This window comes from Nuphar pumila, chromosome 16 (genome assembly GCF_984573655.1).
Source record: "Nuphar pumila chromosome 16, dmNupPumi1.hap1.1, whole genome shotgun sequence".
NCBI classification, from domain to species: Eukaryota; Viridiplantae; Streptophyta; class Magnoliopsida; order Nymphaeales; family Nymphaeaceae; genus Nuphar; species Nuphar pumila.
This window is the reverse complement of record NC_143264.1, coordinates 70,835,179-70,979,357: the sequence shown is the minus strand read 5'-3', so window position 1 is coordinate 70,979,357 and position 144,179 is coordinate 70,835,179. Positions and strand designations below refer to the sequence as shown.

Genomic DNA, 144,179 nt, shown 5'->3' with positions numbered 1-144,179 from the left:
TGTAAAAGGTGTCTTTGTAAACTCAATTAGGAATTGGATGAGGGATATTATTGCCTAGGGTAGCCAACATGTTCTTTCATGTTTCTTTTCTCTTCCTCTCTACTTTGCCTCTTTTTGTCCTTTACTTGAAAGGCTTAAAACGCTAGGTCTGACGCAAGCAGTCAAAAAAACTTTGCAAATGAAACGAGCACAACATCCTAATGAACAGGGAAGATGTACCAAAAAACACAAGGTTAAATTTCTATTTAAATTTTCATGCAATTTAGTGAAAAAATGTTGATGGTTTGGCACCGTATCAGATCAATGACGAGTACACTGAAAACACCAAAGGGCAAATTCTTGCCTAACTGCGCTAGGATTGCATTTGTAGATGAAATTAGAGATACCCAAAAAATTATTTTATCACATAAACAATGAATTGTTTTGTCAAGGGCTTTGTTAACTGTTCACTCAATAATGGTTGCATATATAAGGAGGTAAAGAGGACTAAATGTTAGAGAAGCTTCTTCACTCTGTTTAATGTTCTGTATGTCGATGAATTATTTTTATCTCCACTTTATTTGAGGCAGCCATAGGTGCATTCATGTGGGCTATTGCAAGTGCTGGTGCAGCGACTTCTTTTTTTATACTATTTTAATTTCCGTTGAAAGTGTAAAGTTGTTAATTATTTCAGGGTTTAGGCAGGATTTCCTAAGAGCACTGGAAGGAGTTGATAAGGATCCAGCTAGAGGCTTGTTCATAAACTCATGCTATGCTCATTGCCAGTCAGAGATGCAGGAGACGTGGTTGGGGTCCGACTCTCCAGTGCTTGACCAAACCGTAAGAACACCACTCAATTCTTTTTATTTTCCATATTGACAAAATAATGCAAAATCAATGATTTTATTTCCCTAGTATTGCAAGTGCTCTTGATTCCTTGTGTTTGTCATTCTTTCTGGAAACTGCAGCCGATCGCGAAAGCAGTGGCGGATTGGTTCTACGATCGTAGCCCATTCATGAAGATTGATTGCCCTTATCCTTGCGACTCGACTTGCCACAACTGAGTTTTCGAACCATCTCAAACTTCCTCAGCATAGCAGACTTACTCGGCCACTCTGGTCACATTCTTTTGCACGATCATCATGCTGAAATAAGTTGGAAGGGCAATAAGCATCATTATGATTATTAACGAACTATAAATAAGCAGTCACAGCAAAATGATCTGTGATGTGCCGCTATATTGTTCTTACAGCTACAATTTGAAACAATAAAAAGAGTAATTATGGTACTACGTGGTCATTCACACACACACACACAGCCCACTTTGTCTTGAGATACTTGAATGCAATGTTGATTAGATCTGCATTGTTGGTCTCGGTGATTAATGGTGCATAAGGAGCCACATCGAACGCATTTCTGGAGATGAGAGTTAAAATATTTACACCATTGCTCACCTAGAAACATTAGGCCATCATGTGGACAATTAGCTTTGCAATTAGAGATTTAGAGCGTTTAGCTTGGTATATTGTTTGCAAATGCTTGGACAACATTCCCTGTGGCCAGAAGGCTAGTACCTGCGGTTTTGCTGCCGAAAAGTGTGGTGGTCCCCGTTGGGTATCACCTCTAGTGGTCTAGCACCTTGACAGGTTTCCCCTCCATCAGAAGAACGTTTAGGAACAGAACTCATGGGTTAGTTCGTATTCTTCGTATTCCAGTAGTTTGCTTGCTTGTTTCAAACTCGGGTTATCTTGCTTTTATTCGGTATCAGTGAGTAGAATCTCACCACTCGTGCATTTTTCCAAATTGATCTGACTGTTTAGATGGATTGCACAAGTTTGGTAGTGGTTAAAACAATTTCTACAACTCTCTCTCTCTCGAGATGTGGTTAAATTTTAGCAAATGGCTACTTGGGAGCCAGAGATTTCAGCATTGTATCAAATTATGTCTTCCCCAGAGTCTCTATCTTATTCACACCTGCAGAGTTTGCAGGCCAGATCTATTAAGTTATCAACGCTTTTTAAGAACTGGAGTGTCAAAGCGGAAATTAGATGGAAGCAATGAGCAAGGGTGAAATAGCTTGCGGCCGGAGACGGTAATACTAAATTTTTTCACTCATATGCTTCTCATCGTCATAGGAGGAATGTTGTCCCATCAATCACCATTGGGAGTGTTTTGTACCTTAATCAACACGTTATTTCAGTTGTCACTCAGTATTTTAAATATTTATATTTTGTTTCACTTACTGCGAAGGGTGTCATTGGTCCTGTTTCTGTTGGTTCGATTCGGCAAGATCAAGCCAGAATTATGCAAATGAAGTTCTCTGAAAACGAGATTTTTAGGGCCATCAAAGGTTTGTCGGGGTGGAAAGCTCTAGGTTCTGATGGGTTTCATGTGGATTTCTTCAGAATTTTTTGGTCTTGTGTGAAGCCTGATGTTATTAACATGTTTGATGAGTTCTATCGCAACTCCAGATTGCCTATTCAAACCCACTTGGCAATTATTTCTTTAATTCCGAAAGATAATTCTACCACTGATATCTCTAAGTTTCGCCCGATTTCTGTTATGAGTGCCCTTTATCGGATGATTGCCAAGGTGTTGGCTAATAGGTTGAAGGTCGTGGCTCACCAAATTTTTTCGAACTCTCAGTTCGCCTTTATCCACAATAAGAAGATTCACCATTCATTCATCTTGACCTCTGAAGTCATTCATTCCTTACATTTTAGTGGTCAGCCATATTTTTCTCTTAAATTAGATTTTCATAAAGCCTTTGATTCTGTGCATTGGCCCTTCTTATTTCAAATGTTATCCAATTTCGGCATTGGTCGTCGTTTTTCTGGATGGGTGAGGGAATTTGTCTTTAATGCTCAGGCCATGATTAAGAACGGCACTAGAGGTGGTCAGATCAAGTTGGGGCGTGGATTAAGGCAAAGTTGCCCTCTCTCGCCTTTGTTGTTTAATACCATTGCTGAGGGTCTCGTGGTGTTGCTCAAATGTGCTACGGAGAAGCGCCTGATAGATCCTCTAGATGTTCCAGATTTTTTGGACCATATTCTTATTTATGTTGATGATATGATTATTTTTGGGCGAGCAAACGTGCAACAGATGCTTAGATTCAAGCTTATTCTCCAGTTATTTCTTACTCTTTCTGAGCTTTCCCTAAATGATAAAAAATGATGTCTTACTATGTTCAATGTTCAGTCTTCTATGCTTGCAGCAGGTGAACGGATTTTTAATTGTGCAATCTCTGAGTTGCCGATGACGTATTTGGGTCTGCCGTTATAAATGAAGTGCCTCTCTTCTGCTGCTTGGGCTCCAACTATTCAAAAAGTGAAAAACAAGCTTTTTCATGGCAGACGTCTTATCTCTCCATTGCTGGTCGTCTGACTTTAATCAGACATGTTCTTTCTTCTATCCCTGAATTCTTCATGTCAATGTTCGTGATGCATGTGGGTGTGGAGAAGCAGATTTGTCGTTTAATGACAGATTTTCTTTGGTATGGGTGTCAACTTAAGAGTAAGCGTCATTTGGTTGGTTGGCGAACGATGGTGTTACCTAGGCGTATGACTGGCTTAGGTGTTTTTGCTCCAAGACAGAGGAGTATCGCTCTTGTGTCCAAGCAATGTTGGATGGCCCATCAACCAGGTTTTTCATGTGCTCGTTTGCTTCATGCTAAATATGGTCCTCCTGATTTATCTCATTTTCGTCATGGAACCCAGAGGTTGGCGATCTCACACTTGCGAAGCATGTGGCTGAGATCCTTATCGTTCTTCAGAGGTCAAAATGGGGATGCAAAAAATTATGATCAGTAGTTGCAATGGGCGATTGCACCAAATGGTGCATTCCACACCCACAAAATGTATAGATTGTTGCTCCCCCAGGGGCATATTGGTTCCCTGAGTGTGCGTTATGGGGTAAGCGCCCTTCCCCAAGATCTTGGGTCTTGGCTTGGTTAATTTTGCATGATAGGGTTCAGGCTCATAGTTATTTAAAGAAGTTGGACTTTCAGTTTCCAAGTTGGTGTGTGCTGTGTCAAGCTGCTGAAGAAACTACTTTTCATTTATTCTGGCCCTCTCCAATCTTTGTGGCCCTATTTAATAGGACGTGGAGATCTCCGAACGTAATTGTCAAAGAGGAGTCTTTTGCGCTTGATCTGCTCCTGGGTCCTATTGAAATTAGACGATGCAAGTGGAAAACATGGTTGTTTACTACTTGGTGGTTTGTTTGGATGGCACACAATGATGCTACTTTCCGTCAAATTTCGGTCATCCTTAATAATCTTGTCCATAGAATCCTGGTTGATGTATATGTGATTCTACGTATGCATCTTAGAGACCTCTCCTTCCGTCTGAACAACGTTAACTCATCAATGGTTTCTTCTAATCCAGCGGATCTTGGTTGAGCTTGGCTTTGTTGTTTGTTGCTAGCTGTTTGTAGTTTCTTTTTCTTTAGCTTTTGTTTTTCTATATTTTTAGTTTTGTTTTCTATTTTGTTCGGTTCATGGGTTCAACATTTTGTTGATCTTCATTAGTGATAATGTTGATCTCTCTCTCTCTCTCTCTCTCTCTCTCTCTCTCTCTCTCTCTCTCTCTCTCTCTCTCTCCACATCAGCCTACCTCCATCACCACCTTTTTGCTACACCCGAGCCGAGGCCCAACTCCTCAATTACAGCACAACCTTTGTTGACTTCCCCCTTGCCCGTTGCTAAGAGAGAGAGAGAGAGAGAGAGAGAGAGAGAGAATTTCTTGTCTATTTGATATCTTGTGCTATCACAGTATAATCTTATAAATCACAATTGCAATTTGCATGCATGATAATACTTTGAGTGCAGCTGCAACTATGCATGAAAATGCAAAACACATTGTGCTTACAATGAACTCAAATTGAATCTTTTCAACCTGTTAACAGCATTAGCTCCAAAACTAAAACTGCTTCAATTTTGACTGCATTGCTTATGATTACATCTCAAAACTGATTTTTTTTTTTTTAAGAACACCAAATTTTCCTTTTATTTTATCTGGAGGGATTTCAAAGGCTTGTTGTCTCCTGTTATAAAATCAAACACGCTGATTATTTTCATGCATGCAATTTTAAAAATTTTAATGAAGGAAAAGAATGGAGCTGGGGAACAAGCTTTAAGACGAGCACCAAAAATTTATGAGATTGGAAAATCTATCATATATTCAGGATGAGCCTTCATTTCTAATCAGAAAAGAACAGGGCTCTAAATTCTAGTGGTTTGGAACAAAAAAAGTCCTCTAAACAAAGACCAATTAAAGATCTATATATCTCATTTATTTCTTGTGAACAAAGAATTATAAGGATGATATGAAAGAAAAAAAAGGACTAATTAATAACCAAAAGAAAAAGAATAGTTTGCCAATGTAGATGTAAAAAACTAATAAAATTCAGTTAGTGTGGTAAATGGCTACTGACAAAAATATGTAGTAGGGATCTTTAAAACAATAGCAACAACCTGATTGGCTTGGGAAGTCGGTGGACTCATTGGTAACAGTCACAAATATCGTTCTCGGCTATTAAATATCTGGAGAGATTTTGAAAATTCTTGTTTTTTCAGAAAAAAATTGAGAAAATATCTGTTTCTTAAAAATTATTATATATAATAATAATAATAATAATAAAGTTTATAATGAATACATGAATGATATGGGTGAACATAGTATTTTGATGCATAAAGATTAATATAAATAACTTGTAGTCAGTAATATGAGTGAATAAGGCGGCTTTAGCAAGATGAGCTTTTACAACCCTCAAAAGTTTAGTCTATACCTTCATGTGAAGGAGGCAAAGCGGCTCTTCTGCCTCTATTTAAGAATGAAAAATGACCTTCTAGTATGGGTAATTTGTTGCCATTTTCTAAATACAGTACAATTTTTTATATTCTTTTGATGTTCAAAATAGCAAATATCCAATATCAGTAGGATCTTTTTACCTTTCACAATTGTGAATTTAGGCATTTTTGCGATAAAATTATATTGCCCATCGAATATATTCAACACCCAGCAGGCTTTTTATACAAATTTAGACCTTACAAACTTGCATAAATTTATTTGCAAAATCTGGATGAAACTCAAACCACAAAAATCTCAAATATCATACTTTACATATAATAAATATTTAACATATATCTTGCTACTGCAATTTACATGCTTTACCATATATCTTGAAATAGCATTATATGGTTTCCTTTAAGTGGCACATAAATTTATGCTACTGCAATTTACAAAGAATTAAACCATCAAAGTAACAAAAACTGACTGACCAGCCTTTGAAGTTTGAACCATATTTGCTACTGCACTAAAACCTTATCCCCATCTACACGAAGCAGGTTATATGTTCTTCCCTCTGAAGACGCATTGTAGCAAACGTTCTGTGTTCGGAGGTTCGAATGAGCACTACGTATATAAGCACGTGGGCCTCGTATCCTTATGTGTGTCGGCATTAGTTAGCATCAGAGCCTGATGCGATTGCAAAGACTTAAATACCCTTTCTCGCCATGAAACAATGATTCTAGAAAAGGACAAAAATGTCTTTCATCCAAAAAATAGAGGATGATCTTAACTCTTTAAAGTCCAAACATTATGTTTTTGCCCTAAGCAGTAAACTCCTCTGCTGTAACAGAAGCTCCTTACAATATTTCGCCCTAAACATTCTGGATCACCCTTTGACAACGCACCATCTACTGTAACATGAGCTCCCTTTGATGATGCACTTTTTGTCATCGTTTGCTGTCACCGAAGCACCCTTTGTCGTCGTCTGCTATCATTGAAGTATTTTTTACCGTCGTCTATTACTATTGAAACACTCTTTGTCGTCATTTGCTCATAAGAAATAGTTGAACTATAAAAGAAATTGACATTCTGTCTATTGTTTATCATGATATCAGGATGCAAGCGTCGAACTGAGTAAACAGATGATAGTGATTTACAACAGAGATAATGGTGGCAGCGTCGAACTGAGTACACAGAGAACAGTGATTTACAACAAAAATTAGATAAGAAAGCAGCGATTTACAGTAGAAATCAGATCTGAAGGTAACGATTTAGAGTAGAAATCATATCAGAGAGTAGCGATTTACAATAAAAATCAGATCAGATAATAGTGATTTATAGTAAAGATTAGATCAGAGAGTAGCAATTTACAGTATAAATCAGATCAAAGAATAACGATTTATAGTATAAATCAGATCAGAGAGTAGCAATTTACAGCATAAATCAGATAAGAGAGTGTTGCGATAATAAAGTTGTACATGATATTTCAAATACAAAGTTTTGATGATGAGCAAGTGAATCAATTGCATTTCAGCTAAGGCAATGAAGAAATATGACAAGCATTGAAGAACTCGATGAAGAATCTTTGAAGACTTGTGTGCAAATGTAAAATTCATTAAAAGTCTTAGATTCTTGTAAGAGCCTTACTTAGAGTGCATATTTCAGTTGCATTTCACCTAAAAAGTCTTTAGAAAAACTTTTCTAAACGAACCCTTCATGAAAATCTTTTTAGAAAACTCTTTATTTAATTTTTCGTGTTTATTAGTCGACCAATAGACTCACCGGTCGACTAATCCTTTCGCTACAAATTTTCTAAACAAAATGTCATTTTTGTCAAATTAGTCGACCGAAGGTTTTATCAGTCGACCGGACAGAATGTCTGTTTTCTGGAAATTTAGCAGCAGTCGACCAATGATTTTATCAGTCGACCAGACAGAACATGTATTTTCAGAAAATTTTAGCAGCAGTCGACTGAAAGGTTTTTCAGTCTACTGATGATATTATCAGTCGACTAATTTTTTCTCTAGTCGACTATCAGATTTTCAAACGGCTCGATAAAGACATCAGTCGACCAACAATAACTGTCCGTCTACTAATAGCTAATTATCAGTCGACTAACTACTATTCCAGTTAACTAATTTTGTCGTTTTTCCTGAAACTTTTAAAAGGCGTGTCTTTTCATTTTTCAAACGTTTTGATCATTCAAAATGGACTGTTTTGACACACTTTCATACCCTCAACATATGGAATCTTTCAATTATAAATATGAGTGCATTCTACACTCAAAAACATCAAATCCAATCGAATTACATTGAATTATTCTTTGCTTTTCACTCCTATTCATTCAAGTATTTGTTTTCTCACTCACTTGATATTTTCACTTCAGTTTTTCACTCAAATTCCTTTGAGAGACAGTGAATTAGTGAGTTGAGTATTTCAACAACCTCAAAAGCCAATTGCATCTCATTTGCATTCATAAGAAGGGCTCGTAGGTTGTTTTGTAAGTTGTTACTTATTTATTTTTCTGTAAAAGGAAGGACTCCTTGGTTTAAAGGAGTTGTTTGCTTTCAGTAGGTGTGTTACTGAAAGTGGGACCGAATTTAGTCTGTATGATCTTGTAGTTACACAAGGTTGATAGTGGAAATCTCAAGCGGGTTTTGCTTGGGGACTGGATGTAGGTCGGGAAAGACCGAACCAGGATAAATTATTGTGTTCTTTGTGTGATTGCTTTGCGAATTTCAAAATCCGTCAAAATTCCGCAGACGATATTTAAAAGCACTATTCACCCCCCTCTAGTGCTTGTTGTCTCGATCCTACTGCACTTTCATTTGGTATCAAAGCAGGTTTGCTATTATTTTGATTTGACTATCATCTAGCATGGCAACTACATCATCTCAGCACAAAGAAGAATGCTCCTATGTTCGTCCTTCTCTCTTCAACGGAACAAACTATGGATACTAGAAAGTGAGAATGACAATATTCTTACAATCCATGGATCTCGAAATTTGGAGAGTTGTTTCAGAAAAGTACCAAATGCCATCAACTGATTTCAGCCAAAGGACCAATTCAAGAAGAAAAAGGCATTTCAAGCATGTTGGGATGATAGTGACTCCTCTTCCGATGAAGAATCAAATGAAGAAGTCGCCAACATGTGCTTTGTAGCATAAGAAGACTCGGTAAGTCAATTTGAGTATGATGATTTATTAGAAGCATTTAATGATTTATATGCTAAATTTAAAAGTCTTAGTTCTAAAAACAAAGAGTTAAAAACTGAAAATTCAACTCTTGACTTTCAAAACAAAGTGTTACTTCAAGAGATAGAAGATCTCAAGAAGGAAAACTCGTGCCAAGCATTTGAGATAAAAGAAATTGGAATTAGAACCAATCTCTTACAAAAAGAAATATCTAGTCTTAAAGAAAAATCAAATGATCTTCTTTCTATAGTGACCAAATTCACTAATGGTCAAGAGAATCTTGAAAGACTTCTTGGTTCTCAAAGATGCTCGATTAATAAAACCGGATTGGGATATAGCTTCTTTGATACTCAAAATATACCAAACTATGTGGTGAAGAATCAAAGACAATATTCTCAACCATTTGTTTAAAGAACTAAATTTTCTAGTTATAATAGAAATGCATCTAATCATGGAACTTATAATGCTTATAAGCCTAAACATGATTACTCTAGAAATGCTAAATCTTTTTATGGAAATAATATTTATTATCAAAGGAAACCAAAATCCAAATGGATATGGGTTCCTAAGATTAACTCTCATGGACCCAAAAATAGAAAGGGGCCAAATGCTTTGTCTTCTAATTTTGTTGTAGGTGCACAAAATAAGGAGCAAATGGATATTGGACAGCGGTTGTTCCAAACATATAACTAGAAGGCCGGAGTTATTTTTCACCCTCCAAAGTAAGGATAGAGGAACCGTCACCTTTGGTGACAATAACAAGGGAAATGTAATCGGTATCGGTAACATTGGTAATCCAAAATTTTCCTTTTTAGAAAATGTTCTTTTAATAGATGGTCTAATGCATAATTTATTATCCATTAGTCAATTATGTGATAAAGGTTTTCTTGTTTCTTTTGAACATGATTTATGCTTAATTTCTGATTTTCAATCTAAAAAGATCATTTTTAAAGGTAAAAGAAGGAACAATGTGTATGAACTTTATCTAGATGAGTTATCCACTTTTAATGAAAAATGTCTTATTGTTTCAAATGAAATTCAATGGTTATGGCACAAGAGACTTGGACATGTTAACTTTAAAATTATTTCCAAGTTATTCAAGGATGATCTTGTTAGAGGCCTACCTAGAATACCATAAGAAGGACCACTTATGTGATGCTTGACAAATGGGTAAACAAATCAAGAGTTCTTTTAAAGCAAAAGATATAGTTTCAATAAAACGTCCTCTTGAACTTTTACATTTAGATCTATTTGGACCATCTAGAATTCAAAGTTTGAACGGTAGCAAGTATGCTTTTGTTATAGTAGATGATTATTCTCGATTTACATGGGTGATTTTTCTAAAAAGCAAAAATGATGCTTTTTCTGAATTTTCCAAACTTTGTAGAAGAATTACAAATGAAAAATTTACATCTATTATTAAAATCCGTAGTGATCATGGTGGTGAATTTGAAAATGAATCTTTTCTAAAGTATTGTGATTTATATGGTATATCTCACAACTTTGCTTTTCTAGAGCGGCTCCACAAAATGGAGTTGTTGAAAAAAAGAATAGAACTTTGCAAGAATGTGCTAGAACCATGCTTCAAGATAAAAATTTACCAAAATACTTTTGGGCTGAAGCAATAAATACAGCATGTTATGTTTTAAACTGTGTCCTTATTCGACCAATTGTACATAAAACATGTTTTGAATTGTATTATAATCGTATACCAAAGATCTCATATTTCAAAATTTTTGATAGTAAATGTTTCTTGTTAAATACCAAAGATAATCTTGATAAGTTTGATTCAAAATTAGATGAATCAATATTTCTTGGTTATTCTTCTAGAAGTAAAGTTTATCGTGTTTTTAATAAAAGAACATCTTGTATTGAAGAATCTTTACATGTTGCATTTGATGAGAATTGTGAGCAGGTTATTCCTCTAAGCGAAGGAGAAGAAGTAATACTTCAAGAAGAACCTTTGATAGAGAGTACTTCTCAAGAAAATGTTCCTCTTCAACCGGTTTGAAAAGAAGTTCCCAATCATCCACATGAACAAGTTATTGGAGAAATAAAGAGTGGTGTACAAACTAGAAGGCAATTGCAACATATTGCAAATATTGCTTTCATATCTAAAATAGAACCAAAGAATATCAATGAGGCTTGTGATGATGAATTTTGGCTTTTGGCCATGTCTGAAGAACTTAACCAATTTACTAGGAATGATGTATGGGATCTAGTTGATAGACCAAATGATCATCCAGTAATTGGAACAAGATGGGTCTTCCGAAATAAGCTGGACGAAAATGGCGAAGTCATTCGAAACAAAGCAAAGCTAGTAGCACAAGGCTATAATCAAGAAGAAGGCATATACTTTGATGAAACCTTTGCACCAGTAGCTCGATTGGAGTCAATTCGAATGATGCTTGCTTTTGCTAGTTACATGAATTTTAAGTTATATCAAATTGATGTTAAGAGTGCATTCATAAATGGACACATCAATGAAGAAGTTTATGTAGAGCAACCTCCAGGCTTTGAAAATGAGAAATATCCAGAAAAAGTCTACAAATTAAAAAGAGCTTTGTATGGACTTAAACAAGCACCAAGAGCGTGGTATGAAAGACTACGAAATTTTCTAGAACAATCTGGTTTTTCCATTGGTCGAGTAGACTCCACTTTATTTATTAAAAATCTTAATTCAGATATTCTTATTGTGCAAATTTATGTTGATGACATAATATTTGGTTCTACTAATGATTCGCTTTGTAAAGAGTTTGCTAAAGCTATGCAGGAAGAGTTTGAAATGAGCTTGATGGGCGAATTAAACTACTTCCTTGGACTTTAAATAAAGCAAACTGAAGAAGGAATCTTCATCAATCAAGCTAAGTATACAAAAGAACTTCTCAAGAGATTTGGGATGGACTCATCAAAATCAAGAAGAAATCCTATGAGCACAACTACTTCTCTTGATAAAGATGAAAATAGTAAAAATGTAGATACTAAGCTCTACAAAGGTATGATTGGATCTTTATTATACTTAACTGCTAGTCGACCTGATATTATGTTTAGTGCTTGTATGTGTGCTAGATTTCAAGCTAATCCAAAGGAATCTCATTTAACTGCAGTAAAACAAATTTTTCGTTACTTGAAAGATACTTCAGATTTCGGTTTGTTTTACCCAAAATCATCTTCCTTTGATTTAGTTTCATATAGTGATGCAGATTTTGCAGGAAGTAAATCTGATTGCAAGAGTACTAGTGAAACTTGTCATTTCTTAGGAAATTCCTTAGTCTCTTGGTTTAGTAAAAAGCAAAATTCAGTGTCACTCTCAACAACTGAAGCAAAATATATAACGACTAGTTTAGCATGTTCACAAGTACTATGGATGAAACAGACCTTAAAAGATTTTGGTTTGAATTACTCCACAACAACTATTTATTGTGATAACACTAGTGCTATAAATCTTTTGAAAAATCTTGTTCAACACTCAAGAACTAAGCATATTGAAGTTAAACATCATTTCTTAAGAGATCATATGTTAAAAGGAGATATTTCGTTAAGTTTTATTTTCACTAATGAACAACATGCCGATATCTTCACTAAACCACTTAAAAATGAAGATTTTATGAGAATTAGAAGAGAACTAGGCATTTGCTCGTTTTTGGATTTATAAAATGTTGATTTTTGAACAAAATCTCAAAATCGCACCTTATTAGTCGACTGCTAAACTTCTAGTCGACTGATGATTTTAATTTTTTTTACTGAAAGAATCGCACCTTTTTAGTCGACTGATTTTTTTTTTAAATTGAAGGGACCCGATACCCCTTGGATTTTTTTTAACACTCGATTTTTTTAAAAAGGGCACCGTTTCACTTTTACGCCCATTCATTTTTCCCTCTTCTTAAACAAAACCCTCTCTCTCGCTCCACTCTCTCTTCCGAAAATCCCTTAGAGTGTCGTCTGAACCCCTTTTAGCTGAAATCCTTTGGCCGTGACCGGTGCATCTTCAGTCCTCGCCGGAATCCTCATGTGGCAGCCTCCTCACATTATCTGATTTTGTAGCAGACGAACTCCTCCTCAACGAAACCCTCATGTTGCAACTAAAGAGTTTCTACTGCAACGCCTAATGACATCCATGGCAGTGTTAAAAAGCCAAACGACATCTATTGTGTCTCAGCCTGCTCTTCTCTGAGACTCGTTGTTTTCTATAGCAGCCAACTCCTCTACAACGTCTTCCTTCCGCCGGACGTCATTTCTTAAAGCATTTGGAAGCCGACATCAACACCATCTTCAACTGTTCTTCTCAACGACTGTGTTGATCAATCACTCTCTACAACTGCAAATTTTTTAGGTGAATCTGTTTTGTTGCTTATCTACCATGCTTCATCAGAAGACTGCATCCGCATAAGGTTCTCCTCCACCTACACCACCAGCACGTCATGGATTTTCTCTCAGATTACTCTGAAGTCCTCTTTTATATGATACTTTTGGATTGATTTCTGCACTTCCTATTTTATGAGGCTGAAATGTCCTCTTTCACCTATTTTCTTGTTACAAAATCAAAGAGTTATTCTCAGGCATTTCCCACCTTTTTGACGTCAGTGCAGACCCCCTTCATTATCCTTTACTGATCCACTTGTTTTACACAAATTTACAAATTGATCATGAAACTAGATTTCTTTCCTCTCTTGTTCGCGATGTTGAAATTGAGTTTGATTCTAAACTGCTTGGACAAATCCTAGGTATTTCACCTTCAGACACTCTTTTCAATACTATTGAACTTAATGATGAAAGAATTTTTGAACAAATTCTTCATCCTGGTGCACCTTATTGTCCTCCTTTCAAAAATATCAATCTTCAAACTCGAGCACGCATTGCTGGATGAATTCTTGCCCATAATGTTCTACCTAAAACTGGATCTTTTGATTACTATTCAACAAATCTATCTACGGCTCTTTATGTCTTATTTGGAAATATTTTTGTAAATTGGGTCAACGTGTATTTTACTAATTTATGGAAACAAAAACCTTTTCTTCCATATGGATGTCTTCTTACTCGTATTTTCAGATATTTCAAAGTACCCTTAACCAATGAAAAATATATTGAGCAAAAGGAGTTCTTTGATCAAACTATTTTTAAACATATGAAAATCAAATATCTACCTCCTTTAAACTTTGATCAAACTAAACCATCTGACCTTTCACTCTCTGAACCCTCACCATCTTCTGTGACACCTTCATCTCAAGCAAAACGAAAGAAATTTTCTACTAGTCAAGACAATGATGAAATTTTGCAGCGACTAGAAGCTTTGGAGCTGCATCAACACACTTTTCGTGAAGATGTGACTCAACAACTTTCTTCAATTCAGAAAGATATTACTGAAATCAAGGAGTTGCTCAACTCCCTCTTCTGATCTTTGTTTACTGTCCTTACTAAACTTTGATACTGTATGGGTTGTAATATTTTGAACTTGAATTTACATTTTGCTTATGCTATGACTGCCCTTACTCTTTTTTATTATAAAAAGGGGGAGAAAAAGCCAGAAATTACATGAGAAATTGCATCACATGGAAATGAGAAATTAAAAATTAAGAGACAAAGACACATGCATGGAAATTTCAAGTGAAAGCATTAAAAATTGCATTCTTGAAAAAGTTTTAGAAATGCATGAAGTAATGATGAAAATGCAAAACAATCAATATATGATATACGTGCTTTAATTATACTAACTTCTTATGATTTGCAGCATATTGATAGGGGAGTAAAATCTCCATCTATGCATCTAAATGCCCCATCTTTGATTAGTTTGTCATCATCAAAAAGGGGGAGATTGTTACGACAATAAAGTTGTACATGATATTTCAAGTACAAAGTTTTGATGATGAGAAAGTGAATCAACTGCATTTCAGCTAAAGCAATGAAGAAATATGACAAGCATTGAAGAACTTGATGAAGAATCTTTGAAGACTTGTGTGCAAATGTAAAATTCATTAAAAGTCTTAAATTCTTGTAAGAGCCTTACTTAGAGTACATATTTCGGTTGCATTTCACCTAAAAATTCTTTAGAAAAACTTTTCTAAAAGAACCCTTCATGAAAATCTTTTTAGAAAACTCTTTATTTAATTTTTCGTGTTTATTAGTCGACCAATAGACTCACCAGTCGACTAATCCTTTCGCGCCAAATTTTCTAAACAAAATGTCATTTTTGTCAAATTAGTCGACCGGACAGAATGTCTGTTTTCTGGAAATTTAGCAGCAGTCGACCAATGATTTTATCAGTCGACCGGACAGAATATGTATTTTTAGAAAAATTTAGCAGCAGTCGACTGAAAGGTTTTTCAGTCTACTGATGATATTATCAGTCGACTAATTTTTTCTCTAGTCGACTAAGTTTCAAATCTTCAGATTTTCAAACAGCTCGATAAATACATCAGTCGACCGACCATAATTGTCAGTCTACTAATAGCTAATTATCAGTTGACTAACTACTGTTCCAGTCGACTAATTTTTCTGTTTTTCTTGAAACTTTTAAAAGCCGTGCCTTTTCATTTTTTAAACGTTTTGATTATTCAAAATGGACTGTTTTGACACCCTTTCATACCCTCAACGTATGAAATCTTTCAACTATAAATATGAGTGCATTCTACACTCAAAAACATCAAATCCAATCGAATTACATTGAATTATTCTTTGCTTTTCACTCTTATTCATTCAAGTATTTGTTTTCTCACTCACTTAATATTTTCACTTCAGTTTTTCACTCAAATTTCTTTGAGAGACAGTGAATTAGTGAGTTGAGTATTTCAACAACCTCAAAAGCCAATTGCATCTCATTTGCATTCATAAGAAGAGCTCGTAGGTTGTTTTGTAAGTTGTTACTTATTTATTTTTCTGTAAAAGGAAGGACTCCTTGGTTTAAAGGAGTTGTTTGCTTTCAGTAGGTGTGTTACTGAAAGTAGGACCAGATTTGGTCTGTATGATCTTGTAGTTACACAAGGTTGATAGTGGAAATCTCAAGCGGGTTTTGCTTGGGGACTGGATGTAGGTCGGGAAAGACCGAACCAGGATAAATTATTGTGTTCTTTGTGTGATTGCTTTACGAATTTCAAAATCCGTCAAAATTCCGCAGACGATATTAAAAGCACTATTCACCCCCCCCCCCTCTAGTGCTTGTTGCCTCGATCCTACTGCACTTTCAGAGAGTAGCGATTTACATCAGAGATCAGATCAGAGAGTAGTGATTTACAGAAGAAATTAGACCAGAGAGTAGCGATTTACATCAAAATCAGATCTAATTTCTATTGTAAATCGCTACTCTCTTATCTGATTTCTACTTAAATCGCTACTCTCTGATTTGATTTCTGTTGTAAATTGTTGCTCTCTGTCTACTCAATTTGAGGTTGACACCATTGTCTCTGTTGTAAATCATTATTCTTTGTCTACTCAGTTCGACATTTGCACCCTGATATTATGATAAACAATAGACAGAATATTGATTCCTTTGGTAGTTCAACTATTTCTCACAAGCGGATGACGATAAAGGGTGCTTCGACGATAAAGGGTACTCCGATGACAGCAAACGACGATGAAAAATGCTCTAACAATAACAAATGACGACAAAGGGTGCTCTAACGACAACATACGACGACAAAAGGTGTATCGTCAAAAGAAGCTCTTGTTACAGTAGATGGTGCATTGTCAAAGGGTGATCCGCTGGCAGCATATGAGTTTACTGCTTCGGGCAAAAACAAAATGTTTGAACTTTTTGAAGAGTTAAGATCATCCTTCATTTTCTGGATAGAAGACATTTTTGTCCTTTTCTCGAACCGTTGCTTCATAACGAGAATGGCAAAAAATGGTACTTAAGTATTTGCAACCGCACCGAACTCCAACACTAAGTGATGCCGACACACACGAAGATACGAGCCCCACGTGCTTATATATGTGGCACTCATTCAAACCCTTGAATAGCAAACCCTAAGTCTTCTTTGGGGGAGAACACCCAAGACCCTCCCCCATCTAAAGGTTATCCTAAGTCTACTGCAAAATCAAGAACAATGGATTAGCCTATAACAAGAAAAATAAGATTCCTAGCAGAATTAACAAAAGATTTGTATCGTCTTGGGATCCTAGTTCTTGCGATTGAACGAGAAGCTTGTATCTACTTGCTTCTCAAGCCGAAGTTCCTACCAAATTGCTCTTCGAACCGCATTTACTCGCCTGATACTCCTCCATTTCATTCACCCACAGATCGGCAAACTCACAATTCTTCCACGCCTCAAACCAAGGCATGCCAAGGGTATAATGTATCGCGTTGGGGAGCGTCTTAGGGTCGCCCTCAATGACCAGATTGTGCCCAACAAGGAAGTTCTAGACAAACGGAATCGAACTGATCTCACTGTCATCTAGCCACATAAATCGATGCAGAAATGCACCTGTGTGGGTATTCGCCACTTCGGGCGTCAGGATGCGATTTTTTGGGTGCCCACAATTGTACAACACCATCGACGACCAGTTCTTCCTCGGGTAGGTAGTCTTAACAGCTTCGTCCATCTTGGTGGTCTCTTTGGGAGTGTAATCGTGTTGAACGCACAAGACCGCGTACTTGTCCTCGATTAATTCCACCAATTCCTTGATGTTCGTCGTGTAGAAGAAATTGCATTCGACGAAGAGCACCCATCCGTCGAACCCCGAGAGGAAAAGAGTAAGGAACCTACTGAACGAGAACTCAGTGCTCTTCGTTGCCCCCCTCTCCCGCCAATACAGGTTCCTCTTCCGCAGATCGGACTGCACAATCAGGAAAATCTCTACCGGAATCGAAGAGTGCTTCAAGATGGAGTACCGGCATACCTCAAAAACCAGGTCCTCGCGGGGATCGTACCCTATGAAAATCTTGAACGTCTTAAACCCCAAACTCTTCGCCGCCGACGCGTCGGAATCCACTGGATCTTCGCCGTTCGCCATCGGAGAGTCCAATTTCGAGCTCTTGTGCAGCGATCTCTCTTCCTTTTAGCCCGGTCCGTCCAGCAGAGCGGCCAATCCCGGTCGACTGCCTTCCTCACTCGGAGTCTCCCCCATTTCTTACTGATCCCTCGAGTCCTCGTCTCTCTCAGAATTTGCAAGCGCCGGAAACGACGTCAGACCAAATCCGAGCCCCAGACCTACGATGGTAGGTACATTACTCAAACGAGATCTGGCGAATCTGGAACAGATAGAATCCGCAGATTTCTAGAAATGTCGAGACAAATGTCCAGATCTGTCAAAGTTGCTCGCGATTTGGCAATATCAGGATCCAAACCAAGAACTTGTAACGCATCGAGATGAGAGGAGGATTGACGAACGAAGCTTCTTGAGGAATTGGCGGAGCAAAAATCCCATGGTTTTCCCTCTTCTCTGGATCTCAGGAAAGCCAAGAAAGATGCGAAGAAACGAAAAGTTTATTTCCGGATCTTGCGCAACTTTTATAGATTTTGTTCGTCTTATTTTCAGGGAAGTGAATTCGTTTATTTATACGCGCGCGTGAGAATGATGGGGCTGCTGCTTTTAAAAGCTTTAGCGTATTTTAGGAAAAGTCCCAGACTTATCATCTAATTCATTGAAGCTTACAATGTTTAATTTATTACATTTAACTGCCTTTTTCATTTGAACGACCCATTTAGACTTTTTGGTCTTTTTCTTTTTTTTAAAGCAGAAATTCAGGTTCTGTCATCTCATAAGCATTTTTGTTTACAAGTCAACGATGAGGGCTTTGTAACCTTTGTTGGATAATGGTTGACATAGAGCATATGGCGTTAGATTGAAATATGAATTAATAAAATAGGCACCTTGCTGATATGGTAGGGGCTACTCGTAAATGTCACCAAGTTGATGGGACACAAGACCACATGGGTTTTACCAACAACTGGTCAACCCATGTGCATTAGGTGATGGTGAGCTTTTTCTCTTGGATTGTAAAAAAAAAAAAATAGTTATGCATAATTATTAAATTGTTAAGCTTTTTTAGTAATTAACTAATAGGTTAAGCGACTTTTGATAAATTATGCTAAAGTTTAAAACATGGCAGTTCTGAAACCAAGAGAAAGATCATGGGTCGATCCGTTAGGGCTTGTTTGATGGCTCATCTCAGATTGGACCGAACAAACGAACATAACTCATGTTTTGTCAACTGTATTAAGGCCAATGTTTGTTTCGATTGTACAAAAAGTTATGCTCTTTGTATCCAATATTTATTTTACACTGTGTGTACAGACAACATAAACATATACAAAATAATTAGTCAGATAACTTTATTTTGGATCGTACGACTCGATCCGCCCAATCATATCACATGGATTTTAGGCCTGGATATGAATTTCAGATTGCATCTAAAAACTAAAAAATATTTAAATTTTAAGTAATTTTTTTTAACAAACATATGCAGATCAAATCATTTTTTTGATATATAAATGATTTAATCAGTTTCATATTGCATCTAATTATGAAAGTTTTCAAATAAAACCCTAATCAAATTAACTATAAAAAGCCCTAAATTAAAAAATTTGATTTAAAGCCCTCAATAAAAACATCTAGTCAAATGAAAGAAAATCCTAATCAAATTAACTATAAAAAACTCTAATTTTAGAAATTTAATTCAAAGCCCTAATCAAAGAAAATAAAAAAACTAATCAAATTAACTATAAAAATTCTAATTTAAAAAATTTGATTCAAATCCCTAAGAAAAAAAGAAGAATGAAGAACAGAAAAAAAGAACAACAAAGAAGAAAGGGGAGTGAGAGAGAGAGAAAGAAATGATGAACGAAGAAGAGAGGAAAGAAGAAAAGGGAGAAGAACAAAGAAGTGGAAGAGGCATCGTTTAGGGCCGCACCACCGGCGTCGGTGACCCTGACACTGCTGGCCTTACCCCCTCATCGCTTGGCTACAAGAGAGAGAGAAAGAGAGAGAGAGAGATTTTGGGGACCCCTCCCCTAACTTTTTTTTTAAACGTTCCTCCACCCCTATTCTAACGGTAACAAGGGGTGAAACAAAAATTATTGAGTAAAAATCATACATACTTAGTTTGCTATATCGCCCCATTTCCAATGCACTTTTTGTCAAAAATCACGTAGGGACGGGGATCAAACAATCCCTTAAGGACCAACTAGCTGAAGCAGCCATTAAAAGTACAATTGGTTGACATATGCCTTGTTAAAGTCCATTGACATGAAAACCTAGGTCCTATGTACCCACTAGTAGTGATATAAACGGCTCAATTCATATTAGATGTGGCTAATACCATTTCCAATTAATTGGATGTTTGTCAAATTCACATATTTTTTGGATTCTATAGCAAAAAATCAAAATCGTATCCGCAATTTTGGCATACCAAATGCAACTAAACATAATCAAATCCTGTCAAATATCGGAAAATCTTATTCATTGACATCCCTACCCACTGCTGAATACACTCAATTTTGGCCTTACAATGAGAGGTGCATGCTGCGGTTCTGAACTTGTATTGTCCCTTTAAGTAGGTGATGTTATCGGTCACCCTCTAGGTAGATAAGAAGAGTGGCCTTTCTGTTACTGATGTAAGTCATTAAACAATACCATCGCAATGGTCTAAAAATATTATAAACCATAGTCAAATATGTTATTATTTGGCTCAAAATTATACCAATGTCTTTGGCAAAAAATCATCTTCTTTTCCTAGTTGTTCTAGAATGTTTTTGAGGAAAAAAACTCACTTTATAAAAAGTATTTAGTCTCATATTAAACATCTTTGAAAACCCTTTGAGTTTAAAATGTAAAGAGTTGGCTTAGACCGTAAGGCCCTCGTGGGGCTTGGATCTTGGGCTTGTAATTAAACTTTAAACTTTGGACATTGGATATCGATTTAGATTCAAACTCAAACTTGAATTCATATTCGGATTCGGCTTCAATCGATTTAGTCTTATCTTGGTCATGGTTTGACTTTGACTAAATTTTTTGTCACCTTTTTTTGGATAAATTTGTACCGTATAAAACCACTTAATAAGATTTATTTTTCTTAATTGTTTTGATGGTTGACCAAGATGGTCAAAGGTCATTTATAACCTTACTAGAGAGTGACACCTAGCCTTAACAGCTAGCCCCAACATGTCCACAAACATTGGGGCATTAGTGGGTTCTGGATGTTCATTGGTGGGTGACGATATTGGCCCATTGTGGGTGGTCGTTTGAGCCTTAATGGGTGCATGCAACCCGTTTGAACCTTAATGGGTGCATGTTACTTGTTTGGTCCACAATGGCCTTTTATAAACCCATACAAACTAGGTCTATATAAATCCCAGGTATCACAGGTCAAGCTAGTTGCCGATTTTCTGTTCTTGTGCTCTTTCTCTCTTTTTTTTTGCGAAGTTATTCAAGGAAAGCTCATGTTGTGGTGGCCTATCTACTCAGTGCAAGGAGTGATTGGCATTCTTAGTTGTATCCCAAAAACGTAGTTGATCACTATCTCATTGTATCTGGATTCAACCCAGGTGGGGCATGTGGTGCCCCAGAATTCCCGACTTTGAAAATCCTTTGGATTTTAGGATAAACTTTTTTTTTTGAAAACATTTGCGCAAGTGCGGAAGTACCAAAAAGGGAAACAAGCCGAAACTCTGGGCGGGTCACAGGAGTGAATCAACATCATTATGAAACAGCCTTTTTATTAAATACATTTTTTTACAAAATAGTACAAATCATTCCCTTTTTACACAATCTCTGTCAAGATCCTTGATGTTAGAGAAGAGTGGGTTCAGTCCTCTGTCACACATCGAACTCCATCGCATGCCTAGAAGAACACCTGTATCCCCATAAAACGGAGTCAGTACTCTTTTGAGCTGGTGAGACAACCCAATCACAATATACCAATGTGTGGAAAACGAAGCAGAGCTATTCAGGTAACACATAGCATTCTCATTCATTTGCAATAATTGAACAAGTGTAGTATGAGCATGTACAAGAAGGTGACAAATCCACACATGGAGCAAGAAATGATAATTACCGGCATAAGTCAATGCAATCAGGCAAGATATGAGAAAATGACAAAGACTATCCATTACATAATTTATAGCATTTGTAACAAGGTATGCATCACAGAACATAATCATCCATTGTAATAACACAAGAGAAAACATGTCATACAGAACAGATAATTTGCCTTGATTTGCACGTAGGTACAAGTGTGCATATATGTGCATCGTGCCTCAAACATGTGAACTAGCAAGGTAACGATGCAAATCATTGATCATTACGATGAGACAGTTAGAAACATTTTTTCATGGTAAGACATCTCTAGAAATGAATCACGAAACATGCAAAAGCATACAAAACTTGTATCTTTAACATAAGCGAGCTCATCTCGCAAGGCGGGGCCATCACCCACACCAAAACTCGCCAAGGAGTTCCAAAAACACATAAGTCTCAAAAGACAAAAACCCCTAACTGAGATCCCTTCGTACTTAGGGAAAATACATTTAATTATAACGAATATGATGACTGCATTGATTTAATGATATACGACATAGGTTTCGCAAAAACCTTATTTTTGTAAAAAGGCGTTCGATAGGGCATCAATTTCAAGTGCTTTGCGTTCTATGCAAAGTGAACACATGCATATGCATCCACATTACTCACATTGATGGGTTTATCATTTTATTACGCACTTTGCTATAATATCTTGCAACACCTAACTCGTGATGATTTGCTTAAATAAACACGTAATTTATGTCATGCCATGTATGACAAGCGAAGTGTCATCAACCTCTTAACTTCATAAAAACCTTATTTTACAAAAAGGCATTAAACAAGGTATCATTTGCGTTCTATGACAAGGCGGCCATACCCACAACGAGGGTGAAACTATACTACACAAATTGACGGTTTTTCCCAATTCTATGCGTATATGTAACTACATAAATTTATATTTGCTTCGGACGATTGTGTGGTTTTTGTCTACGTCATGATAAGTCAATGTTTATGAGATTGTCGGGTCATTTGGAACCCGTGTCGTAGGCACTCATGCAGCCCCTTAGGCTGCAGTCCGGAGCTTGCTAACCCATCTACAACATGCGGCAAAAATGGAGGGAAATCCAGCTGCGGGCTGGAGTTGACCAAAACATACGCACCAATCTTACCTGCCACTCGGTGCCATGGGGCACCACGCGCACACAGCAGACCCGTTGGGCAACGCTGCTGAACCAAAAAGGGTGTTGCAGAAACGTAAAAAGAGAGACAGGAGGCTATGTTGTCACCCCACTGCAAGAGTCAAACCGCCTGGACCGTGTAGGTCTGGTCCAGGGAAAAGACCATGGCAAGAGTCTCAGCAAGAGGTAGACAGCCCCAGGTCTGGTATGTTTAGTCCAGACCCACACTAGGCTAGCCCACACAGCAGAGAGGTTTGGACTGGACATCCAGACCGGGTGTGGCTCAGCCACCACAACTGCCCAGGTCTGGACCGACTAGTCCAGACCATATAGGGCGTACTCAGAGTGTGCACGGTCTGGACTGAGCATCCAGACCCCGAACTGGGCTCAGCCAGCATCAAGGGAGGGGTGCAGGGCCACTTGCCCGCACCCGGTTGCAGCCTAACTGCCACTCAAGGCTGCAGCAGGCCGAAATCAAACCAAAAAGCACAAAGGGCTTAACGCCCCTACCGGACTGGTTCGGCCATGGCCTTTGACGGGTCTGGACCAGATTCGGTCCAGACCATGTCAGGCCCACAGAAACCCCTAGCCGCCAGAAATGGCGCTGGCATGGGTTTACGAAAAAAAAGTTGCCGAAATGCACAAAAGAAGGGAAGGCCTTGGCTGACCTGCTAGTAGTCGACCTGGGACACGCATAGCTGGACTCGTCCAACTGACTGGACTGGTCCAACCGACTAGCAAGGGGACCAAGACGTCCCTGGCCGGACAGAACCAAAAAGGAAGAAGAGGGTGGTGGTGCTGGACCCATCTGGCTCGGCCTGCCTTCCTCAGTCCAGCAGCACCCGAACCCAAGAGGGTCGACCCAGCTGGGTATGGCTGCTGAGCATGGGGTTGGTCTGAGGCCTCCTTGCCGAAATGGAAAAAAAAAACCTTGGCAGCACGATTTCACTGCCATAACAGGGCAGAACCGTGGCAGCCATGAATCAAGCCAACAAAATAGTGTAAAGAAAAGCGACAAACACAAAGGGAGACAACACGAGCAAATATGGAATGATCTCATGCTCATACAACCTATAATGTTTGTCAAAAATAGATACATGAGGGTGTGCTTCAACGAAGCCCACGAAGCTGAAATAAAAACACGAAAGGGTAGCCCACGAAAAATGCAAGAACACAAATACATTTGCTCAACCGAAATCCATAACAAAGTAGGTGAAATGGAAACTCACTTTGAGGCTTTCAAACTAGTGGAGAGAATGCTACGGTTTGGAGCTGCAACTAAGTGGTGCTTAGCACCCCCACACACACACTAACACTCTCACGATTTTGGAGAAGAAGGGAAGGGGAGAGAGAGGGAGGAGAGAAGAGAGGAGAGAAGAGAGAAAATCGTCCAAGGGTCTTCTCTCTCTTGCTTTTGAAGGTTTAAATACTTAGGTCAAATAGAATGGATGGTGGAGATTAAAGGAGAGGAGATGGAGGGTTGGGGTGCTCCACGCCCCCCCATAGCCACCCACTCCTCCAATGCATGTTTTCCTTTCAAAATTTTCAGAAAAGTTTTAAAAAATGCCATTGTAGGGGTTTTAAAATGCCTTTATTGTTTGTAAAAATTACATGGGACGCCCAAGGCTAGCCGCCCAATGCAGCCACTCGTTTTATGTTATTTAAATTAATTTAAACTTATTACAAAAAGACCATGGGGCGCCAGCCCCATGCTCCCCTTTTTGGAATGCGCCCCTCATGATGGGCTCTAAGCCTCATCATGAGGTCTTGAGACAAAAGGATGGCCAATCATGGCCCTCTTTTCTCAACCCATGCATTCTTTTGCAAGAATGCCACCCAGCTGGTCAGCCCTTGACCAACTGGTCCACCAAGCTCAAAATCGTCCTCTTAGAGGGGCTCACAAATGGGTTGGGCCACCTCTAGTTGATCCAAAACCAAATCCAAAATCGCCAAATGCACTATATTCAAAACAATGCTTATTTGATGATTTAAAAAAATGAAATTCGACTTTACTAAATCATTTATTTATTTTCATAATCTTAATTGACATAGAATGTTCAATGCTTCTTTAAGAAATTCCCTTTCGTTTGCAAGAAACACGTTTATTACGACTCGCGTACTATCGTTAAGCAAATCTCGTAATTCACATGCACTGACGAATTTTTTTGTCGTATAGGCCCCAAATTCGGGGACAAACTATACAAATACATTATAAAATTACCCTTAAATTTTTAGAAGCTAATTTGTCCAAAATTAAGCTCTTCTTACTTACACAGTGTACTTACGCGATTTTCGGGTAGCGCGCACAAAGCTGAAATATAATGCATAGTCAATTTATACTTAATTACGTGATATAGCCTCATAAACACACAAAAGCATACAATTCAATACTATGCAAACAGTGAATTCCTCAGAAAATTTTATGGGTCTTACCGGGCAAGTGTCGCTTTTAAGAAAATAGCTTTGTTGCGCACCTCCAAGCATCAGCCATATCGATTGCAGTAGAAAAAATTCGGAATTACCAATAAAATCTCATTATTAAAAAAATATTTATGAGAAAAAACTTTACGAGATTTTTAAAATGTAAGTTTTTATTTAGAAAATGTCATGAAAATATCAAGATATATAAATTTCAATAAAATATAAATAGGAAAAAAATGTTTTTATCACATTAACATTGTGTTAACACTACATTATTTTGAAAATGTAGTGTTTTTTTGTATAATATCATAATTTAAAAATATCATGGTAAAATTATGATATTTAAAAAAACTATGATATTTCTAAATGCAATATAAACAAAAAGGAACAACTAAAACCATAACATGCAAAAATAACGAGAGAGAGAGAGAGTTATCTAAAAAAAAAGTAACATTGTTTTGAATTGAGCTTTTATATATGGGGATGTTTGGATGAAACCTAAAACCCTAGTAAAAGACTTGTTTTGGGTGCCAAACCAGGTTTTACCCCTTGGTAGTTGTTTGGGTGCCAACAAACCAAGTTTTGGGAAAACCTTGAATGGGCAAAACTAGGTTTTCAACCTAATTTTGTAAAACAACTCTACCCTATTGTTTTTTCACCCTAGTTTATCAGGAGAGACTGGTTCCAACACTTTGCCACACTTACTTTCCCACCATTTCGGCACCATAGTGACAAAAGTTAAAAACATATCCGTAGCCAAAAACTTGCAAGAAATTTTTTTTTTTTAAATCTTGCATTTTTGGCAAATTCTTGGCAATAAAAAACAAATTAAAATATAAAAAATAAATTTTATAAGAAAATATAAATAAAAATAATTTAAAAATAAAAAACACATGGTTTTGTCATGATAAATAGCCAATAAAAACATAAATATCGTATTCAGAACATGATTTATGTTTTGACAAAAAATTGGTGAGAAATTAAAAATATCACAAGAAATTACCATTTTTAGCTTTTGAGTAATTTCTCACAAGATTTGTCACTATATTCGGCACCCTTCTCTTGCCATTAAATATTTCGTCCATTTAATTTTCAACCAGCTAGCAGCCAGAAAATGGCCAGACTAGTATTGTTGGTGAGTGAAATACTAGTCTGACCAACGGTCGATAATGGTAAAAAAAATAACTATTTTTTTAACATTTTATGGTCACCCAACTATTTTTTGGAGAACTACTGGCTGAAAAATGGTAGGGCTGCTATTGCCCTCATTGGGTGGTGCCAACTGTTGTATCCTAAATTTCAGGCATACAATTTTGATCTTGAGATCTGTGGGTTATGGGTTGCATCTAGCCTCGAGATAATAGTGCAACTATATATCTTCAATGACCTCCAGACCCTGATACAGACTACTTCCCTAGGCACAATTAGGCTCAGAGGATGATCCTCGCCCATAGCTTTACAACACACTAAGAATTGCTCAAATCGAGCGAGTGGTTGAGGAGATATGACCTTCCAAAGTTCTACAAGTTGTAAGCATGACTTGGCAGTTTGGACCTTTGTGATCCAAGATCCAATGAGTTAGGATCTAGTTTAAAAGATTCTAAGGGATATGGGATGAAGTATGACACACGTACAAGGTGTTAATTTGGGACAGACATATAGGCTGTGGGAGGTGTGGTAAGGTCAATCTGGTCAAACTTACTAAATTGGGTTAGGTAGTTTAAATGGTAGGAAGACAAAGGCTGGACCAAGGACTCAACCACGACTGGGTTGAGTTAGAGGAGGTTCTAGGGACATGAAAGGAGGTATGAAGAGAGGCTGAGATGTTGGGATAGGTCTCGATCTATCGGACCTTGATCTGTAATTGCTCTACCACAAATACAGACCCAACCCAGCCTACAAAAATAGATGGATCAATACTAACGTCAAAACCCAAGGACTCGCTACACCCGTTCCATTTAGGGGTGTCAACGGATAGAGTTTACCCAGACCCAACCCGCACTAAGCCGTATAGGGTCCGGGTATGGTGACAAATAAGAAGACCCAATCATGACCCGAGTCCAGACATTAAGGTCTGATTAATACATGGACCCGGGTATAGTTTATAAAATTTTATACCAATTAATACATGGATCCAAAGGTCCAATTAATAAATGGACCCGAGCCTGACCTAAGTTTCTGAGTAAGACTCGTAATTTTTCAATGTAAAAATGATAAAAAATATTATTTTATCGAGTATGGTTCAGGTCTGGTTTATGTAGTTCTTATTGAGTTCAAGTATGGTTTTTCTTATAGTAGACCAGGTTTGGACCCGATAGCATACTCAAAAATCTCATCCAAGTTTGATTTCACCAAACCTAACTCGTTGACACCTCTAGTTTCATTAGAACAAGAAATCAAACCATCAAATCTAACTAAAATTAAAAGAATATCAAAATAAATTGGGGCCAATTTTGGACCGTCCGATCATTTTCCTAGTGGCTGGTCGAAAAATGGACAGCCAAAGTTTGTATTTTTTTTTATTATGTTTTTTAAAGAGTTGGGTGTGATACCATCTTAGCCATTTTTTGACAAATGGGTGGCTGAAAAATGGCCGGCCTTCTTTTTGTTTTGTATTTTGTGTCATTCGACCATTTTCCAACCACCTATTGGCTGAAAAAATAGTCGGTTGGTGCTGCCCAGGCCAAGTTTTGGCCGGTGAGGGGCCCAAAAAATGATCATTTCATTATTTTATTTTTTTGTTTTGTGTTTGATGACTAAAACCCTGAAAAAAACAGCTTTTTGGCCGTCTAAACAAATATCCAACCCAAATCTGATCCATTTACATTGCACATTGAAAGTGTGCTACTGCACCCGACCACCCTCCATCTCTAGATACAGCCTGACAGCTGTGAGGTCAGGTGCAGCAGCATGCTTTCAATGTGCAATGTCATTGCACCTGATCAGCCCCCTTATCCTGCTGCCATGTGCAATGTATGAGCGGAGTTTGTACAATCCCTTTCATCTTTTTTGTGATTGCTCCCATATATGATACATACGGGCAGTGCGACAAATATCGCTAGATTTATGAAAATCTTGCGATAATATGGTGAGAAATTGTCTGAAAGTTTAAAACGGCAATTTCTCTCAAGATTTTCAAAATATCATGAGATTTATGAAAAACCATAAATATTGTGATTTAAACGTAATATTTATGTTTTAAACGGCTATTTATCGCCAAAAAAAACCTATATTTTTATTTTTAAATAATTTTTATTAATATTTGTTTATAAAAAAAATTATATAATTTTTAATTAATTTTTTATTGCCAAGATTTTGCCTAAAAAACGTGAGATTTATGGAATTTTTTCAATTTCTGGCAAGTTTTTTAAAAACGAGAAATTGCCGATAAAAACTTTTGTCACTATGCATACGGGACACCAAACTTCTGTTTTGTTTCGTCCATCTAACATAAAAGAAACCACCACTACGATTTCGACTCTTATTACTCTCTGCCCACCACTAGAGATAGTTTCTCCTTTGACTGGGACCATGTGGCAAATCGAACTCCCGACCTCATTCAACTTAAAAGCCTTAAGCTGACTCACCTAGCCAAGAAACACCACAACCTTGCCTTATCAAGTGGCAAATGATGCATATCCTGAATATTGAACTCTCAACCTTCTCCTTCAATTTAAAATCCTTAAGCCAATACACCTAGCCAGGTACGCAGAGCCCTTACGAGCAACTTGTTTTTACCTTTCTTCAACGACTCGGCACGGTGGAGGGCATCGTAGAATTTATCAAATAGCTTAAGGGTAAAATGGTAAACTTGCTCTTTCTCTCTCTGCTTACATGTTTACCAACAACAAGAATCATCTCATCTCTCTCTGCCGACCTCTCCCTCCAACGGAATCGGCCATGGACTGCTCCTACCGCTGTTGCGCTTCCCCGTCTCTCCGGCTTCCGGTTTCCAAATTTAGGCCTCTGGCTCCGGTCAACGGGGCGGCGCGATGGAGGACGTCCGCTTCCCGCGGCCTTCTTCACCGGCGGAGATCCGCATTGTCGGGGCGACCCGTGTGCCGCCTGAGCCTGCAGAGGGGGATAGCGGAGTTCTACGACGAGTCTTCGGGGGCGTGGGAGAGCGTGTGGGGCGAGCACATGCACCACGGCTTCTACGACCCGCACGCACGAGGGTTCGACCCCGGCGACCACCGATCGGCCCAGATTCGGATGATCGAAGAGGCGCTCAGCTTCGCACGTGTGCCGGGTTCCCCCCGCCCTCTCTCTCTCTCTCTCTCATCCTGATCGTTTTTGTATGGTGTGGGTCGTTCCTCGTTTTTTTGCATGTTTTATGTGATTGTTTCCTGCCACCCACGAAATTGAATCGGTTTGGGGACTCGGAGTGGTCAAAGGCTCGGTTTGGCTTCTTTCCAGATTCCGGTTTCGATGACCGGACCTGGACCGATCGGTATGGACATGGTGGGACCAAGGGTATCCAGCCTTGATCGGCCCGGCCCCCTTCATTAGCTGGATAAACTTTCTTTTCTTTACTGCAAGACAAACGGCCCTTGTTTCTTGGAGCAATTTCATTCAGGGCCAACATTTTACCTTTAATTTCAGGAACACTCCACTTTTCTGAATGTTTTGTTATGAGTTTCTTGAAAAGTGACAAACAAGAGGCATCGGGTTAACCTCCAACATTTTGGGATTACATATTTACCCTCACAAAAAGGAGAAGGGATGTCTTTCGGTTATAAGGGTATTATTGTCGTTTTATTCAGTTTAACTTGTTACCGAGTAAAGGATGAACGCCTTTTCTGACCATCGTCAGTGAGTGAGCAAGGAAAGAAAACTCATGAAGTTTTTACACCATGGACACCCAAAAAAGGGCCATGGTGAATGTGGCACCACAATTTCTGAACTATAGTGATGGTTTTCTACTCTTATCCGAAAGAAAGAGAGAAAGAATAGGTCTCTGTTTGACAGTTTCAAAGAATAAAGACCCATATCAGGATATTTAGAAACGTCAATCTTTTTTTTCTTTACAATGTTGTCAGTATGGGTCTGAATCGGCCGATTCGGATTGAACTGGTCCTTAGTCGATTCAGAAATGGCCGATTCACCTGTCATTTCAATCTAATTTTTTTTAGTATTTTTCAAAAAAAATTTATTGTGTAATAACACGTGTCATCAGATGGTAAAAAGTTGCTGATTCACAAACAATTGTTTGATTCAATTCGATTGGATTCAGGTTTTTTTTTTTTTTAAGAAACCGATTTTAACCGCATTTCTTTGGTGGGGATTGAGGGTGAAAAGTCGGCCACATTTCTGTGGCTTTTTCCCTTTTAGATACATTAAAAGAATTCTCTAATTTGAGTATTCTTAATGGGCTCTGCATTTCTCGAGGGAGGACCAGGTGCAATGTGATTACGCACTTTTAGTGTGGTGATGTACCTTATCACCTACCATCTTTGAGGTATAGCTTGTTAGCTGTGAGGCCCAACAGCAGATGATGGGTGAACAGATATAGCAATACCTTTAAAACTGTGCTATCACATCGCATTTCTTTCATTTGGGTTCTTTTTAGGAGGAATCAACTTCTATCATGTTCTTCTGAATTTTCCTAAGAAAAAGGGAAAATACTTTACCATTGTTGTAATTTAAATTACCATATAGGATATGGTGTTTGAATTCTTGAAACTACGATCCATGCATGCATTTTCACTTTCCTCGTGTTAGGAATGCAAATGGGTCAGATCTGGAACAGCTAAATACATAGGGAGTCAGAATTGGTGCAGCCAAAAATTGCAAAACCTCCATCCTAGATCTGACCCATCTGCATCTCTACCTCAGGTGGCATGTGATTTCACAGTTCACACTATCATAAACACACATTTTTCCCATCAATGGTATCCAAACGCACCCTTATGCTCTATTTGGGAATTGGTACCTGGGATGGGAGCCTATATGCATTTGGTAAAAACCTGGTCAAACAACCTTGGTAGTGGCTATTTGGGAATTGGCAGCAGGGATGGGAGTTTATTATGCACTTGGGAAATTGAGGCCCTCTCTCCTTGAATTTGCATTAAATCTTGGATTTGGTAACTACCACCTCCTAGACGCGGACACGTCAAATCTAAGTTTGGCAGCTGCCACTTTTCCGAATGCATAAACTACCTCTGACTAACCGTTTCTTAACAAATCCTTAGTGAAGTTGAAGCTCTTTTTTATTAAGTTTTTTTAACTAGCAGTTGTAGTCTTACTCACCAAAGTTTTGCAGATGACATAAGGAAGAGACCAAAGAACATTGTTGATGTTGGGTGTGGCATAGGGGGTAGCTCAAGGTACTTGGCAAAAAAATATGGGGCTAAATGTATTGGCATTACCCTGAGTCCCCTTCAAGCTCAACGAGCTAATGAACTGTCTGTATCTCAAGGGCTTGGAGATCAGGTAAGTTTCCGTCCTCTTGATACAATCTTTTTTTTGTGTGTGTGTATTCACGTTTGTGATCAACAAGAAAAATCAACCATCATCATCTATAAATCAAGTTCGCCAATTGAATGGATGATTACAATTCCAACTTGTTTCTCAGGTCTCTTTCCAAGTAGCAGATGCACTGGATCAACCCTTTCCGGATGGACAGTTCGACCTGGTTTGGTCCATGGAGAGCGGCGAGCACATGCCTGACAAGAAGAAGGTCTGCAGTGTTGCCATTAATCTTCTTCATCTCATGCTTGGAACAAATTTGGATTCCATTGTCTCAATGTGTGCACGCACCTGAAATGTGGTGAAAGTCTTTTGAACTTTGAGTAGATGCATGTTGATCAAGTATCTGACTACGTCTCACAGATTTCCAGTTTTACTCTCATTCCGTGTCCCCTTCCATACTAATCATATCGATAAACTTCATAAATGGTTGTATCCCTGCATCTGCAGCCTTGTCCATGTGATATAGCTGCCTGACATTGGTATTCAAATCTTATGGCCCTTAATGCACCAGTAAAATGTAGCATTGCACACCAACTCATTCAGCACAAAATTAAGATCTTATATACCTTAACATAAAGTCCTCATGTTGCACTCCTTTTTATGAAGAAACAACTCCTAGGCTGACTTTACGTAACTGGGGTAAGTGATGCAAATCGTTCACCGGATTCGCAAAAACTGCACTTGAAAATTCAATTAATCAAAAGGAAATAACAGTAGAAATAAAGTAACAAGAAAAAGGGAAAAGAGAAAGAGGAAGGGTTTATGAGAAAATCACATCAAGACCACTTACAGAAGTCCTTATAACAGGCATTTATAGGGAATAACCAAAAACCCCTAATTCTAAATTATATGAGATAAAACCGCTACATAATTAAGATCCAAATTTAAATAAAACTCAGATAAAACCCTAAACTAAGAACTAGATCCAGATGGATCCTTTAGACCAAGATAAAATGGTACTCCTCTCCTGCATCAGTAAGGCTTGATGATGGCGATGATGACGCAGCACCTTTATCAATTAGTGAAAGCCGATATGGGGCTGGCCATGCCCAAACTTTCTGTTATATGCATTGTGCTGGTAGAGCATCTCCCCAGCTTTTACTGATTACAATCATTTGTTTGACAGTTTGTAAGTGAGCTAGCAAGGGTGGCAGCTCCTGGGGCAACTATCATCATTGTGACATGGTGCCACCGGGACCTCTTACCATCTGAAAGCTCATTGGAGCCTGAAGAGATCGATCTCTTGAATAGGATATGTGATGGCTTCTATCTTCCTGCATGGTGCTCTGTTAGTGACTACACAAGTATTGCAGCATCCCTTTCTCTCAAGGTATACCATCCCCCATATCTCTTAGGGAGTGGATCAGGTAAACATTTTGTGTAAAACGTCCACATGAAAGTGACACATGTCCTCTATAGTGGGACCCAACTACTTCGGGTGCCAAATAAGACAAGTGTCACATCTTGTGTTAGCATTTTACAATAACCTCGTAAAACACTGTTTTAACTGATCCGGGCTCCATTACTTGAGTGTTCAATAAAGGGAATTGGATGAATAAGATTTTTCATGTTTGATTGTCCCCTGTGACAGGATATTAGGACAGCAAACTGGTCAGATTATGTTGCACCATTTTGGCCGGCAGTTATAAGGTCCGCGTTCACTTTCAAAGGCTTCACATCCCTACTTGGAACTGGTAATCACCTTACCAAATAGGAGTTATACCACTGTGATAGACAGAGCTATTTTAAAAATAAAGCATCAATTTGAAATACATTTACTGTCCCCCAACAGTAATAAGGCTTGCATGGTACGAATGATAGCCGTAAATAGTGGCCCGGATAAGAGATTTTCCACAGTTTCTTGAAACCCTTCTGCTCTTTGATAAAATTGTGAAAAAAAAAATCATATTATGGATATCTGATTATTAGAATTTTTAACAAATATAAAACTAGCTTTTACAAGACTTAATTCAACACCATTCGGGGTTCATTTTGGTGTCAGCCTGACAATATTTCTTTCTTAACTCGAGATGGAGTTCTAGTTATGTAGCTGTATACCACAAATGGTAGTTCATTGCTCACCAAGTTTGAGTGATTTTTCAGTGCCTACCTCTCTGATTCTCTTCTGCATGTGCACACTAGTAGAGTGATTGACAAACATAACAAGAATGTTAAGTTTATGTTTCTCTGCTCCTAACATTTTTCATCAGTGATGAAAAATGTTAGTTATTGAGTGCATGGAAAATTTAGAAAATATCGCCTAACTTGACATTATTGATTCAAGAGATTGAATGTGGAAATTTTCTGTTTCTAAGTGAGACCTGATTTATGAGCCCGAGATAAAGTAATGTCTTCAGACAGCATCTACTAATTTAGTTTTCTGACTACGTAGGATGGAAAACTATGAAAGGAGCAATCGTGATGCCGTTGATGATCGAAGGCTACAAGAAAAATTTCATAAAGTTTGCCATCATCACTTGCCGGAAACCAGACTAGGCAACCCCACATGAAGCAATCTCATAACTCTATCAGTTCATGTTTGAGTGATTTGATCTGCATGTACAAGTGCTAGTGCTTTCTGTTGAATATTATTTGATACCAACTGATTTCGCTATACATTGTTGCCAATACGAAATCAAGCGTTCTTTGTTGTATAAAGTTTTTGCACATGATTAATCGAAATATTGAATTGGTTCCCTTTGTGTGATAACAGAAGGCATCATTGATGTGATTGTCGTTTTGGAGTCTTTTTTATTCTCCAATATGGATAGATGATAATACCTGGTAGTGAATTCCACTCTGGATGTTATCTTTCAGTTGTAATGGTTTATTTTAGCTTCATAATTAGTCCAAGGATCTGAGGTCCTGGATGGTACCACCCAACGCCACAAAATAGAAGAGCCAGATGTGTTTTTCTTCTTCAGGTTAATGACAGGAAAACTTGACATGTCAGGCAGTTTCAAGTAGGTTTGTACCCATTGTGAGCTGACCCTTTGTTTGGCAGCAAAAAACTTGGGTACTAGCCTCCTTGCTTGGCAGGGAGACACCCTCTTTGACTATACGCTATACGACATGAGTATGCACATGAATTGATCGTGGGATGTTCGAGAGAGAAGACACAACAAACAATCAGGTATTTGCTTTTAACTGTGTACGTTGGGCAAAAGCCAAAGAGACTCTGTCAGATCAAGACTTTGACCTGAGGCAAGGGAAATTTGAACAATTACGAATTCCATCCTCTCACACGTGCAACAACAGCAATAATGTAGATCCTCTCTCTCTCTCTCTCTCTCTCTCTCTCTCTCTCTCTCTCTCTCTCTCTCTCTCTCGGGCATGTGTGTGTGTGTGTGTGAGCGTGTATTCATACACTCATGAAGCACATCTAGAAGCATGTCATTTGACTTGAGGGGAGATGAGAAGGAAATCAACAGGCTTTTTCTGCATGGAACCAGAAACTCTAGAACTCGAAGAGAAAAGACACAAAAATCTCCACGTAGCACAAGTCGGTTCCTTTTCCTCACAAGATATTTGGTACCTGGGAATCCAATCTCAGCTGCAACTCCTTCACCTTGGAACACAGCTCCATCTTTTGCTCCTTATAGCTTTGCAAAAGATAATCTTTCCCTTCAATAACTTCCCTCAACTCTGTCACCTCTCTCTTCAACATCTCAACTCTCTCCCCATCAGCTTCTCTCTCCTCATCCATCATAGGCATGTCAACAGCACCCAAATCTCTCACCTCCAGTTCTCCCACCATACCATTAATATAACCGTTCTGCATTTGCCTGTTTCCAGACACTACTACTCTATCATGGTGTAACCTGGCATCCCCAGATCCACAGTGGTCTGCCATAGCCTTCCTCAACCGTTGGATCTCCCTCTTTGCATCAAACAGATCCCTGTTTACAGCATCAAGCTGCAATTGTAGGTTGGTCGCATGAACATTGCGCTCACTCACAAATTTCTGCTGTTCAGTTATTCGTGCCTGCATCCCAAGTATCATCTCATCCCTCTGCTTGAGCTGCTGCCTCAGCTTGTGTATGACTTCACGCTTGCTGAATAGGTCTGAACCTGATTCCGACACACAAGGAGAGTCAGAGCCTGTGGATTGCTGGAATGGCCTTTTCAGCAGCTCTAGGCGCTCAGGAGAGGATGCCCAAATGGCAGATGCTTCTTTTTCTCCGGGTTCGGAAGCCTCTGCTGGCACACTTGTGACAACTGCTAGCTGCCCAAGCATTAGATCAGTGTCTCTTGACAATGCTCCATCGGGAGCATGCTTTGTCTCTACACAACCTTCAGGGACACCTGTAAATCAAGAGTTTCAAAAAAATCTGAGTTTTGAAGTTTCAAGCTGACCAAAATCATGGGTAAAACTTACAAACTAAATTCAGGGGCTGGAGGGACTCGGAGCTTGGTTCAGAAGAAAGTGACCAGAAAGGTCCTTAGGCAACTCAAAATGCAAAATGGAAATATTGATTTCAAGAGCTTCAGATCAACACAGAGGGTCACAGGTGACTTGGCCTATGTTAGTCCATGGTTGTGATAGTTCAAAACACCACATACTATATCATTGATTGACTGCCCAGGTCCTTGAAATATTAAACCTAAATGCATCACAGAGAGTAGGGAAGAATAGACATACTAGAAAGACCTCCCAGAATCCAAACATCAAAAGATCCTGCTTACAGAAAAACATCTAAATTGAATCACATTATAGCTCAAACAAACAGCACAGCTATATGATTGATGCAACATTTCCTAAAAGATAATTTTATGAATTTAGAAAGCAGCATCTTTTTCATTCAAGTTGCTTCTCTTTGCAGACATTCATCTGCTAATGGCAATCCAATGTTCCTCCGGATGGTCAAAAGCCTGACCAAACTCACATACTCGATAAATAGAAACAAATGAGCCAGAGTTTGAATTAAGAGACTGACCAAACTCACATACTCAATAAATAAAAACAAATGACCCATAGTTTGAATTAAGGGACTTATTGCTCAGGCTGATGGTATCAGCTGAAACAAACACAGTTTTTTGTGGACTCGGCAGATATCCAAATTGGAATTCAGTAAAAATGTATAATGAGTTCAATTCAAGCATGACTTTAAATGCCACAATAAAATTCATGAGAAACATATTAAATGTTGCAAAGCTTTCAAAAGAAAATTACAGATTAGAATACAAACTATAACTTCAATCTTGGACCTCATGGTAATTTGTGTCTTACTGATAGAATTACCGTAGTTAAGCATGTTTTGGCCTGCATTTCATCATACTTAGTGTTCTTTTTCAAGATCTGAAAGAAGATTAGCCAAAGACCAACAAAAACTGATGAGGAATTCTTATAGGGAGGAGCCAATAATGCCTAGGAACGGACTCTAGTCGGCTGGAATCTAGTGACTTTATCTATTCAAACTGGTGGCTTGGGAATTAGAGGATTAACCCCTATGAATAAAGCACTATTAGCAAAGGGTTTGTGGGCTTTATGTGTTGAAGATAGGCCATGTCAATTTGATTAAAAGCAAATATGAGCTACATAGCTGACCATGGAAATGGGATTTATTCTAACAAATGGAAAAGAGACTCAGGAGTTTGCAGAGGTTGGGTTGTGGTTTTGATGAGTTTAAATATTCTGGCAAATTTGTGGGCAGGGAATAGGCTGCTATTCTAGTCAAATAGATGGTCTGGAAATGGTATATTGGCTAAGAGATTTCCATCATTATTTAGCATAGCAAAGGTGCTGGATTGCATTTTGATAATTATTTGGGTCCGAATGCAGGATGATCTAACCTATTCAAGAGATGATTCAAAGACAAGGAGTTTGAGGAGTGGTTGGTGTTAATGAAACTAAATTTGGACTTTATATGAGCAAGAAGATAAAAGTATGGTGGCTTTGTGACAGGTTTGGTACCATTTCAGTACCGACATTTTATGGAGCATATGCAGCCAGGCATGGCTCCATTACCAATGATCTCAGAACGTGGTCCATCACCTAGGGCTATAACTACCGTGTGGCTCTTATCTTTCACTAGCATGAACACGCAAGTCAATCTAAAGAAGAAGGATGTAAAGTTAGCTAGCTGGTTTATTATGTATTGCAGGTGGAAGAGTCAACTGAACAGCTACTCTGGTCTTATGGCATGTTTCAAACAATCTTTCATTGGAGCTGGCCGAACTAAAGGTATATGTGAGACATGAATCTTGGACAAAGGATTTGTTGCTTGGACCAGTCATGTTCAAGAAAAGTGTCAGTCTTCAGTATGGAGGTGGTGGCTGCTAATGGAATGGTGGGCTGTATGATTGAGAGGAATAACAGAATTTTTAGGGAGCAATCTACCAAGCTGTTCTATGCTCTGCCCAGTTCAGGCAGATGTACTTTATGTTTGCTAGGAACAAGTGGCTTAATATGGACCTCTTATGGATGCATGAACATGATAGCTAGCTGATTTTAATATGTATTCTGGTGGGTTCCCGACACATTTCTTTCTTAATTAATAATTTTTCTTTTATTAAAAAAAACAAATTAAGAGGACCTCCTTATGAGGCCAAATTAAATTACTAAGTAACATATCCCCTAGAATGACTAAAATATCCATGAATAGCTTTGTGATTTGGCATAATATATATGGCTAAGTTATTATTGGCAAAGTATTCAGCATATCCAAAATATTAGCATTCATTCCATTTGAACATATACAGAGCACACAGGAAGTGATGGTCATTATCAGTTCAGTTGCTGACATGCTTTACATGAAGTGATTTAAATGTCAACAGATAAACCCTTTAGCAAGAGAAAAAATTATAATGCAGATGAAATGAACATAACTATCTAAACAGCAGACCTTAAATAATAATTTCATCTGAAGTGTGTTCAGCACCAAATGCAACATGACCATCAAGGTACCTTTAAATAGACAAAGTATAAGGTGAAAAATGTCAGAATAGGTTAGCAGCCAATTGAGGATGTTAGAGTTTCTCATCCTAGGAAACAGCATGTCCCTTCTGTTGTTCAGATTGTTGGTTGCCCTATCTTAGAGAAAGAAGTTGATGCTTGCCTCTCTGCCCAACATATTGATAGCTCAACTTCTCTTTTCTCTACGCCTGGGATTCTTACCACAGAAGACACCACTGATGAAAATTTTTTTGGTAACCATTTTTACTCTGACCTTGCTTCTCCACCAGGCTTTTGTCATCATAAGAAGCAAGAGGTTCAAATAGAGGATAAGGTGTGCAGCAAGGATCCTTTACGTGATCTTGCTGCATTACCTTCGAACATGGTCTTCAGACCATCGATTACGGGAGATCAGTGTACCTTTGCACAGACATATGATGCTCAAGCTAGGTGAGCAGGCATTTCTCCCATGCCCCTTATCAAGTTAGTGCTTGAGAGCACTACAAAGATGTGCATGCTTAAAAGGACTGAAATTGAAATGCTAAATGTGAACTCCAACTAACCTGGGGGTTCGAGGAGTAGGACCGCAAGATGTGCTTAGTATTCAGTTGAAATCTCCATCTTGTTGGCTCTTTACCTATGGGATGAATGAGCATCATCAAATGTAATCACCATCTCATCCTGAGTGTTAACTCATCACTTAGTATCTTCAATGTAATTCTTTTATTAAATGAGAATGTTTGCTTTTCTTCTCAAAAAGGTTAGTAGACAACTCTCAAATCATGCCAGACGGAGTATTACAGGCAATGGAGAAAATGCTCAAAGTTGAGGCCTCTCAATAGGATAAAGTTTGATAACATATACATCGAATGTCATCATCATAATCAGCATCACTGAGCTTAGTCCATCCCTAAGTCATTTGCGTATCCAAAACTTATGACTTAGTGGAGGCAACCACTTAATTAACTAAAATAACTAACTTATTATCTGCTTCTCAATTCAAAACTGAACACATTAACAATGCCATCTCAAATTCACCATCTTATTATTTAGGAAAGTACAAAGTTCAAAGACAAGAAGCTATTTCAAGAACAAAATAACATAAATCCACTAAATCATGGGGAACTTTTGGAACTAATATTAGATATGGAGATTTTGAGGAGAAATATATCACATGTTTACATATGGTAACAAACAATTTTCAGTACCTGGTTTCCAATATTGACAACTGGGTCAGTGAATCATTTCCTCTCTAGTTTCAGAGATAACCTTCACCCCATTCTGACATCAACAAAAGTTGCACTTATCATATTTGGTTTTCATTCTTCTAACTTTCAATCCTGCTAGATATTCACTTTTTCCATACTGCCACTTGCTCCAACTATAGTTTGAGTTAGTGGAATGTTGGTTAGAAACAACATGCACCATTCGACCTCATCTTTTATGGAGATGAGATTATCGCATTTGTGACTAATGCAAAAAAGTATACCTCATACAACCTATAACAAGGAGTACAAACTTCCCAGTTTATGTGGTTGTTATGCTAGTTTCTTCGCTGCCATACATGTCTTCAATAATCCTAGTATATCCACTTGAAATGCCTATACTCCTCGGCATTGACAAATTAAGACACCATAACATGTCATCCATATATAAATGGCATTTTTTATCAGATATCCATAATCTCAAAATAGGATCTTGTGTTTATGTTTTCCAAAGATAGTATGTGTAAAAGTGCTTCAATTTATGTTAAATAAAAGAAAAAGCTTCAGCTCTAAGAAATCTTCATTTTTTCTAGATGAGTTTCTCATCTTCTCTTTGATTTCTTAGTTCTATATGACAATTGAGTCACAGTAGTAGTTTTCTTTATGATAAGGTTAGAAATATTGTGAGAAACATACTAAATTTATAATATGAGACATTTTTCCATAGTATCTCCATTCTTCACATAACATATGGCACAAGAAACATCTCTTCGCTGATGTCATTGTATCATGGATATTGTATAACAAAGGGCTGCATCATACATATCACATGATACTCCTGTATATACCAGTGTTTTGTTCTATATTACTGAAGCCTAAATGTTCTCTCTCTTTTTTTTGTTTTTTGTTTTTTGTTTTACCATTTAGACATTTTGACCAGATCTCTAAGGTCATGTATGCTTATTTTGACCCACAAAACACAAAGAACACGATCACCCTCTCATTCCAGGTTTTCCAAAATATCTAAACTTGAAAAGTTTGTAGGTTCTCATCTCAAAACAGTTACCATAAAGTTCTTTTCTCGATTTGCCTCTCATTCTAAGGGCTGTCTACTACATTTTGCTACAGAGTATTAAAACCAGATAGCGAGATTCATGCATAACATTTCCAATCTTTTCAGCTTTAAAGGGTCAAAAGACTAGTGGACTAGCCATATATTTGCTGATTTCTAGATAAATATGATGAGGTAAGACGAGATTATGTTGGAAGTTTACATGGAACCTTTCATCCTCAAAAGGAAAATCTGTTCTTTAGGACCATGAACTTGCCATGCCATCATGCTAAATTTCTAGAAAGAAGCAGTTTCCAATCCCATGACTGGACACATGCTAAACATGTTGAATTGTTCAGAACTATCAATCACTACCATATTGATATTCAGGCAAGATGACAGATGAAGGGTGGATTCCACAAATTCATACCATTTAGTTTGTTGAAACCACCAACAAAGCATTAGATTAGCAAATCTTTAGAAATGTTCATCAGGTGGATGTACCAAGAAGCACAATAGCAGGCTACTCGTGTTAGTTCAACATCAGCATGCTGACTTTGACATCAGCAGTTGATATATGGATAATGATGCCAACAAAGGTCAACTAGAAAGGGATCCTGTTTCAAGCTACTTTATATTTATTTGATTGTCGTGGAACCTCATTTTTATATTATTCATCTATTTGTACCTTTGCTTCTAGGCAAAATAATTACACATACAGAACATGATCACCTCTCTCGTTCTAGCTTCATCCATTGGACCAAGTGAAAAAATTCCATTTTGAATCAATCTGTTAATTATGCACATTTCTAGTCAACTTTTTGGCCCTATCTTCCATGTTGCTTCAATGGTCATTGTTCAGCACTGACATGGCTGCCCCAGAATATTTTATTTTGATAATTGATAAACTTTCACCATATTTCCTTTCAATCATTTCAAGTGCCTTTTACCGTTCTTCATTTATCAACATAGTTCACTGTCCACAAATTAACGATTTGTGCAAAATTTTCACCTAGACTGCACATAATTAGTCAGCTCATATTTTCGTATGAAGAATGGTTCTCAATCTTGCCTATCATTTTTTACTAGTATCTGCACTGCTTTCTTTTTTTGGACTGTATATGCATTATTAATCCTTACAGACCAATAAAATTTAAACTCGTCAAAATGACATAATATTATTATCCTTCTTTCAATAGAATACCACCAGTATCCTTTATGGCTCTTAGAATAGCCTACAGGAAGCAAGCCACGAGTCAGGATCTAATTCTTTTCTCTGCAAATGATGATCTATAAGAACAAACAGCCAAAGCCCAAGACTTCAGTTTCAAGGCAGCATTTCCTAAGCAATCAAATTATCCAAAGGTTTTGCTGAAAGCTGACTCATAAATTTCAAAGAGTGAAAATCCGCTATAGGTAAACTCTCCACCACTAAAAATGCTAAAGATGGTGAAGTTTTTTGTTTTTGAAATAATGATATGCCTGGTTCCTTGTTCATCTGTTTATATATATAAGTGGTTTCTCTAACCGTATCAGTGTTGAAAACAAAGAGTTGGCAACACGCAATAATACTCTCCATGCAGAACGCCCTGCAGAGAGTATTGCACAGAAATAAAATTGGACCAACACCCACTGCAAAAAAGGGGGTGGTCATGTTGATTTCAGGGGTGTCTTTCCAAACAGAGATTGCAGTAAAGGCTTCATTTTTCATGTCTTTCCACAAAAACTAGCCATTTTTTGTGCTATGAAAACACCTCCTAGTCTTAGCTTTTAGATAGTTAAAGGGAAGCCAAAAAAAATGCTATTCTACCAGATTTCTGCAGACTGATCATGGTACAAATGCAGCGCATATAGAAATCAATGATGGCTGATTTCCAAAGCCAAGACTAGTTTCCTTATTAGTTGAGAAACCTAATGAGAAAAACAACAGGCACCTTGTAATCTCTGTTTTAAAATGATCCTGCTTGCAAACCATTAACACCCAGCAAGAAAACAAATTTGGAAGCATTTACCACTCCAGAATCCCATGTGAACAGGAGCATCTCTCCCAATGATGTCCTAGTGCCATGGAAAGATGTCAAACTTAAAAAGTTATCATAAATGTCTCTCGGATCATGGTAAATGATTTTGATGGGAACACAGGAACAGAAAATCAATAACCGCACAAGGCGATAACAGCAGAATATCGGTAACCACACAGGGCGATGTTCTCACAGGAACAGCAAGGCAATAAGAGCAGAATATCAGTAACCACATGTAAGGAAACAATAGAAAATACAATAAAGAAGCCACTAAAGACATGCAAGGATTAAGAACAATATGCACAATCACAAGTCCACCAAGGGACAATACAAAAGCCAAACAATGGCAAATACAAAAGCACAAAAAGTGCATAAAATAGTCACTAAGGGTGACCACAAGAGAGCACAGAAAAAATATATAAGTTTTCATTCACTAGAGAATGCTTAAGAAAAGTATAGTTACAAGAGGGGACTTAAAACTCCTTTTTATAGACCACATGGGAGTCTATAGTCATTTGAATGCTTCCAACGGCTATAAATATAGCCGTTGGGGAGATCCCAATGATTAGATTGGTCCATAACCAATATACCCTTATACAAAAAGGAAAAGACAAAAATAAAATAAAGAAAAGAAAATATAAACAAAGACAGATCAGACCCTAATGGGAAGTACCTATTACATGCAGGTGAAAAGACAAAAATCCCCTAGAGGGCATTGTCTATTACATATGTTCATACATATGTGTGTATATATATACACACACATTAACATATACAACCATATTTTAACACTCCCCCTCAAACTTACGGTGTGATCACTGATTACCAAAAGTTTGCTAAGTAGAAAAATGAAACGAGGTGACGGAAGAGCTTTAGTGAAGAAATCCGCAAGCTAACATTCATAAGTCACATGGGGTAACTTAATTGTTTCTCTCAAGTATTCTTCTCTAACATAGTGACAGTCCATCGTTCATGGAAGGTGTGGTTGCTTGCAATATAGATAGTGCTTTTATTGTCATAGCATATCTTCGAAAGACCAAAAATGGTGACTCACATATCCTTGAGAAGATCTATGGCTCGATATAAAGCTTGTGTTGATGATAAAGATACCTTCTATTGCTTCTTACACCTTCAAGGTATAAAAAAGTGTCCTAGAAATACACAAAAACCAGTACTTGAGACTATCATTAGGATTTTCTTCTCAAACTGCATCAATATAAGCAATTAGATCTAAAGAAAAAGAGGATAAGAAAAACCTTTTGGATATAGTATTTTTTATATATTTGACAATTATCAAAACGGCACTCATATGCACCATAGTTGGTGCATGCAGAAACTAATTTGTTGAATGCACAACATGGGCAATAGATGGTCTTGTAATAGATAAGTAAGTCAAGGATCAAATCAGCTGTTGGTATGGAGTTAGATCTTCAAAAAGAGTTTCATCTTCTAATCTTAGTTTTGCATTGACAACCTGTTGCGTATCAGCTTGCTTGTCATCAAAGATTTCTTAATCGGCGATGATATCTATAACCAGCTTTATTTGAGATAAGATATATCCTCTGAGTGAGTAAGTCACTTCTATACCTAAAAATATCTTAAAATCTAAGGTCAGACATACCAAAATGTTTTTTAAAATTTATTTTAATTTTATCAACTCCTTGTATCATATGAGTCATTTTTCCCTCAATATAGAGCATGCCTAGCCAAAATGTTCTTTTTTGAACCCACTACATATAATCAAGCCAAAAATTATCCTGAATAGATAGGTGTCATGAAAGATGAGATAAAAGCTTTAGAAAAGTTCAAAACCTGAGAATTAGAAGACCTCCCGAAAGAGAAAAACCAAAAGTAATGGGACTTTAGAAAGATATAAAGTTAGGTTAGTAGCCAAGAGCTATTCTCAAGAACATGGCATAGACTATGATGAAACCTTTGCACTTGTAGCTAGGATGACTTCAGTCAGAACCCTTATAGCCGTAGTTGCTATTAGGAATTGGCCCATCTATCAAAATGGATGTCAAAAACATATTTTTAAATGGTGAATTAAAGGAGAAAGTCTATATGGACCCACCACCGGGATATGAAGTTTCGTCAGAAAAGATTCTTCATTTAAGAAAAGCTTAATATAGTTTGAAACAGGCTCCTACAGCCTGGTATGATAGATTTGATTTTGTTATGATTAAGCTTTGTTGTAAATCCTATTATACTAACACTGCAGATTTTGTTAAGAGATTTAAATCAGGTATTGTTATTTTACTCCTCTACGTTGATGACATAATCATTAATGGAGGAGACAAACAAGAAGTTAGTTACATTAAAAATGTTCTTAAACAAAATTTTGAAATGACTGACTTAGGATTCCTTAGATTCTTTTTGGGGATCAAGGTAGCATATTCTCCATGTGGTTATTTACTGACTCAATCCAAGTTTGCCACTAAGATTATTGATAGGTCTGGAATTACTGATGAGAAGAGGGTGGACACTCGTGAAGTAATTAATGCAAAGATGAAAATAGATGACGGAATACTCTTGGACGACCCCACTCCCTACCGGTTAGGGCTCTTACCTATATAACAATTACCTCACATGACATTTCTCATGTGGTGCATACAACAAACCAGTTTCAACACTCTCCTACTATTGTGCACATGAGTGTTATGATGAGAATTATTCGATATTTACAAAATTTTGTTTCTAAAGGACTTCTATTATATTCCTATCTATGTCACAGGGATTCAGCCAGACAGGTGCCGCACCCGCGTCGACGCGATGCAATGCGGGTGTGCGTGCGGCACCGGGTGCGGTCAACCTGACCCTGGGTGCGTTGACCGCACCCAGGGTCATTTTGGTCCAATTTTTTGATTTTTTTTTTATTTTGCCCTGTGAAATGGGCTACGAAATTTAAAAAAAAATTGCTAACAGCTGACCGCACAACGAGACCCGCCCCTTGCTGGATTTTGATTTTGATTTTAACCTTGATAGCTTCGGTCTATTTAGAGTTGCCTATTCCTTGACGAGGACTTCCAGATTCTTCACCTCTCCCCACCCCTTTCTGGATCCCTGCAGGTAGTGATGAGAGAATGAAAGGACGGAACAGCCGAAGCGTGGATGTCTGCTTGTTGTTGCTGCTCTTGTTTTATAAAGGGGCACTTGTGTCCACAACATCTGACGAGCTTTGTTGGCATCCCATGTTATTCCTGCCTCCAAACAATGAATTTGCAGCGTTGGAAAACATACTGTTAACTTGGAAATGATGATCCATCTTCCTCAAAAATTAAAACCAAAATTCAAGAGCCTTTTGAAGTCTTTGTCCTTCAACCATCCAGATCTTTCTTCGTCAAGGATTTTCTCTCTCCATAATAATTGATAATGGTGGTGGTAGCCTTGGTGGCTATTAGTATTCACTTTTCTCCTGACGAGATGGGTGCTCTAGCCGTAGCCTGGTGTAGACCTCTCTTTTCCACATGTCAAATCCAATAAATTTCTTTTAGCTGTCATCCAAAGTCCAGACCGGAGATCTGTGTGCAACTGTATACAAAATGAAATTTGAAGAACCCTAGGCGGTGGCATGGCAGTGGCGGTGGAGCCGTAGGCCTCATGAAGATTCTCTCTCCAACAAATCACATCAAACCTTTCGCTTATATTTTTTTTTTTGAAGACCAGGGAGTTTCAGACATGATTGAATCATGACAGTCAACAGAACGCAGCAGGTTGGGTCGATCAGATTGCCAATCCTTTTGGTTCATCAATTTTGTCCCGTTGCGCCAAAGTACACAACAAGCAGAACGTGGGTAACAAGTCTTCAAACAAACACACCAGCAAAAAAAAAACTGGTTATAAGTCCTATATATATATATATATATATATATATATATATTTATTTATTTATTTATTTATTTATTTATTTATTTATTTATTTATTTTTTGCCGCACCCCCGCACCCAGGTTTTTTGGAAGTGCTGCATCCCCGCACCCGCACCCGCACACACACCTGCACCCATGTGACATAGATTCCTATCCACTTGAATTAATTGCATATTTTGATTCTAGCTGGGGAGGAGATTCCAATGATACTCCTGGTTCTTGTATTTTTATAGGTGATTCGTTGGTATCCTGAAGTGTAAAAAGCAACAAAAAGTGTTTATATCATCAACAAAAGTTGAGTATCGTGCCATGGCTACCATCGACATCTGAAATCGTATGGTTGAGAGGATTGTTGGAAGATATAGGAGTATATATGCAATCATCCTCAAAGTTATGTTGTGACAATAAAAGTGTCATCTACATAACTGGCAATCACACATTTCATGAAAGAACCAAGCATATCGAAATGGATTCGCATTCATAAAGAATATCTAAAGAAGATTATCACCCTGCCCTATGTGGCATCGGAATTTCAATAGGCCGATTTCTTCATGCTTTCTTTTCCCCTGTTCCATTTCTTACTTGACAAACTCTCGATAATCACATCATAAGTTTGAGGGAGAGTGCTAAAGTTTTATATATAGATGTATATACATAGCTATATATACCTATATATATGTATATATATATAGATTTTTTATATTGTTGTAATAGGTAATACCCATCAGGGGTATTTTTGTCATTTCCTTTTATATAATAGGTTGTTCCCATTAGGGGCACTTTAGTCTTCTTATATTTTCCTTTTTATTTTTCTATTTGTTGTCCTTCTATTTCCAGTAAAGGGCATTATTGTCATTAGCCCTAAGAGCCATTGGGATGCTCCCAATGGCTCTATGAGCCTCCTCTTGTCTATATAAAGGGGATTACCCCCCTTCTTGTATAATGTTTTTCTCGAGCACTTTGATATATAAAAATTGTCATTTTTATGTGTTTGCTTTGCCCATAAGTGGCTTTTGTATTAATTGTGTTGGTCCATAAGAGACCTTGTGTTTGTGTGCACTTCTTGTGATTTGTAAGCCCATAAGTGGCAACCATTTGTGCACTACTTTATTTCATTACATTCTTAAGGTTAGATTGTGCCAATGCACTGTATAGAGATACTAATCAGGAAAAGACAAATTACGCATTAACTAGGACCTTCATTAACAGGATTGATATGGAACTCGTCTTTCATTGATACCTCCTTTTGGACAAGAAAAGAAAGAAGATCTACATTATGAAAAAAGTTTCAAGGTGTAAATTCAAAATCGTAAATTTGTAATATTGGAAGCAGTGTAAGATTCTGTACACCAATAGGTTGCTCTTCATGGTAGTAAAAACTTTTATAAAAAGTTCGTTTAAGCCTTTTCTCTAACAGCTTTGAGATAATTGTACAAAAGTTGCCAAGGGACAAGTCAACTGAAAAATAGGAGATATAACTTTTTTTTTTCTTTTAACCAAATATAAGCATGAACTGATTGAACCCCACAAGTAAATTGTGTGCTTATGAAACCCATTGAATAAAGCATCAGAATGATATAATTCCAGAAGATTTTGAAGAGATAAATATGGGATTTGTTCAAGCTAGGAACCATATCTTCAACAAGTAAAATATGGTCCTCGTCATTTCTCAATAAGTTACTCATATGAACTTACCATCAAAATCCCTGAATGGCATGTTGTATTCCAATCATGTTGGCAATTTTTGGCATCAAGAATGTTTCCGCCATAGAAAAGGCAAATGTTAAACCAACAGACAAGCAGATATGCAATTTTGTAGCACCATTATGACCCCAACTGTGACAAAGATTTTGCTCCAATATTTTGATGAACTCAATAATAGGATCAGCTTAGGTGATATAGCTCTTAGATATGAGATTCCTTAATGAGTCAAATATAACTTAAATGCAACCAATCACTCACACAGCATAACCAGTCTATTGAGCATATTCCACATTCCAGAGCCCACAATCCATCATAAAAGGTAGGCTTTATGGCTTTGATTGCCTAGTCATTCAAGTATCACCCATTTGCAGAAATAAAATAATGAAGTTATTCAAAACATTCTATAACCCATTGTAAAAGATTGCCCCATGTGCAGCAAGATCAAATGTAAGAATCTGCCATTGGCTGCACCATGCACCATATAGATGCTAACATTTGCATCAGATAATATATTTAGTGCAGTTTGCATAATAATGCAATCTTTTTAGATAAACCCGCCCGTATTAACTACCATAAATTGCTTAATGAGAGTAATGATTATTCTAGAATTCTACAATTTCCAGAATCTGTTATCTACTTCATAACATCAGTTGTTGATTCTTTAGTAGCTCAGACATATTTATCATTTAAATGATATAAACTATTTCTGAGTATATTACTATATCTAATTCATTATAGCAAGAGACAAAAAGTTTTGTAAGAGATTGTGTTTCAGTCATCTTGTTACAAATAGGTAGCAAATTCCACTAATCTGTTTCTAAATCACATACTGCAATGTGCAAAGTAGCTAGATAATTATTCTTTCATGTTAGCCTAATGGATGCTTAACTTAACAAGAGTCGTAAGACCTACAGCTAACAACTATTAATCAACAAATATATAGTTAACATTGGATTTGATGCTATGCCTTGACCACAAGGTGGCCAAATCATAAAATGGATAAAATGGGTTGTGCAAGTCCAAATCCTAATTTATTTGTATCTAGAAGTGAAAAGTACCAGCATCCCTATGGACATGGTATGACATGGGTATGGGGCCTGCTAGAAGCACTCGATCCATATGGAGTCTAGTATAATTGTTTCATGTAGCACATTTATCTATCCATTCTATGAATAAACTATCAGTGGGCAAGGCCTTAATATAATGCAACAATCAAATATTGCAATTGAACCTGAGACACAATGGCAACATCCGTCTTCATCATGTGTGAAACAATATGCATTGGAATGTGATGGGCAGGCTCCAGATCTCCTTTTAGCATTGATCCTTGCATGCCCTAGTGCAGAAGAACGTCAAAAGTTAACATAACAGAGAAACAATGAACAAAAAAATGAGGTGATAAAATCCAAGCCAAGCAGACCTTTTGATGTGTTACTAGTGTCAGCTATTTGTTTGTCCACAAAAACTTGCTTTAACTTGTAACCGAGCCTAACCGACAAAGTGCCCAATAAAGCACCGCAGGCAATAAGGACCCAATTTGGGCCTCCACCATATATATTAGTAGTTTTCTGACCTCTTGAGAGCCTCCCATCTGATTCTGATTTCATTTTAAGCAGGACCAAGATATAGCTGGGAACACTCATGCATCTGGACAAGGAACTACACAGCAAAAGATTAAATAGTATCACACATGATAACAACCAACATAAATCTGCATCCATTACAGCAAGCAACAGATGCAGATAGATCAACCACAATGTGCATTAAAGATACCGTGACAAATAGTCCTACACTAAATAAAGTGCATATGAAAATTGAACACATAGAAGCAACTCACTATGACACCCAAAGGCTAAAAGTCTCACCAAAAAAAGGAACAAAAGAAAAGAAAAAAAAAGTTCTGACCTAAAAATGCAGAGTATAACTGTATATGGCTATTTGAGCGAATGTTGTAGTAAATAGAAAAAGAAAAAGAAGAGAGAGAGAAGATAATGACCGTTAGTTATACATGTACAGCCAACCCGATTAAGGCAGTTTGAGAGCCTTGAATCAGAGGTGCGCTGTGGTTTCCTCCAGTGCTCTCATTCTCTCTGCTGTTTGGGAGCAGTGGTGTTGCTAAAACACTGTAATACGAGTGGATTTGGCAGCCCCAACACCACATTTCAACACCATTCACAAGAGGATGTTTTTGGCAACTCCGTCCTCAACACCACATTTTGGCAAAACCATATTTTCGCAACACATAGGAATGGTGCTTCCATCTCAATGCAAGCCTCACAAACAGAGCCTAAAATAAGATGTACGGTTGCAAGACTCTATATAATTAACCAAAAAAAACAAAACTAAATCATGAAATTAAGAAAGCGGAAAAGGTAAGATTTAACACAAATATCACAAACAGAAAAAAAAACAATCAACCTCCAAATTGGAGGCAACTACAGGAAACGCCTAAAAGCAGCCACTACAGAAGCAGGTGTGCCATCAAAACCACAATGGTGGTAACATCCATTTGACACCAAAAGCCCAACAAACCAACCATTAATGAGACCATCAAGAGAAAGCAGAAACCCAACTTTGGGAATAAAAAGAAGAGAAAGGGAAAAAAACAAGTTTCAAATCAACCCAAAAAAAATATACAAGGCAACCAAAGAAAGCCGCAAAAGAAATACCCAAAAAAGAAAAGGGAAGCAAAAGTCACTGGGGAACATGATGGGGGAAGGCAGAAAAAGACTTACCCACAGATTCAGCCAACTTCACAGGAATGAAGGAGGTGGTGGCCCCTCATGTCACCACCATCGCAATACTAACACAATATAGGGAAACTTGTATGAGCAAAAAGGGAAGGTGAGAGAGAGGGTTGTTACAACTTGCAAAAAGGAAGAGAGAGGGGAAGAGATTGTGGAGAAGAGGGGAAGGCCCCGAGGCCCCCGACTCCTTCGATTGGCGGCTCGGACTGCGGGGATTTCGAAAGGGATTGCCACGTCGGATGCCACGCAGTAGAAGTCCCCACTCCCTAGCGAAGCTGTCAGCCTGTCACTCACCCAGAGAGGGAGAGATTGATTGGTGCTGCTTCAGAGCCCGCAAAATCTCCTCGTAGAAATTGAAGACCTTTGATTTTGTCTGTTGGAAAATATCGTTAAAATAAATAAGTTAAAACCCAGGAAATATCTGTAAAATAAAAACACTACGTATCCATAATTTAAATATATATATATATATATATACATACTAAAATATATCACAAATGAAAAAAAAACTTCCCCTTGATACATAGCTGATAATAACATGAATGTTGAGGTAAAACTGCATTAACTTTCCAAACAAAAAACTGCAATATCAAAAACAAAAGAATATCCCCATATTTGATTGTTTAAAATAACTGACAAAAAATACCCCAATATTTTCACAGCTCTCACGACCTTAGTCATTAATATTAAGGTTGGGTTCAGCTCCTAAAAAGTTAGTCTTGGCTTTGGAAATTGTGTTCGGCTAGGCAAACTATGATCCAGCTCGTTTAAGTATTTGAGTCGAGTACAAACAGGAGAAGCTCGGATCTGCTTGTATAGACTCATTTTATATATTATGTATAAATATATTATATGTTATATATATTATATAATTTTTATACATGTTATATATATATATGTATAGAGAGAGAGAGAGAGGGATATATTATCAACTTTTAAAAAATTACTTGAAAAGCAATTATTTTAATGAAAAAAAAACAGTTGGTGATCGGCAAGTAAGCTCGGCTAGGCTGAACCCATGCAAGGATTACCTTGCTCGCTGAGCTCGGCTCGTTTACCAGCCTTAGGGCGTGCGTGCACGTGTGATCGCTATTAAAGGGAAAAACTGATATTGTTTTAACCAACAGAGATACTTGGGGATGGCAAATCCGTAAAATTTTGCCCTTTGTTTACACTTTTTTGGTGCACGGTTCTGCCAAAAGTTGGCATTGGGATTTTTCAAATGACGGCTGCAACCTCCACCTTTGAAGTCCTTTGTCTTGGTAGTACTCACAACTGATCCAATATGATTAGATATTTGATCCGAATCTGAGATGTTAAGTTTAGATTTGGATCCTTTAAGTAAAATACGAATCTGCATTCAGATCGGATTCAGATATGTTCAACTGGATTGCTTTCAGATTCAGGTTGGATTCTGAATGGTATTTTAAGATAGATCTGAAATTGATCAGAAACAAAATCTGACATTATTGACATTTTTACATGTAAATAACTTGTTTTCATTTTATTCTTTTCAGATCCAGTATTACCAGTTCCGCATGCAGGGGTGTAACAGGCTCGGACCTGATTATGAAACTGGTCTGAAAGTAAGACCCAAACCCAACTCAATCTAATTCGGGTTTGGGTTTAGGTTCGGGTACAACTAAAAACTGTGGACCCATATGGGTTAACCGGTTGGGGTATACATCAGGTCGGGTCTTTAGTAGACCCGTTTTGATTCTGGTTGGGTTCTACCGTTCTGGTCTGGGTATGGCTGAAAAAAGTAGACCCATATAGGTTAACGGTTCAGGTTTTAGCTCGGGTCTTAATATGATCAGTGTTCTAGACCTAATTACCCTCCAATAAAAATACGTAAATTAATATAATCAATTGGCTATTAAGAAATTTATATGCTAACAAAATAGAAGCTCAATAATTATTTTAAATCATGTCAAAATCTGAATATAAAAAGAATATATCCACGCCAACCAGACATTTTAAGTTGAAACAAAAAAAAAACAATGATATATCATACTCAAAATGTATTAAATTCAATGAGTTCTCCGGTATCATTTTGGGATTTATTTCAATCCTACAATTTTCAAGACAATAGAGCAATAAAAAGTATATGCAAAAATAATATTAATTCTAATTGTAACATCTTTAAATATTTAATTTAATATTTATCACTAAAAACTTTCTTATGGATCGGGTACAAAGCGGGTTCAAGAATGGATTTGTATGGGTTCAGTTTGTTTCAACTAGAATACTATCTGAAAATTTTATCAGGTTGTACAATGAGCCATTGAATTTTTAACGTTTCAACTTTTAAGGAAAACTATTTCATCCAATGCATGTTTTCTATATCCATGGGAAAACATTTGCCTACACTCTATAGAGTACCGTGCTCTCTAGCTGAAACTCATAGATGTAAGCTTGAATGATCATTTTGGCCCCATAGATGTGTTCAAGATGGCCCCGAATAAGAATTTGTAATTTGAGCATGTTACTTGGATGTAACATGGTAGAAGGCATTATCTGCAGTCAACATAATTAATATTTTAGACTTGAAAATGTTATCCAATACCAGTACTAATTGGAGAAATATTAGCAGAAGGCAGGGAATCTTTTCTCTATAATTCACAGATCAAGCTATAGACATTAGTGCCCTTTGAGCGATGAACTCAACATTAGCTGTCAGAGACCATGTACAAGAACCATCAAACGCTAAGAATTAAATGAAAGCAATAAATTTGGTGGATACACAGACATCCATGCACTTAGACACATGCGCAGACACATGCAAATATACGATACCGTATATTAATCTGTAAATGATACCGTATATTAATCTGTAAATGGACAAGAAAATACTTTAGAAAATCCACATTAAAAACATGATCTGACAAAAAAAGACTGATGACTATATGAACAAAATCCATAGTCTGGGATCTCAACCCCTTGACATCCTGTTGCAACTCATACATGGAATCAGTATTACCATCACAGCAACCATCGCATAGCAAACTGGTCTTGGGCCACAAAAAGAGGATCCTTATTTTCACATATCAACCTTTATGGAGTCCAGTTGTTACTGGTTTACATTCACTGCTAACGCCAATATCACAATCAGATTCAATAACTAGGCCATGTATTGTCCAATGAGGCAGTTACCAAATTGGAATATTATATATGTGGTTCTTTGTTCTGATCATGCAGAATTTGCCATAATCCAATGCTTACTTTTGTAAAAGCACTCAATGCATGCCCAACGTCTTGCATGCATCACTGCCCCCAACTTTGATCCAGCTAACATTCACTCATCAAGCTTCATTTTACGTGAACATTGGATAGCAGCATTTTTACTCATCAAACTGAGCCTGATGACTATCGCATCCTTTTTAACCTGAGATAAGTAACAAATCCACATACAATATATCTATATGTCAACAATGACCATTACAAGGAACAGGCATATTTCAGGCACAATAATAAACCTTTTACAAATCACCCATCAAAAATAGCAAAAACATAAAAGTCCAATATGAATAATTATGTATAAACTACTAGACCATATGTCCACAACTGTTGCACACAAAAAAACCTTTTGCCGCTGCTTTGATTGGAGGCGTATGTTTCCAAGATACTATATTATGAACCATTTGTGGTCAAATATATTATATCTTTCATTCATGCATACCACTTCCTCAGTTTTTGAACAATTAAAAGTATTCTCTATTGGGTGATTGATCATCGAATTATCTCAAAATAGAAGTAACTGACAAATTAGGCAATTCAATTGAGACTCTTAAATTATATTGCTTATGGAAGAGAAAACAAAGAAAAAAAAGAGAGGAGAGTGATATTAGGTCTCTCATTAGGGCATCATTATACTTTCTGTGGAACTGAGAAATAATACATAATGGAAACATAACTGACATGACTAATTTACTCTGAAGAACACTAACTTCAATAATAATTTAAGCATAAAGAAGGATATACACAACAAAGATCTCCTCCTCTTTCAACATAGAGGTTGTTACCAAACTTTTTGTTTGACACAAGCATCATCTTAGAAACTATTGAAAGGCCAGAGTCATAGAGAATTTATAACAAGAAAGTACCTCAAATATCAGATTATATAAGTACTCCAAAAAGAAGATGGCCATCTTTTCCCAGGACAGCAAATGATAGAAGCAATTAACATGATTTCTCCACCACACAACCGTTCAGTTTATCATGACCAACTAAAAGCCAATAAAGAATGTTAAATTTGGTGTTAGTTATAGAAAATCTTATGTGTGATGCATCTTTTCCACTCACTTCATATTTCACCAATATAATTTACAAGTTTTAACTGCACTCCACTGGCATGATATCTCAAGCAAGCATTTAAATGTATTATACAGTACATGTGTCATTAAAATGTCAATGATTTCTGTCATGGAGCAACTACTGGATTATTTCAGGTAGTACCTGGAAGGGATTGAGACCGTTCAATTATCTGCAGCAAGACTCCTACAGAAGTTCGTAGAACAACTACAAGGAACAAGCATTTCATGAACAAGCAGGCTGAAAGATGTCCAAAATGGAATATTTAGCAGTACTTGCAGTAGAAGGTTTTCCTAGCTGATACAGTCAATAGTCAAGCAACACAAAAAGCATTACTTACCAAATAATTGGAGTTTCCATGTTAAGCTGAAGGAAGAATGTCCAAAGCAACTTCCTTAAGAGTAGGCATTGATTCCTGCTGATGTAAAGAGATGTACTTACCATTTACTTTCCTCAGAACCTTCCATGGCCCAGGATAAGATCTGCAAAGCATCAAAACAAATGTGCATATTCTTCCTGTACAAATCCAAAAGAGAAGTTTGTCTTGAACATAATTAAGCTGAAATGAAGCACAAGAACTGATATGTGATACATGCTTCATCAGTTTACATAAGTTACAACACAAGTATTCTTCTCAAAATATGAAACTGAACAGAAACGAACACAACCAATATAAGAAAGACACATTGACCTAACTAGGGATCCATCTGGATCTGGATCCAGTACCCAACTCTTAACAGACATGGCTGTGAAAGCCTCGAGTTCAAAAGGGTGTGAGATATTAGCCTGTTTTCCAATTTCACATATTTACCCCAGATAAAGATTATACTTGCTCATTTATTTATGAGTAGATAATTCTTTTCTTCTTTTATCAGTTGTTCTATGAATAGTCTTTGTATTCATGTTTTTCACAATCATTCAGAAGAGTTTTACTCTTTTTTCATACTGCTTTATTCTTCACAATACAAACAACCAATTCAAGGGCTGAGGCAACTCAGCCACCAGTGCTCGTGAAAGTCTGAACTCATAAGACTCAGGCTAAGGCACCAAACTGAGGACTTCACTAAATTACAACAAAACCATTTCAGAGCAGGCCAATGTTGAACCAGCAATATGCATTTCAATTTTTTTGCAAGACTGGAACATATTAGCCACATCAAATGATACAAATAAACTATATCAAAGTACCCGATATAACAATTACTTTTAAGGAATCCGTCTTAGAAATACTGATACTATATTAGTGCAAATTGCAAAATATTCATCAAGACAGCCAACTAAATAATCAGTTTACTAGGCACTTCTTTCCCAAGTCTGTCTTCAGTCATAGAGACACACACAAACAATCTATCCAGGAGACTGCCACATTCATTAAAGCAGCCAACACAAGAGTAATCCATTCTGAATCCCCAGAACTAAACACTCAGTTTACTAAGCACTTCTTTCCCAAGTCTGTATTCAGTCATATAGACTAACACACAATCTTTCCAGGAGAGTGCCACAACCATTAGCAATAAGAAAAAGCAAAACAGCCAACACAAGAGCAATCCATTCTGAATCCCCACCTAGCACACTTATTTTATAATAAAAACTTATGCATATGAAAGAGGGGAGATTTAATGACATTACAACCTGAAAGAAATTTATATCAGAAAGTACCTGAAGAGGGTTCCTCCTCTTTGGCCTTTAAAATTATGAATATAATAAACAGCCTCCACCTTGGGAAGGAATGTCTTGGAAAGTCTCGCCAGCTTTGGATAGAAGAAAGGTGGATAGTCTTGATTTAAAACAGATAAGGCATAGTACAGGTTTCACTTTCATATCAGGCCCATGATGTGCTTAATTATGAGACCAAAAGTATAAGGTGATATAAGTTTTCAGCACTATGATTGGCCTCAGTGACAGAAAAGTACCACGTGTGAGTTACACAGAAAGGAACTGACAAGAATGCATGAATTTTATGTGTGAACGTGACAATTAGGTAAGTGATAGGAAACGTTAATTTACCCAAAGAGCAAGAGCCTACCACTAGATAAAAAAAAATTGTATAGACTTGGGATTCAACGCCTGCAACAGGGAGAATATATTTTGCCCCATTAAAAACTTCATTTGTTCCTCGCATCTGGAGGTGCTATGGGCTTTCAACATATTTATGACCTTTCAGCAACATATTTTCAAAAATAAAACTAACTACATGGAAAAGTTTTTATCCAATAAAAGGATTTGAAAAAGGCAATTTTTCTTGTCAGTTCCCATGTGCTAAGAACACGAGTTCATTCTTCAACTCATGATTTATTACCCAATGAAAGCAGTTGGAAACCAAATAAAGGGAACTGCACCAACTAATGAAGCATGTACTTAAAATCATGTAGCTATAAGCAATCAAAAGGTTATCATGGACAAAAAGGATACAACCACTCCTAATGCGGTCAAGTTCTCCATTGAAAATAATCAGCTTACGCTCAGTATTCTTGACTGCCTCCTTATAGAGCTCTTCAACAACAAGCATTTCTAAGGTGCAAGAAGCTCCACATCAGACAGATTTCCTTTAGAACTGAGAACTAATGAAAAACAAAAAATTACCATTGACATTAAAATATGGATATGCAACCAAAAATATATCATCTTCTGGCTTCACACGATCCACCATTTTGATCTTTGAGCTAAATCCAAAGTCTTCAAGCAGTGATGGCTTTGTAAGATAGTCTAATTTGAATGATGAACCTTGAAAAACAAATTTTCTTGCAAACACAACTTCATTGGCTTCTGGGAAAAACTGTTCATTTAATTTTTCTATGTCAGGAATATATGCAGGAGACTCAATCTAAGCAAAAAGCAGAGTGATCTCAACAACTCAATAAGTTTGACTGCAGAACGTTGACAGTTAAAACCTACTCAAAGTGAACAGTTTTTGTCAACTATAAGTACTGATAAAAATAATTAGCAGATTTTTCCACTAGAAGGTGCCTTGATGTTTCTTTCTAACAAGTTTGTAAAGTGCACCGCACTAGTATTGCATAAGCCAAATTTTGTATTATATTTTAATAAACAAGATGAATATCATTGAAGCAAGCAACATTTATGATTCTATTCTTTTGCCACAGAATTTACGTGAACAGTATAGTAACAGTCCATTATATAGGGCATGCCTTTTGTAGAGCAAATGAAAAAAAAAACAGTAATTAACCAATGATAATAGAGAAACATATAACAAAAACTAAGTATCAAATATGCAACACCTGAATAATGATGAAGACAGACTCAAACTATGAGATACATGTAAAAGACTATTTGAGAGAAATAGCTAACCAAACTATAAATTGTTATTTTATATGCTTGATGTTAGTCATCTCGTCAATAACATAGTACAACAAATAATTAGTTGTCGCCATTAAAATAGTAGTTCTATTTTAGTATCACATTGTTTTACAACTTCAGGTCCTGTAATTGTGGGTTCTTCTGTTTATAATGGTGGACCACTGGAATCTCCCTCTATTCCTGGCATTGATAATACAACACTATGATAAATTTCACTAACAAGTCAATGGTAGTGCTCCTCTTCATTTTCACAAGGAAGTTCAACAAGTGCTCATGGTGGTGTAGACTCTAATGAAACAAGGTACAATGAAACAATAGTGAAACAAACACAATGCCAACAAAGGGCTTTAATAAACTCACTTAAGGTTGGTCACTAATGGACCAAATACAAAATACAATCTCAAAAGAGATAAAAATATCAAACAGCACAAGAGGCACACAAGCCTATAAGATGGGAAAAAACTCTAGAGAAAACCCTCAAATGCTTCTAAGAGCATTGAGGAATAACGAGTGAGGCTCTATTGGGAGGCAGTCCAGCTCTTTGGACTGCCTTCCAACAGTCATTATTATGATTGTTGGGCAGTCATATTTTGACTCTTGTGCCTAACAGTCATAATATGGCTCTTGGGCAGATTATTTATTACAATGCTAAATTACATTTACTGTACTATATGATAAAAGACAGAAATACCTTTATCGGGTATTTGAATATAATTTTATTTTTAACACTCCTCCTCAAACTTATGGGGAAATCACCAAAAGTTTGCTAAGAAACAAAAATTGAGGCAGTGGAAGAGCTTTGATAAAGAAGTCTGCAATCTGAAATTCGGACTGGACATATGGCAATGTAATAGTCCCCTTCAAATATTCTTCGCGAACATAGTGACAATCCATCTCAATGTGTTTTGTTCGCTCGTGAAATATGTGATTGTTGGCTATATAGATGGCATTTTTATTATCACAACATAGATTTGAAGGTTCTGAAACATCAAAACCCATATCGGAAAGTAGTGCTCTCATCCACACAACTTCAGTGGTTGTGGTAGCCATTGCCTTGTACTCAGCTTCCGTAGAGGATAAAGACACTTTCTGTTATTTTTTGCATTGCCAAGAAATGAGAGAATCACCTAAAAACACACAAAAGCCAGTTGAGTGATGGTTATTGGGATCTCCTCCCCAGTCGGAATCAGTGTAAGAAATAAGACTTAAGGATGAGAAAGAGGATAAGAATAGTCCTTTAGATATAGTTTTCTTGATGTATTGAATTATTCTTAATATTGCACTCATGTGGACGGTTGTGGGTGCATGTTGAAATTGACTTGCAGAATGTACGACATGCGCAATGTTTGGCATTGTAATAGACAAGTACATCAACGATCCAATAAGTTGTCGATAAGGAGTTGGATCATCTAATAATACTCCATCTTCAGCTCGCATTTTCGCATTTATTACTTTAGGAGTATCAGCATATTTTGTGTCAGTGATTCCTGAACGCTCAACAATATCAGCTGCAAACTTGATTTGAGATAAAATGTATCTTATTGGTAAGTAGGCTACTCCAATTCCTAAAAAGTATCTCAAAAAACCAAAATCAGTCATATCAAAGGATTTTTTAAGCTAAATTTTAATATCTTCAATTTCCTTTTGATAATTCCCTGTGATGATCGTATCATCAACATACAAAAGAAGAATGATCAATGAGGTACCTGTAGATCTCACAAAAAGAGCAGTGTCAGTGTAACAAGATTTGAATCCAAGTTTTAATATCGTACCACTGAACTGATCATACCATGCTTTAGGGGTTTGTTTAAGCTCGTATAGGGCTTTTTGAAGATGAAAGACCATGCATTTTTTAATAGACAAACCAGGGGGAGGATCCATGTATACTTCTTCATTTAAGTTTTCATTTAAGAATGTATTTTTAACATCTAACTGATATAGCGGTCATTTTTGAATGGATGTTATAGCAACTAGAGTTCTAACTGTAGTCATACGAGCTACTGGGGCAAAGGTCTCTTCATAATCTATACCATATTCTTGAGAATATCCTTTTGCAACAAGTATTGCTTTATATCTCTCAAGAGACCCGTCACTTTTTGTTTTAATTTTAAACACTCATCTACACCCTATTGTCTTCTTTCCGATAGAAAGAGGTTGAATTGCCCAAGTGTGAGCCTTCTGTAATGCATCTAATTAAATTTTCATGGCTTCAACCCATTCGTTTATATTTTTTGTCTCGTTATAGTTGGATGGTTAATGATAGAAATGAATGGCTAGAAGACATGCCCTGTAGTTTGGTAAGAAGGATTCGTATGAGACAAACCTACTTGGAAGCCTATGTGTTCGTTCTGACCTTCTAACAGTAGTTTCTTCAGTACTTGTTAGTCGATTATATCTGTCAAGGGCACATGGATGCTCCCCAGTATTTCGTCTAGAGTATTGAAGAAGATCTTGAGATGGTTCGCTACTTGAGTCATTAATAGACTCGAAGGTTTCAATATCATTACTAATACCTTTATTGGGTAACAAATCAAATAAGAAAGCATACTCGGATTGTAACGCCCCAAAATCGTGGACTTAAAACCTTTTATGAAAAAAGGTTGAAAGTTTTGAAATCAATCATTTATCAGAGTTTGAAATAGAAGTTCAGCGGAAGATTAGGTTTAAAATAGCAAATCCCTAGACTTTGGGTGCATTACAACATAAATGCAATCTTCCCCTTATAAACTGATTTGCAATTCGAATATACAGTCTTTTTGAAATGAAAAGAAGAACCACGTTTTGATAATACGGTTTTAGAAATCCAGAGTTCTAATTAGAAGAGATGCTTTCAAAGAACCGTTATACCACATCTATCAAAAGTGTCCCCAGGAGCGCAACGTCAGAAAAGTGGCCTTGCCTTGAACGCATCACGTCATCGTGCCATCGCAAGTTGTAACCTGTTCACCACCTGCCCATGAAATGGGTCAGTCTCACAACAGACTAGTAGGGGTGCAAAAGACAAGAAAGAACAAAGGTTGCAATAAGCAAGATAATCGCTAGTTCAAGCAGGAAAAAACAAGACTAGCAGATCTAACCAAATGTGTTGTGGAGTAAGCAAAACTCTAGTAAAGCAAACAGCTACATACAAGAGCAGTAAGGATCATAGTGCTAAACAAGCAACTATAGCGATCCCACAGATTCTAAAGGAGAAAAGTAACTAACTCTATCCAACAGTCAAGCAAAGTCATTGCATAAGACAAGCAAATTCATAAGCTACTCATGGTAAGCAATCATATGGTAGCAGTTATATTACAATACGTAAGCAACTTATAAAACAAGTGGCTACATCAGTCCTAATTGCAATCACATCAATCATAAAAGATGCAAGCCAACAAATAAGCCTTTAACTAGCATAAGAAGCTAGTTATTACCTAACAAAGATCTGCGCAAGCAGTTTAACCAACTAGGGTAATGCATCGACAGGCGTACATAGCTCAACGAGTAGCGTACCGAATTACCGAGCTAACAAGCAAACAATCAATTCACATCACAACACACATATCTCATGATTATGTGTATAAGTTATATCTTGTCTCATTATGAGTCCGTCGTTGTGGGTACGCACAAGGCAAAACGTAGAAACAGTCGGAATCGATTCGGGGGTTCATTATGTTATATATTTTATTATACCCCGAATGACTGACTGAGTCCGCTCCTAAGGGGACGGTCAGTGACCAAGAGAGTAAATCCCTAAAGGCAAACAAAGGCCCAATGGATGCATCCAACTTCTGCAGAAGTGGCCTGAAGGATTTCCCCTAACCTCCGATGACTGGGGAAGTCGGATCTTTGCCCGAGATTGCCATTAATGATTGTCCATCGGAGTTTTGTATCATCCATCCTCTCTCTTGATGAACCGTCTCGAATGAGCACGACGGGGGGGTTCTTAACCGTCGTCCCATTCTACATGCTCTAGTCTTTCGACCCAATCGAGCATCTTGCCTGTGAAGGCGCATGATTATCATTTATATGAATTACACGCGCCACTGCACGTTCGAGGCAACCACACATCTCTCATCCTACTCACCGCAGTACGCAACGTACCTGTTTAAAAGTACAACCATGATGAAAGGAGTCAACTCATAGTGAGGGTAGAAACATCTCTTAGGATCTCAAACATGTGTCATTGCACGTTCGAGGCAACCGCATACCTCTCATCCTACTCATCGTAGTACGCAACGTACATGTTCAAAAGTACAACCACGATGAGAGGGGCATGGATTCTCTTGCAGGAAATCCCTCAACACTTTTGCTTTACAGAAGTCCACAGTGAACTCATTCAAGTTCCAACTTATCGTCCTTTAGACGATCGCAAGCATTAGCCTATTAGGCGAATATCAACATAACAGGATTTAGCTTAATGTGTCAATACACGTTTAGAGGTTACTATAGACCTCTCGTCCTGCTCCTTGTAGTCCAAACATTCTGTATGTGACTAAGAGTACAACTACAAGAGGAGAAGCATGGATTCCTCATAAGGAATCCAACAACAATACCTTCGCGAAAAAAGGATGGCGCTAACAATCTGGGTTTGACCAAAAGGCCTAGAGACTAGGCCTCGTATCAGAGGTGATGTAACGTCAATCTAGCGATGGCACAAAATACCTTAATAGGATTCTCGCCCTACTTGTGCACAGGCTCCTAAACAAGGTGATCTGAGTCGTATTGGATACGTAAACCAAGTTGCAACACACTTCTCCCAAATGCATCGATTTGAGAGATCCAGCCGCTATATCTGTTTTACAAAGCTATACATCTTTGAAAATAAGTTTGCACCTAAGACCATCATCTTTGGATAACCGAAGTGCATAAGTGTGTGTCAATACTCTTAAGACAAGTAAAACGATATACACTATACACTCGAAGCTGCACTCAGGGAGTGCAAGCTGACAAAGGGCAATCCCGTGCACATACTAATATAATGGTAAAGCGAGGGGCAACACTCGACGGGCGATGTTGCACTGCGAGGATGGAACGCTAGAGCTACACACGAGGTATGAAATCATACTTCGATCATCGAAACACACAAACAGGCAACTACGTAAGCAACTCACGAGGTATGGGATCCTATACTGACTAAGCAAGTGTAAAGAATGACTCACGAGGCATGGGGTTGCACCTTGATTAAATGATAAGCGTAAGCAAGTAAAGAAGCATACGACAGAGATAAGAATACATGCATGAGCAAAGTATATGCACAAAGTGCGGCAACAAGGTAAAGACGAAGACATACCAAAAGTAAGTGTGACAGCCAGCATCACAGCAATAGGAAAGTAAAGTACGAAGAGTAAATCAAGTAGTAAAGTCATGGCGCATAAAGCGCGAGGCAACAAAGGTAAAGGCAGGAAGTAAAGTGCGAGAACGTAAAGGAGGACCAGGATTGCATCCCGGAGTAAAAAGACATAAGGTAAATGCCATGGCGCAAAGCGCGGGGCAGCAGAAAGGTAGAATGCGAAAAAGTAAAGAGGACAAGGATCGTGAAACCGCGTCATTGAGTTAAAAGACAGGAAATGTAAAGACATGAATTAAAAGCCTAGGCACATATAGCGCGGCGGCAACACAAAAGGAAAGTGCAAGAAAAGTAAAAAGGACAAGAATCACAAAACCGCATCCTTGAGTTAAAAGACAGGAAATGTAAGGACATGAATTAAAAGCCTAGGCACATATTGTTAAAACATATGTAATAATACCATAATACCCGATAAGGGTATTATGATCTTTTCACAAAGTACCCAATAAGGGTACTTATTTTATTTCTTTTATTTTACTGTTTTTTATTTTTGTTTTTATTTTTTAAAATGTATTTTTTGGATACCGAAAAGGGGCCCCACAATGGAGTCGTTGGGGCCCCCAACGGTCACATTTGTGACCGTTGGGGGCTCCCAACGACTCTATTGGGAGCCCCTTTGGTCTCCTTTTCTTATAAATAGGGGGAACCCCCCTTGTATGTTGCATTGCTCTCTAGAGCTCCTCTTCAATAATAGTGATATTATTTTTCATGTGTGTAGCCTTTTTATAAGGCCCTTCGTATATCCCTTAGTGCATTTTCTCTCTTGTGCTTGTTGCACTTGTCCGTGTGGGACATAGTGAATGCTTTAGCATTCTTGGTTTCTTCCGCATATTTCATTACATGGTATCAGAGCCATACGATCTTCTAAAGGTAAAATCGTGTCTCTCTCTACTTCCTTTCTTTCTCACATCTTCATTGTGTAGCAATGGAAGTCAAGATCGATCTATCATTCAAACTCAATGGGAAAAATTATATGATGTGGGCATCCGCAATGGAGAATAATCTCAAAGGCAAGAAGCTTTGGGGTTATGTAATGGGAACCGTTCCGGAACCCCAACTTAAGCTCACAAAGATGGAAGGAGATCAAGAGAAAGCACTTGAAGGCGATGCTCGTCTCAAGGCCATTGAAGATTATAATCATCAAATGGAAGATTGGGAGAGCAACCATGCAAAAATCCTAGAATGGTTTATGAATAATGTCGAACTCAAGGTATGTGCAAATATTGCAAAATTCCGCCGAGCAAATGAAGCTTGGTTTTTTATGAAGGGTATGTTTACTCAAAAGGATCTTGCAAGAACTTATTTTTTGCAAGAAAAAGTAAGAACCACAAAACAAGGTGACATGAGCATACAAGATTATTATAGTGCTCTAAATCCTTTGTGGGATGAATTGGCTCTTTTAGAGCCTAAATGGGTGGCTATGGAGGATGTGGTACTAAGACAAAACCAAATGGAACAAGATAGATTGTTTCAATTTTTATTTGGGCTTCGTCCCGAATTTGAACAAGTGAGATCCTCACTTCTCCATAGATCCACGTTTCCTCCCTTAGAAGAGGCTATTGCCGAGATTACTCAAGAAGAGACTAGGCATAGCATGGGTAAAAGCATAGAGGAAGTTCTTGCCGTATCTAAACCCGGCAATCATGTTAAAACATACAAACCACCTCATTTTGGTAAGCAAGGGAGTGGTGGAAGAAAAATGATTATATGTCATCATTGTTATGAGCCGGGACATATTAAACCCGTTTGCCCAAAGCTAAATGGGGCATTCAAGCCAAAGGTGGCTTCCGTTGAAGAATCCACCACCAAAGAAGATACGGCAAGAACGGGGATCTCAAAGATACTCTTGGACAAATCTCCTTGGCTCTCCAACAAATTCTAAAGGTCACTTCTTCCACCTCCGGTGCCGCCATTGCCTCATCATCACCTCCCGGTACGTACTCTTGGATTTTAGATTCCGGAGCCTTTTTTCACATGACTCCTCATGAAAATGCATTAACCAATGTGCACACCAATTCAAAATTATCTTGTGTCTCTACGGCCGATAGAACTTTTCTCAAAATAAATGGTATTGGAACTCTTGATTCTAAAAATATTCAAAATTTTCTTGTTCCAAAAGTTAGAATAGTTCCTAAATTAAATCTTAACCTCTTTTCCGTTTCTCAAATAGCCGACCATGGATGTGAAATATCTTTCTCATCCCAAGGGTGCTTTGTGCAGGATCTTCGGTCCGGAAAGCGGATTGGGCAAGGCCATAGGAAGGGAGACCTTTATTTTATGGATAACTTAACACTTTCAAATACCTCATTTTGTACTTATGTCCAAGACAAAAATATTGAAACTTGGCATAAAAGGCTTGGACATCCAAGTTACTCTAAAATGTATCTTTTTCCTTTTGGAAACAAGTTTTGTAAAGAAAAAGATATCAATTGCAAAGATTACATTTTTGGAAAAATGAAGTCTACTCTTTTTCCTATTAGAACCTTTGTGACAACAAGACCTTTTGAATTGGTGCATTCCGATATATGGGGACCATCTCCGGTTTTATCCAAAGGTGGTTATTCGTATTATGTTACATTTATTGATGATTATATAGATACGTATGGATTTATTTTCTTAATGTTAAATCGGAAGTTTTTAACTTCTTCAAAGAATTTCATGCAAAAGTTCAAAATCAATTTCAAAGTCAAATATCCATTCTTAGATCTGATTCGGGAGGAGAGTACTTATCAAATGATTTTCAATCATATCTAAAACAATATGGCATTTGTCATCAAAAATCTTGCTCAAGAACTCCTCAACAAAACGGTCTAGCGGAGAGAAAACATAGACATATTTTAGAAACCACTAGATCCTTACTCATTTCTAAAAATATTCCTAAAAATTTTTTGGCCAAAGCCGTGTTAACCTCCACCTATTTAATCAATAGGATGCCATCTTTAAAATTAAACAATATCTCTCCTTATGAAAAACTTTTTAATATGACACCCGACTACAATCGTCTTCGTATTTTTGGGTGTAAATGCTTTGTTCGTTTGCATAAAAGAGATAAATTGTCACCTAAAGCAATAGAATGCGTATTTTTAGGATATGGTGAAAATCAAAAGGGCTATAGATGCTTTGACTATAAGAACAATAAATTATTTGTCTCCAAAGATGTGACCTTTTTAGAAGATGAAAATGGATTTGAAATTTTGGAACAACCAAATGAAATTGATTATATGTTTATCAATGATCTTTTAGAAGACTCAAATGATGATCTTTTGAGTCATCCGGAATCTTTAGAAAATATTCATGATAATGGTGTATCACCAACTAATAGTGACAATCTCCAAGTATACACTCGGCGTGAGGAAGCACAACCTATTAGTGCTTTAGAAAAATTCTTGCGGCTTAATGAACCCCTAGAAGAAACCTCTCTTAGGCGTTCTTCTAGAGAGTCCATTCCACCAAATAGGTTTGTCTCATATGAAACTCTCTCACCTAAATATAGAGCTTGTCTAATTGTCTTGCATTCTTACTATGAACCTTCCCACTATAATCAAACAAAAAATATTCCTCATTGGGTTGAAGCAATGAAAGTTGAACTAGATGCTTTAAATAAGGCTAAAACTTGGGAAATAGTTCATCTTCCTCCAAATAAAAAAGCTATAGGATGTCGATGGGTCTACAAAGTCAAAACAAAAAGTGATGGTTCCCTAGAACGTTATAAAACTAGATTAGTTGCTAAGGGATATTCACAAGAATATGGCATCGATTATGAGGAAACTTTTGCCCCCGTGGCTCGCATGACAAGTGTTAGAACTCTAATAGCAGTAGCATCATCTAAGAAATGGCCTATATTTCAATTAGATGTTAAAAATGCCTTTCTTAATGGTCAGTTGAATGAAGAAGTATATATGGACCCTCCGCTGGGAATTAATGTTAACCAAGGTCAAACTCTTCGGTTATTAAAAGCTTTATATGGTCTTAAACAAGCCCCTAAGGCTTGGTATGATAGATTTAGTGCTATCATGTTAAAATTGGGATTTCGTTCATGTTATACTGACATTGCTCTTTTTGTTAAACGTGCAGGTAATAGTATCATCATCCTTCTGCTTTATGTTGATGATATGATCATCACTGGCAATGATGAAAGTGGTATTCTTAATGTTAAAAATATGTTAAAACATAATTTTGATATGTCTGATCTGGGTTTTCTTAGGTACTTTCTTGGTATAGAAGTAGCATACTCTCCTCGAGGGTATATATTGTCACAGATGAAGCTTGCTGCAGACATATGTTCCAAATCTGTGATCTCAGATGACAAAAAGGTGGAGACTCCCGAGGTTATCAATGCTAAACTACGACTGGAGGATGGAGTTCTGCTGGATGATCCTACGCCCTACAGGCAACTCATAGGCTCCCTCACCTATCTGACTATCACCAGGCCGGATATTGCTCATGCTGTGCACTCTGCAAGCCAATTTCAGCATGCTCCTACATCTGTGCATATGAGTGTTGTGCTCCGAATCATTCGATACATCAAAAATACTTTGACTAAAGGGCTATTCCTATCCTCACTCTCATCCTTAGATTTACTGGCTTATACTGATGCTGACTGGGGAGGAAACCCAAATGATCGAATATCAACTACTGGCTTTTGTGTTTTCCTAGGAGATTCGCTAATTGCTTGGAGGTGCAAGAAACAGCAGAAAGTCTCGTTGTCTTCTACTGAAGCAGAATACAGGGCTATGGCAACTACTACAATGGAGCTTGTGTGGCTTCGAAGTCTTCTTCAAGATATGGGAGTCGAAATTACCGGTGCTTCGAAGCTTTGTTGCGACAACAAAAGTGCTATCTACATTGCCAGCAACCACACCTTTCATGAGAGGACTAAACATATTGAAATGGACTGTCATTATGTACGCGATGAATATCTTCGTGGGACAGTTACACTGCCATATGTCACTTCAGAATATCAACTTGCAGATTTCTTTACCAAAGCCCTGCCTGCTCCTCGCTTCTTGTTCCTTCTTGGCAAACTTTCAGTCATTCCCCCGTAAAGTTTGAGGGGGGGTGTTAAAACATATGTAATAATACCATAATACCCGATAGGGGTATTATGGTCTTTTCACAAAGTACCCAATAAGGGTACTTATTTTATTTCTTTTATTTTACTGTTTTTTATTTTTGTTTTTATTTTTTAAAATGTATTTTTTGGATACCGAAAAGGGGCCCCACAATGGAGTCGTTGGGGCCCCCAACGGTCACATTTGTGACCGTTGGGGGCTCCCAACGACTCTATTGGGAGCCCCTTTGGTCTCCTTTTCTTATAAACAGGGGGAACCCCCCTTGTATGTTGCATTGCTCTCTAGAGCTCCTCTTCAATAATAGTGATATTATTTTTCATGTGTGTAGCCTTTTTATAAGGCCCTTCGTATATCCCTTAGTGGATTTTCTCTCTTGTGCTTGTTGCACTTGTCCGTGTGGGACATAGTGAATGTTTTAGCATTCTTGGTTTCTTCCGCATATTTCATTACACATATAGCGCGGCAGCAACAGAAAGGAAAGTGCAAGAAAAGTAAAGAGGACAAGGATCGTGAAACCGCGTCCTTGAAGGTAAAGACATACGTATATATATTATATGTATACATATATCATCCTCTTTTAGTTATCTTTCCTTATTTTAGCATTTATTCGTTCATTGTCCTTTTACGCAAAAATCCCCTACCTTGAGAGGTTGCGGGTCCTCGTACGCCAGCGGCATAGGTAAGCGCAAGCTCGAGCCACGAAGGTGAGCTGGATCCACCGTTCAACCTGCGATTCTTAGAACATTAGTATATGTCGTATTATAAACAAAAAGCGGGTCTGGTAAGACCTGCAGTGGTACCGGACCCCAAACACGAGAGCAGGCAGGGAGCTCAGCTCCCTGCAGAGGAGGGACAAAGACAACAAGGTCTCCTAACTGCAGGAGGCAGATGCAGGAACTCTGCATCCTGTAGACAAGGGTGCCAGAGGCAAGGGCCTCAACCCTGCTTGGCAACGGCAACAGAGCTAGGGAGCAAGAGCTCCCTGTCTGCCAGAACAGAAAAAGGCAGGAGAGGGAGCAGAGGCTCCCTGCCACACCTGCCATAACAAGACAGAGGGGAACACCCCCTGTCGGAACGCAAATCAGGACAAGGGCGCATCCCCCTGCAGGAAACGAGACAAGCAGGGGCTCTGCCCCTACCGGTCAGCAAGAACAAGGTAGGGGCCTCGCCCCCTGCCAAAAAACAAAGCAAAGGCAGGGGGCTCTCCCCCTGCCGAGAAACAAAAGAATGCAGGGGGCGAAGCCCCTTGCTGGAGAACAAGTGAGGTGCAGGGGGCAAGCCCCTGCTCGAAAACAGGAAAGCAGGGGGGCTTCGCCCCCTGCTGGGAAACCAAAGGAGGCAGGGGGACCTCGCCCCCTGCCGACAAAGCACAAGAGGCAGGGGACCTCGCCCCCTGCCGACAAAGCACAAGAGGCAGGGGGCCTCGCCCCCTGCCGGCAAAGCACAGGAGGCAGGGGGACAAAAACCCCTGCCGAGAAGGAACAAGAGAGCAGGGGGGAGCCTCGCCCCCTGCCGGGCAACAAAAGAAGGCAGAGGGGTGAAGCCCCCTGCCAAGAAGCAAAACAAAGGTAGGGGGACCTCGCCCCCTACCGAGAAACACAAGGCAGGGGAGCGAAGCCCCCTACCGGACACAGGATGGGGGTAGGGGGCAGAGCCCCCTACCAAAGGACCATAGGAGGCACAGGGGCAAGATCCCCAGCCGAAAAACCACAAAGCGACAGGGGGTGGAGCCCCCTCTCGACGAGAGGCGACGACAGGGGGCTCAGCCCCCCTGTCGACCGACTGCAAAAAGGCAGGGGGGGTAACCCCCTGCCGACAAGAGGTGACGACAGGGGGCCTAGCCCCCTGTCGACCAACCCCTCACAAAGGAAAAGAAGAAGGGAAGAGGGTTTATACCTCAAGAGACCGCAGCAACCGGGGGAGTGTCGACGGTGGCTGGAAGGAACGGGAGACCGCCGATCGAAGGGTCGGGGTAACAGGGGCCGTCGAGGTGCCTGCCAGACATAAGGAGGAGGCCGAAAGGGGTTGGTCGTCGACAACTCCGATCACCGCCGGCAACACGGGAGAGACAGGGAGACAAAAGGGGGAAGGTCCCTGACGGTGGCGATTGCAGGGAGATGTTAAAATATATCATGTGTATGGATCTGGATCCAGATCCATACGCGTGGCATATTAAATGAAACACACGTGCTAAATTCATCTTCATTACTGGCATCCTTGTAATATCTCTGATATTACAAGGCTCGTTGTATACTCCTTGTATTTTATAAATGTTAGGGTTTGGAGGTCGAGCATGTTGTGTGTGCCGCCCCAGCCGATTCTGCATCTCTCTCTCTCTCTCTCTCTCTCTCTCTCTCTCTCTCTCTCTCTCTCTCTCTCTCTCTCTCTCTACTTTCCTGTGCAGGCTCTTGCAGGCTGAACCACACATACGAGATTGAAATCTCATATGGTATCAGAGCTTTCCCTGGTTGCGGAATACTATTAGGATTGTGTTCAGCGAGATCACAGGTTTTGGCTTGTCTTCCTCTCCCAATCTTTTCCCTTTTTCATTTTCCCCTTTTCCCCTTTTCATTCTCCTCTCTGACTGCAGCCATAAATGACTGATTGTAGCCTGTTTGATTCAATTTTTGGTTGTAGTCACCATTTTTTTTCTATTCTGCTAGTTCTTGATTTCCAGAAATTTTAACGTGATCACAATCTCTTTAACGTCTGCTACTCATTTCTTTTTCCCTTCGTCTGATACTCATTCTTTTAATTTCCAAAAATTTCACTCTTTAACGTGATAACAATCTCTTTGATTTCCACTCTTTAACGTCTTTGATTCCAGAATTTTTTTTTATTCATTCTTTGATTTCCAGAACTTTTAACGTCTGTGAGTTTCATTCATTCCTTGATTCCAGAAATTCTTTGATTCCAGAAATTTTTCTTTATTGCTATTTTAGTGTCCCCTGTGCAACGCCTACAGGCAGATTGTAATTGTTTACAATCTCGATTCAAACCTGTTTGTTTCTTTCCATTCGTTTTGTTTGCTTATTCATTGTCCCATTGATATGGATTACTCATTGTCATCCGGTCCCTCTGCAAATTTCTTGAGTCAGCTCGTTACAGAAAAACTTACTCATTCTAATTTTTTGACTTGGAAGAGGCAAATCCTTCCTTTTATACGTAGTCAGGATCTCGATGAACATCTGGATGGTTTAATTCCTATACCACCACGCCTTCTCATGCAGGAAACCAAAGATGAGAAGGGTGACACAATTACCATTTCTATTAAGAATCCAGAGTATACAGCTTGGAGGAAGCGGGATCAGTCTTTGGTTGCTTATATTACGTCAACACTCTCTCAAGAAGTGTTGGTTACTCTTTCAGATGATTGCATTGCAGCGGATCTGTGGAGTAAGTTGTCTCAGACATATTCTCAGATATCAGAAGCCCGAGTTATGTACTTAAAAAATGAATTTCAAAGTTTGAAGAAAGGATTCATGACAATCATGGAATACATAGGCCACTTGAAGAGTATTACTGATCAATTGGCGGTTATTGGAAGTGTTATTGCAGATAAAGATAAAGTTCAACAACTTCTCAATGGATTGGGTCCTAATTTTGACATGCTTACCACTGCTTTATCATGTCTTCCGCAGTTGCCCACTTTTGACGACCTTCAAGTGAAACTTCTCGAGCATGAGATGATTATGAAACAAAGGGCAGAAGGAAATGAATCAGCTCGTCCTCATTCAGTTTTGGCCATGGACACTTCTGTAGGTTTTGGACGAGGGAATGAAGGGCATCAAGGAGGCAGAAGCCGCGGACGTTTTGGGCAGGGAGGACGTGGTATCTTGCCTACACCTAATATTTCAGGGGTTTTTAATACAGGGAATCAGAGGAGAGTGCCCACTTGTTTCTTATGTAACAAAAGAGGACATATTAAAGCTGATTGTTGGTTTAATCTACAGAATAGAGGAAAAATAAACAAAATTGAGAATAAATCAGCTACTACTGTGGACACAAAAGGGTCATCCACAGATGTGCAACAACTTTTGTTATCAGCATTGTCACAGATGACGATCAAGCAAAATGAACAAGGCGAATGGTATGTTGATTCAGGTGCCACCACACATGTTACGGGTAATGCGTGTAAGTTATCTCACTTATTGCCTTATTTTGAAAAAGGTAGTATAGTTATGGGAGATGGAACTTATCACTCCATTAGTCATACTGGCAGTGCACATATCCCTATGTCAAAGTCCTCACTTCACTTGTCTAATGTCCTTCTTGCTCCTAATATTAAAAAGAACATTGTTTTTGTAGCTAAACTTGTTGACGATATGAATTCTTCTGTCGAATTTACTCCCTCTTCTGTTTATGTTAAGGATCTACGAACGAAGGAGACGTTCGCTAAGGGGGAGCGACAAGGAAACATGTACGTCTTCAAGGAGATTCCTTCAGTGTCTTCGTCTTCAGTCCCAGTTCTCCAGTTGAAGTCGTCCAAGCATTCTTCAGTGTCTTCACCTTCAGAGTCTTTGTTTTTCCCTTCATTGAAAGTTTTTAATTCATCTCATTGTAATAAGTCAAATACTTGGCATAGTCGTTTGGGACATTGTAGTCGGGGTTTCGTTGAAAACCTTGTATCTGATGGTCTCCTTCCAGAGTCTAGTTTATGTTCATTTTTTGATAATAATAATAAATGTTCTTCATGCGAACTCTGCAAAAGTCATGTTCTTCATTTTCATATTATAAATAAAAGAGCTTCAAAGCCATTTGAGATTATTTGTTCTGATGTTTGGGGACCCGCCCCTATTCCTTCTCTTTCTGGCAGTCGTTACTATGTTATCTTTATTGATTCTTATTCCCGTTATACTTGGATATATTTCTTAAAACACAAGCATGAAGTTTTTCAAATATTTTGAGAATTCCATTCGATGGTCAAAACAAAGTTTGCTTGTGATATTGTGCATTTACAATGTGATGGTGGAGGAGAGTATTCATCGAACGAGTTTATTGCCTTTCTTCGGGATAAAGGAATAAGTCGACTGGTTTCTTGCCCTCATACTCCTCAACAAAATGGGGTTGCGGAGAGGAAACACAGGCATATTGTAGAGAGCGCGATGAGCATGTTACATGATAGCAATGTGCCCGTTAGTCTCTGGACAGAAGTTTTTCACACATCTGTTCATATCATAAATCGTCTTCCTATGACACTTTTGGATCACAGATCTCCCTATTATACTTTATTCGGGCAACATCCCTCTTACGATGAGCTGCGTGTTTTTTGTTGTGTATGCTACGTACATGTTGATTCATCTCTGCGAAATAAGTTTCAGGACAAGGCTGTCAAGTGCAGATTTGTTGGGTATGCAGATGAGTACAAAGGTTATCGATGTTATGATCCTACTACAAAACGTATTAGGACCTCCAGAAATGTTGTTTTCGACGAACGAAATTTTCAGGTCAATGACTCTGCAGCGTTGCCATCTCGAGAATTAGAAGTATATGATCCATGGATGAGCGCAGATCTTTTTGCTAATACAGGAGAAACATGTCAGACAAATTGTCCTTCCTTCGGCTTGAGTAGGGAGTTGAATGACTCACATATGCATGTTGAATTATCTCCAGTTGAGTCTCCAGTTGAACCACCCCTAGTAGAACGCTTCTCTGGGCAGATATACACTAGACGGGACAAAAATACAGAGCCGAGGAATGTGGAAAGCATCACCAATGATCCGGCTCAAAGGTCGTCACGCATTAAGCATCCTATTCAACGATGGGTGAGTTATGAGACCTTCTCCCTTGATTTCTAATTGTTTATGTCTCAGCTCACAAAACAGGATGAACCCACTTGTTTTAATCAAGCTCTTCAATCCCGTCATTGGACTGAAGCTATGAATGAAGAAATGGAAGCTCTTCATGAATGTCAGACTTGGGAAATAGTCCCTCGACCAGAAGGAAAGAATGTAGTTGGCTCAAAATGAGTTTATAAAACAAAGTATAAGCCTGAAGGAAGCATTGACAGATATAAGGCACGACTCGTTGCTCGAGGATTCACACAACAATATGGTGAAGACTACGATGAAACTTTTAGTCTGGTAGTCAAAATGGGTACTATTCGTGTCATCATATCCCTAGCAGTCGATCGAGGTTGGAGCCTTAGCCAGATGGATGTTAAAAATGCATTTTTACATGGAACTTTAAAGGAAGAAGTGTATATGGAGCAACCTCCTGGTTATGCCGAGAAGGATCCTACTGCCTGGGTGTGCAAACTAAGGAAATCTCTGTATGGGATGAAACAGGCCTCCCGTTCCTGGTTTGAAAGTTTCTCTATGCAAATTCAGAGTTATGGTTTTAGAAGATGCCCTCTGGATCACTCATTCTTTATTTACCAAAAGGCAGACATTGTTATACTTCTTCTTATATATGTTGATGACATTGTGATCACTGGGAGTTCAGATAATCATGTGCAAGGCGTGAAACAGTTTTTAATGAAAACTTTTAAGATGAAAGATTTAGCGGAGTTGAGGTACTTTCTTGGTGTGGAAGTTGACAGACAACAAGACACATTGACACTCATGCAACAAAAATACACTCTTGACCTTCTGGAAAGAGCCAGGATGACAAATTGCAAACCAGTCAGTACTCCTAGTGTATTACATCAAAGGCTGAGCTCTAAAGATGGGCATCTTTGTATCAACCCTACAACGTATAGAAGTCTCATGGGGATGTTACAATACTTGACTTTTACCAGTCAATCAGATATCCCAGTTTATGCATGCTCCAACGGAGGGTCATATGGAAGTTGTGAAGCGCATTCTACGTTATTTAAAAGGAACTATAGGAGACGGACTTGTTTATCGCAAAAACGATAATTTGCATAGAAGACATGAACTCATCACTTATACAGACGCAGATTGGGCAGGGGATCCAGATGAGAGACTATCTGTCTCTGGATATTGTGTATATATTGAACACAATTTAGTGTCCTGGAGCAGCAGAAAATAAAAGGCAGTGGCACGATCGAGTACAGAGGCTGAATACAGATCGATGGCTGCAGGCACGGCAGAAGCCACATGGATTAGACACTTATTGAGTGATCTTGGAGAGACAATTATTTGATCATTTCTTCTATGTGACAATCAAAGCGCAATAAACATTGCATTTAATCCTATCCAACATAGCAGAATAAAGCACATTGAGATTGATCAACATTTCATACGGCAGAAAGTCGAGATGAAGGAGATAGAACTACGTCATGTTCGAACAGAAGATCAAGTGGCAGACCTGTTTACCAAGGGGTTAACAGGACGTCAATTTTGGTTATTGAAGAGCAAGTTGTACATGCTCCAAAATCACGTACAACTTGAGGGAGGGTGTTAAAATATATCATGCGTATGGATCTGGATCCAGATCCATACGCATGGCATATTAAATGAAACACACATGCTAAATTCATCTTCATTAATGGCATCCTTATAATATCTCTGATATTATAAGGCTCGTTGTATACTCCTTGTATTTTATAAATGTTAAGGTTTGGAGGTCGAGCATGTTGTGTGTGCCGCCCCAGCCGATTCTGCATCTCTCTCTCTCTCTCTCTCTCTCTCTCTCTCTCTCTCTCTCTCTCTCTCTCTCTCTCTCTCTCTCTCTCTACTTTCCTGTGCAGGTTGAACCACACATATGAGATCGAAATCTCATAGGAGATACAGCAGAGAGGGGGGGACGAGCCTCACCCCGACGGAGGATGCCGATGACAACATTCCGGTAAAGTGTGGCCGACGCCACGGCTGCTCCGATCGCCGACATCCTGCGACACAGGGGACGAAGAGGGGGTTCTCGCGTCGTCGGGGGGTCTGCCGGACTCAGAGAGGAGGAGCAGTGGTGGCGGCGAAGGAGGGGGGTCACCTGAAGCTTGGAGGTTGCCGTCAGCGTCGATAGCCGGCTCTCGAAGGTCGTTGACGACGGTCGTCGATGACTGTAGCAGTCGGGACAAGGGTGGTGGCCGGCGGCGAGTCGCCGGTGTTGGCTCGAAGGGGGGAATTGCCGACGACTACGATCGTCGACGACGGGGAGGTCGGTTGCCGAAGCTCGGAGGTTGGCAACTGCAGCACCCGAGACGAAGGCGGTGGCCGGCGGCGGGTCGCCGGCGTCTGTGGCCGCAGAGAGGAACGGAGACGGGAGAGGAGAGAGAAGGGGCGAGGGTTTCTACCCTTCGCCCGAGATGCCTGTGACTTTTTAAAGTCACAGGCTTCTCGATCGTTCGAGAAGTCGGATCCGGGTTCGGGCTCGGGTCCAGCTCGGATCCGGGTCCGACACAACGGGCCAACCTTAACACGTGTCTGACACGTGCAGGACACGTGTCTGACACGGGTTTTTTTTTTACGGGCTTTACACGGATTCTTCCTTAGGAACTTCAAAATCAAATCCATTGTCATTTTCTAGAAAGGTAACATTTCTAGAAACATAGAGTTTATCATTTGTTTTATCATAACATCGATATCCTTTTTTATTATCAGCATAACCAAGAAAGACACATTTTATGGCTTTAGGAGAGAGTTTGCTATATTTTTCAAGAAGCACGAAACATTTACAACCAAATACCCTTAGCCTTTTTAAATCAAGAGAAATTTTAAAGAGTTTTTCAACAGGAGACTTGTTTTCCAAAGTTTGAAAAGGCATGCTATTTATTAGATAGACTGCGGTTAGGGTAGCTTCAACCCAAAATTGCTTTGGAATTTCTTTTAAAATAAGTAGGGTTCTAGTATTTTCAATGATGTGACGATGTTTTCTTTCAGAAATCCCATTTTGTTGAGGCGTCCTAGGGCATGTTTTTTTATGCACAATTCCATGATTTTTTAGATATAATTGAAATTCATTTGAAAGAAACTCTCCCCCAGAGTCGGAGTGGAAGACTTTAATGTTTGTTTTAAATTGATTTTTAACTAGATTATGAAAGTTTTTAAAACATGAAAAAACTTCGAATTTGAGTTTTAGAAAGTAAATCCAAGTATGTCTACTAAAATCATCTATAAATGTAACATAGTACGAATAACCACCTTTTGACATAACAGGAGCAGGACCCTACACATCCGAATGCACTAATTCAAAATTTTTGTGTCACAGAGGTTCTAGACCCAAAAGGTATCATTTGCATTTTTCCAAGTATACAATCTTAACATACAAAATTTTTATCTTTACAAAATTTTTCCAAAAGTGAAAAAAGAGATAATTTGGATATACTTGGGTGTCCTAATCTTTTATGCCAAAGATCTATATTAATGTCTTTGACATGATTACAAAACGAGTATTTTGGTAAACACAGGAAATCCATGTAGTAAAGGTCTCCTCGTCTATGACCTTGCCCAATCAGCTTCATTGACTGGAGATCTTGCACCCAACACACCTTAGATGAGAAAAATACTTTACAACCATAGTCAGCAATTTGAGAGACCGAAAAAAGATTTAAATCCAGTTTGGGAATGACTCACTTTTGGAACAAAATTTTTTTTTTGAAATATCATCAAGGTTTCCTAAGCTTTTGACTTTTAAAGAGGTACCATCGGCAGTTGACACATATGAGAAATATGATTTAGTACAATCGGATAATAGAGACTCATTATGAGTCATGTGGAAAGAAGCACCCGAGTCTAGAATCCAAGATGTCTTACCTGGAGGAGACGAGGAAGAGATGGTAACCCCAGATGTAGAAGGTGTATCCTTGAGGAGTTGTGAGACGGCTTCTGCTATTTGAGCAAGATTTAATTCATTGAAGTTTCCCCCTTGATTCTTGAGGTTCTTCACTTAAGGCGGCCACCTTTTTAAATTTGGGACATTCCGGTCTTATATGTTTGGGTTTCTTACAATGATGACAAATAATTTTACCTTTGTATCCTCCTCCATTGTGTCATTCCCCATTGAACTTCTTCTCAAAGTGAGGTGGTTTATATGTTTTCACAAAATTTTTGGGTCTTGCCATTGCAAGGACCTCATCATTAGACTTGTGCATTCTAAGTCTTGTCTCTTCTTGACAAATTTGAGCAAGGGCCTCACTTATATAAGGAAAAGTGGTCCTATAAAGTAAGGAAGATCCTCAAATTCCGATCGAAGGCCATAAAGAAAGGAGAAAAGATTTTTTCTTTCGATTTGGGTCATTCTCATATCAATAGCCGAACCTTCCTATTTTGGTTCCAACATGGCTAATTCATCCCAAATAAGAGATAAAATACAGTAAAAATCTCTTACACTTTTATCTCCTTGTTTTGAATTATGTACCTTATCTTGGAGATAATAAAGTCTAGCCATAATCTTTTGAATAAAGGTACTTCTTAGAATGCTTCATGCATCACATGCCTTCTTGAATTTGATGATATTGGTGGCGATCTTGAACTCCATGGTATTCATAAACCATCAGAGTATTTGTGCATTGTTTGCCTCCCAATCTTCCAATTTATTTTGGTATTCTTTCAAGGCTTTTTCTTTTTTTTCTTCGGACAAGGCTTTGACTTGATCTCCTTTTCTTCTAGTCAATTTAAATTGTGGTTCACTAGTAGAACCACTAACAAAACCCTGTAATTTTTTTCCTTTGATATGATTCTCCATAGTCATCGCCCACATCAAGTAGTTGTTTTCATTGAGTTTGTAAGTGATGACGGTGGCAGACTCTCTTTCTCCCATAATGAATACTTGAGTTTAGAATAGAGGAGATAGAGAATGATCAATGATCGAACACATTTTTAACGAGATTCTCCTTCTTTCAAGAGCCTGGCTTTGATACCATGTAATGAAACAAGGTATAATGAAACAATAGTGAAACAAACACAATGCCAACAAAGGGCTTTAATAAACTCACTTAAGGTTGGTCACTAATGGACCAAATACAATCACAAAAGAGATAAAAATATCAAACAAGATGAGAAAAAACTCTAGAGAAAACCCTCAAATGCTTCTAAGAGCATTAAGGAATAACAAGGGAGCCTCACTCCAGCACATGGGAGGCAGTCTAGCTCTTTGGACTGCCTTCCAAGAGTCATTATTATGATTGTTGGACTGCTTCCCAACAGTCATATTTTGACTGTTGTGCCCAACAATCATAATATGGTTGTTGGGCAGGTTATTCATTATAATGTTAAATTACATTTCAGTCCCTAGTAGACTGTACTTTATGATAAAAGATAGACTAGTTGGACTGCCTCCCAAGAGTCATATTTTGACTGTTGTGCCCAACAATCATATTATGACTGATGGGCAAGTTATTTATTACAATGCTAAATTACATTTCAGCCCCTAGTGGATTGTACTATATGATAAAAGACAAAAATACCCTTATTGGGTATTTGAATATAATTTTATTTTTTACATAAACACCCCAATTTTGACCAATCATATTCTTGTGGATTATTTCCTCGAAACACTGATGTTTTATGTCCAAAATGGTTAGATCCAGTGTTATTAAAAACGCGCCTCAAGGCGCAAAAAGCGCGCCTCGCCTCAAGGCGAGGGGCTTTGTGCCTTGAGGCGCAGGCATAAGGCGCAAAAGCCCTGAGGCGCACGCCTCATACGCCTTGAGGCGTACGCCTCAGAGCGAGGCGCGCCTCAAGGTGAGGCGTACGCGCCTCAAGGTGAGGCTTTTAATAACACTGGTTTTGTCCTATTGAATTTTCTCTCCAACTTTTTCTAACTTTTATGCAGTGGGAGTCCAACTCAAACACCAATCTTTTGCAAGTTGTATGAAAACAGTAAACCCCCTTATGAAATTAAGAACTAAGTGGGTAATTAACTTTATCCTATGTCATTAGCAAATTATACTCTCCAACAGCTAGCATATGCCATCTGAATCTCTCTATATATAATCCATAGATACATGCCTATCGAAGAAGGAAATTATATAATTGATTTTCATGCCCACTTTTCCCCTTCAATAAAGTGATCACTTATATGTTCATCATATCCACATTCACCTTTTTACACAGAATTAATACCAGGATTCTCTTATCGATCTATTATTATCTCCACTCCAAAGTGCTCCCTGTGGTGTGTCTGTTCATATGTGCTTTGTGAGAATCTTTGTATAGGTTTAATCGTTCAACTTTAATTAGTTTGTCCTGGAATTTACTATTCAAGTCATAAGCAATAAGTTAGATTCACTTTTAGTAAGATTAGAAGTGTAGTAGACTATTATACAAGAATTTAAAGATGGGCCAACAATAGGCCAATTTTCTGCTCAGACTTAAATCTTATTCTACAAAAATAATGGATATATAGGTATATATATAGAAACATCATCCCTAGGATTAGTTAAATAACTAGATCTTAGAAAAGGGTGTCACGTTAATGAAAGTGTCACGGTTGTTTCACTGCAGTTTATACAACTGTAACAGTTGAACTGTTCTTGCTTTCTCAATAGCATCCACACTGGGAGTGTTGTATTTTGCACGCTGTCTCATAAAAAGATGCAAATCACAGTTGGATCAGTAAAGAGAACCATAGTTTCACTGGTTACTTAGCTTATAGAAACGTAGTTTTCAACACATAATTTGACAAGTATAACTAACTCAGGAATCAAATCCAATAGTCTAACTTCAAGCACATGGTATAGGTTTGGGAATATATAGGATTCTGGCTAATTGTATTGGTTCGCTTCTTATGTCATAAAAAAATATCAGATCTCTTTTCATGTTGGGGATCCCTCTCATGTCTTCTTTACCCTTTTACTTTACTTTATTTAGAGTTTCCATTCATTGGCCAGAACACTGTGTGCACATGCAAACAAACTTATTTTATGGCATAATAATGTAAATGCTTTTGATACTAAGTATTTAATCAATTTTATCAATCTTTAATTATTCCACAATACAATAACTAAGTTGTTTGTGGCTAAATTTACTTCTACTGCCATGGTTTGATGTTAGGTGTATGATATACTGTCATGGTTTGATGTTAGGTTTTATACGTTAATCTCATATTTTTTAGAATAATCTCATATATTTTAATTTCTTTTAGTTAATCTCATATATTTTCCAGTTATGTAATCAATTTTTTAGTTACTTTTATATGTTAATCTCATATTTTTTAGAATAATCTCATATATTTTAACTTTTATAGGTTAATCCCATATATTTTAACTTTTGTAGGCTAATCTCATATATTTTTTAGTTATGTAATCAGGTTTTAGTTACTTTTATATGTTAATCTTATATTTTTTAGTACTTATTTGACATTTTCTATTTCTTATTGGTTGTCAATTTCATCAATAACGCATTTCTTTATTTATTTGTATTTTTAGATATTTTTTTATAATTTTTTAAAAGTTTTCAAAAAAAATTTTTGAGGCTTACGCTTTACGCCTCAAGGCTTACGCCTCGCCTCGGTTTTTGGTTGAGCGCCTCGCTACGCCTCAACGCTTTTCACAACACTGGTTAGATCCTTTTCAAGTGCATTTTTGACCTAGGAAAATGATGTTTTCAAGTTAAGCATTCAAAAGAATAAGCTTTCCAATAAGCCAATCCTATGTCACAGGGATTCGGCTAGCAGGGTGTTGCACTCGCGTCGATGCAACGGGACGTGGGTGTGAGTGCGGCACTGGGTGCAGTCAACCCGACCCTGGGTGCGGTCAACGCACCCAGGGTCATTTTGGTCGAATTTTCGAACTTAAAAAAAAATTGCCAAGAAATTTTTTTTTTGCCCTATATGTCACAGGGATTCTCCAGCTAGGTGCCGCACCCGTGTTGCACCCGATGCGGTCAACCTTTGGACTTTATATATATATAATTTTTTATATTTTTGCCGCACCCTGGCGCCCAGGTTTGTTGAAAGTGTCGCACCCACACCCATGTGACGTAGAGCCAATCGCATTGTGCCATGTCATTCCTCTAGCCAATTAGGAGCAGGCTGCTATGCAACAGCAATATCCAGATCTCTAGATACAAAAAACATAGAAATCCTAGTCTAAGATCCAAGTTAGACTCTGTAAATAGGGACCTAGACCCCCTCTCCCAACATCTATACCCTCAGTGTAAGAGTATTGTTGTTGTGAGAGTCTATCCTAGCCTAGGTACCCACACCCCATAGAAGCTACTTGCCAATTTTAAGTCTAGATCACCAATTCTAGGATCCCTCAGCCAGACCGAAGTGTCCCTAAACCCTTAGTTCTGCGGAGAATCTATCGGAATCACATCGTGCTTGTCTTAGGAGGGCTGCCTAAGCCTACGGTGAGCATCATTTTCCTTTATTTTCATTTATTCTGTTATATTTCGTTTTATTTGCATTAGAATAGATTTATCTAACATAGTGCATATTTTGTGTGTTTTCCTGTTTTTCCACAAGCCTTGGTGGTATCCTACACCATCAAGAGCTCACTTTCTGTTTTAAGAGTTCGAAAAGAGGTACATGAGGTCGAATAGGTGGAAGAATCAATCAATGAAGTTGAAGTCCTGTTGGAGTTGATCTGTCACCACTTAGAGAGAAAATGAGATCAACTTGCAGGCCGGGTACCCACATATTTTTAAAATTTATTTTCAAAAATTTGTTTATATTTTTTAAACTAATTTGGTGCACAATTTCTCATCTACAGGTGGTTGATCTCATTTAGTATTTCATTACAACTCCACACTTGTTTCTTCCTTTATATCAATCAAAAGATCAAGACAAGGCCTAACAAAATTCATTACACATGCCATTTTGAAACCCATAGGCGGTGTCCCTTGCTGCAAGGTCAAAGCTGGGTGGATAGGATGTTAAAAATGTATATATATATATATATATATATATATGTATGTGCATCATGTACATATATGTATGTATTCTTTGTATACATATATATTACAATGTAACTAGAGTATAACTAGGTTTTTTATTTTTTATAGTTTCTTTTGGACTAGTCAACACAGCGTTGACTAGTCAAAAGAGACATTGGGACAGGCCCACTGCTCCAAATAGAGCGGTTGGACCTGCTCCAACATCTCTCTAGAGGCTCTCCTTTGTGTATATAAATAGGGGATGACTCCCCTTCTAATGTATGCTTCTTGCATTGTTCTACAATCAATAAAATATTACTTGTATTTTGTTGTGTTAACCACTTTGCGTGGATTTGGTGTGTGAGTCTATTTTTGTGGCTTGCGTATGATTTTTGGTGCTTTGGTGGAACTCTTTTGAGTGTCCACTTTGTTGATTTGGTGAACATCTTTGGGAAACCTTGTTTCCTTCCATGGTATCTGAGCAAGGAGATCAAGCTGATTTTTGGTGCATTGAGAAGCGTGTCACTCAAGATTTGTAAGAGTTAAAACCTTTTTTGCAAAATTCATTTAAGTACTTGTGAGATTGTGGTGCTCACTTTATGAAAGAGTGTTAGTGCTCTTCATTGGAGGTGAAATGCTCATGTGTTGATGCTCTACATTGAAGATGCCTTCTTGGTGGTAGAGTGTTCGTGATCTTCTTTGTTTTTTCTGTCTCTCCACCTTTTCTACCTCATCTCTATCTTTATTCTCTTTTAGACCTTGTAAACATGGATGACAATGATAATGTCATCATCAAGCTCAATGACACAAACTATGTAACATGTGCTTCAATCATAAAACACCTCATATGAGGGAAAGGGTCGTGAGGATTAGTGGAAGGTCTCATTCAAAACCCAAGCTAATTCTTACTAAGATCAAAAGAGAAAAAGAAGTACCTCTTATGAAGGTGGAAAAGAATGGTCACTTATGAGAAAAAATAGAAAGAATGAAGAATAAGACACGACGAGATTATGTTTTGTCTCATTAGTAGTCTTGACATCAAAAAGTGCTCAAGTCTACCTAAATTTGAACATACAAATAAAGCATGAGACTACCTTAAGACAACGTATTTTCTTAAGGATATTTCACACATATGCAATTTGTAAGACAAAGTACGTACTATGACTCAAAGAGAAAAGTATTAGGAAATACTTTAGTGAGTTGTCCGACCTTTGGAACGAGTTGGCTCTTCTTGAGCCTAGATGGCATTGTCCCAAAGACAGAGAACTCTGTCAAAGACAAATTGATGCAGAGCACTTCTATCAATTCATCAATGGTTTAAGACTGGAGTTTGAGTCTACTAAATCGGCTCTTCTTTATAAAGGGAAAGTCCCCTCTATTGAAGATAACATTGAAGAGCTAAGTATAGAGGAAAATAGACTAAAAAATAAGACATCTAAAGATGATGATGACTCGGTCCTAGCTGTATCTAAAATGGGAAACCATGTTCATACTTACAAACCACCACAATATGGGAGACCAAACAACAATCACTATGGAAAACAAGGCAATGAGTTTGAGAAGAAAAAACTTATTTGCTATTATTACTGAAAACCGGGACATGTTAAGACGTATTGTCCTAAATTAAAGAGACCCTGTAAGAAGGTAGCATCGATTACACAAGAGTCGAGTTCAAAATTACACAAGAATCAACCATTGGGAGCATGTCCTTGACTCAACTTGTAGAACTTCTTCAACCTCTACTCAAAGGAGCTTTATCGAACGGAGTCGTGGTCTCTTATGTTGGCATCTCTGACCCCGATAATTTTTTTTTGCTTCTTTACTCAGGTGTCTCTTTTCATATGACACCAAATGGTGATATTTTATCCGAATATTGTAACTCAAGCAAGTCAAATGTTTTTACTGTTGATGAGAGATCTCTTTAGATAAAATGAATAGAAAATTTCAAAAAGATTTTTTATTCCAAAAATTATATATATTCCCAAGTTAAACCTAAATCTTTTATGTCTCTCAATTATCTAACCATAGGTATAATGTTTTCTTCTCTTCTATTGGTTGTCAAGTACATGATCGCCAGTCAAGAAAGCTGATTGAGAAAGGTCATAGAGAAGGAGGTTTATATTACATGGATTTTTTTTAAAATACCCAAGAATAATTTTTGTTATAATGTTTAAAAACTGAATTTGGATTTATGGCATAAAAGACTTAGCCATCCTAATGTATCCAAAATACAACACTTTCTAAATATAAAAAAAAAATTGTAATCTTGAAAATTTTACATGTGAAGATTGTATTCTTGGCAAAATAAAAAGATTGTCATTCCAAGAAAGAACTTTTGACTCTACACGACCGCTTGAGTTAGTACATTCGGATGTTTGGGGTTCAGCACTTGCTATATCTAACGATGGGTTTGCATATTATGTAATCTTTGTTGATGATTTTACTAAACACACATGGATTTATTTCCTTAAACACAAATCTGAATTTTTTTAATATTTTCAAATATTTCACAATTTGGTCAAAAATAAATTTCAAAAGAATGTCTCTATCTTTCGCACTGATTCAATGAGAGAATTTTTATCAAAAGATTTTAAAGATTACATAAAATCAAATGGCCATAAAAAATCTTTCTCCTACACTCTACAATAAAATGGCTTGGCCGAAAGAAAACATAGGCATATCATAGAAACCACAAGAACTTAGCTTATTTAAAATCAAGTACCTAATGAATTTTTTGTTGAAGCCACATTGACTACAATTTATCTTATTAAGAGAATGTCATCTATCACCTTGAAAAATATATCACCACTTGAAAAACTTTTTAAACTTACTCATGATTATTCGAGATTAAGAATTTTTAAGTGCAAATGTTTTGTTTTCATTGATAAAAATGATAAACTTTTTCCTTGTGATATTCCTTGTGTCTTTTTGGGATATGCAAATAACTAAAAAAGCTATAAATGCTTTGATTTTAAAAATAAAAAATTTATATATTTCAAGAAATGTCAAATAGGCAAGGGTTCCCTCACTTTGTTGGACGGGTGGGGGTAAAGAAGTTAGTCCAAGACCATAAAATTAGGTTAGCCACTTGGAACATAGGGTCTTTAACTGGTAAGTTGGTAGAGTTAGTAGATGTTATGTGTAGGGAGAAAGATTGATATTTTATGTCTACAAGAGACCAAATGGGTAGGTGAGAAAGCAAAAGTGATAGAACCTTGGGGATATAAGATTTGGTATACAGGAATAAATAAGAATAGGAATGGAGTAGGGATTGTTATGAGTCGTGAGTTTATAAATAATGTAGTTGGGGTCCGTAGGAAGGGTGATAGGATTTTACTTATTAAATTAGTATTAGGTACGGATATTATTAATATTATTAGTGTTTATGCACCTAAGTAGGTTTAGATGATTCCATTAAGCGTCAATTTTGGAAAGATTTAGATGGAGTAGTACAAGAGATATCTTATGGAGAAAAGCTTTTCATCGGCGGTGACCTTAATGGACATGTAGGCATTAGTAGGGATGGATTTGAGAGTATCCATAGAGGCTATGGTATAGGAGAAAGAAACGAAAGTGGAGAAAGGATTTTAGATTTTGGTTTGTCCTATGATATGATCTTAGCAAACACTTGGTTTAGAAAGAGGGAGTCTCACCTAATAACATTTAAAAGTGGGGTTAATACGAGTCAGATAGATTTTTTCTTACTTAGAAAGAGAGATAGGGATTGTTGCATCGATTGTAAGGTTATATCGGGAGAAAGTATAGCTACACAACATAGAATCTTAATTTTAGATTTTAGAATTAGACAATGCCACAAAAGGAATAGACATAGGATAGATCCTAGAATTAAGTGGTGGACACTGAAAGGAGCTAAACAAGGAATGTTTGTAGAGCAGGTAGTTAAGGAAGTTGATTGGTGTCTCGAGGAGGATTCAGAATCAATGTGGAATAAGATAGCAGATAGCATGAGAAAGGTGGCTAAGGAGGTATTGGGTGAGTCTAAAGGCAGTGCACCGCTAGGTAAGGATACATCATGGTGGAACGAGGATGTCAAATTAGCTATTAAGGTTAAAAGAGAGTGTTATAGAAATCTAAGAGTCGTGATAATGAGAATTTGGAGAAGTATATGATAGCTAAGAAGGAAGCTAAAAAAGTAATTCGAAACGCGAGGGATAAGGTATATAAGGAGGTTTATGACAAGTTGGATACCAAAGAGGGCGAGAAGGATATTTATATGCTTGCAAAGATGAGAGATAGGAAATCGAGGGATCTGAGTATGGTTAGATGTATCAAAGATGAAACGCAAAGGGTTTTAGTCAAAGATGAGGAGATTAAGGAGAGATGGAAAGATTATTTTGATAAGCTATTTAATGGAAGTCATGCTTAGGATCTTGGAGACTTCTCAATTCCTTTTCATGAGATGAATCGTGACTTCATGCGCAAGATTCAAAAGAAAGAAATTGCAGAGGCTTTGAAGAAAATGAAATCAAGAAGGGTAGTTGGCCCAGATGATATACCTATCGAGGCTTGGAAATGCTTGGGAGAGAAAGATTTAGAATGGTTGACAAATCTTTTTAACAAGATTTGGCGGACAAATAAGATGCCTAATGAGTGGAGGAAGAGTACTTTGGTGCCTCTGTATAAGAATAAGGGTGATATACAAGATTGCACAAACTATCGTGGTATAAAACTCATGAGTCATACTATGAAACTTTGGGAGAGGGTGATTGAGTCTAGGTTGAGGAAGGTTGTCATGATATCGAAGAATCAATTTGATTTTATATCTGGAAGATCAACTATGGAAGCTATACATCTTCTTAAACAACTTATTAAGAGATATAGAGAGAGGAACAAAGATTTGCATATGGTTTTTATTGATTTGGAGAAGGCATACAATAGAGTACCTAGGGACGTTCTCTGGTGGACAATGATGAAGAAAGGTGTTTCTCTCAAGTACATTAGTATAATTAAAGATATATATGAAGGAGTAGTAACCAATGTTCGCACTTGTGGAGGGGTGACAACCAATTTTCCTATAACGGTTGGGTTACATCAAAGATCTGCTTTAAGCCCTTTCCTATTTGCTATAGTGATGGATGAGCTTACGAGATCAATTCAAGAAAATGTGTCGTGGTGTATGTTGTTTGCTGATGAAATTGTTTTGATTGATGAGTCTAGAGCTGGGGTTAATGCTAAGTTAGAATTATGGAGACAGACATTGGAAGCAAGAGGTTTTAAGTTGAGTAAGAGTAAGACAGAATATATGGAATGTCGGTTTAGTAAGCAACGAAGTAGTGATGGGAGTGTAGTGAAGCTTGGTGAGCAAGAAATACCGGTGGATGATTGTTTCAAATATTTGGGATCTATCATTCAAAAGTATGAAGAAATTGATGGAGATGTAAATCATAGGATAAAGGTTGGGTGGATAAAATGGAAAAGTGCAACTGGAGTGTTGTGCGATCGTAGAATGTCATTGCGGTTGAAGGGAAAGTTTTATAGGACGACTATTAGGCCCGCTTTACTATATGGTACGGAATGTTGGGCTGCCAAGAGACATCATATTCAAAAAATTAGTGTAGCTGAGATGTGTATGCTTAGATGGATGTGTGGAAATACAATAAAAGATAAGATTCAGAACGAGAAGATACGTAAGAAGGTAGGCGTTGCACCCATTGAAAATAAGATGACAGAGAATCGTTTACGGTGGTTTGGACATATTCAGCGAAGGCGTAATGATGCTCCATTAAGAAGGATGGAGAAATGGGAAAATATATTAGTTAAAAGAGGTCGGGGTAGGCCTAGGAAGACTTGGATGGAGATGATAGGAAAGGATATGAATGCTTTGAACCTCACCGAGGACATGACATTGGATAGAAATGATTGGAGGAGAAGGATTCATGTGGAAGACCCAGAATGATTTTCTTTGTTGGTTCATATCGCGAACCCCAATTGTTTTGGGATGAAGGCGTAGTTGTTGTTGTTGTCTTTCTTAGAAAAAAAATAAATTTAAAAATCCTAAGGAAAAAAACTGAGTATTTTTTCTTGTTGGATCTAATTCCAAAGTTTGGAGATTGTGATGTTGATCTTGATGAGGATCAGGAAATCAGAAATGATATGGTGAGTGAAGAAGAATCTCTTGATAATGAGATAAGTAAAGAACAACCTCGAGATCAAAGTTGTATCCGATATTTCAGGCGTAGTAGTTCTGAACATCTGTGTGCCCTTGAAAAATATACCAATAATGAAAATCATGTAGAAATACAAACTAGAAGTTCATCTAGAGTATCAAAACCCCCGGGAAATTTGTGTCCTATGAGTCCTTTTCACCTAAGTATCAAGCTTAAGTTGCATTGATACATTTCTATATAGAACTCTCAAAATATGTTGAAGCAAAGAACTATGTCACATGGGTGCAGGTGCGGGTGCGGCGCAATTTCAAAAATTTTGGACACAAGGACTCGACTATATATATATATATATATATATATACAACAACAACTACGCCTTCATCCCAAAACAATTGGGGTCGACGCTATGAACCAACAAAGAAAATCATTCTGGGTCTTCCACATGAATCCTTCTCCTCCAATATTTTTAAATATATATATATATAAAAGACTCGATCAAAGTTATGCCCATTAGGGGACAGGTGATGAGTTGTGAAGCCTGATTCAGGATTTTTTTCCTTACAGGAGGGGGGGGTTCCCCCCGGTGCGGGTCCCGCTGCGCGGTCAACTGGCGGGGGTCTAGGGGGGCACCCCTGGTGGGGGGTTATAGGGGGGGGGGGGGGCTGCCCCCCCCCCCCCAAGAATTTTTTTTTTAAATTCTCTAGCCCAAAATTTTTTTAAAAAAAAATTCATAAAATGGACCAAAATGACCCTAGGTGCGTTGACCGCACCCAGGGTCGGGTTGACCGAGTCTGAGCCGCACCCGTGTCCGTGCGTGTCGATGCGGGTGCGGCGACCTTGGATCCGAGTCCGTGTGACATAGGCAAAGAAACATCCTGAATGGGTAGAAGTCATGAGGGTAGAATTAAATGCTTTAGAAAAGGCGAATACTTAAATTGTCCAAGATATTTTCATAGAAAAAAACTCATAGGTTGTCGATGGGTATATAAGATAAAAATCAAGAGTGATGAAACTTTTGAAATATACAAAACTAGGTTAGTTACCAAGGGATACTCCCAAGAGTATGGAATAGATTATGAGGAAACCCTTGCCCCAGTTGCTAAGATGACCACAGTGAGAACCGTAGTAGCCCTTGCCTCTATGAAGAAATGGCCTATATATCAAATGGATGTTAAGAATGTGTTTCTCAATGAAATTTTGGTTGAAGAAGTCTATATGGAGGCACCACCTGGTATAATTATTCCTAAAGGAAAAACACTTTGTTTAAATAAGGCCTTGTATGGCCTTAAACAAGCTTCAAATGCTTGGTATGACAGGTTTAGTCAAGTTACACTTGATGTTGGATTTCAATTGTCTAACTGAAATCACATTAAAAGACTTTTCAAAACATATTTTAAAATAATTGATTTGGGGTTTTTAAAATATTTTCTTGGTATAGAAGTTGTTTATTCTTCTAGAGGTTATTTGTTGACTCAATCTAAATTTGTTTTAGATATTGTTGTCAGGTCTAGTATCTCCAATGATAAGAAAGTTGACACTCTCGAAGTTATAAATGTCAAAATAAAGATTGATGAATGGCAACCACTTGAAAATTCAATACCATATAGACAACTTATCGGGTCACTGTCATATCTCTCAATTACGAGACCTGACATTGCATATGCAGTTCACACAATGAGCAAATTTCAACATACTCCCACCACTATCCATATGGGAGTAGTTTTGCGTATTATTAGATATATCAAAACTTCTATTTTTCGATAACTTTTCTTGTTTGCTTCTTTAATTGCTTATATTGATGCTGACCAAGAAGGTGATCTCAATAATCGACACTCAACTACTGGTTTTTGTGTGTTTTTAGGTGACTCGTTGATTTCATGAAAGTGTAAAATGTAGCAGAAGATCTCTCTTTCTTCAACTGAAGCAGAATACTGAGTCATGGCTATAACCACTGTGAAGTGATTTGGCTAAGAAGATTGTTTGTTGACATGAGAGTCCAGACATCTTTTTTTGTTGTATCACACCCTATGTAATCAAAAGCACTACACAATGCCTAGTCGGTAGACCCCTAAAAAGACTAGTCGAGGACTACTCGGGATTAGTCAGTACCCCAATTCAAATATAAAAAAGTACATAAAATATACATAAAAATATGTTTAATTCTTTTACTAATAAGATGTTTTCATTACGCAAGTACAAAAATGCACATGCTTTCACAAAATATATTAACATACATATATATAATTATACACACACAAATATATATATATATATATTTCAATTATTCATAACATATTCAGTATAATCAACAAAATATGCTTTCAACCTTTTACAGAAGCACAATAACACATACATATATAAATAACATATTACATAATTCATAATACTAAACATGCTTTTTGAAGTTTATAGAAAAAGTCATAAGAAACAAACACACACATATAAAAAATATAATCAATTAAAATTAACTATGCATGCCTTCAATGTTTCACAGAAAAAATCCCAAAAGCAAAGTAGCACACACACATATAATAACTAAGCATGTTTTCATGATTTCACAGAATAAATCACACAAACACACATTTATATATAATTATATATACACAAAAGAAAAACAATATATATAACAATAATAAATGGCTAAACTGCCCTCGTGCCTAGGCGGAGGCAGCTTAGTCGCCCACTAGGCGCCTTATCCAGTGCCTAGTCGGCAAAATTGGTACCTTTTAAGGTACCCACCTAGGAATTGCAAAGCCTAGGCATTTTACTTACGTATGACCGACTAGGCAGACTAGTCGATGCCTAGTCGGGGCTTTTGACTACATAGATCGCACCACATCATGATTTAAACTGTTTAGTTTCTTCCCCTTCACCCACAAAACAATCACCCCTCCTCATCTAATATGAAGTTTACAGAAAACGAAATAACTACATCAGCCCTATTTCCATCTGTTATCATCATACCTAGGCATACAACTATGTTACAAAGATAAGTGGACATGAGGACACGAGATGTGGGTTTGACTTGCAAGTTCGAAAACCTTTTCAAAAATGAGACATGAAGACACAGAAATTTTTTAATTCTTTAATCAATAAAAAAATATTTTGTTATTTTAATATTAATTTTTTTATATTATTAAAAGTAGTAAAATTTATTTAAAATATTAAAATAATGGTCGTACAAATCTGTGTTTAATTTAAATATGAGATAACATAGATAGAAGCAGATTTAAATCAGACTTTATTTGCATAATGCATATCCAACTGAAGTTATTCGTCAACCAGAAGGTTGATGAGTTACCTAGTATTAAAAGTGGAACCTCCATCAACTAAAACAACCAATGAATGCGTCTACAATTTTATAAACCATTCACAAAACACAATACTTAATTTAACTAATTAATTTTTGCTGTCATAAGTTATGTATTTCACAGATTAGCTGGCATTTTCTTAACTAGAATGAAAAAGTGAATGATCAACTTACTATTCTAGTCTTTGTTACTTTTTCTGGAGGTATGAAACAATCACAATACTCACGAATCAGCTGCATGCTTTCTGTCATTTCAATCCCTCCCTCAGCATCCCCTGATAGGAACAATATCAACTTGATTCAAGCATCCAACATGTGAATTCAGTCAATGAAAAAGAATCATGAAATACGCACCCGGCACTGATTCAAGTCCAGCAGTCGGAAATTCAATTTCCTGCAAAGAGTCATGTTATACACTATCACATAAAAAAAGAGATCACTTTTCATGATAATTAAAATCAAAATAACTCTCACCAGCAACCGCTTGCCATCTTTCAGAGCAAGTTCAGTTGCTATTTTTGCCTGTCAATCATGCACACATAAATATGCAGTGTACATTAAAAAACATGCCAATCAGGCCTTGTCCTAATGACTCACTGTTCATGAATATTAAAAAAAAAATCATGTAAAAACAATGTCAAAACATAAAGTTCATAAACAGGAAAAAAAAAGGAAAGAGAAAGGTAAATTTTCCACCAGAGGGCAATTAAAAACAGCAAAGAATTTGCTACTGTAATTAGCATCAAGAAATAGAGAAAATGCTAACTAGGTATAGATATCTTAATCTCTTTTGTTCAAATTCAAATTTGTATGCCTTGCGATTATGCTTATCATGGCAGATCAGAACTCATGCATGGCCCTTGAAACTAAACCAAAATCCAGAGGATAAGCCTTGATTACAACCCATTCAATATAAAATATTGGATTTATATTTATAAAAGTCAGAGGATAACAATGATATTGCCAATCAACATAATTCACCAATTCCTCACTCACTCCTTTTATGAGTTCGTCATATAGATTGGTTGCAAGGCGTCCAGACAGGAAGAAGCAATTGTTGCAAATCTTGATGCACTCAAACAGCCAACATGGAAGGTGCAATCACTTCCTCCAAGTGAAAAGGAAAAAAAGAAAATTGGTTATAGATGAGTATTCAAGATCAAAATTAGGTCTTATGTGATATTGGAGTCTGCCAGGCTAAACTTGTGGCTTAAAAACACTCGGCAAATATAGAAATCACTTTGAAGGAATATTATTCCCAGTTGCATGCATGAGAACTATCACATCTTTTATTGTTGTAGCATTAGTAAATGCTCATTGTATTAAATTCATGTAAAAGATGTATCTCTAAATGGCGATCTATATTAAGAGATTTGGATGGATCCACACATATTTGAAAATATGTCATGAATTTATTTTATGATTGAGAAAAATATTTATAGGCTTGAACAAGCTTGAAGATCTTAGTATGACAAGTTTCACCGAGCAATGTTAAATCTTGGTTTTAGATCACGTCATACATATACTGAGCATTTGTTATAAAGACTTTAACAATAGGGACTACTATTCCTTTGCATTTCGGGGATATGATTAGCACTAAAGATGACAAAGAAGGCAAAGATGAGAAACTTATCTTTGTGCACCATTTGAGTGACAGGTCTTGCTCATCTTCATTAAGTTCAGAGTCAAAGTTGCATATCCTCTCAGGGGAGATTTTCTTTTTCAAAAGAAACTTGCAATCTGACATTATCTCTAAATCATGTGTTTCTGATGAGAAAGTGAAAATGTAGAATGATCTAAGTTGAGTGGCAAAGATTATGTTTATCAAACCATACTCCATATTTCAGTTAGTGTAAGCTCCCACCTACCTAACAATCATTCAACCTGATATTACATATAAAATAAATACAGAGTCAATTTTAGCATGTACTACCATCATCCATATGAGTTTTTATTTTCATTTCCAGATATATAAAGAATTCCATCTCTAAAGGTATCATGTTATCTTCATCATCATCCCTTGATCTTTGGCCTATAATCATGCTAACTGGAGGTAATGTGACTGATAGATACTTTACTACAGGTTATTGTCTGTTTATATTTAATTCTCCTATTTCTTGGCATTTCAAGAAACAAAACAAGGTATCTCTATCCTCCCCTCAGGATGAGCACCAAGTTATGCTGACTGCTACTGCAAAACTGGCCTAAGGTGCTTGTTGTCATTGGTGTGCAATCCTTTTCAACTGTTTTGAGATTGTTAGCAATCACGGCTTCATGAATGAAACAAAAACATAGACATGATTTTAGCTATGTTCAAGAAGAATGTATTTATCGCCTCAAAGTGTCAACTTGCCAAACTTTTTAGGAAAGCATTATCCACTCATCGCTTTCCTCTTCTACTAAACAAACACTGAGTCACAAATCTATCAGTTTGAGAGTGTTAAAATCATAATGTTCAAGGCAGTCACATCATTTATTTATTCTTCATAAGCTAGATTAGTCTTTTCTTTATTGCTTCTATTCTTTAAACTCTTTGTCTAAAACAAGGTTAAAGTAGTGTTTTTCTTTTCTCTTTTCATTGTATTATAGTGGTATATAGTTGCTTTGAACCCTTTTCTATTCACTCTCATTAACTTATGGAGATAATTGGTCCTCATAACTGATTCTATTAAATTCTAAAATCATATTTCAGTTTCACCCTTTGTGATAGTGATATTGTAGTTACCATGAAAAATGCACTTTTATATTATATGGGTAAACACTATCACAAGCAAAGTATGTAAACTACCAACGAGAATTCATGAACAATAAGTAATCTTTCTATTCTGATCCCTTATTAGTTATTAACATGTATAAGGTTCTACCTCAAATTTAGCATGTGTTAAGAATGTAATTCTTCTCAGTTGACATATGATAACACAAACAATAGATAATAATATGGTTGGAAATGAACACAATAATTTAGAAATCCATAATATAATTACAAAGGGGATCAGGGAAGAAAGTACTTGTTTGAGAAGCTCAGCATAATTGGTAGGGAATTGTACATCTTGAAAAATGCTTTCACCTCCTCTTGAAACTGCTTGTGGTGAAAAAGGATATGTTCTAGACATTTTGACACCACCAACCCTAACACAACTTATTTGTTTACCAGAATCCAAACCAAATTTCTTTCTCCTACAAGCTTCATAATTTGATGGTAGCTTTTGATCCTATCATTTGCATGAGATGGTACATAAAACAAGTGAAAAAGAAAATGCGAGAATAAGGAGAAGATGAAAAGGAAATACAACAAAAACTAATGCCAATTTAATTTAAAAATCCCAACCTTTGTTCTCATATTTAAATAATGTTAGGTTAATGCTAACAAATTCTTTGTGAATTTGAAAGGCACAGAAAATAGACAAAAGCTCACACCATTAAAGTACCACAGAAGATTAATGGAACTGCATTTGCTTTGTCAAATTTGGCGCATGAATGTGGCACATAATTTAGAAAGACTAATCTACATCAAGAACAATTTTAAAGACTTTGAACAGGACAAGTGCAAGGAGTACATTTTTTATACCGTGTTCTGGTATAACTCTAGGAGATGTAAAGTAACACTTTGGCTTATTTGCTAGCAGATTTTTCATAATTCACTTCCATAATATCAATTAAAATGAGACTCTAATTAGGGTTCTTTTTCAATTACGTTTTTAGAGAAAGGGTACATGCAAATTCCTTGGTAGTCGAAAGTATGCATTCACCTAGGTGATCTAGGCACTAGCGAATGGAAGATGAAGCCATGATATCTCTGAAGCCCTTACATATTCGCCATGGGATTTTGCCGCACGTTACCACTGTTCTACGAAACAACTACCTTTCCTAGGAGACGTGTGCAAGCAATCTATACATGGCTACTCAGTGGAAGTAACAATGGGGATACCTACATGCACTTTCTGGTACAAGAGGTGACATAAACGGGTGCTTGGGGCATTGAAACCGTTATAATTTCTGTAATTGCGTGGGGCATTCAAACCATTATAACACCTTAATATGTGCTAATCATCCAACCAAGTACTCGTAACAATAGAATTAAGAGATTAAAGAATGATGTACAGGAACATCCATACTCTAAAGAAGACCTCATCTTCTCATAATGCAATGTTGGCATTCACAAGTAACTGACAACCAACCAACAAAAAAACAAACAAACAAAGAAAGAAGAAAGAAAGAAAGAAAAAACAATGAAATGCAATTCCAATATATCAATCCTAACATGGCAATCAAAGAAACAGGTGCAATGTGGATATCAGAAGACACAGATTGGCAGAAATTGTAAAAGAGGAAGTTCTTACATGAAGAGATGGAGGGAGTGAAGCACAAACCCCAGCAGAGGCCATGGAAGCGGTTGGGTACTATGAAAGCCCTTGTTTCTTCCCTCCAATTATCCTCCACACAAACTCTTGTGCGGTGTCCCAGAAGACGCTGACAACTTGACGTATGTGAAGGTCAAGAGTCAAGACAATGGGTTCTTGGCGTTATTTTCACCCTCTTTCGTGCGAAAATGGGGCTCTTTCCCACGGATGCTGAAGCCTGAAACCAACACCACCACGGGATTCACAGTTCCGCCCCGTGGTTCTCATGTGGACCCCTCTTTTCTTGTCAAAGCATTTTCTCGTGGAGAAGTCGGTTTCTTGGATCGTGTTCGCAGGTTTCCTAGGGCGCATAAGCATGTCAATGGGTACGGTTTAACCCGGACCGACCCATATCAAACCCTATAGGGTCAAGGTTTGGTGATAAAGAAAGATGTATGATTAGACATCCAAATATATGAAGCTAGGTAAACAACAACAACTACTCCTTTATCCCAAAACAATTGGCGTCGGTGATATGAACCAAAAAAAAATATTTATTCTGGGTCTTCCACATGAATCCTTCTCTTCCAATCATTTTTATCCAATGCCATGTCATCAGTGAGGTTCAAAACATTCATGTCCTTTTCTATCATCTCCATCCAAGTCTTTTTAGGCCTACTCTGACCTCTTTTAATTAATATATTTTCTTATTTCTCCATCCTTCTAACTTGAGCATCATTAGGCCTTCACCGAATATGTCCAAACCACCGTAAACGATTCTCTCTCATCTTATTTTTAATGGATGCAATGCCTACCTTCTTACGTATTTTCTCGTTTCGAATCTAATCTTTTATTGTATTTTCACACATTCATCTAAGCATACGCATCTCAGCTACACTCATTTTTTGAATATAATGTCTCTTGGTAGCCCAACATTCTGTACCATATAATAAAGTAGGTCTAATTGTCGTCCTATAAAACTTTTCCTTCAATTGCAATGGCATTCTACGATCGCACAACACTTCAGTTGCACTTTTCCATTTCATTCACCCAACCTTTATCTTATGATTTACATCTTCATCAATTTCTCTATACTTTTGAATGATAGATCCCAAATATTTGAAACAGTCATCCACCGGTATTTTTGGCTCACCAATCTTCACTACACTCTCATCACTACTTCGTTGCTTACTAAACTGGCGTTCCATATATTTTGTCTTACTCTTACTCATCTTAAAACCTCTTGCTTACAATGTCTGTCTCCATAATTCTAACTTAGCATTATGGAGACATACATTGGAAGCAAGGTATCATTAGTGAAATTTCATACCCGACCCTAGCCAGACCTGATTTTCAATTAAGATCTACAATTTTTCAATGTAAAATAAATAAAAATTGTTATATTATCGGGTATGATTCATGAAACCCTTATAGGACACAGATATGGTTGAATTATGGTAGGTACATCTAGACCCAGACTAATACCAACACCTTAAATTAGATCTGGTCATCAAACTTTTTCACTTTAAAATTGACACTCGATATCTTTGGAGCCATATTGAATCTTCTTCAAAGAAAACTATAACTCTAAAAACAGTTTGTTGTGATTTTAAGGCTCAAACACAATATCGAAAAATGTTTAGATATGATCAAGCCTCAAAGAGGAAACGCAAATCACTCAAAACACAAGTAAATAAGTAAACAACCACAAGACAATAGAAATTTATATGGTTAGGCGATGTACCTACATCCGTAGAGAGAATTCGAGATGATCTTATTAATTAAAAACAAGCGCGGTACAAGAGAAATTATGCAAAACCACAAAAGATGAACAAAAATATCTATTGTTTGGTGCACCAATACGATCAATGTGTGCAACCAAATCTCCTTCTCTCAATCATGCATATGTGCAATCAAGAAAGGACCTTCTTGATGACCTTCAATGGAAGAAGTCTTACGCCAAAACCCCACGGTTTTCCTCTCTCAATTCTCTTGATTTTCTCAACCTCAATGATCAGCGTACACAATACCACCACCATACTCAACGTGAAGTCTCACATTGGTAAGGGTCCAACCCAAAACAAAACTTTCTATTTTATTTGTTATTTCCAAGGAAACCCATATGGTTTCCCTTTCCTTGGTATATGACTAAAATGGGTCCTCTGTGGACTCGACAAAAAATGTGGTGTGTGGGTCTCATTAATGAACCCATTCAAGCCATAATAATTAAAAAAAAAAAATTGGCTTTGAATATATAAGGCATAGAGCAAGTTCAAGAGATTGAAACACAATAAACCTTGTCACACAAGAGAGGATCAGGTCAGAGGCGCCTTGCATGTAGGGATGGCAGTGGACCGGGGGAAAGCAGGGCCCCGCCTCGCCCCGTTTGGACCGGGGATGAAGGGTATGAAACGGGGATGGAGGCGGGGCAGGGGTGGACGTGCACTTTTCCCCACCCCGATCCCCGCCCCGACCACTTTTCCCCGCAATATCCCTGCCCCGCACCGCCTCATCCCCGTTTGGACCGGGGATGAAGGGTATGAAACGGGGATGGAGGCGGGGGTGGAGGATAAAATCCATCCCCGCCGCGGAGGCGGGGTGGGGGTGGAGGATAAAATTTTGAGGCGGGGCGGGGGTGGAAACCTTGTCCCCCGCCCCGCCCCGCCCCGCCCCGCCCCGCCCCACTGCCATCCCTACTTGCATGTTTGTCTTAAAAATGAATGACACCCATCAGGCAATGGATAAGGCTTATTGTGAGACGTTCATTTTAAACCATCCAGATGTCATCCATCCTAAACACAAACAACATCAGGAAAAAAATGTAGGGCCCACCTAAGTGATGGGCATCTTATTTGTATAGGTTTGGATGCAGTTCATCTTGAGATCAATCTCATCTAAAGGTGCTCTAATGCTTAGCGTCGTTGCACACTCTGACCTGATCCCATCTTGTCACAGAAAGTTAAAAATTGATAATAAAAGTATAAGAGATATAATCATGGACCAACATTCTTGCTTAAAATTTTTAAATTTTAATCTGTATCTGGATTTCTTCAATCAGATCACTTTTGGATTCAGGTCAAATTTCGGATCAATGTTTTAAGTTGGACACGTAGTTGATCTAAATCAAAATCTAACCTGCTAACATGTAAATAGCTGGTTCTGTTCTGTTCTGTTTTTTTAATCCAGTATCATAGCATGTATTCTGGATCCAGATTCAATCTAATAACCTTGGATCTGATCCAGATATGAATCCAAATTTGAATCTAATGTTTGTATTTTGGATTCGACTTTGGATATGGCAGAATCCAGCCCAAATCTGAACTGTTTGTACGCTTACCAAAGGGTGCGCTCATTACACATTGCACCGGTCAAGGGGTCAGATCTGGTTCTAGCCCAGGTGGGACTGAACCCAAATCTTATCTGAGGTGCTCATATCAACTTATCAAGTCCGGAACTCAGGTCTAGATGAACCCACTATAAGAGAAACCATACCCAGGCCTTATAAGGATTGCATGAACAATATCGTGTACCATAATAATTTTTATATTTTTATATAAAAAATTATAGATCTTAATCAGAATTTGGATTGGGTCTAAGTTTTGCATGAAAATTCACAAACTATACCTGACCTGATATTGCGCATTCAATTCCATCATCATTCTCCCATCACACTTGACATGAGTGTTATGATAAGGATAATTCGATATTTATAGAACTTGTAGAGGTCTTTAATTGTTTTCCTCTTCAACTCTAGAGTTAATTACTTAGTTTGACTTGAGGAGGAGATCAAAATGATAGACATTTAACTATTGGGTTTTATGTGTTTTTAAGTATATTTCTAGGAAGTGCAAAAAATAAGATAAGGTATCGTTATCATCTACTATTGTGATAGATATCACAACATCAAAGATTTTTCAGCTATGAATATTACTTCAAGATATGGGGGTTCATTTGCAGGCATCCTTCATATTGTGTTGTGACAATAAGAGTATCACATACGTAGCCGCCGACAATCAAACATTTCATGAAATGACTAAACATGTGGGATGACCTGCATTTTAGTTTCACATAAACAAAGTAGGTCAGGTTTCTCCTTCCTAACCCAATTAGCCAGAAACAAGCATTTTGTGGGATGATTTAAGCCCCTAATATTTCAACACATAGTTTTTATGACACAAAATATGAAAAAACCTGGAGCTGGTGGTACCGAGACGACCTTCTTGGGGACCTAACATCGGTAGTCGAAACAAAACGAAAGCCTCCTTCTTCTTCGCTGACCATTTATGATTTGCTGAACACCCCTTGCACAAACAGACGGCCTCGAGTGACCATTGAAAATGCCCAGCTGCTCTCAGTCTACTCCACCGAAGTGGCAGCAGGAGACCCCAATAATAGCAGAGATAGCTGAAATTATAGAGTCCATATCAACAACTATAGCTTAGAGCTACGAAGAGGAGAGAGATATATCCAACAACTTAGCTGCATCGACAATCTCGACACCCAGGGACTGCGGACTCAAACGTTGCTGAAGCAAAGACATAAACAGGTGGCTACCTTGACCCCATGCTGGACTTCCAGATGAGACACCGCTTTGCGGAAGACCAAAAGATTTGGCAGATGAAAAAACCTCAGAGACATAATGTGATACAGGAAGACGACACGAAACCGAGAAGCCAAGCACCATGCATCTGATTGCTAGGTTGGTTCTAGCATTCAATGCGATAAGATTGATAATCAAATAATCAGAGCGTCTGGAGGGAAAAATAATAAGAGACGATGGCAAAATCATCATTTGCCCACCACGCGCAAGCGTACCCAATCGCGCTTCCAAGCTGAAACGAAAAGGGGTACAAATAGAAGCAGACACCCGGCCCCGAGCATGAGAAATAATGAGTGATTGAACTCTAGTAGAGTTAACATTGCTAGTAGGGCTAAATTTTTGTGGGCCCACCCTTGGCAGAACTTTCGATGGCGAGGACGACAAATTTGTCCTATGCTCCCCACAAGCATGCCTACCCAACTACGTCGTCAGTCCGTCTTGAGAATCAACACCAAAAGAATCAGACGTCGAGTTCCATGCAGGATAAATAATGAAAGACCGATCTCCAAGAGAGAAAACATTGATGGCAGAGCCAGATTTTATGGGGCCCACCCCTGGCAGAACTTGCGACGGTTGAGAGATGCCATCATACGCCGGAGATTGAGCTAACATAACCAGAGCAACTGACGCAAAAGAAAGCCCGAAGTGTTGCGGTCGGACCAAGACCCAGATAGACACAATCTTGACTGCATGAAATGAATTTGTTGGCTTTTGAAGATTGTCAATTTGCACCCATGGAGAGAAGGGTAATTTTCGGGGAAGCCGTTCTGGATTTCGACTTGCATGATGATGCCTCAACCCAAAAAAATCTTGAGTGACTAGATTCTGCCCCGACAAATGGGGATGGGAGGGGCTAGATCGCCTTTGCTTTCAGACTGGGTGACGACGAGAGAGAAAAGATGAGCCGCACTTATGACAATCAAAGTGTTTTTGGAAGTTCAGAGAGAAACAAGCAGCACAACATCAATCTCTCGGCCTGGCATGACTCAACTGAGATCTAGAGCGAACGACGTAGAAGGAGCTTTGCCAAGGAGATGAGACCTGTTGCCATCTCCGATTAGCAACCCATTCTGAAAGTTCCCGGACAAAGAAACGTGAAACAAGCAACGCTTTAAGAGAGCACGCTTCGAGAGTCTCCTGCCTAATCGCTCGCAAAAAATACATAATGTCTGAAATACGAAGAGAGCCCACATCTAAGCAAGATCGAAGGGACTCTGAAAGCTTAGAGAAGAACCAATATTTGAGTCTGAAAGGCAAGACAACATCTAATCCCCACCGGCGTAGCACAAATGTTGCACCCTAGTCATTCACAACTTTCTTAATGAAATTGAGGGCTCGTTGGTTGACCCTCAACGGGAGATCAGAAGCAAGCCCCCAAAAACAACTCGATGAGGGATGTATAACGAAACCACGAACACCCAGATGATAGAGGACATTGATGGAGGGGCCTACGGAACTCCGAAAAAGGGAAGAGACGAGAGAGAGGCACATCTGCAAGGGTTGGGGACTTCGACGGTGCTCGACTCTTCTGACGAAACTCGCCACAGGCTAGGGCCTCTAACAGTGTCCGACACACCCCCTAGAGAGGGAGAGAGAGATGGCAGCAACAACATCACTCACCATTGAAACTCAAAATCCTTCATGTCGGTGGCCAAAACCCTCCAGGCTTTTCGACGGGGACCGGCGCACCCCCGAGTAGAAGGGAGCAACAAAGACGATGCTGACGGGTTTGGCACTTAAGGGGTTGGGGACAGAGTGAACAGTGAGGTCGAGCTTCAAGCCTGCCGCCAAAAACACAGTCTACGATGCCTTCTTCAAGCTTCGACCGAGCCTGCCATCGGAAGCCAGTTGTTGATGCTAAAAAATAGAGCCGGAGCAGAGGTGGGGGGGTCACAGGCGTTGGTGGACCAGCGAACCGAAGAAGAAGGGAGAGAGGGAGATCGTAGGGGGAGAGTGAGGTGGAGTCGGGGTTTACAGGGGGTGCCAACGAGTCGAGGGAGCAGAGAGACGAGAGACGCAGGGGAGGTTGGCTGGGTCGGGTGTCTGTTGAGGGGGGCCAGAGGGGGAACGTGGTCAGGTGATGGTCGTTGGAGAGGGAACGGGGCCGAGCGATGGTTGTCAGAGGGGAACAAGATCGGAAAGGGGGAACGAGGTTGGGCGATGGTCGCCGGAGAGGGAGGTTGGTAGGGTCGGGTGTTCGGTGAGGGGGGCCAGAGGGGGAACGGGGTTGGGCGATGGTCGCCAGAGAGGGAATGGGGTCGAGCGATGGTCGCCGGAGGGGAACGGGATCGGAAAGGGGGAACAAGGTCGGGCAATGGTCGTTGGAGAGGGAGGTTGGCCGGGTCGAGAGTCTGGTGAGGGGGGGGAGGGACAAGGTCCGATGAGAGAGAGAGAGAGAGAGAGAGAGAGAGAGAGAGAGAGAGGTTCAAAACACCCGCCTTGGAAATAAGATGAGAGAGAGGGCGTGCCCGTCGAGGCAACTTTGTTTTGCCTGTCTCTGTTCTTTTTGTAATAGGGGTGGGGGTAAAACAAAAATAGCGTAGGTATATGGATGCAATGGATGACATTTCATGCATCTGCTACGTTCAATGTTTGTTAAAAAATATATTTTCAATGTCTGTTTTTATTTTACGCAATGAGCTAAACGTTTCGTCGAATATACCCTGAAGGCATGTTTGATGCACCATTCTCAGCAGGATTCAGACGAAAATCCTGCTAGGAACAACGTAATTGGACAAACGTTGGACGCGGTGGACTGCGTTCTCTGTGTCCGCCGCATCCATAATTGTATGCAATTTTTGATCCACCTCCCCCACCCCCCCCCCCCCCCCCCCCCCCCCCACCTCCCCCCCCCCCCCCCCCCCCCTGTTACAAAAAGAACAGGAACAGATTGGACAAAAATGAAAAAAAAACACATTGATGGGTGCGCCATGCCCACCAATGTCTCTCTCTCTCTCTCTCTGTGTGTGTGTGTGTGTGTGTGCAAGGGCTCCGCCTGGTGGCGTCTCTCTCCAGTGCAGCCATGGCCAACAAAGGGGGAAGCGAGGACTGCGAGATCTCGGCGGCTAGGAGAGAGGGGTGGGTGTTGGTGTCAGAGATGAGTTAGGAGAGGTGTCGGGAGGGTCGTTGTCCTGCTCTATCATCAGCAGGTGGTCGACACTGCTGCCCACCCTCAGCTCCACCACCGACGAGTCTGTGAACCTCATCGTGCCAAAGACGAACACCGTTTAAGATTTGTTCAACCAAGATTTTCTTGGGTTTTTCTTATAAGAAAAGAGGTATATTTCTTCGGCTAGAAATCCCAGTTTTGAACTTCATTTGGGGAATCTTAACTTTTCCAAAAAAACCATTTTTCTGTAGGTTCTCTGGCACCGACAACTTGAAAATCCAATGTTTTCTTTGAAAACCCAATTCAAATGAGGTATTTAATTGTTTGTGGTGACTGAAAAATCATCTTCAAACCTACATGAATTTTTGCATTACTCGCTTGGAGAACCCAAATGATTTTCCTATATTAGTTGTCACACCACTGGTCTGAGTTTTCCAGCGAGCCACAGATTTGCACGGGATGCCCGATCTGGAGTGGATCGATTTTTCTCACCTTAGATCTCTCATTTTGAGAAATTCCTTGACCGATTTATTGAAGTTGTGTATGCTATCTAAAAACTATTTATTTCTATCACACATCTTTCAGACATCATTTAAGCAGGAAAAGAAAAGAAAAGAGAATAGCAGGTTTTGGGGTGATTCACATTGGTAGTCGATCGATGGAGAGAGGTGGTGGCCATCATCATCAAACAACGGACACCTAGAACACATAATCCTTGTACGGTTCAAACAAACGTTGGACTTAGAACAATTGTTACAGAACGAACAAAACCAATGCTCTGTTATGTTCTTTTTGTTCATTTCGTCCAACCTTGGACAAACTATCAAACATGCCCTAAAAGAACAAATGGAACATAGACTTGAACCTGACCCGTTCGCCTTTTGACTTTGGCCTTGGCACGGTGAATTAAATCTCTCTCTCTCTCTCTCTCTCTCTCTCTCTATATATATATATATATATATATATATATATATATATATATATATATATATATATATATATATATATATATATATATATATATAAAGGCTTCCCTTGTTTGGTAGGAGCTGCTAGTCACCATGTGTTGGATTGGAATATTGCAAGTTGAAGGCACGATGTACGACTGGTGAGGGTCAGACGAAAAATAATTATAAACCTTTAAAGAGACCGGCCCACAGGGCCCACGTCCATTAGAAAAAGGATGTGCATTCATAGGTTTCAAACTCATGACATCCCTTCAACCCAATAACTTTTGTGAGTCTCCCCTACCTGATGATCGGAGATTTTTCTCCTTAAATATTTCCTGCCTACATTCCATCTTCAAGACGATCAGTTCTGGCTTTGGTTTCGTGTTCATTACGAATCCAAGATGAAGAAGAACAGACTGGGGCGGAACCCATTGATGTGGACATGAGATAGACTAATAGGTTATTTAATAGTCCAACCAGAGAGTGACACGTATGCACTAAGTATATAGCTCAAAAGTCCTTGCCCTTATGACCGCAGCCATTGTAGAATTTAGATCAGAGAGTGACACCTTAAGCGTGCTGCCTGTCTGTACCTGACACTTTAAACCCCTCAAAAGTGATCTTATTGAAAAAGTTTATCTTGTATTAGGAATTTTGCTTGTTTAAATTAAGATTTTTTTTTTTAGGGAAGACCCCCATCACTGACTGTACATTGACAGGCAATGACATTCAGTTGGAGAAAAACTGTATATTTTGATTTTTAAATAAATTTTTTAATATTTTCTTTTAAAAAATATTTTTATATTTTAAATTAATTTTTTTTATTGTTGGGATTTTGCCAAAGGGTCATGTGTGAGTTGGGTTTTGGTACAAAATAGTTCCAGCTTCAGATCAGTTTGAGCATGAATAGTGAATACAATAGAACCATTTAAGTCGGGTATGGATACGGGGTCAGGTACAAACCGCTTCGAGTCTATATTTTATTACCTAACAACTGACGGTTTAAAACCTGAACCCATGGATCTACAAAGCTGGAAACAAACAATTTAAAAGAAAATGGAAACATATTGAAGAGTCAGGTCAAGTTTGGGTTGGGCAGTCAAAACTAAAAAGAACCTAACAGTTTCTTAAATGGGTCCACGTTTTGCTCAACCTAATTATGAAGATACACTATCCAGATCCAACGTTCTTGCGTTAGACGGGCCAGCTTGTGTGGCTCCGATTCAGTTGAGCAGTCAGTTCGGGATTTCGGATCTCATTACCTATGCAGCCATGGATAATCAGCAATTCTTATTCATTGGAGGGCATCGGTGTTCTTTGGACCAATGTTGTCAGTTTCAGTATCGGCCCTGAATCGTTGGGCTGCCGATTCAGCTGTATTCCCGATACCGATACTCAGCTGAATCGTCTTGTATCGGCCCAAAAATAATAAAAATTTATTACGTGTCAATCATTAAGCATGTTAAAACCATAGTTTTAAAACTTGCCCTTGTCAACCCGGTTATTCGGCCTAAATTGCCTAGTCACTGGGTAAAAAACGAGTGCAAACTCGAGTCACCAAGTTGACTCGAACGAGTCAACCGAGTCATGGAGCGAGTCAGCCAAGGGCGGGTCATTCATATATAATATAAATATTATGTATATTATATATACAAATATGATCATACATAAATTAATAAAAGTATACATTAAATATATTATAAAAATATCATATAATGTATATTATATATACTATATATTAATAAAATATACATAATATATTTATATAAAATATGAAGCTAACATGACACCGAGTTGACCCCGACAAGTCACTTGACATTAAGTATGAGCCTAGTGACGAGTTTTAAAACCGTTAAAATAATTTCAAAACCATTAAAACCATGTATTTTTTTGCATTTATAAAAAATTAGCCGAATCATCCCTGCAACGTATCAAAATTCTGCCGATACGATGCATATCGGACGATACTGGCTGATAAGCACCGATACTGATAACATTGTTTTGGACAGTCTTCCGGTAGAGGCTCAATGGTATCATGTGTTCCAACAGCTGGGTCATGGGACAGGTTATGGTTGTGTCTAATAACAGGAAATGGTGTGCTATGGTTGGGCAAGCAATTCAAGGGCGTGGTAGGAATGCTGCTGCCTTTTTGACATTCATTCAGTTACTTTTAAGTGTTCATGTGTATCTATAGGTTATGTCCTTTTGTTGAGAAAGCTTCATTTTTTGTGATTGGCTCTCATCTTTGAGATTCGAAGCAATGCTCCAGCGTTTTCGTTCAAAAAAAAAAAAAGACCAACCCATTTTGAAATAATATGATGCTGAAGAATTAGAATATTTAGAAAAATTAGGTGTATTAATCTCATAGGAGCCGGCCAAACATTTTGTTTGGGTCGGGGCTGTAGGCTCCGAAGGGCATGTGAAAACGTTGGTATATGTAGCAGTCATAAAGGAATATGTACCGGGGAAGGTGAGAGGGGAAATGGGGGTTATAAAAAAAAGGAGAGAGCAAGTCTTCTTCCATCATGATTCCTCCCTTTCTCTCTCCTCCCGCGGTGAAGCACAGATGGGAATGGCAGATGATGGGAGTCACTTTTTTGGGGAGATGGGGAGAAAGGGAGCAGATGCAATGATTTGGTTGTTGATGCCATAGTTGATGTCCAGGCACTCCATGCAAAAAGCAAGCACTGGTTTCCCTTGTTTCGCGGTACCCACTTTCACCCAGTTACTAAAATCTTCCCTTTTTCATTTGGGAGGAAAATTTTGGTGAATCCATTGTTCTTTTCCGTTAACTTTGTTTTATTTTAAAATGTTTTTCTTGAGAGAGAGTGAGAGAGCAATTAATGGCAAATAGATTGATGCAATAATTGATGAACCTTTAGATCTGTGCTTTTTCTGCCATGGCAGATTGCTGTCAGTCCTTCACGTGCAAGTTACGTTCTGGATTTGTATCTCTCTCTCTCTCTCTATATATATATATATATCTATGGGTAGGATTCATCTTCTTCCCGATTGGTATCCTTTAGAGATCTTGTTGAAACTTGGTGAGTTTCTTGGAAGGTGGGGAAGAAGGATAAGAAGAAATTCTTTGCTTTTACTCCTTTCGATCTGATTTGTGACTTTTTTTTCTTAATTGTGTCTTAATTGGAAATATGCACCATGGCAACAATATGTTCTCCCACCCTTGTTTGTGTGCTCTGTTTTCTTTATCTTCCTGCAGACGCTCTGTGTTTCCGTCTCCTCTTTTTCTTTTCGTGCCTTTGTAACTTTTTCCTTGTCGCCTGCCGATCCTTCATGTTTTTTTTCTTCAAATTTTCTTTCTTTAGCCTTTTATCGTTTTTCCTGTTAACTCTTATCCCCAGTTTTCTTGCTTTTGATTTACTCTCTCTCTCTCTCAAAGAGTCGAGTGTCAGTAGACATCATATAAGAGAACGGCGCTCAACACCATTGGAAAATTACTATATTAAGGGAATGTTTGGAAGCAACCATTATCTAAAGAAATGAGCGATTGCCTTGCTCAGCATACTGTAATATCCAGGCTTATACCATTTATCTTTTGTATGTGGTCGCATTCAAAGGGCACACTTAGGGGTGTTTTGGATTCACCCACTTTTCCAGAAACTGGAATAATCTGGATGTTTCATTGTGCTCCATTAGGCTACAGAAAATTTATCCCCGTTTTTTTGGATGTGTAGGTCACTCCAAGGCACTCTTTCTTTTTTCATTGGGCTGGTTAAGAACTTAAGGGTGCGTTTGGATACCATGGATGAGAATTCTCAAGAAAGAGAATTCTTGCAGGGACCTATGTTTTCTTTCTGTGCATGGATAATGGAAAAGTAAGAAATGGTGGGGCTCATCAGATAGAATTCAGGCCCACTGTTTCTTTCAAAAAAGGAGACTCACAGTTTCTTTGTTTGAGTAAAGTGAGAAAGCTAAATATAATAAACTCAAATTTCTCTCTTCATCGAGAAAAAAAAGAAAACCACAATCCTGTTTTAATTAAATATCATTACCACCTCCCTAGGTGGTAACAGAATTTTAAAGAATCATGGGGCGCACTAATTAGTGAGTTCTCATGTTTTCTATTTTCTCAGATTCTGCGTTAAACGATTCCTGTTTACCACCTGATTTCTTCTCTCAGTTCTTCATCCAAACACAACCTTAATTTCTCAAGAGCTGGACAAATACATGTTCTTCAGCAGTGCCAGACTCTGGAGTATCACCTAACACAGGTAGTAAATAGACTTATTACATTGAAAATCTGATACACCAGACACCTACAAATCCCACCTCAGGAGGAATACAGATCCCATCATACAATATATAATGGGATCTATTCTATGTTGATTTTAACCGTCCAACCAACAGCTAGGGTTAGTGATTTTATTAACCCAAATTCACATTTTCACCTGTGGACTAATCATGAGCTAATAGCTGTTCAGATGCATTTGTTGGACTGGCTAGGATCTACATAGGACCTTACGTCATCCTCTGTCATCTTATGTCGTAGGATAGGATCCTTTTTCGTGAGGAGTGGTGAAATGACGTTTGATTCTTTAATTTTATTCGGATTTGAACATGAGAGTGTTAGGACCTCTTTCTTTTTTTCTGAGAGTGTTAGGGCCTCTTTCAAGAAGCATTTCAGCATTATTCATGATTGCATGAGCCAAGTGGTGTGTACTTTGTCTAAAAACATCATTCACTGGGACCATCAGACTTGAAAACAACATAACTGAAAAGTTCAACTCATTAGAGGGGACTTACTTTTTCATTGCAGAAATATGTCCTGTAAAAGGTGGTACATGGCTATAATTTTTTACCATCAAACGGTTAACATAGGCTTTCCATGTAATATTTTGATGGTGCTCATGTGAACATGATTTTGAACTTGTATGTCCTGCCTGCCGTTTGATGCTCGTTTCATCTTAAACTCTGAATGGATTGTGGCTGATCTGACAACACTTTTTTTTATGTAGAAAATGGGAATGCATACCTTCAAAGAATATATCATTACTTCTTTCTGTATATTCAGCTGCAAATACAGCTGGATCTCTTACTCCTCTTGCGAGGCTTTTGGATTGCTTGTCAATTTGTTTTCAGAAGATAGCCAATTTTGGATAATAGTGATTCTACCGGCTGATTGATTTGTCTTTTATTTTTCATTTTTGAATAATATTGTTTCTACAGACTGATTGAGCATTTTGATTCTTAGTGAATAAAAAGGAAAGAGAACAATGGGTTCTTTCAAAGGGCATGCTCTACCAGGGTCACTGTTTCTCATGGTTGGGATTTGGCATATGTGGAGTTCTGTAGTGAGAAATGCCTCAAACCCTAAATCTTTTAGGGTGAGGGTGTGGAACCCAGTTCCTGGGTTTGATGGCAAGTTGAAATATGCTGAGCTTTACGTTATTGCTGTGGGATCATTTATTGACTTGTGCATCGAGTTCTTCTACTCTCCCCACTTGAAATACTTTGTCAATGGAGTTCTCAATCCTTCACATATGAATGATTTTGAACATGCTGGGATGCTCCTAATGTTCTTTATATTTGGAGTTGTGGCTCTCATCAGTGAGAAAACGAGGTATGCTGCCTTCGTCCAGAGAAATTTTCTTTGTGCCTGTTATCCTTATGATATGGCCTTCTCTTGTACGTCTTTTCAACTATGCAAACAAAATTCTTTGTTAAGATTCTAGCCTGCATTTATCAGGACATGACTTATATTTAGAAGACTTAGCTCTATCTCATGTTATATTTCATAAATTTTAAGTAATTGTTTCTGCATTTTAGGAAGTTCAATTTTGTCATGTTTAGTAGTTCTGCACCTAGATGCAACGGCTAGAAGCAAATATTTCTTTTAAATATTCATACTTGTAGCTTTATGTTAGATTTATAATTTTGCTCATTCGATGACATGTTGTCTTGCTTTTGAAAGCATTAAAGAATTCAGGGATGTGTCGTCACTGGGTTGCAACCTTACATTTAGGAGCAATTATTACAGCTTCCATGAGGATGAGTTAAGTTAGGTCTTTTAAGCACATTGTCAAGAAGAACATTAACGTATAGACACATCACATAACTGTAAGTTCAAGATAATTTGGTGTTGACTATAGTGGTACCCTTTCCTATTGGCCTTTCAATTTCAATGTTGTCTTGCTTTGTGTGTTTCTGTTGAGCATAGAGAATTCATTGGAAAAGATAAAAGGTGTGTATAAGGATGTTACAAGAATAACTGGATTTTAGTGGCAAGTTTTTAAAGTTTTGTAAGTGGTAACCACCTTCTTCGTTTGCTATTCAATTGCTCATTGCAGTTGAGAGAGAAGTTTGAACAATTTGTAAGGTTTTTGTTTGAACAATCATATTGAGGCATAGGTTACAGTTTCTCTTTGTAGCAAAAGTGTAGCAATCTTTGAAGATTTGTTAACAAGTAATTTGTATATGACAACACTTTAAAGATATTCGAGTTATACTGTCTGTATTGCAATATGTCTAGGCATATTTTGCTCAAGGTTAGCTTACAAACTAGATATTCCTAATCTGAGGCAGTAATTGTTGTTTGTTATTTAAAAGCAACAGTTGGTCAAGACACGCACTTTGGACTTGAGATTTTCTTAGTCTCTTGGTGGCTACTCTTCCTTCCATTTGCTAGGTTCCACTTTTGATTGCTTGATGAACTGAAATATGTTTATAGCAATGAGTAGTACCAGATCCTGAAACTAAAATAAAAGATTCATGTCACCATTAATGCTTGGAACTTGAAGCTGTTTTTTAGGTTAACTATTGATAACACACATTTATTTATTTGTAGACTTTTAACTGGTCATTTTTGCCTCATTAGCAGGATTTTTCTCTAGAAAAAATTCTATATGCACTCTTTTCAAAAAGACTCTTAGATCAAACACATCAAAAAGTCTGCTTGGCTAAAAATGGTGCTATATATATATATTTGTCTGTTGTTCAAATTTCTTTAAGAAAATGGTCTGGGGAAATCAAACAGTGGTGACTGCATGTTTGAGAAAGTGTAAGTCAAATGTTAAATATTTATTCTCCGATATGATGTGCACCATCAATTTTGTCATTTTCTAAACATCGAAACTGTTCTATGCGACTTAGGAATAAACAGGCCACACCAGTCGCTTCCATTGGGTTGGATCTGTGTCGCATCTGCCAGAACGGTTGGTTTTATTTGTAGTACAGGACATTCTAGTGCGATTTATAGTGAAGATTACTTTTATGGCTTTTGATTCTATGCCTTTCAGTTTAGTAGCTATCTCCCATCACCAGTTGGGCAGAGAGCTCTGTGGTTCAATTGCTCTGCATGTGCATGGGCAGCAATCTTTTGTATATTTGAATAGACAGAACAGCATATGATTCTTCACATGATGTGGTAGTTATTATCAATTTGATCCTTAAATCATCCTTATCTATCTGTTTTGCAGCTACCTCCCACTTCCGGATGGAGCACTCTGCTTAATTGCTGCCACTGCTTTCTCTGCTGAGTACATTCTCTTCTACTTCCACTCCACAGCCCACACCGGACTCGAGGGCTGCTACCACTTCCTCCTTGTCGTCCTCATTCTCCTCTGCATCCTGTCCATCATCGCTGGAGCCATTTTCCCGACCAGTTTCCCAGTGGATCTTATGAGTGGCATTGCCATCACCCTCCAAGGCCTGTGGTTCTATCAGACTGCTTTCACCCTCTATGGCCCCATGATGCCAAATGGATGCCACCTAAAGATCAATGATATTGTTTGTCGACAAGCGGAGCTGGAAATCCGCGGAGAAGTGCTCGCTAACTTCCAGCTTTTTGTTTCCATCTTCGCTGTCATCGTTACCGTCCTTGGGTTCTATTGGCTGGCAGTGTCCCGGCATCCAGATTTGCGGAATTTGCATTCTGTATCTGAAGAGTCCGAATCGGGATGAGAGGGAACTTGGTTTCTGCTTTTATACAGAAGGGCACCATCCTTTGAAGAAAAAATAAACTGATCCATGTTGGAGCTTAATCACACCTAAATTTTTTCATTAATAAGTAGCAAAAGTGCACCATGTGGTTATCATCTTAATTCTTGAAGTGGAGGATGTCAAGATGGCTAAGTTGTCCTGGTTAAGTGGCAGCAAGTGTCCACAGAAGGTGGTGGTGGCACAATGAAAGGTCAGAGAGGCTTGGCTAAGTTGGAGGCTACTCTGGACCCTTGGGGAAGGCTTAGTGCTAGGGTTGTTTCTGTTTTCTTGGTAGAAGTGCTGTGTTCAAGACACTGATGGAAAACTATGCTAGCGGTTTGTGGATTTTGGAGTTCACAGTTAATACTGAGACCTCTCGGCTACTGCTAAAATCTGTACCTTAGTTTGCATCCCGAAGGTGCTGCAGGAGGGGTTGGAATCATGAAAATGAAAGGGCCCGTTTGTTGCAAGGCCAGGGAGGTATCCCCCTTTCATGTGGAAAGTTCTTCCCCACCTCCCAATGTGGGGAAGAACTCTCATGGGAAAACGTGGTGCCCAATGCGCTCCCACATAAGCAGCGTGTGGGCCCTGCACTTTCCCACGAGAGGGTTTGTTTTAGGAAGCTGGGAAAGGAAGCCGTTTTCATGCCAAAGGGGCTTTCTTTCCCTTGAATCAAAGGGGTAAGTGTGCAGCTCTGGTTCGCCCCCCGTCTCTCAATAGCCTTGGTCTTCAGGTATGCAGGACAGGGTCGAGTCTTTTTTTTTCCTTGATAATCAAGTTGGGGGATAACCCTGGTGAGATTCGAATCCCAGACCCCAGACCCCTTGGTTATGATAGTGCGACCTAACCATCCATCTGTCTCATTGGCTTGATGTTATGATACATCACTGCTTAGTATGGTATGGAGTCACTTGATTTGCCCCGGTGAATTTATCTTTGGCCCTGTGAGATCACTCTCTTGGGTTCTCCGGGGCTCGGCCAAATTTCACTTTTACTGAAAAACTTGGGTTTGGCTGAGCAAGAAGAGCTAATCAAGATTGGTTGCTTCGTTAGGTCTTCATGGCAAGGGGATCCAGTTGACTCCTATTACTCTGGCCAACAAGTATTTTGTTCTGCAGATAAAAACGAAAAAAAAAGGAAAGTGATCAAAATTTCACGAAAATTTAGCTGCCGTTATTTTGTTGTTTTAAATCATTAAATGTTTGTCACTATGATTATTATGCTCTAGCCTAGTGCCATCTCAATCAGTCTATGCGTACCAGGCCAGACAGAGCCCTTGTAAAGAAAAGTTGCACCAGAGCCCAAAAATTTGGGTCCTAGCACACAGCTCATCCTGGATGGATAGCGAAAGCCATCTGGTACGAGACTGGATTGGGTCAGGGGTGTAACACTGTCACTGGTGCCTTGGATGCCGTTCATTCACGATTCATCGAAAACTTCCATGTGTGGGATGCCCATTGGTCACATGGGCCCTACCCCTTCCCAGCACTGTCAATGGCATCGGCTGGGTCTAATATGAATGGCTCACATAGAGCTGTCCTTGTCCAGGGGTGCCCCTGTCCGAGGGCAGATCAGGTGCAATCACATTGCACACCAAAAGTATGCCGCTTTACCTGATTGCCCTCCATCTCTGGGTACAGCCTGTCAGTTGTGAGGTCCAACAGCAAGATGGAGGGTACTCAGGTGCAGCGGCATACTTTTGATGTGCAATGTGATTGCACCTGATCTTCACTCCCCCTGACCTGATCCGCTCAGGGACTTGAACAACTGCTCAAGATATTATCTCACTTCGTGTAGAAATAGTTGATACGTCACAGTGTGCCCAGATCAAACTATGGCAGGCTGCTACATTCTAAGCCAGGTCAGGGGCAATCAGGTTGCACAAAAGCAATGAGCCATTGCACCTGAGCACCCTCCATCTGCTGTTTGGCCCCACACCTCACAGGCTTTATCGGAGAGACGGAGGGCACTCGGGTGCCGCAGCGGTACATTGCTTTTGTGCAATGTGTTTGCACCTGATCAGCCTTAGGTGCTACTTTCCTGGTTCAAGATGTGAAGCACAATCCAGTGCCAAATCCAACAAACGTTAGGTTAGATTTAGGAACCTAAGAGCAGCACATCAGTTGGCAAAAATATTCTAAATCATCAAGTGAGTCTTACAAATCCACAACTATTTGCTTAGTTTTATGGAAGATTTTCTTAAAGGGATGCAAATTTTGGACGAAATAAGAATGAGAAAACATAAAGAAATTACAAACTTTTTTGGTAAGCCACGTTGCAGGTTCAAACCCCAAGGTATAGTTGTATTACTGGTAGGGGTCTGCCTAACCCCCGCTTGCCTTTTTAAAAAAAAAAGCCAATGCATTCGGCGTGGAATATTTGCTAGGAAGCCCCTCCCCCAAATTTAAGTTGGAAAAATGAAATTCTTGCAGGAGTTGAGACATCATATGTGATGATGGCTTTAAATTATATAACATGGACACACCCAAAAAGACACGGGATACACTTTTTGTGCAATTTTTCATTAGAAATAATATATAAGGGGACACGGTACGGGCATAAGGTCTAGAATCACTGTGACATGAGATATAACCTAAACTAATCCTTCGGTTGGGGCTTTTAGTAACAACCATGCAATCCCACAAATCATGTTTTCTTCTTCTTCTGTCGATACTTTAATATGATCGTGTTAACCAAAAACATGATCGGTTTGGTAGAAGAAAAGAAAGATAAATGAGTATGATCTTTGTGAAATGATGGAGGGTGATGGGGGTGCTTAATGCATAAATTTTTGCGCAATCATAAATTTTTCATGCGACACTTACATGGGGCCTTATTTTTTCAAGGGACAATTTGGACAAGCAAGGCGTTTAATTTTTTAGGCGATAAAAGGGTACAACCATAAAGAAAAAATCAAGTGGCCATATTTGACCTATTTTATGTAGTGAATTGGCCATGTTTGACATGTCTCTAATCTTTGCCAAAACAAGAAATGGTGCCAAAAGTGAATACCATCTAGGTCATTGTGGGTAATTTTTTTTATTAAAAAAATATAATTCTAGTTTATATATGTTTTATGTATATTAAAAACACAAGGTACCTCAAACTGGTTTTATGTCTCATGTTGACTATTGGCACATTCCATTTGCTTTGTAGAAGAAGGTGAAGACGTTCATGTGGGTTATATAGATTAACTACTATAAAGGTGTGAACATACTGGAAAGACGTTCTCTATTATAGAGTGAAGGTGTGATGAAAGATGTTAGGATCCCCAAAATCATCATGCCCTCTCTTGGAATCTCATTGTTGCAAATTGTTTTGATCAAATCCGGCCTTATAGCCTCATAGATAGATTCATTATGGTTGAATGGACACTTGAGTTATGTGTTTTATGAAAAAATCTTGACTTTTTAAATCATAAAATTTTAGAGTTTTTACACCCTTTGATTTTTTAATTACCATAAAAATCATACACACAAGGTGTATTCTTATGATTCAACACCAATCTTTACTAAATTGCCATTTTAGTTTTTTTTAAACCCCAAACTTGTTTGGCAGTGCTTGGATCCTGATCCGAACTGAAATCTGACCAAGGTCAGGGTCCTTATGTAAATCTTTGCAGAAGCAATGGATTCTGGTCTTTGTGCAATTTTTTTTTTTTTTTGAAAGAAAAGCTGGGGTTAGGCTGACCCCTACCAGAACAACAGCCGCCCCTTGTGGCAGAGGGATTCGATCTTGAGCCTTCAGCTTGGCACAGGACCCCGCTTACCACATGCGATACCACCTCGGTTTCAACCTTTGTGCAAATTTTACAGAAGCAAGAGACTAGTTAGAACAAAGTAAGTTGGAAATTGGAATGACCCATATTTTAGGAAACCAGTCTCTTCTATATGTGAAACCAATAACCAACCCAGTTTCATTTGTGGTGGTGGCAATTGTTGTAATACCCTATCAAATAAGGCAAAATATGGGACAACAGGACAGACACATCCCCTCCTACATCATTCTTTTTTTTTGATAGGCAAGCTAGGTTTAGGCAGACCCCCAATAGCTACACAACATACCATTGGGTTTTGAACTTGCGACATCCCAACACATGTTGATGTGCACTAACTACTCCTACCAAACAAGCTGATATATGTAGATTTAGCTTACTTTCATAAACCAGCATTAGACTTTTCTCACTTCTATTGAGGCTGTAATGGGAGGTTATTTCTTTTTGTTCAATCTAAGCCTGAATTTTGTAGGTATGACAGGCTGAGCCAACGCGACCAGGTCTTCGTGCCGGGTGGGGTTTCTTCAAGTTATAAATCTCAAAAAAAAAAAAAACTGAATTTTGTATTTTTTATATCAATTTTATGGTTGAGATTTGAGAGGACTTGCAGTATATCATGTTTATAGTTGCATATACAAGGACAACAACAACTACTCCTTCATCCCAAAACAATTGAGAATGTTTATAGTTGCATAAAGGAGGAGGGTTGGGGGCAGCATAAAAACTTAGTCATACCTTATGAATGTATGGTTGCGTATACTTTTCATAAATCACTGCAAGAGGCAACCTTTACATCATTGGCCACATTAACTTTAGGTTGCTCAATGTTTTTTCTTGAATTGATTATCGTCTTGAAACATCTTACTTTTTCATATAACTATAAATGATGCAATTAAGTGATGTTTTGATTTTTGGTACTGTTTTTCTTAGCATTTCTTTTAATGCTGTCATTATTCATAAAACATAAATGATGAGATTTAGTTTCCCGTCCGTCCATCGTCAAGGAAACCACGTACCAAACCTCCTATCAATGTCTATTAGGAACTTGAAACAAAATTATTAGATACGCATTTAATTGAAAACGTACCTAAAACTTTTGAGGGCCTTGCATACCCATACCCATACCCATACCCATACCCATACCCATACCCATACCCATCTTTGACAATTATGGCGCACATATACAGGTTTTTTTAATGAAAAAGCTATATATTTTTGATATTTTAATATATAAAAGTATTGTTATTTAAATATTAATAATATTAATAATATCATTAAAATAATGTTTGTATATGTCAGAATCATGCTATGTCGTGTGGGTTTGACACGAAATTTCAAAAAGTTTTTCCAAAATATGACATGTGGACAAGTTTTAATTAAATATTTAATCAATAGAAACCATTTTTTGATATTTTAATATTAAAAAGTAATAAAACACATTAAATATATTAAAATGATGACTGTAAGAATCCATGTCCAAATCAGCACATGCACACGTGTCACCAAGGACACGTAATCAAAATGGCTGTCCCTATGTATGAGTATGACATAAGGATCGTGTAGTGTGTCAGAGCGTGTCCCGCTGGTATCACTCGTAACACTTACGCTCTTTAAATACTCTGTCACTGTGACATAGACAAGGTCATGGAGTTTTAGAATTATTTAATCAATGAAAAACCAATTTCTTGATATCTTAATATACAAAAATGCATGTTTTTATTTAAATAGCATTAAAATGATATAAAACTATCAAAATATATTAAAATAATGTTGGTGCATGTCCAGAACGTGTCAATGCATCAGAGCGTGTCCAACACGTGTCACCATAGACACACCACAGCTAACCAGTGATCCGAATAACTGACCGGATCAGGGTATGGAATCTCATGGACACACACCACTTCCAAAGGGGTTTTCTGTATCATTAAGCCTCAAAAAAAAGAGTAGAAAAGTTAAAGGTAGGGGAAAGCAGGTAAAGGGAGAAGAATAAAAGGAAACATCAAATCTTCTGTAAAAATCCAAGCTGGACCGCATCGCCCACCACCATCTAGCATGTGGGATCCACAAAAACCAGCATCAAGCCCTCACCAATATGGGTGTCAACGGGTTGGATTTATCCAGACCTGGCCAGACCCGAACCAGACCCTATAGGGTTCGGGTATGGTGATAAATAAGAAGACCCAGGTCTGGATTCAAAGGTCCGATTAATACATGGACCCAGGTATATATAGTTTGTGAAATTTTATACCAGACCTGGACCCGGCCCGAGTTCTGATTAAGACCCACAATTTTTTAATGTAAAAATGATAAAAAATATGGTTTTTGCCGGGTATGCCGAGTGTCTGGTTCCCGTAGTTTTTATCGAGTTTGGGTATAGTTTCTCTTATGGTAGATCTGATTAGACCCAGGTTCGGACCTGATTCCATATCCCCAAATTGGGATCAGGTCTGGTTCTAACTGGGTCTGAACCAAACCCGACCCGTTGACACCCCTACTCACCAACCACCCTTAAACTGCCAACCAAAGTCTGTCTTAAGGACAAGGTGGTTTTCAGGACAGTTTTGTCCCAAACCATAGTGACAAATATAACAAAAAAACACAATGCTTTGGCTGTTGTTTTTAAATTGCCAAAATATAGTGATATTTCAAAATATCATGATATAATATCTTTAACAAAAATATCCTAAATTTGCTGAACCCCACTCGGGTTCAACTCCCACCGGATGTGCAAAGGACCTTTAACTGGTGGGCTTCGTAAGGGCTTGTGTGGCGATGACCGCACTTTGGGTTTAGCTTGCAGGTGGGCGGACCCACGAAGTAACCTGGTTCTCGGCAAGGGTTCCTCATCACCAAAAATGCAAAATTATCATGCTTTTATCATGATATTTATTTGAAAGAACAGGTTTTTATAAATTTTTTTGTTTTATACATATTTTTTTGTAATGTTTAATTTATTTATTTATTTTTGTAACATTTTGCTGATAAAAATGTGAGAAAAGGTCAAAAATTCCAATTTCTCACGAAAATTTACCAAGCCACCTTGCTTTGACGTTTTAAACTAGTGTGACCATGCTCTCAATCATCCTCATCATAAAAACGTGTTGTCAGGTAGAAAAGAAAGAACAAGGAGGCAATGTGTTTCGGTAGCTGTCTTTGTGGAATCAAACAAAGGTAACTAAAGCTCGCGGGTCCCCTCTTTCTAAGCTAACTAAAGCTTGTGGGTCCCCTCTTTATTTTTTTCTCTCTCTTTCTTTTCTTTTACATATATATAAAAGAGTGTCAGCCAAGCTATGCTTTTTTGGGTGCGCTTCAAAGTTGTAACCGAACCCCCTCAAAGATTATTGCCTACGTTAACCGAAGCTCACAAATTTCCGGTAAAAACCCACTAGAAAACAAACCTTTTTTGAGAAACCCCCCAAACTCAGGAAAATCCAGAAAAAGAATAACCTTTCCAGAAAAAGAATAACCACCACGCCGCCGCCTGTTCTTCCCCTGAGACGTCGAGCACCTCCACCACGCCGTCGACTCTCCAGACCCCCTCCCACTACCGCCGTCCACCAGTCTCACCAGGGCTCTTTTGAATCTCTGTCTCTCGGATTCGCTCTCCGGCGAACCCGACTCCTCCTCCTTCGCTTCCCTGGGCTATTGAAGCAACCAGACCCTGTCTTCTCCGCCATTCGCTTCCTCGGCTATTGAAGCACCCCGACCCTGACTCCTCTGCTCTAAAGCTCGAGGAGAGCGACGTCTTTTGGTCCGACCAGTTCTCTAATGCCTTCTGTCATGTCAGTCGCCTGAATCCTCCCTGGCCTTCAACACCCACCACCTACCTGATTGCAAGAGCCACTACCATCGTCGGCGTCTGAGGTCTGCCATTTTCCGGGTCTTGGCTTCTCTCAACATTCCATCCCAAACCCTTGTTTCCATCGTCGGGCATCAGGCAGCCTTCTGCGGCCTCCGCCGTCAGCGCCCATCTTTCGCCTCTTTCGACCGCCATCGGCCACAGCGGCAGCCTTCACCTTCTCCAACGTTGGCCCCCCAGCGGTAGTCATCTGCGGCAGCCCCTACTCTCTGTGGCAGAGCTCAGCCAACTGAGTCCCTTGCACTCCTCAAACTTTACGGGTTGTAGCTGAGATCAGAGATAGCCCACGCAGCCTGGCTGATCTCTCCGTTCCAGTCCTGAAGGAGCAGTTTCGCGTCTCCAGCCTTCAGATTGGCCTTCCACCTTCCCTGCAAATGTCTCATTGAAGGAGACAGTAAGTCTCTCTCTCTCTCTCTCTCTCTCTCTTTGCTGAGGATGAGAGACAAGTCATGGGGGCACGATCATTTTTGGAGTATCTCGTGTCGTCGTTCGGTTTCTCGCAACAGAGAGGCTCTCCGAGAGTTGGCGGATGGGATTAATGCTTGGGCCTAGGCGGTGTCGCTCCGTAAGTGGGGGGCTCCCGTTAGGGTCCCTTTCAGGTTGTCTCAGGGATTCTTCACATCGTTAGCCGGGTTCCTGGTCCGCGGCGTGCGTCGACGAGCATTTTATTTAGCTGACGTTCGGGGGTTTGTTAAGTCCCTTCGCAGAGAAGCTCTTGAAGGCAATGGGATTCAGGGGTCGCTCAGTGCTCCTTTTTTTCGACCGTGCTCTAACAAGGATGTACTAGAGGGGTGGAAGTTGGTTAGGCCGACATGGCAACCATCTTGCTGTAACCTTAGGCGACGGGTCGATGTGGGTCGGGCAAAGCCGGGAGACTGGTGGTGTAATGTGTGTTCCAATCGCAATTTTCGTTCGAGAGTTTTTTGTCATAGGTGTGGCTCGGATAGTTCGATAATTCGACGTATTGTTTGTCTAGCCGGTGAGTCTCGTATGTCGAAAACTTCACCACAGGCCAGGCAACGGGTACCTGCTACTTGTAAACCTGGTGTATCTTTCTGTGATGTGGCGCAAGTGTGTGCTTTGGAGGCAGACACATCTCCATTTTCGGCGGTTAAGATCAGATCGCTCTGGGTACCGTTGAAGATTTCTGATGCCGTATGGTCGTTCCGCAAGGCCGATCGTTCACCGCAGTTCTTTCGCTCGTATATCGGAGCAGCCATCGAGAAGCGTCCTTATCAGTCGGCTAGCTGTCACATTCGCCCTAACGAGTTAATGAGAACGTCTGTTCTCGGGATGGAGTGTGGGTCAACTTGCATGGAGAAACTTTTGGGCTCTGTTCGTACATCCATCGTACGTTCATCTGGTTTGCCTCCTCGATTATTGAGTCGCCAGCACAATCTTGCTTCCGAGAGGTGTGCTGCATCTATCGAGCATGATGGATCCGGGGATCGTTCTTTTTTTGATGATCGTGGAATCTTTTGTTCTATCGATTCTACCCGTCGTATCTTGTCGAGATTCCTACCCCATAAAGGCATCCTGGTTTGCATGGGGTCTGCCCCGATGTATTATTTTGGTTTTACCTGCGTGGTCTCGATTTCTCCTTGCATGTCACAACAAACTCAATTTCTGTGTTCAACAGCCTGCCTGCCCGATCAAGACGGGGGTTGTCCCGTGGAGGTTCTCGGAGCACCTGTTCAGGGGGTCTCAGAGGTCTCTTGCTCGCAACCTGTGCATCCACAACCTTGCCCAGATTTGTTTCGTTCGGAGTGTGGGGCACAGGGGGTCGAGGACAGGTTCGTTATTTGAGGTATGTCCTTCGCCGAGGCTGCGCGGGCATTAGGAGTGCAGATTTCACCCGGGCAGCTTTCTACGATCCAGCAACAGATTGTTCCTCGAGTACAATCGGCGGACAAGGTTGCAAATAGCCTTCGTAGAGCGAAATCATTGGCCCGTTTGCAAGCCCAGTTTCAAGAAGATGGATCAAGCTCAGTGCGACGCTCAGTTAGGCAAAGGCGCACTAGGGTGCTCCCTGATTTCTTATCATAACGATGTGTATTTGGAATATTAGGGGCATGAATTGCTCTCGTAAGCGATTGTTTTTAGCAAACTGGATTAGATATGAAAGTCCGGACATCGTTGCAATTTGTGAAACCAAAATGGAAGATATTTCGTTATCAGTGGCGTCTTACTTATGAAGAGGTGCAACATATGCTTTTAAACTGGCCGTTGGGTTTGCTGGAGGCATCTTGCTTCTTTGGAAAGCTTCTCTTAAGGCGACAATAGTGGATATTGGTCTCTATTCCATCTCTCTTTGTGCAAACGTGGTGTCGTCGCTACAAGATGTCGTCTTCACCTTTGTGTATGGTCCTGTTGTGTCGTCCTCACGACCAACTTTCTGGGCTGAATTGGACCAAGTTTTGGCTACCTTTGGAGCTTTTCAGTGCTTAGGAGAAGATTTCAATTGCCTATTGTCTACGCAGGATTCTAGTCTACCGGTTCTTCTCAACTCCTCTATTAGGGGGTTTCAGGAGTTTGTTCAGCGAAACCAGCTGTACTCGGTACTTCATGGGGGGGAGCAATTCTCGTGGTCAAATATGAGGTCTCGCCCTTGCTTACGGATACTAGATCATGTTTTTCTCTCGCCAGATCTATTTCTCGCAGTACCGGATGTCACTGCCTGCCTGATGCCGCGGACCATGTCCGATCATGGACAACTAATTGTTTCTTGGGGCGCAGGCTTTAAAGCGTGTCGCAGGTTCTCCTTTGAGGAATGGTGGGTTCGTGTGCCAGACTTTCAGCAGCTGGTTGGTCAATCGTGGGCTCAACCGGTTTCAGGATCTTGGGTGGCCATCCGCATCCATGCAAAGCTTCTTCGTCTTCGGCATCGTATTAAGGAATGACTCAGCGCTAACAACCTGAACAAGTTTAGGTTCATCGGTCAGTGGGAAGCTGAGCTCTCCTCCTTGGCCCAACGTCAGGTCGATCTTGTTGGTGTGCCGGAGGGTCAAGTGCTTCAATTGCAGGAGCGTATCGTTGCCCTCTCTGCCCTCGTTGCAGAATGGAGAGCGCGAGATAAGCTTAGATGGAAATTGAGGGCCAGAGTTGCATGGTTGGCAAATGGTGATGATAATACCCAATTTTTTCATATGAATGCATCAAATAAGTACAGAAAGAACATGTTCCTCTCGATCGAGATCGATGGATGTCAGTTTGATCAGCATAATTGCCTGCCAGCTATTACTTCTTATTTCTCCAGGCTGTATTCGACTGACGTAGGCGTTGGGGGGGTCATCGACGATATGGGTTATAAGCGGTTGGCGGCAAACCAATCTGTTCCTCTACAGTCTAGATTCACCGAAGCTGAGATTTCAGATGCTATTAGCAGCCTCTCAGGATGGAAGGCCCCAGGCATTAATGGTTTTCACGTAGACTTCTTCAAAGCTTTTTGGCCAATCGTTAAAGCTGACCTGGTCCAGTTGTTCGATGAATTTTATCGTAATGCCAGGCTGCCTAAACCATACCATGTGGCAGTCATTTCTTTGATTCCTAAAAGGCAAGGGGTGTCAGACATATCCAACTTCAGGCCGATTTCGGTGATGGGCACTCTGTATCGCATTATATCTAAGGTGTTGGCTAACCGGTTGCGCGCTGTCATTGATCAACTTGTCTCTCCGAATCAGGGGGCTTTTATTCCAGGTCGAAGTGTGCAAGGGTCATTTATTTGTGCAACTGAGCTTCTTCACTCTTTACAGTCGACTGTAGCACCGTACTTCTTGTTAAAATTGGATTTTCACAAGGCTTATGATAGTCTGGCATGGGATTTTTTGTTTGAATCTCTAACAAATATGGGGTTCGGCAACCGGTTTATTGCATGTGTTAAGGAGCTGATCACGAAATCAGTGTCGTCGGTGTGCATCAACGGAATGAGAGGGAAAAAATTCAAGTTGGCTAGAGGCGTGCGACAGGGTTGTCCCCTAGCCCCCATCCTTTTTAATATCGCGGCAGAGGGTTTACCTATTTTCATGAAAAGGGCAGAACAAACAGGCTTCTTGAATCCGTTGGGCATTCCTGGTTTTGTTGGTCACACAATTAAATATGCAGATGATACTTTAATATTTGGTCATGCGAATGTTAATCAAATGTCTAGGTTGTGCTTCATTATTAAAATATTCGCTGCAATTTCTGGCCTTCGCCTGAACGAGAGCAAGTGCGCTCTGGTCTTACTCAATGCTGACCCTCTCCTCCAATCGGCTGCTGCAAGGATCTTCAACTGCCCGATATCCGACCTTCCTGTTAATTTCTTGGGTCTATCATTGCACTCACTGCAGCCGTCGAGAACTTCGTCTTGGACGTCTACTATAGAGCGGGTGCAAGAGAGATTGCAGTCTTGGAAGGCCCGATATTTATCCTTTGCGGGACGATTGACGCTCATTCAGCATGTTTTGGCCAGATTACCAGATTTTCGTATGAGCATGTCCAATATACCGACGACAGTAGAACGAACGATTAACCGTTTGCTTTCGCACTTTCTTTGGTATGGGAATGCGTCTCAAAAAAAGTACCCACTTGTTTCTTGGCAGCAGATCGTTCTCCCGAAGCAGCGAGGTGGCTTGGAGATTCCGGCTCTGAGATAGAGGAGCATCGTGTTAGTCTTGAAGTGGGCTTGGGTCGCTTCCACATCTCCATCTTCTTGGGCTACGTTTGTTAGAGAAAAATATGGTAGTTTACCTGACTCCCTTCTTTCGACGCCCAGTTCAGTGTGTCATTCGTCCCTCTGGTTGGAGTGGCGGAAAACACTTCGCTCCTTCAGTGACAGGGATCTTAGGCCTGGCCATGGCAGCCCGTGGCTTCATTGGGCCATGGCGAGCGAAGATAGGTTCTCAATTAAGCAAGTTTACTATTCCTTGTTGCCATCCGGGATGGATTGGTTTTCCATTGATTGTATATAGGGTAAGGGGCCCGCTCCAAGGGCAAAGGCATTGGCATGGTTAGTGGCTCTGGATCGTGTTCAAACCCAGATTAATGTCAGGAAACGGGGGCTTCAGTTTCCAAGCATGTGTGTTCTTTGCGAGAAGGCGGTAGAGGACACGACTCACCTATTTTGGTTTTGCCCGGTAGTTTTAGACCTATTCTTTCAAACTTGGGGGGCACCGCCGGTTCAAACGCGTTCGAGTTCTGTTATTCGGGACCTCTTGTTTGGTCCCATGAGTTTACGAAACAAAAAAAAGGGAGATTATTGTGGCAGGTATGGTTGTTTTCAGCATGGTGGGTGATATGGACCGAAAGAAACAATATCTTTTTCAGGGGCATCAAATTCAATTTTGGAAGGCTACGTCAGCGGGTTATGTTTGATGTGTATCTGACTCTTAAATTACATAGTAGAGACGAGGGTTTGGATCTACTTGTACTCTGAACCGTGCACAGTCACCATCTAGATGGTGGCTGTCTTACTCTTATGTTCCTCTCTCATCCAATATTCGGTTGGATGTATTTTGGTAATGTTAATGATAAATGTTCTTCTCTCTCTCTCTCTCTCTCTCTCTATATATATATATATATATATATATATATATATATATATATATATATATATATATATATATATATATATATATATATATACTAAAGGATTTTTTTTGGGTTTTCAGTATTTTTTCCATAATTTTGACCCATAAATGTGTTCAACAAGGTCGATTCACTAGGAATTGACAGCTCGATTATGCCTTTCAATGAAAAGTGATATTTGAAAACTTTAAAATTTACGAAAATTTCGAACTGTTGATTTTTCAAACTTTTATAAAAACTTGCCTGTCAGAATCAAACACTCCAAGAGCTTATCCCTATAAAATTAAGCATATAGATTACATCTGTATGGTCAAAATTTTAAAATAAAACAAAAAAAAATAAAAAAACCCAATTAGCATATTTTATTTATCATGCATTCATTACTCTCTCTCTCTCTCTCTCTCTCTCTATATATATATATATATTCAAAAATAGGTCTGTGCCAAACCCAATTGGTGCTAAACAGCTTGATAAATGGATTTTCAACTTCTTTGGTGCTTTGAAAAATGTTGTACATGGTCTAAAAGGAATGCTTTGTATATACATTCGAACCACTGTTGGTCATATTTCCTTTTATCGAGAAATAGAAAAAGCCGTAAGGGGTTTTGCCGGTCCTATTCCTATGCATACGGTACCTGATATGTGATACTAAGACTTCCTTTCCTCGATCTTGATTCACTTACAAATGAAGGAATGTTGATACCGGTTACTAAGAATCCACACCTTGATCATGTGTTTTCCATGAAAAAAATGATGTTTGGAGCCTAAAAATTTTACAAAGATTTTGGACGACTGATTTTTCTAATTTTATAAAAACCCACCCATGTGTTAGAATCAAACGGTTCAAGAGCTTATCCCTATAAAATCAAGTACATAGATCACATCTGTGCGGTCATAATTTTAAAATAAAATGAAAAAAGCTCAAAAAACTCATTTAGCATGCTATTTAGCACTGACCTATTACTCTATATATATTTGTATGTATCACTATCAAAAGTCAATTTGTTATTGTATTATTTCATTTGTTAAGTAAATAAAAAAAAGATAAGAAAACCAATTAAGAACTTGAGAAACAGGAGTTGGGTTGTGCCATACATATTAAACAGTATACAATAATAATATATTTGACTAATTAAATACCATGTTGTACTACTGAAGCAATTTAATTTCAAATGAGTTGAGAATTTTATTAGGGATTGTTGTGAAAGGTTTCATTTAGGCCTAATCCATGTCAAATAGACCCTAGTTGTTGTAATAATTCTTAATTCATGGGAGGAACTTATGTTACCAAAAACAGAGGCTAAAGTTTTAGATTCAAAGCTGATTATGAAACCCTTGGTAGCATCCCAACCTTCGAGTCTTACATGGACAATTGTGCGGACCGTTGATGCTACCACATTGAGCATAGCATCCATCAACAAAAATATCACCCTAAGGTGATCATGTTAAACTACAATCATGTGTATGTATGAAGAGGACTTGCAAGATCTTGAAGTTGATGCTGCTCTTGGATGAGATATATGTAAAGCTGTGGAACAAGCTGAGCCGTGGCTCAGCTCATATTCAGCTTGTAAAGAGCTCATTCAAACTTGAAAAATAGGCTTGACAAGCTGAGTGTAAACAATAGGTAATTGGCTTAGCTCAACCGGTAATAAATAAGTACTTGGTTCTTGGGTTATTAGGTAGTAATAAATATATTTTGGATATATTTTACACATATTATAAGCCAGCTAAAATTTGGCTCATTATGAGCTCAAACTCGGCTTGGCTCGCCACAAGAATGAATCAAGCTTGAACACTTCTAGTTCTTTTAGTTGAGGGTTACCAGCCCTAAACATATGGCACTTTTTACAGGACAATTAAAGTCAATAACAAAAGGGAGCCACTTTATTGTTGCTACCCAACAAGAGATTTTCGTCAATAGGGTTAATTAGAAGTTTTGGCATTAGGAACAATACAAAAAAAATCACAATTATGGATTTTGAGATCTAGATGGACTAAAGCATGGGGATGTACAACACCAGTAAAAGATGATTATTGTATATTGACCACCATTTTTTGGGGTACTTAGCTCTCCATCTAAAGATGGAGGTATGTTGTACTACACAATTAAGGATGACAGTGGACCCCGGGAAACGAGGCCCCACCCTGCCTCGCTCCTGTTGGACTGGAGATGAAGGATATGAAACGGGGATGGAGGTTAAAATCAAAACCTGTGCAGGAATGGAGGCGAGGATGGACTTACCCTTTTTCCTGCCACACCCCATCCCCAATCCTTGCCATGCCCCGTTCCCAATCCTTCTTTAAGGATGGCAGTGGACTGAGGGAAAACGGGGCCCCGCCCTGCCTCGTCCCATTTGGACCGGAAATGGAGGACATGAAACAGGAATAGAGGCAGGAATGGAGGGCAAGATTTTGAGATGGGGCGGGCACTGCCATCCTATGCACAATATATTTTTTTTATTTCATCATTTTTACCTTCTGCATTGTTAGTATTTATGTGTCCATCCAACTATAAATGCGTGGTTGACTATGTAATTTATGTTGAAACAGTATATAACTTCTATTTCTATATGGTCACCACTGATTATTACCAAAAAGGCTTGCATTAATTCACCACAACCCTCAAATAACAAAATTAATGATATTTACAAAATGTTCACCTGTCATGTGGAGCCAAAGCACTATAATGAAACAATGACCCGGTTACGGACCGTAATCTTTAATGTCATCGTTATTTTGTAAGGGTAACGTCAGACGCATAATAGCCAGTAAGCGCTTTGCCCGCTGAAGTCTTCAGGATCTATGGTCACGATTGCCGCTAAAGATCCTGTTTTTGACATTTTTTTAGTGTGCATTGTTGATCACATGCCATCGTCAGCCCGTGTGCATTTGACCATTTGTGTTCGATGTTTGAGTGTGAGGTGTTACACCCATCTCTTGTCCTTGGTGTTTTCTTAGTTGTTAATTAAAATTAGTTTGATCACAAACATGCTAAAATAAAATGTGGTCTTGTACTCTTAAACCCTCTGGTGCCAGCAATGGCATCCTTGGTATTCTTTTAGGGGGCATTTGATTACTCATCGCCGCACGGGATGCCACATCAGACAAAGGTTGGACATCGATGCGATCAGGAACAGTGTTTTGTCATTCCCACCCACAGTGACAAACATTTTTATCGGCAATTTTTAGTTTTTCAAAAACTTGCAAGAAATTAAAAAAAAATCTATAAATCTTGCATTTTTTGGCAAAATCTTGACAATAAAAATTTAATTTAAAATATAAAAATATTTTTTATAATAAAATATTAATAAAAATTATTTAAAAATAAAAATACATGATTTTTTCACAATAAATAGTCGTTTACAACGTAAATATCATGTTTAAATCATGATATTTATGTTTTTTATAAATGTCGCGATATTTTGTAAATCTCGCGAGAAATTGCCATTTTAAACTTTCAGACAATTTCTTGCAATGTTATCGCGAGATTTTCATAAATCTCGCGATATTTGTCACATTGTTCCCACCCTCCCATGGAACGGTGGGAACGGAAACAATGTTTCTACTCTAAAAAAATAAAAAAGGTCGGAACAGAGGGGGTTATACCCCTATCTCCCCCTTCATTGGTCTCTCTTGTTAGGGTTTAAATTAGGGATTTTTGAATTAGGGCTTTGAATTCAAGCTTTTTGAATTAGGGTTTCAAATTAGGACATTTTGAATTAGGGTTTGATTTTATTAAAAAAATTTATATTTAAAAATTTTATATCAAAAAAATATGATTTCTTATTTGAGTGGAACAATCGATGAAGTAGAGCTGTTGCCTATCAGTCTCTCTGTTCTGTCTAATATTGGACATGCAATCAAACAGACCCATATACATAAACATTCTCCCCTAGAATGTTAATAAAAAGGAAAATTTCATTTTGGGGCCAACCTTTTATCCCTGATCTCAAAAGTGAGCATCACTTTCCTAAAATTCCTAAAATGTGCCATTAGGTTCTCTGGGAACTGTCAAATACAGACCTAACCTCATTGTTTTGTTGCTTCTTACATAGTTTTTGGAAATTGAAAAATACTTACCTATCCGCACAAGAAAAATGGTAAATAATTTGAACATTTGATTATGAAGGTTATTATTGTAATTTGCCTTATGATTTAACTTAAGTTAATAGACTATAATAACTAAAGGTAGACCTTCGTTTGGTAGTTTTCAGAAAAACAAAGGCTCATGTCAGAACATTCAGAAAGGTGAGACCCATTTTTTTAAATTGGGGCAAAGCTTGGCTACTACATGAAATTTCCCTTAATCAAATATAAAACAACCATTTTTTGATTTGAATCCGCCCCCGCCCCGTCTCAAAATGTAACACCCCAACAATTTGGACATGAAATTTTGGATAATTTTTTTTTTTGAAATAGCGGAAGTGACAAGTCCAAGTGTTGGGCGGATTACAGGTAAACCAAAGAAATACTGAATCATTTCATTCATTAATTGAAAGTGTCAACTACATCTCATAAATGAAAAATACTAATCAACTAATCGGAGTCTGAACAAGAAATACTGAAAAAAAAAGAGATCTCTTGGCCATATCCAAATGCGACGCCATGATGCTCCGATTTACTCGCTACCTAAAAAAGATTTAAAGCAGAAGGGTCAGACTACTCTGCCTGCGTAAGAAGTACTATATTCATATGTTGTGCTAAGTGTCCCGTGTATAAATATGCGCAGCAATTTAAATTTTGAACTATCATGCAGTTTAAGAAAATTCTTCAAAAATTTAGGCATGCATTCTAGGTCACTATAAAACAAGGAAACAATGTTATATCTAAGTTCATTCACACAGGGATGATTTTGTTTCTATCATTTCTACAGTTTCGAGCTACTATTTACAACCTTTACTCAGAGACTATTATTAGAACAATTCAACATTCTTTATGTTTATCTTACTCTTACCCTATAGGTACGCACAAGCATTCAACATCGTATCTGACCGAGACCATACGAGGGTCTGTTATTTAGTAACCCGTATGACTAACCGTATAGATATCCAAAGGGGGGGGGGGTCCGTGACCGAAAAAGAACTCTTCAGTGGCTAGAAACTAGAATTAGGATGCACCCTTAACACTTCTGCAAAATACTTAAATCTACCACCTAGGACGCATTGGTAGTCCTGCCCCCCTAACTCCGTGGACTGACGACCGGGTGAGACGCCTAACTCTCACTAAACTTGAATGTCCACGGAGCTTGTACCACCTACCCTCTCCAAGGTAGACCATGGGTCCGGTAACATACACTGTCTTTCAGGTGTACCCAGAGCCCGGAGAATCCAGTAATCATAGACCATCTTCTGGGTGTACCCAGAATCTCGAAGGTGTTATATTTATGTTTTATTTAACCTTTTCTTTATAACCATGTGTGAGCTATCTCACCACGAGGGGTCTGGTAACATACACCATCTTTTAGGTGTACCTAGAGCCTCGCAACTATATGAATTTTCATACATTTTTACTCTTTGTTTAATTTCCTGTGCGCGCCATCACACCACAGGGGATTTTCAAAATCCTGAACCCGCCAGTGAGTTCACACACATTGTATGCATTTTATAGCGTGGGTGCCATAAGTACTGCCAAGAAGTAGCATTTCTCAGAACTCGGCTCGACTCGGAGCCCATATTTAAACATTTGTTTCTGAGCTATGGCGTACGCTTCCGTACCCACGAACTATGCCATCCACGTGGCATATTTGGCTCGATCTTTCTCTCTCTCTCTCTCTCTCTCTCTCTCTCTCTCTCTATATATATATATATATATATATATATATATATATATATATATATATATATATATATATATATATATATATATTGAAATACTCTAGCCATGGCTTGGTGAAACCCCTAGCACGCACATGGCTCAAAGAGCCATTGACTCGGCGTGGCTTCGTGGTTGCCACCATAAAGGGATACATAATCCAGGTGTTGCGACCTTACTGTCACCCAAATCCGTGATGTATACCGCTCTCGGTAGTAGGAACCACCACACCACTGCCCTGCTACCGATGGTGCCAACATCTTCAACCCATCCCCCCCCCCCCCAGCAAGCCCTGTCAGCTTGATTCCTGTGCATTTCAACACTGCAGCCCAGCAAGACTAGCACGTCCACGGGTGCCAGTAGTACAAACGCAGCAGTGGGACAACACTTGCTGCCCTACGAGATGGGTCACAGCTCTGGCCAGACATGATGGCTCACACCGGACCCACCCAATTCCGGTTATGACAGGTCGGCAATAGGGTCTGTTCAGACCCTATTGGTGGTTGTTTCTAACAGAAAACAAGGTTGGTTTCACTCGAGCCTCCAACATTTTCCTTCTTCCCTACACAACCGTCCATTTTTTTTTCTTATATTTTTTTTTGTTTGAGTTCTAACTGTGCACACTGATGAACAACATACCATCAACACTTACGTTCTTATAGAATGTTGTTACATTACCCAGACAAGTCAGGTGACTACGCTGGATCACCTTTTTTTTTGTTTTCCTCCTTTGACAGACCAAGTGAGTTTTAGTGGTGTGGGTTTAGACGTATATTTTTAATAGGTGTAACAATTTTAAGTGAAGCAACAGGTGAGGCAAGAAAGGGCCTTGGCAACCATGTAACAACATCCATACCTATAACACATGGTCTTATGTTTTTGATATTTTTTTCATACCCCTAGGTGTTTCCCTAAAAGAAAAGAATGATTTCTAGATCATTGATGAGAATATGGGCACACAGTAAAAAAAAGATGAAAGAGATGGTGAGTAGGAAATCCAGACTCATCCTTTCAGTCATTATTTCAACCATAATCATCCATAGAATTCATTTGAGATTTTCAGATCGACAACCGAGACTACTAAATAAATTGCAATAAGTTACATGCTAGAAAAACTTTGGAGGCTAGTAGATTGTAGTCTCATGGTCACACATGATTTCTTTGGTATGCAGCATAGCACAAGATCGCGTGCAAACTAGTCGCAGCAACATGCGACCCCTTGCATCGACCTCAACGAAGGTCTGGCCTGATTAAACAACCCTTAACGTCAGGCCCGAATGCCATGGGGTTGACATTATAGGTATTCATCACTTTAGGGTTACAACTCGTGAAGGAGTGCAACACTATTTGGACGGTCAAAAACCCATTACGATGGTTTCCAAATAAACCACACAATAGCGTTTTGACCCAACGCCAACAATGGCCATGATCACGGCTCGTGATCACCGTAGTAGGCACATTTTTCCCGCTAGAACGCGGAAGGTGGGATGCAACATACTCATATTACAGGGCATTAAACACTCACATATAAAAACAATAACCCTTACCTTTTTGGAGCTTTAAGATGGCGATGACTACACTTCTCCTTTTCGATGGAGCAACACGTCGTCATGAAGAGGAAGACCTTCACCGTCCAAAAATGGTGGTCGAGCACAAGAGAGAGAGAGAGAGAGAGAGAGAGAGAGAGAGAGAGAGAGAGAGAGAGAGAGAGAGAGAGAGAGAGTAGGGTTTAGAAAATCGTGTTTCACGATTTCTAAATTTCTTCCTATTTTATTTCCACCCCTCTTAGGTGGATTTTCAAATCTCAGACTCAAGTGCATCTCCCTCAATCCCATGATTTTTGTTGGAATCATCTCCTCTTCCGATAATTCCCCTCACTCCATATATTAAATTTTCTAACTTCCACCAATTTTTTTCTCTACTGTGGTACCCCTCATTCCATGATACATGGGATTCTTCAAATTTTTTTTTGCAAAGTGAGAGAAGTAGCAACTTCTCTCACGGTTTTGGTGTAGAGAGGCTAAAATGTAGGGTTTCTTTTGAGCCCACGTTTTACCTTTTTCAACAAGGTAAAAATCGTAGGTGGTTTGTGTAAAAAGACTTCGCGCACAAGGGGTTTTAACTGTGGTCATCCACCAGAGGGGCAACGAACCACGCCACTTGTGCTATCTTCAATTCTGTTGCAAAAAGTGTGGAATTAATTGTATTTAACCTATTTGGTTTAACTCCGGTTTCCATGTAAAAAGGGAAAACATTTTTTCTTTCTACGTGGGTGCACAATGAGTTTAGAACTAGCGTTGCGGCTCTACACAACCGTGCATCCTACCACAACACCACTTCACCATTGGTTGTTTGATTTAGCATAATTAATTCTTATATGCTCACTCAAAACGTTTTCCTATTTGGCAGATTTTCACGTTTTCAGGCGAGCTTTCTTGATTTTTTTCTTGTCTTTGCACTAACTTACCTTAATATGTTTCAGATCTCATGCTATGGTCCTGGAATATTCGAATTCTTTGAATTAACCTCGCAAACCAGGTTGGATCTTCGGATCTCACTGAAGTTTGAATCCGAGTCCAATTTCGAGTATTCTTTATCGGATTCGCACTAACTAACCCGTACACATTGGAATTACATTGGATATGACAAAAATCATATTATTTCACACAAATGCACATTTTGATTTCATTGAAAATTCCTTAAAATTCTTAGATTTTACACAAAATCCCCACCTCCATTTTCGCACGGGTTTTGATTTTAACCTCCATTCATGTTTCATGTCCACTACAAGAAAAATGACCATTAGCGACAGAAATTTGCGACGGATTTTTTTCGTCGCAACTTTGTAGTGGATTAACGAGAGAAGCAAATCCGTCACTAAAATCCATAATATTTACGAAAATAGGGACGAAAAAACTTTCGTCACCAAATTCGTCACTAATTAGCGACGGCTTAGCGACATCAGGTTTTTGTCGCAATACCAGCGACATTTAGCGATAGATTTGGCGACAAAAGTTTTTTCGTCGCTACGTAGCGACAGCGTGAGCGACAAAAATATTTCGGCGCTAATTGGTCATGTAAATTTATGACAGAGTTGCTATGAAAGTAGGTCGTCGCCAAATCTGTCGCTAAGTTTCCCGTAAATCCCTAATCAGAACCCTTCTTTCTCTTTCATGTTTTGTCTCTCATGCTCGACACACTCCTTCGGCTGCCGCCCTCTCCCGCCCGATGCACTTTCTGGCCCGTCGCTCGTCCCTCCCCCGGCCCATCGCCCTCCGTGTCGCCGCCTGTCGCCGCCCATCCCTCCCTCGACCCATCGCCCCCCGTTCCGCCGCCCGACGCCTGGCGTCTCCCAGGTAAGTGGGTCAATTTTTTTTTCCTGATAGAGGGTCGCCCCCTGTGCCTCGTTCTTTTTGTCTTGCAGGGGGCGCCTGCCTCATTTTTTTTCCAACAGCGGGTCACCCCCTACCTCGTTTTTTTTTCCGGTAGGGGGTCGCCCCCTTGCCTCTTTTTTTTCGGCAGGGGGGGTGGGGGAGGGCGACCCCCTGCCAAAAAAAAGGGATCGCCCCCCCTGCTTCATTTTTTTATTCGGGCAGGGGGTCACCCCCCTGCCTCGTTTTTTTTTTTTCGGCATGGGGGGAGGGGGGGGACCCCCTGCCTCATTTTTTTTTTCCGGCAGGGGGTAGCCCAACCCCCCCCCCCCTCCCCTGGCTCATTTTTTATTTGGGCAGGGGGTTGCCCCCCTGTCGCTTTTTTTTTTCTGGTAGGGGGTCGACCACCTGCCTCTTTTTTTTTTGGGCATGGGGGCAACCCCCTGCCTCATTTTTTTTTTCGGCAGGGAGTCGCCTCTCCTGCCTCATTTTTTTTGGTAGGGGGGGGGGGGCGACGAGCTGGGGAGCGCCCAACGATCGTCGGGTTCCTGAACCATGGCATCACCCCGTGCTTGCCGCTCTGGGGAACGATCATTGCCTCTGGAGACCTTGTGCCGCTGTCATACATCGTTGGCCTACTGACTGGCCGGCCGAACTCGAAAACCTGTTGGGCCGAACAGAGAGGTGGTCGATGCCTGGGAGGCGTTCCGCCTCACCGAAATCCTGTCCGACTTCGATATTTATTCTAAATTTTTTCCTTTCGGAAGAGAGTGACTTCATTTTAACACAGTGTCTCTTGCAGATTTCTCAACGGATCCCACTTATGCCCCACCATCCGTGGTAAGTAAGTGACAAAAACAATGCAAATCGGGTAAATACCCGTGGTGAGTAAGTGATGCAAGCACATCACATGTTATTTAATTTATTGAATGCAACACTTTATCGTTTACACACTCATTTAGTTGTTGATATCTAGGACTGCTTTGTTGGAGTTTGGAGATCATATTGAGCATGATTTTAATGTATGAGAATATAAGTGCTCTTATTTTTGGAGTACAAATTCCATGTTAGGCATGGTAGTAGTTAGCGGGATATTGGAGTGTATTTGCTGCAGGTACATATTTGACATTTTTTTGATATGAATATTTTCGATGTATTGCAATGTTTGATGTGATTGTATCCATGTTTGCATGTAGTTACTTTCAATTTGATTATGACTTACATGTAAAATTGTATAATGAAAGCATGCTTCAAATGAATGTATCGTGTTATGAATAGTTTATACAGGAAAATATTAAGTTATCAATGCATGCATCATAATTCTTGTGATTGTATGACATCATATATTGCATGATAAATTTGATATTTTCTTCATCATAACATTCTGATGATTCTCTTTTAACAGGTTAGGATATTATTCGTAACATCATACGACAAAATGACTGCAAATCATGAATGAATGTACCGTAGGATAGCTGACAATGAGTTATCGCATGAATATATGGATGATGTTGAAAGTTTTATTGAATTTGCAACGGCAAGTGTCAGTACAGTGGATCCCACATGTCGGATTAGGTATCCCTGCAAAATTTGCAAGAACAATCGATTTGTAGAACCTCATGGCGTTAGACATCACCTATACAGGAAGGGTTTTGTGAGTGATTATTAGAATTGAACGTTTCATGGGGAAGAATTTAGAAACAATTTTGATGCACAGTTGAATGTGGTGCACGATAATCCATATATAGATTTGATATTTGATGCCGTAGGAACAAAACTGGGTTCTGCTATGGGTCCTAGTGATGTAATAACTGTAGTAGATGAAAAATCACCAAACGATGCAGCTAGTAGATTTTATGATTTACTTAGAGATGCTGATGAGCCACTTTAGAACGGTTGCGAGAGTCACACTATCTTGTTTGCAGTTTTTCAACTAATGAATTTGAAGTCTGAGTATAATTTGAGTCAATCATGTTTTGACCGTTTGTGCATGATTGTGAAGAGTACGTTGCCCAAAGATGAGAAATTGCCACAAAATTTGTATCGTGTAAAGGTTATGATCAACACTGTAGGTATGGGGTATAAAAAGATAGATGTTTATCCAAATCACTGCATGTTGTATTTCAAGAATTAGGAAAACAACATATCATGCCCGTCATGTGGGCATCCTCGGTTCAAGCGAAAGACAAGAGGCAATCGTAGCACGAGATCAAAAGAAGTTTTAGAAAAGTCACTCCACTACTTTCCTATCACTCCTAGATTGCATATGTCTTCAAGGACAGCTAAACACATGAGATGACATGCAAATAAAGTTTGACAGGATGAAGACAAGATCACGCATCATGTTGACACGGCAGCTTGAAAGCACTTTGATCGTACTCATCAGAACATTGCAATGGAAGTGAGAAATGTTAGACTCGGTCTATGTACAGATGAATTTAATTCATTTAGGCGTAGATCAATTTCATACTCATGTTGGCCAGTATTTGTAACTCCATACAACCTTCCACCAAGCTTGTGTATGAAGCATCCAAATCTTTTCTTGTCTCTATTGATCCCTAGTCTGACCTCACCTAGCCAAAATCTTGATGTATATTTAAGGCCATTGATTGATGAACTAAAAGTATTGTGGGATGACGGTGTTACCATGTATGATGCCCATAAAAAATAAAATTTTAATATGAAGGTCGTTGTTCTATGGACAATCAGTGACTTCTCTGCATATGGTATGTTATCTGGTTGGAGCACACATGAGAGGTTGGCATGTTCGTATTGTATGGAGGATACAAAAACTTTTAGTGACATAGTTGTGCAATGTTATAAAATGGTCTGACCAAAGTTGTGCAATGTTACAATGGGTACATCGTAAATGGTTATCGATTTCATACAAAAAACTACGGTATAAACAAATCAACGATGAATAGTAGCGTGTGTGTCAAGGGTAGCTGCTATGGTGAAAATGAACATGATTACTACGGTGTTATAGCGGAAATAATGGAGTTGACTTACTTAGGCATAAATAATAGGGTAACATTATTCAAGTGTCATTGGTTTGATCCAACTGCAACGAGAGTCGACAAAGCCTCATGCATTGTGGAGGTGAATTATAAATCAAGGTTTGGAACATATGAACCATTCATATTAGCCTCGCAAGCTCAACAAGTTTATTATACTTCATACCCGAGTACAAAAAAGTCAGATAGAAATGAATGGTGGGCAGTTTGCAAGGTGAAGTCCAAACTATACCCTGAGTATAATCAGTTACATGAAGACAAGTTAACTGAAGAGAGTGATTACTATCAATCAGATGATATCTATAACTTCTCTTATGGTCACGATGTTGCGCATGATATGCATGTCATTTCTCCATTGGTCGATGAAACATTCATAGAAGAATGTGATACAAATGATATACCAAGTGGATGGGCAAACAATGAAGAAGAAGATGAAGAAGAAGAAGAATATGAAAGTCAAACAAGTGATAAGGAAGAATTCTTAAGCTAGTGAGCAAAATCTTGTAATACAAACCTCTATTTGAATGTATTCCAATGTTTTGAATGTATTGCAATACTTGATGTGAATGATTTGAATGATTTGAATATATAGAAATGTGTGACAATGATTTGAATGATTTAAATGTATTGTAATACTTGATGTGAATGATTTGAATTATTTTATTGTATTGCAATACTTGATGTGAATGATTTGAATGTATTGCAATACTTGATGTGAATGATGTGAATGATTTGAATGTATTGCAATGATTAGAATGATTTGCAGGTATTCCAATGATTTGAATGTATTGAAATACTTGATTTGAATTATTTGAATGTATTGAAATATATTGCAATGATTTGAATGATTCGCAGGTATTCCAATGATTTGAATGATTTGAATGTATTGCAATACTTGATTTGAATTATTTGAATGTATTGAAATACTTGATGTGAATGATTTGAAACAATTTGAATGTATTGCATGACATTTTTTATTTGTTAGAATATGGTTCGTGGAGCATACATTGGTCGTTCATCCAGTAGTAGCCAGTCTTAGCCTTCATCTTCACGGGCTCCTTTGATAGGTATATCATTTAACTAATTGGATGCTTGATTAGTTGAAATGCGCATTCTGAGAATTTCTAACGTATTTTTTTACAGATGATGTTTCGCCTATACATGACCCACATAAACCAGTTGATCATACAAGTCAGGAGCCAACACAGAATGCAGGGTCTTCTTAATCTGGCACAAGAAGACTCATTCGAATAGTGTATATCGATAATCGACCGAAAGTATTTCGTTTTCACTTATTGCATATTTTATAAATATTGTATATTGATATTTACTGTGTACCAATTCATGTGCAGCATGAGGTTTGAGCCACAAGAAGTAGTACGCGATATTAGGAATTCACTACTTCAACATATACCAGGACCGATCGCTCAATGGAAAGAGTATCCAAAAGAGGTGATAGACAGATTGTGGTCCTCATTCACGATATACAGTTGTTTGTCATAGTTAATGTGTTTCATATTTAATTATTTGTTATAATTATGTCTACTAACTTTCTGAAAATATTTGTAGGCTTTGAATCGCTTCGCAACTACGATAGAGAAACATGATGCAAGAAAGGTATGGCAGAAGGTGACTGTCAATCGATTTGCAGACATGCTGCACAATATAAAGACTGCACCAAGAAAAGCATCTTGCGGGATAGATGATCCACTACAGTGGAAGGGCCATGAAGCTCCTACTTTCAGGTTAGATGTTTGGGATGCAATGTGTGACAAGTGGGTTGGGGATGCATCTCGAAATCGCTCAGCGAAGGCTGCACAAAATTGAGCGAAAATGCTCGAAGCCCATTTACACACAGGTGGATCTAGGACTTTTGGAAGTCACTTGAAGAAAATGGTAACTCATCAATATATAAAAAATCAATTTTATAAGTATTGTTGCAAACCTGTTAACTAAATCTTTTTTCATTTCACTTCGCAGAAAACAGAAAAAGGAGGCATTGTGCCATGCAAGGATGTGTTTGTTTAAACACATAAACGTAAGACCACGAGAGAGTTTGCATCAGAGAAGGCGAGAACGACAACGATATATATTTATTATATTAATAATCATTATAATATACAAGTTATCATAAACATTATAATTCTTAATTATTAATTCATACTGTAAACATTATTTTGTAGGAGTCATATGAGCAACAGATGGTAGAGCGATGTGACAATGACTCTACTCAATATCCATCATTTGATCCTGCAGCATGGGTGACTGCAGCAGATGAACCCAAAAAGGGTTGTGTGTTCGGGTTTGAGAGTAATATGAACACCTCACCAGTCGTTGCTTCCTCCAGTCATGGCTCATAGACTTCTCCCGTCAACATCAGCTCCAAACATCTGACTGATTCTTGGGATGATGTACAACAGATTGTTAAGGACACAATGCATGACTACTTCCATGAAACAATTGCTGACGTTCTCCAGAATGAGTTCAACAATTTTTTGCAGAACAGGGGAGCTTCGTTTGCAGGTGCCTCTCAAGTATGAAAGTTTCATGTGATGTATTGCATGTCGTTAGATTTCATATAACTTTGATTGCCTTAACTTAAGTGCATTGCATATAATTTATTTCAGTATATTTTGTTTATCAATACTGACCTTTTATATAATATTTCAGTATAATATTTTTACAGCCTTAGAACACATATGAGCATGATAGAATCACATATACAATTTTTTTACTGCCTTTGAACACATGTGAGCACGATAGACTCACATATATAATTTTTTTACTGCTTTAGAACACATATGAGCATGGTAGAATCACATATACAGTTTTTTTATTGCCTTAGAGCACATATGAGCATGGTAGAATCACATATACAGTTTTTTTGACTGCCCTAGAGCACATATGAGCATGATATAATCACATATACTATTTTTTGCCTGCCTTAGAACACATATGAGCATGATATAATCACATATACAGTTTTTTGTCTGCCTTAGAATACATATGAGCATGATAGAATCACATATACAATTTTTTGACTACCTTAGAGCACATATGAGCATGATAGAATCACATATACAATCTTTTTGACTGCCTTAAAACACATATGAGCATGATATAATTACATATACATTTTTTTGCCTGCCTTAGAACACATATGAGCATGATAGAATCACATATAAAGTTTTTTGACTGCCTTAAAGCACATATGAGCATGATAGAATCACATATAAACTTTTTTTGATTGCTTTAGAACACATATGAGCATGATATAATCACATATACAGTTTTTTGCCTGCCTTAGAACACATATTAGCATGGTAGAATCACATATACAGTTTTTTGACTGCCTTGGAGCACATGGTAGAATCACATATACAGTTTTTTTGACTGCCTTAGAACACATATGAGCATGATATAATCACATATACAGTTTTTTGACTGCCTTAGAGCACATATGAGCATGATAGAACCACATATACAGTTTTTTTTACTGCCTTAGAACACATATGGGCATGATATAATCAAATATACAGTTTTTTGCCTGCCTTAGAACGCATATTAGCATGATAGAATCACATATACAGTTTTTTGACTGCCTTAGAGCACATATGAGTGGTAGAATCACATATAAAGTTTATTTGACTGCCTGAGAACATATATGAGCATGATATAATCATATATACAGTTTTTTGCCTGCCTTATAAAATATATGAGCATGATAGAATCACATATAAAGTTTTTTGACTATCTTAGAGCACATATGAGCATGATAGAATCACATATACAGTTTTTTTGACTGCCTTAGAACACATATGAGCATGATATAATCACATATACAGTTTTTTGCCTGCCTTAGAATACATATGAGTATGATAGAATCACATATAAAGTTTTTCTACTGCTTTAGAACACATATGAGCATGGTAGAATCACATATATAGTTTTTTTACTGCCTTAGAGTACATATGAGCATGATAGAATCACATAAAAAGTTTTTTACTACCTTTACAACACATATGAGCATGATTGAATCACATATAAAGTTTTTTAACTGCCTTAGAACACATATGGGCATGATATAATCACATATATAATTTTTTACCTGCCTTAGAACACATATGAGCATAATAGAATCACATATATAGTTTTTTTACTGTCTTAGAGCACATATATATGA

General features: G+C 38.6%; 5 protein-coding genes and 1 pseudogene across 10 annotated transcripts in view; 3 read left to right on the top strand and 3 right to left on the bottom strand.

Annotated features, from left to right (window-relative positions):
- The window catches only part of LOC149813494 (pectin acetylesterase 8-like), an 8,585-nt gene extending 7,332 nt beyond the window's left edge, over nucleotides 1–1,253 (top strand). The window contains exons 12-13 of the mRNA XM_089991323.1: nucleotides 674–819; nucleotides 948–1,253. Of these exons, the coding sequence (XP_089847449.1) occupies nucleotides 674–819; nucleotides 948–1,043 (242 nt within the window). The 3' untranslated portion in view covers nucleotides 1,044–1,253. The remainder of the gene's footprint in view (nucleotides 1–673; nucleotides 820–947) is intronic.
- Nucleotides 1,254–17,116: 15,863 nt separating this feature from the next.
- LOC149813493 (protein CDI pseudogene) lies at nucleotides 17,117–17,908 on the bottom strand (annotated as a pseudogene).
- Nucleotides 17,909–29,350: 11,442 nt separating this feature from the next.
- Nucleotides 29,351–34,641, top strand: LOC149813492 (putative tocopherol O-methyltransferase, chloroplastic). 2 transcript variants are annotated; one of them, XM_089991468.1, is made up of 6 exons: nucleotides 29,351–29,752; nucleotides 31,775–31,944; nucleotides 32,087–32,191; nucleotides 33,110–33,313; nucleotides 33,575–33,677; nucleotides 34,376–34,641. In XM_089991468.1, the coding sequence occupies exons 1-6, from the start codon at nucleotides 29,413–29,415 to the stop codon at nucleotides 34,477–34,479; spliced, it is 1,026 nt and encodes a 341-aa protein (XP_089847594.1). In that variant the 5' UTR covers nucleotides 29,351–29,412; the 3' UTR covers nucleotides 34,480–34,641. The 2 variants fall into 2 exon arrangements, with proteins under 2 accessions (XP_089847594.1, XP_089847593.1); XM_089991467.1 differs by having other exon boundaries at nucleotides 29,353–29,761.
- On the bottom strand, nucleotides 32,201–51,573 carry LOC149813491 (uncharacterized). The gene is made up of 6 exons (XM_089991466.1): nucleotides 51,462–51,573; nucleotides 50,147–50,385; nucleotides 49,958–50,062; nucleotides 35,519–36,288; nucleotides 32,550–32,658; nucleotides 32,201–32,453 (listed from the first exon to the last, which is right to left on the bottom strand). The coding sequence occupies exons 2-5, from the start codon at nucleotides 50,367–50,369 to the stop codon at nucleotides 32,641–32,643; spliced, it is 1,116 nt and encodes a 371-aa protein (XP_089847592.1). The 5' UTR covers nucleotides 50,370–50,385; nucleotides 51,462–51,573; the 3' UTR covers nucleotides 32,201–32,453; nucleotides 32,550–32,640.
- A 2,708-nt stretch (nucleotides 51,574–54,281) lies between these two features.
- LOC149813490 (protein LPA3-like) lies at nucleotides 54,282–98,085 on the bottom strand. Of its 5 annotated transcripts, none has more exons than XM_089990808.1 (12): nucleotides 98,002–98,085; nucleotides 96,670–96,873; nucleotides 94,136–94,183; nucleotides 94,016–94,055; nucleotides 93,836–93,936; nucleotides 58,368–58,560; nucleotides 58,197–58,295; nucleotides 57,444–57,561; nucleotides 56,125–56,300; nucleotides 55,929–55,991; nucleotides 55,577–55,699; nucleotides 54,486–54,858 (listed from the first exon to the last, which is right to left on the bottom strand). In XM_089990808.1, the coding sequence occupies exons 1-9, from the start codon at nucleotides 98,044–98,046 to the stop codon at nucleotides 56,222–56,224; spliced, it is 927 nt and encodes a 308-aa protein (XP_089846934.1). In that variant the 5' UTR covers nucleotides 98,047–98,085; the 3' UTR covers nucleotides 54,486–54,858; nucleotides 55,577–55,699; nucleotides 55,929–55,991; nucleotides 56,125–56,221. The 5 variants fall into 5 exon arrangements, with proteins under 5 accessions (XP_089846931.1, XP_089846935.1, XP_089846934.1 ...); XM_089990806.1 differs by having other exon boundaries at nucleotides 56,125–56,266; XM_089990805.1 differs by lacking the exon at nucleotides 55,577–55,699 and having other exon boundaries at nucleotides 54,282–54,858; nucleotides 56,125–56,266.
- Nucleotides 98,086–109,136: 11,051 nt separating this feature from the next.
- On the top strand, nucleotides 109,137–114,958 carry LOC149813489 (plant viral-response family protein). Its single transcript, XM_089990804.1, has 3 exons — nucleotides 109,137–109,367; nucleotides 111,873–112,241; nucleotides 114,097–114,958. Exons 2-3 carry the CDS (start codon nucleotides 111,895–111,897, stop codon nucleotides 114,578–114,580), a joined length of 831 nt encoding a protein of 276 aa, XP_089846930.1. The 5' UTR covers nucleotides 109,137–109,367; nucleotides 111,873–111,894; the 3' UTR covers nucleotides 114,581–114,958.
- The last annotated feature ends 29,221 nt before the right edge of the window (nucleotides 114,959–144,179 follow it).

Coding starts and splice junctions, on each gene's coding strand:
- LOC149813489 (XM_089990804.1), top strand. CDS start 111,895: ATGGGTTCTTTCAAAGGGCATGCTCTACCAGGGTCACTGTTTCTCATG. Junction 112,242..114,096: donor CTCATCAGTGAGAAAACGAG/GTATGCTGCCTT, acceptor TCTGTTTTGCAG/CTACCTCCCACTTCCGGATG.
- LOC149813492 (XM_089991467.1), top strand. CDS start 29,413: ATGGACTGCTCCTACCGCTGTTGCGCTTCCCCGTCTCTCCGGCTTCCG. Junction 31,945..32,086: donor CTCAAGGGCTTGGAGATCAG/GTAAGTTTCCGT, acceptor CTTGTTTCTCAG/GTCTCTTTCCAAGTAGCAGA. Junction 32,192..33,109: donor ACATGCCTGACAAGAAGAAG/GTCTGCAGTGTT, acceptor TTTGTTTGACAG/TTTGTAAGTGAGCTAGCAAG.
- LOC149813491 (XM_089991466.1), bottom strand. CDS start 50,369: ATGAGTGTTCCCAGCTATATCTTGGTCCTGCTTAAAATGAAATCAGAA. Junction 50,063..50,146: donor CACTAGTAACACATCAAAAG/GTCTGCTTGGCT, acceptor CTTCTGCACTAG/GGCATGCAAGGATCAATGCT. Junction 36,289..49,957: donor ATGTTGCCATTGTGTCTCAG/GTTCAATTGCAA, acceptor CTTGATTTACAG/GTGTCCCTGAAGGTTGTGTA.
- LOC149813490 (XM_089990805.1), bottom strand. CDS start 98,046: ATGGCCTCTGCTGGGGTTTGTGCTTCACTCCCTCCATCTCTTCAT. Junction 96,874..98,001: donor CACTCCCTCCATCTCTTCAT/GTAAGAACTTCC, acceptor TGCAAATGATAG/GATCAAAAGCTACCATCAAA. Junction 94,184..96,669: donor ATGCTGAGCTTCTCAAACAA/GTACTTTCTTCC, acceptor CATGATTGACAG/GCAAAAATAGCAACTGAACT.